The sequence below is a fragment of the Saccopteryx leptura genome, chromosome 3, assembly GCF_036850995.1.
Source record: "Saccopteryx leptura isolate mSacLep1 chromosome 3, mSacLep1_pri_phased_curated, whole genome shotgun sequence".
Classification (NCBI taxonomy): domain Eukaryota; kingdom Metazoa; phylum Chordata; class Mammalia; order Chiroptera; family Emballonuridae; genus Saccopteryx; species Saccopteryx leptura.
In genome coordinates this window covers 119,712,170-119,853,934 of record NC_089505.1, presented here as the reverse complement: position 1 = coordinate 119,853,934, position 141,765 = coordinate 119,712,170, and the positions used below count along the sequence as shown (strand labels likewise).

Sequence of the window (141,765 nt, the reverse complement as noted above, 5' to 3'; positions counted from 1 at the left end):
GAACCTGGGTCCTCAGCATCCCAGTCCGACGCTCTATCCACTGCGCTACCACCTGATCAAGCAATAGCTTGTTTATTTGTACTGTAGTTGATATAGTGACTTTTGAAGCAAATGGTATAACATTTTTACTGGTTCTAAAACCTTAGTTTCAGATACTTGCATAAGTGTAATCCACTTAATTACCTGAATCTCACAGCCAGAATTGAATATGTCAGATTGCATTAGAGGGTAAATGTGTGTATGTGTTAACACTTCTTACTTGGAACTGTTGTGATTTCAGTGAATTCCATGTCTATTAGTGGGATGGTGTTTAGGTATGGTTGCAGCATTGTTTATGATTTTGAAAGGCAAGATATTATTGAAAAGGAGTTTATATGAGAAAGGTTATAAACTTTAGTTTTTAAAATTTTTGTACTTTGTGAAATTACTTTCAGGAAATGCTCTTTGGACCAATGAAGCAGAAGTCACACGGTTCAAAGTTTATTACTAATGGGAAGATTAGAAAGATTCTTGTGTACACATTCTATTCATTGGGCTTCAAAGTGATCCGTTTTTGTTCCTTTTGTCTGTCTACCATTTTAACCCCTTCCAACATGGCCTTTTGTAAAGTTTAGTGGGAGAGGAAACAGGAAAGGTTATGTGCCAGTAGCTTGTATGCATCTACACATACACATCTCTTAAACATACACTTTCTGTTGGATGCCTGGCAACTGAGTCCACTCAAATACATTTGACTGGGGACTTGAATCTGAAGTGAGAGGTGCAAAGAAGCAAAAACAATTTAGAATCCATTCCATTAGCTGGGACAGTGGCAGTGCTAGTGGGGCAGTTGTTTTTTTGTTTTGTTTTGTTTTGTTTTTTCTGAAGCTGGAAACGGGGAGAGACAGTCAGACAGACTCCCGCATGTGCCCGACCGGGATCCACCCGGCACGCCCACCAGGGGCGATGCTCTGCCCCTCTGGGACATCACTCTGCCGGGACCAGAGCCACTCCAGCGCCTGGGGTAGAGGCCAAGGAGCCATCCTCAGCGCCTGGGCCATCTTTGCTCCAATGGAGCTTCGCTGCGGGAGGGGGAAGGAGAGGGGGAGGGGTGGAGAAGCAGATGGGCGCTTCTCCTGTGTGCCCTGGCCGGGAATTGAACTCGGGACTTCTGCACTCCAGGCTGACACTCTACCACTGAGCCAACCGGCCAAGGCGTGGGGCAGTTTTATTTTAAGAGGCTCTTCCGCCTGACCAGGCAGTGGCACAGTGATAGAGCGTTGGACTGGGATGCAAAAGACCCAGGTTCAAGACCCCGAGGTCGCCAGTTGAGCGCGGGCTCATCTGGCTTGAGCAAAAGCTCACCAGCTTGGACCCAAGGTCGCTGGCTCGAGCAAGGGGTTACTCAGTCCACTGAAGGCTCCTCAGAGTCAAGGCACATATGAGAAAGCAATCAATGAACAACTAAGATGTCGCAATGAAAAATTGATGATTGATGCTTCTCATCTCTCTTCGTTTCTGTCCTTAATCTATCCCTCTCTCTGACTCTCTCTGTCCCTGTATAAAAAAAAAATTTTGAAAGAGAGATAGACTCCCACAGGCATCCCAACCAGCAACTCCCATCTGGGGCTGATGTTTGAATCAACTGAACCATTCTCAGCACCTGGGGCTGACCCTCACACCAATCAAACCACTGGCTGTGAGAGGGGAAGAGAGCAAGAAGGGGGAGAGAAGCAGATGTTGCTTCTCATATGTGCCCTGACCGGGGATTGAACCCTGGGCATCTGCACACTGGACCAACGCTCTATCCACTTAGGTAACTGCCCAGGGCTACTCTCAGTTCTTAAAAGTAGTCTTCAACCTTTTAAAATTTATCTGGAGAGAGGTCTTGTTTTGTATTCATGTGTGATTAAGATTGGTAGGTCAGCCTGACCTGTGGTGGAGCAGTGGATAAAGAGTTGAACTGGAAATGCTGAGGTCCCCGGTTTGAAATTCTGGGCTTGCCTGGTCAAGGCACATATGGGAGTTGATGCTTCCAGCTCCTCCTCCCCTTCTCTCTCTCTGTGTCTCCTCTCTCTCTCCCTCTCTCTGTCTCTCCCTCTCTTCTAAAATGAATTAAAAAAAAAAATTGGTAGGTCATAGGTTTCATAGTTTCCAAACTGTCCTCTAAAGTGGTTGTACAGGTTTATACTTCCACCTGCAATATATTAGAATTTCCTTGTTGCTTTACATCTTTATCAATACTTGATAGTTTCAGATTTCCTTTTTGTCAGGTAAGTGGAAGTAAAATAGTATATCATGATTAGACTTTTTTTTTTTTTTTTAATTTAGTGAGAGGAGGAAAGCAGAAACAGACTCCCACATGCGCCCGGACTAGGATCCACCTGGCAAGCCCACTAGGGGGTGATGCTCTGCCCATCTGGGGCCCTTGCTCTGTTGCAACCAGAGCCATTTTTTAATACCTGAGGCCCAGAGGCAGATTGAAGTCAGTTGAGGTCCTGGGTGCAGAGGAAAATATTGGGCCCCTTAAAAAAATAGAGACAGGGAAAATAAAAATACATGTTACCATATTTTTAAATACTGTACATAAAAAAAAATATGTACTATTAATGTTAAAATTGCACATACGAATCCAAACTTGGTTTCCTTAAAAAAGGTGTAAAATTAGGGTTTTGCAGGGCCCTTCTGAAGTCAGGGCCCAGGGTGCACACCTGGTGCGCCTACCATTAAACCCACCTCTGCTGAGGCCCAGTCCTCGGAGCCATCCTAAGCGCCCAGGGCCAACTCGTTCCAATCGAGCCATGGCTGCAGGAGGGGAGGAGGATGAGGACGAGGAGGAGGAGGGGGAAGGGAGAGAGAGAGAGAGAGAGAGAAAAGCAAGAGTAGAATGGGTAGAGAAGCACATGGGCACTTCTTTGTTTCCTGACCTGGAATCAAACCTGCGACATCCACACACTGGGCCAACACTACCACTGAACAAACTGCCAGGGCCTGACTACGGGGATTGATTGACTGATTGATTGATTTTTCTCCCTGAATTGAGAAGCAGGGAGGCAGAGAGACAGACTCCTGCATGTGCCCAGCCGGGATCCACCCAGCATGCCCACTAGGGGGTGATGCTCTACCCATCTGGGGCATCACTCTTGCAACCGGAGCCATTCTATCACTGAGGAGGTGGCCATGGAGCCATCCTCAGTGCCCGGGCCCACTGCTCCAACGGAGCCATGGCTATGGGAGGAGAAGAGAGAGATAGAGAGAAAGGAGAGGGGGAGGAGTTGAGAAGCAGATGGGCACTTCTCCTGTGTGCCCTGACCTGAAATTGAACCCGGGACTTCCACATGCTGGGCGGATGCTCTACCACTGAGCCAACAGGCCAGGGCCCTGACTCCAGTTTTAAAAATAGGAATTTGTGAGTGATTCAAGGTAATGTTTTCTGTAGTGCTTTATATTATATCAGAACACTTACATATCAAGTACGCATCTTTTTTTTTTCTTGACATTTTGCTTGCTTGCTTGTTTTTTTAAATTTTTCCAGTGATTTGAGAGGGGGGGGGAGGAAGTGGGGGGTGTGAGAGAGAGAGAAACATCAGCTCTGTTGTTCCACTGAGTTGTTTATTTAGTTGTGCACTCATTGATTGTTACTATATATGCCCTGACCATAGATCAAACTGACCTCAGTCCACCAGGACGACACTCGATCCACTGAGCAACCTGGCTATGGCTCACATGTATATCTCTTATGATTAGAGTAATATATAAAATTTTTAGTTATATTTATTTTTAGTATATATATATTATTATTATTATTATTATTATTTTTGTATTTTTCCGAAGCTGGAAACGGGGAGAGACAGTCAGACAGACTCCCGCAAGCACCCGACCGGGGATCCACCCAGCACGCCCACCAGGGGCTACGCTCTGCCCACCAGGGGGCGATGCTCTGCCCCTCCGGGGCGTCGCTCTGTCACAACCAGAGCCACTCTAGCACCTGGGGCAGAGGCCAAGGAGCCATCCCCAGTGCCTGGGCCATCTCTGCAACAATGGAGCCTCGCTGCAGGAGGGGAAGAGAGAGACAGAGAGGAAGGAGAGGGGGAGGGGTGGAGAAGCAGATGGGCGCTTCTCCTGTGTGCCCTGGCCGGGAATCGAACCTGGGACCCCTGCACGCCAGGCCGACGCTCTACCACTGAGCCAACGGGCCAGGGCTTAGTATATTTTTTTTGAAAAGTAAATTTGTTGGCATAAAGTTGGTACTAGAGCTTGACAAGGTGGTGTGGCACGGTGGACCCAAGTTTGAAACCCTGTTGTCGCCAGCTTGAACATGGGATCATAGACATGACCCCATGGTCTCTGGCTTGAGCAAGGGGTCACTGGCCCAGCTGGAGCCCTCCAGTCAAGGCACATATGAAAAAGCAATCAGTGAATAAAGAGCCGCAACTACGAGTTGATGCTTCACATCTCTCTCCCTTCCTGTCTCTTTGTCTCTCCCTCTCTCTCTTCCTGTCTCTCTCCCTCTCTAGCCCTCTCCTTCACTTAAGAAAAAAGTTTGGGCCCTGGCCGGTTGGCTCAATGGTAGACCATTGGCCCCATGTGAGGAACTCCTGGGTTCGATTCTTGGCCAGGGCACACAGGAGAATTGCCCGTCTGTTTCTCCACCCTTCCCCCTCTCCTTACTTACTCTCTATCTCTCTTTTCCCCTCCCACAGCCAAGGCTCCATCAGAGCACAGTTGGCCTGGGAGATGAGGACAGCTCCATGGCCTCCGCCTCGGGCGCTATAATGGCTCCAGCTGCAGCGAAGCAACACCCCAGATGGGCAGAGCATCACCCCCTGGTGGGCATGCGGGGTGGATCCTGGTCGGGCTCATGCGGAAGTCTGTCTGACTGCCTCCACACTTCTAACTTCAGAAAAATTTTAAAAAGAGAGAGAGAGAATAGTTTGTACTAGAAGTAGATTTTCTGCTTATTGGACCCTAATCATATAATAACAGCAGGCTTCATTTTTCAATATTAGTAACTATGGTATTAAGTATTTTCTTAACAGAAAAATGTTGTAGTGGGAAAAAAATTTTTCTTTTTCATTTGTATTTATTGGTTTTATTGAAAGAGGAAGGAGGTGAGAGAGAGAAACATTGATTCTTTTTTTGTTGTTTTTTTTTAACAGAGAGTGAGTCGGAGAGAGGAACAGAGAGATGAGAAGCATCAATCATTAGCTTTTCGATGCGCATTGCGACACCTTAGTTGTTCATTGATTGCTTTCTCATATGTGCCCTGACAGTGGGCCTTCAGCAGACCGAGTAACCCCTTGCTTGAGCCAGCGACCTTGGGTCCAAGCTGGTGAGCTTTGCTCAAACCAGATGAGCCCACATTCAAGTTGGCATCCTAGGAGTCTCGAACCTGGGTCCTCGGCATCCCAGTCCGACTCTCTATCCACTGCACCACCGCCTGGTCAGGCTGATTTGTTTTTGTATGTGCCCTGACCAGGGATCTAACCAGCAACTTTGCATTCTGGGATGACTCTAAGCTATCTGGCCAGGGCAGGGGAAAAAATATCTTAAAAGGTGTCTTATGTCCCCTTTTGGTTCATTCCTGCTCACATTTCATCTCCTTTATGAATTCTTTTTTTTTTTTTTTTTTTTGTATTTTTCTGAAGCTGGAAACGGGGAGAGACAGACAGACGCCCGCATGCCCCCGACCGGGAACCACCCGGCACGCCCACCAGGGGGCGACGCTCTGCCCCTGGGGGGAGGGTCGCTCTGCCGCAACTAGAGCGACTCTAGCTCCTGGGGCAGAGGCCAAGGAGCCATCCCCAGCGCCCGGGCCATCTTTGCTCCAATGGAGCCTCGGCTGCAGGAGGGGAAGAGAGAGACAGAGAAGAAGGAGAGGGGGAGGGGTGGAGAAGCAGATGGGCGCTTCTCCTGTGTGCCCTGGCCGGGAATCAAACCCGGGTCCCCTGCACGCCAGGCCGACGCTCTACCGCTGAGCCAACCGGCCAGGGCCATGAATTCTTAAATAGGAATTTTTCTCCACTGAATTTAAAATAAATACTAAGGTAGAAAACGACTTTGGGCTTTTCCTGTGTTGAAGTATCAAATGTGAGAATTAAAAAACTGCCCTGGCCGGTTGGCTCAGCGGTAGAGCGTCGGCCTAGCGTGCCGAGGACCCGGGTTCGATTCCCGGCCAGGGCACACAGGAGAAGCGCCCATTTGCTTCTCCACCCCTCCGCCGCGCTTTCCTCTCTGTCTCTCTCTTCCCCTCCCGCAGCCAAGGCTCCATTGGAGCAAAGATGGCCCGGGCGCTGGGGATGGCTCTGTTGCCTCTGCCTCAGGCGCTAGAGTGGCTCTGGTCGCAACATGGCGACGCCCAGGATGGGCAGAGCATCGCCCCCTGGTGGGCAGAGCATCGCCCCTGGTGGGCGTGCCGGGTGGATCCCGGTCGGGCGCATGCGGGAGTCTGTCTGACTGTCTCTCCCTGTTTCCAGCTTCAGAAAAATGAAAAACAAAAAAACAAAAAACTAAGTTTCTGGCCCTGGCCAAGTCGCTCAATGGATAGAGCATTGTCCCAGTGCATCAAGGTTGCAGGTTCGATCCCTGGTCAGGGCATATGCGAGAAGCAACCAGTGATTGCTCAACTAAAAAGAACAACTAAGCAGAACGAGTTAATGCCCTCGCTCTCTCCCCTTCCCCCTTTCAAGTCAATGGAAAAGTTTAAAAAACAAAACAAAACCTAGGTATTCAACCGGTAATCCTGGTGCTTTCCTTATTGAGGACTTAGAAGGGAAACTAATATACAGTTAGGAAATGAGTGTAGATTCTTGTAGGGTTATTCAGTCCCTTAGGAAGTAAAAGTGGTAGACATTTAAACATAAGTAAGTAGTATTCTTAGTTCTGAAAGGAAATATTAGGGCCAGTGAATATCTGAGGATATGCAGGAGTTACCATCTTGGAGTTTGCAGTTTATGGAATAGGAATGTTCAGGAGAACAGTAAGGTGAAAAATATGATAATAGAATTGTCAACATCTGGGTTTTTTTTATCTTTTCAACATCTCTTATATTATTTAACAGGCATCCTGTGTGTGCTAAGAAATTATCTAATTTGCTATTAATCCCTACCAAGTGTTCCCCATTTGTAGGGGAGATAAGTATGTAAACATGTAAAAATAGGCCCTGGCTGGTTTGCTCAGCGGTAGAGCATCAACCTACCATGTGAAAGTCCCTGGTCGGATTCCCAGTCAGGGCACACAAAAGCTTCCATCTGCTTCTCCACACCTCCCCATCCTCCTTCTCTCTCTAATTCTCTCTTTCCCTCCTGCAGCCATGGTTTGAATGGCCCTGGGCCCTGAGGATGACTCCATGGCCTCGCCTCAGGCACTAAAATAAAATAGCTTGGTTGCAGTGCAATGGACCAAGCTCCAGATGAGCGGGCATAGCATCACCCCATAGAGGGCTTGCTAGGTAGGTCCCGGTTGGGGCGCTAGTGGGAGTCTGTTTCTCTGCCTCCCTGTCGCCCATGTAATTAATAAAAAAAAAAAGTAAAAATATTGCATTGTGATGGATTCATGAGTATAGGTATGTGCATGATATGTTTTATAAAGCATGAATTTAAGTCACCCACTTTGAGAACTGATGGCATGGAAATGAGGTGAAGAGATTCCAGAGAAACAAGAAAAGTGCTTTGTCAAAGCTTTTAAGTAGCTGTTATATTTACAGAGCTAAAGAAAAAGTCAGAAAAGAAGTATTACAGGGTAAGGACAGATCCAGGATGTCTTAATGCATTAGTTACCACTCATGCTGCTTTCTGACAGACTTATCCAGCCCCTCATGAATATGAGTTGTCTTTTTTCTAATGTTATTCTTATCCAGATAAAATTGGCAACCCATTATTATTGCAACATTTTGAAATTTATTTATTTATTTTGACAGAGACAGAGTCAGAGAGAGGGACAGACAGACAGGAAGGGAGAGAGATGAGAAGCATCAATTCTTCGTTGCAGCACCTTAGTTGTTCATTGATTACTTTCTAATATGTGCCTTGACGGGGGGAGGGGGGCTACAGCAGACCGAATGACCCCTTGCTCAAGCCAGTGACTTTAGGCTCAAGCTGGTGAGCCTTGCTCAAACAACATGAGCCAGCACTCAAGCTGGCAACCTCGGGGTTTTGAACCTGGGTCCTCTGTGTCCCAATCCGACGCTCCATCCACTGCACCACTGCCTGGTCAGACAGCATTGCTTACATTTAATATTGACTATTTCGGCCCTGGCCGGTTGGCTCAGCGGTAGAGCGTCGGCCTAGCGTGCGGAGGACCGGGGTTCGATTCCCGGCCAGGGCACACAGGAGAAGCGCCCATTTGCTTCTCCACCCCTCCGCCGCGCTTTCCTCTCTGTCTCTCTCTTCCCCTCCCGCAGCCAAGGCTCCATTGGAGCAAAGATGGCCCGGGCGCTGGGGATGGCTCCTCGGCCTCTGCCCCAGGCGCTAGAGTGGCTCTGGTCGCAATATGGCGACGCCCAGGATGGGCAGAGCATCGCCCCCTGGTGGGCAGAGCGCCGCCCCATGGTGGGCGTGCCAGGTGGATCCCGGTCGGGCGCATGCGGGAGTCTGTCTGACTGTCTCTCCCTGTTTCCAGCTTCAGAAAAATGAAAAAAATGAAAAAAAAAAAAAAAAAAGAGAGAGAAGCAGATGGTCACTTCTCGTGTATGCCCTGACTGGGGATCGAACCTAAGGACGTTCGTACCCCAGGCTGACATTCTATTCACTGGACCAGCCAGCCAGGGCTGCAAGCATTCTCTTATATCAAAAAAGTTTCTAACTCCTAGGAAATAGTCAGGAATTCATTGAAATATTTGTGTCATCTCTAACTGAATATTTTAAGTCAAAACTTACGGGCTTAAGTCTATTGATAACTCTAGGTATCTATAAATATGTAAATATATGAGGAATGATATGACAGACTTTTTTTTTTTTTTTAAATGAGAGGAGGGGAGATAGACAGACTTCTGCATGTGCCCTGACCAGGATCCACCTGTTCAGGATCCACCTGGCAACCCATGTCTGGGGCCCGTGCTCGAATCAAACAGCTATCCTCAGTGCCTGGGGACAACGCTCACTTGAACCAGTCAGTCACTGGCTGCAAGAGGTGGAGGGAGAAGGGGGTGACATTCTGTTTTTAAGGAACTAGCTGTGGTTAGTACTAACTAGTTGATGGCTGTGATACTAAAAGGTGAAGTTATATGGCTTTTGACCACTTATGGCAAGGTATTATTCGTATGAGAGAAAATCTAACAGACTTGTTAATTTGCATTTCCGAATTACCTTTGATAGCTAATTGGATAAATGGTTTTATATAGAAAAGCAAACTGTTCAGATGACTTTTCTAAATTCCTTAAATTTATACCAATTGTATTGTTGCTATAGGTGGTGACACATTAATGTCTAAATTAGACTTAGGAGTTTTGACTCCTAGGACTTTTATGATCATTTGACAGTCTGATTTTAGCAATTATATATAATGGGTTTGCCTCTTGGTAATGTTATCTTTTTTTTTTTTATAGTGTTAGATTCCTGTGGCCTTTTAAATGATTGAATAATGATGGAAGTGGATCCAAAATAATAAGTGACTTTTCTAATGAAGCAGTAGAAGATTCTTCAAGTCACCTTCCAGTAGCTCGGTCTCAGTCTTCAGGAACGGGCAAAACAAGTGAAATACAGAAAACTGAAGAGAAGAAAACCTCGCTTTGGAACTTTTTCCTTGACTATTTCTTAATTCTTGTCTTTCTACTTGTTTTAATTTTGCTCTGAATTTATAAATAGTGAAGACCAAAGAAATAGAAGATACATTTGGAAGCTTTATACCAAGAAATTTGCCTTGAAAGCTGGAGGGAAAAGTATATCAAGTTCCTGTCTGATTTTTTTTTTTAAGACTTATATCCTTAGATTTTGAAGGATTAAATAAGTATAAAAACATCTGCACACTATTTTTAGCAGCTGTGTAAGAATAATGAGATTTGTAAGTTAAGGGCTTTGTTATGTGGATATTTTGCCCCTGGAGTTGAGTACTCAGAGGATCTTTTATTGCTCTTTAATATTAATATTTTGGATCTGTCATTTAGATGACATTATTTGCCCAGGCAGGTCTACCTGTCTTGCTAGTTATGACCTTGTTATGAACAGTGTTTGTACTCACTGTGCAAATGTCCATGTATTATCTATTTAAGCAACATCATAGTGCCGTCACTCAAGGAAGGTGAATGAGGTGAACATAGACATAGGTCTTTCCCCATCCCCCCATTTTTTAAATGTAACAAATACTTTTTATCTTCCCCTTCCCCCTCCCCTTTCCCCCTTCCCTTTTTGGAAACGTGTCAGGAACTAGGTAGTTTTAAGATGAGCAATTGAGGGGACTGAGAGAGTAATCCACACAGAGCCTGGCTTCTTTGTGCTTCATCATAAGGTGTGCTGCTGGCCAGCCTTATTAAGCACCCTTCTAACAAGAGAACCTCGTGGGAAATCCAGCTGGTAGACTCAAGAAGTTCAGGAAACAGGACCACAGAGGTTACACTCTGGGGTAAATATTATCCTATGTCTAACTTCCAAATAAAACTATATATATATATATATATATATATATATATATATATAACTATATATATATATATATGTAACATGATAACTATACTGCTTTCTGATATATTTAATTTTGGAAAATATTAGTGAGGTGATATGAAGACTATAGTGGACCTCTCAGAAAAACTGATAATAGTTGGTGTTTGAAGAAGTAAAACTCTTCTTTTTTTTTTTTATATTTTTTATTTTTATTTTTATTTTTTATTTATTCATTTTAGAGAGGAGAGAGAGACGGGGGGAGGAGCTGGAAGCATCAACTCCCATATGTGCCTTGACCAGGCAAGCCCAGGGTTTTGAACCGGCGACCTCAGCATTTCTAGGTCGACGCTTTATCCACTGCGCCACCACAGGTTAGGCCTGAAGAAGTAAAACTCTTAAAAGATTGTATCTTCCTTCTCCAGGAAGATCTTTTCTACTGCTTTTGCCAAAAGTTATGGAAGTTTGCAGATTAATCTCTTTTCATAAGTATCTGTAATTTTGAGTAGGTGTTTATTCTTAAGGTTCATCTGGCCTGACCTGTGGTGGCGCAGTGGATAAAGCATTGACCTGGAAAGCTGAGGTGCTAAGGTCACCGATTTGAAACTCTGGGCTTGCCTGGTCAAGGCACATAAAAAAAGCAACTATACCCTGACCAGGCGGTGGTGCAGTGGATAGAGTGTCGGACTGGGATGCAGAGGACCCAGGTTTGAGACTTGAGCCCGAGGTCGCTGGCTCGAGCAAGGGGTCATTCAGTCTGCTGTAGCCACCACCCCCCACCCGCCATCAAGGCACATATGAGAATGCAATCAATGAACAACTAAGGTGCCGCAACGAAGGATTGATGCTTCTCATCTCTCTCCCTTCCTGTCTGTCCCTCTCTCTGACTCTCTGTCACTGTGACAAAATAAACAAATAAATAAATAAAATTAAAAATCAATAATAAAAGCAACTACTACCTGTGAGTTGATGCTTCTCGCTCTACGGGGGTAAAATCAATAAATCTATTTATTGATTGATTATTATTGATCAATAAATAAAATCTTTTTTAAAAATGGTTTTCTGATATAGGTCAGTAATTAATCAGCTTTCATATCACCTTCTAGGTACTTCACAATTTTTTTCTTTTTTTTAAGATTTATTGATTTTTGCCTGACCTGTGGTGGCGCAGTGGATAAAGTGTCAACCTGGAAATGCTGAGGTCGCCGGTTCAAAACTCTGGGCTTGCCTGGTCAAGGCACATATGGGAGTTGATGCTTCCGGCTCCTCCCCCTTCTCTCTCTCTCTGACTCTCCTCTCTCTCTCTCTCTCTCTCTCTCTCTCTCTCTCCTCTCTAAAAAAAAAAAAATTATTGATTTTGATGGGGGACAGGGATGGGGAGCGAGAAGTATCAACTCAGTTGCTTCACTTTTTTTGTTGCCAGCTCGTCATATGTGCCTTGACGGGCAAGCCCAGGGTTTTGAACCAGCGACCTCAGCATTCCAGGTTGACACTATCCAATGCACCGCCACAGGCCAGGCTGTCACATTTTTGTTTTTCTGCATTTTTCATTGTCATATATTCACAAACCATTGTTTTGTTTACAATTTCTCTGAAGTATAAGATTTAAGATTTCTCTTAAGTATAACAATTAAGAGTCTGATCAGTAGTCTAGAGCAGGGATCCCCAAACTTTTTACACAGGGGGCCAGTTCACTGTCCCTCAGACTGTTGGAGAGTCGGACTATAAAAAAAAACTATGAACACATCCCTATGCACACTGCACATATATCTTATTTTAAAGTAAAAAAACAAAACGGGAACAAATACAATATTTAAAATAAAGAACAAGTAAATTTAAATCAACAAACTGACCAGTATTTCAATGGGAACTATGCTCCTCTCACCATCAGTGAAAGAGGTTCCCCTTTCAGAAGTGTGGCAGGAGCCGGATAAATGGCCTCAGGGGGCAGCATGCGGCCCGCAGGCCGTAGTTTGGGGACCCCTGGTCTAGAGAGACTCAAGGGCAGATCTTTCTCCTTTTTTTTTTTTTTTTTTTTTTTTTAAGCTTAGTCCTTTTTTTTTTTTTTTTTTTTTTTACAGAGAGAGTGAGTCAGAGGGAGGGAGAGGGATAGACAGGGACAGACAGGAATGGAGAGAGATGAGAAGCATCAATCATTAGTTTTTCATTGCTTGTTGCAACACCTTAGTTGTTCATTGATTGCTTTCTCATACGTGCCTTGACCGCGGGCCTTCAGCAGACTGAGTAACCCCTTGCTGGAGCCAGCGACCTTGGGTTCAAGCTGGTGGGCTTTTGCTCAAACCAGATAAGCCCGCACTCAAGCTGGTGACCTCGGGGTCTCGAACCTGGGTCTTCTGCATCCTAGTCCGACGCTCTATCCACTGCACCACCGCCTGGTCAGGCCAGATCTTTCTCTTAAAAGGAGTTTTGTTTGTTTGTTTGTTTGTTTGTTTGGCAGAGACAGAGAGTCAGAGAGAGGGTCAGACAGACAGGAAGGGAGAGAGATGAGAAATATCAATTCTGCATTGCAGTTCCTTAGTTGTTCATTAATTGCTTTCTCATATGTGCCTTGACCAGGGGGCTATAGCTGACTGAGTGAACCCTTGCTCGAGCCAGCGACCTTGGACTCAAGCTGGTGACCTTGAGGTCTCAAACCTGGGTCCTCCGCATCCCAGTCTGATGCTGTATTTATTCACTGCACCACCGCCTGGTCTGGCTTAAAAGGAGGATCTTACATATCAAACTTCTTTATACATTTTTAGTGTCAAGATCTTACAAACAATAAATGATTTGAGTTCATTCTCATTTTCAGATCCTGGCCATGAGGTTGGATGCCTCACCTTGCTGAAAAGAGACACTGGACCTAAATGGCGCAGCATGATTTTGTTCCTGCTTGGCTAAATTTCTCAACACCACAGGCAGTTAAGGTACCGTTCCATTCCTATAGTGACTATCCAAATATGAATTCTTTTCATCTATAATTTGTCTGTGGACTCTGTTTTACAGTATAGATGTGGTTTTTTTGTATATTCAGCTTTGCCTGAGGATTTCAAATATGTTTTCATAGACTAATTTCCTTTGTTTTGTTTTTTTTTGTTTGTTTGTTTTACAGAGACAGAGAGTGAGTCAGAGAGAGGGATAGACAGGGACAGACAGACAGGAATGGAGAGAGATGAGAAGCATCAATCATTAGTTTTTCATTGCACGTTGCAACACCTTAGTTGTTCATTGATTGCTTTCTCATACGTGCCTTGACCGCGGGCCTTCAGCAGACCGAGTAACCCCTTGCTGGAGCCAGCAACCTTGGGTTCAAGCTGGTGACCTCGGGGTCTTGAACCTGGGTCTTCCGCATCCCAGTCCAATGCTCTATCCACTGCGCCACCGCCTGGTCAGGCTTTCCTTTGTTTTAATAGGATGTAAATAATTAGGCAGTCCAAGTCAGAGTGTACTTGAGCCCCCCGGTCAAGGAACATAGGAGAAGCAATCAATGAACAACTAAAGTGATGCAACTGCAAATTGATCTCATCTTTCACCCTTCCTGCTTCTGGCTGGCTGCTTTCTTGCTCGCACACACTCTCGCGTGCGCGCGCGCGCTCTCTCTCTCTCTCTCTCTAAAAAAAAAAAAAGGTATGCAGCCTGACCAGGTGGTGGCGCAGTGGATAGAGTGTTGGACTAGGATGCAGAGGACCCAGGTTCGAGACCCCGAGGTCGCCAACTTGAGCACGGGTTCATCTGGCTTGAGCAGAAAAAGAAAAAGCTCACCTGCTTGGACCCAAGGTTGCTGGCTCGAGCAAGGGATTACTCAGTCTGTTGAAGGCCTGCTGTCAAGGCACATATGAGAAACTAATCAATGAACAATTAAGGTGTCGCAATGAAAAACTGATGATTGATGCTTCTCATCTCTCTCCATTCCTGTCTGTCTGTCCCTCTCTCTGACTCTCTCTGTCCCTGTAAAAAAAAAAAAAAAAAAAGTATGCATATCTTGCCATGGCTAGTTCAGTATGGTTACAGCATTATCCTAAAGCACAGAAGTTGCCATTTTGATCCCCATTCAGGGCAGATATAGGAACAGATATTTCTATGTGTCTCTTTCCTTCGTTCTCTCTCTAAAATCAATTTTTAAAAAATTTTTTTTACATAATAAGAGTATGCAGATCTTATATCTGCAAAGACTAATTCATATAGCACATTAGGCTAAAAAAAATAGAAAATGTAATTTTTTTTTAAATTCATTTTAGGAGAGAGAAAGGGAGAGAGAGAGAGAGAGACAGAGAGGGAGAGAGAGGAGAGAGAGACAGAGAGAGAAGGTGACGAGGATCTGGAAGCATCAACTCCCATATGTGCCTTGACCAGGCAAGCCCAGGGTTTCAAACCCGTGACCTCAGCATTTCCAGGTCGATGCTTTATCCACTGCGCCACCACAGGTCAGGCTAATTTTAATATTTTCAATAAAGCTTAAATACACAAAGTTGTGTATATTGGTTTAAGAATAGGCATATAGCCTGACCAGGCAGTGGTACAGTCAATAGAGCATCGGACTGGAACGCAGAGGACTCAGGTTTGAAACCCTGAGATTGCTGGCTTGAGCGCAGGCTCGTTCTGCTTGAGTACAGGCTCACCAGCTTGTGTCATGGGATTGCTTGCTTGAGTATAAGATCATAGACATGACCCCAAGGTCACTGGCTTGAACAAGGGGTTACTTGCTCTGCTGTAGCCCCACCCACCCCTCTCCTCTGGTTAAGGAACATATGAGAAAGCAATCAATGAACAACTAAGGAGACAAAAGAGCCATAATAAAGAATTGATGCTTCTCATCTCTCTCCCTGTCTGTTTCTGTCTCTTTGTCCCTCCCTCCCTCCCTCTCTCCCTCCATATCTATCTCTCTCTCTCTCTTTCTCTCGCTGAAAAATAATAATAATAAAAGTTAAAAACTACAAAACTTTTAGAAGAATAGGAGAAAATCTTTGTAACCCACTTCAGTGGCTAACATAGAAAGGACTGGCAATACCAAGTATTGGTGAAAATATTTTAAAAACAGATGTAAAGTGTCTATGTCACCAACCTATAATTTTCTTATAAGCCCTTGTCAAATATATCTGTACTTTAAATGGCTTTTTAGACTTTGGTCTCTATCATTTGAGATTAAAGTATGTCATAAAAATTATTTGAAATAGAAGGGACATTAGAGTTCATTTATAAAATTTTTAATAAACTGCTTTCTTCTTTGTGTAGCCTCAAAGACTCTCCCTGACCTCTTTCCTAATGTGTAAATGAATAAAATGGGGATGATGCCAAATTATAGTGTTGGTATAAGTAATGTTTGAAAAAAGTGTTTTATAAAACTCTAAAACCTTTGTGTAGTTGTTAATGGCCTACGAAGGTGGTAATTAAACCATTCCTTTTTCTTTAATTCAGAAATAATAAGGTATTTAGAATTTTTTTAAGGAAACATCTTAATTTTTCTTTCCTATTGCAAGAGTGACTTGTTTCATTTTAAGTGAGAGGAGATAGTGAAACAGAATCCTGCATGTGTCCCAACTGAGATCGGCTTGGCAACCCTGTCTGAGCCTTTGCTCGAGTCAACCAAGCTATCCTCAGTGCCTGAGGCTGACACTCGGACCAACTGAGTTATCTTCAGCACCTGGGGCCGAAGCTCAGACCAGTTGAGCCATTGGCTGCAAGAAGAGAAGAAAGAAGAGGGAGAGGGAGGAGAAGAGAAGCAGATGGTTGCTTCTCATTTGGGACCTGACTGGGGATTGAACCCAAGATGTGCACACATCTAGCTGTCGTGCTATCCATTGAGCCATCTGTCCAGGGCTATAACTTGATGTTTTGAAGTGTCAAGTTTTGGAGCTTATTGATTTGGAGCAGGGTGTTTTGTAAGTAATTGAAGTAGATGCATTTTTTTTCCTTCTGGGATAATGTAAATGAGTTTGTTATTAAATATGTAACCTAGGGCTCCTCTAACTCAGAGATCTGTGGTACCCGTTATGGCCCATATGCTCATCATAGCAGTTTCTGTAAGTGTTACTACTTGTCTTCTAAAAGTCTGTGCAAAACCTAAGATACTGAAACATCTATTTACCTGTTTGCTTCTCTATACTTTTTCATCTTAGTCACCTGCAGCAACCTTCGAAAAACACGGAGAGCACCTACCCCGAGGAGATGGTAGATTTGGTGTAAGCCGTCGTCGACATAATTCCTCTGATGGCTTTTTTAACAATGGACCTCTACGAACTACAGGAGGTGAGCCATGCCCAGCTTCATGATTATATTTAAGCTACTCATTTAGAGCAAGCCCAGAATGAGGGGTACATGTCCATAATCTTGAAATAATGATGTTTTGTAAGCATAGTTCTCAGATCCTCCAGTAGTCATTATTCAACTATGTTGGCTTTCTAAGTCTAACATTGTTATGTTCTCATGGGTCATTTTTTTTAGTGGAAGAACTCATAAATTACATCAAAAGAGAAAGATATATTTTGTGATTTCTGTGAATTTAATCTTTTATTTAAAAGGTCCCTTGAGGGCTTTTATAGTACCATAAATTAGATCAGGAAGCATCTGGCCCAATTGTTTCTGAATTTCCAGGAAGCAAACAATCTAATGTGTAACTTTTCCTTACTATTCTAGATTCCTGGCACCAGCCCTCCCTGTTTCGCCATGATTCTGTGGACGCTGGTGTCTCTAAGGGAGCATATGCTGGAATCACAGGGAACCTATCTGGTTGGCATGGCTCTTCTCGAGTTCATGATGGCATGAGCCAGCGTAGTGGGGGTGGCACAGGGAACCATCGCCACTGGAATGGCAGCTTTCACTCCCGGAAAGGCTGTGCCTTTCAGGAAAAGCCACCTACAGAGATTAGGGAAGAAAAGAAAGAAGACAAGGTGGAAAAGTTGCAGTTTGAAGAGGAAGATTTTGTAAGTATGATGGCTAAGTTGTGTTAGCTAAACCCTAAGAAAAAATGTGTTACATATAAGACCCTGTTAATAATAAGAACATTTCAGAGATTGCTAAAAATGGAGCCCTTGCATTTAGAATTGTATTGTTTTTAAAGGAGTTGATTAGCAAGAGTATGGTAACAAAAATCTTGTTTTAACTTTTAGCAGATTTTTGTTTTTATCTTTATGGCTTTGGAATGTTAAAAAAAATCAGTTTCCCTTAAAATTTATAAGATTTAGTATTCAAAGCCATAATTATGTAAAAATGTATTCTTGCTTGTTTAAGTGTCTTTCTCCAACTGTCATAAGAGGATTTTCCTTCAAATATTCCCTTCCCTATATTAATTGTGTTAAATTATAAACATGTAAATAGGCCCTTGCTAGTTGGTTCAGCAGTAGAGTGTTGGCCAGGCATGTAGAAGTCCCAGGTTCGAATCCCAGTCAGGTCACACAGGAGAAGCAACCATCTGCTTCTCCACACCTCTCTCTCTCTCTTTCTCCCCTCCCCTCCTGCAGCCATGGCTCGAATGGTTCAAGTAATATGGTACCAGGTTTGAGCAGTTTGGCCCTGGGCACTGAAATAGCTCGGTTGCGAAACAGTGGAGCCGTGGCTCAAGATGGGCAGAGCATCACCCGGTAGGGGGCTTGCCAGGTAGATCCCAGTGGGGGAATTTGCGGAGTCTATGCCTCCGCCTCTCAGTTAAAAGAAGGAGAAAAGCCCACTTTATTTATTTATTTAAGTTAGAGGATGGTGGGAGATAGTGAGACAGACTCCCCACATGTGCCCTCATCGGGATCCACCTAGCAATGCCATCTGGGGCCAGTGCTTGAATGAATTGAACTATTTTTTTAACTCCTGAGGCTGACGCGCTGGGACCAAACTGGGTCATCCTCCGTGTCCGGCTGACACTCAAACCAGTCTAGTCACTGGATGCCCAGGGGGAAAAGGGAGAGAGAATAGAGAGAGGGAGGAAGAAAGAAGAAGATGGTCATTTCTGTTGAGTGCTCTGACTGGAATGAGACCCAGGACCACTGGCCAGGGCCAGTTTTGCAAATCAGCATCTTATATCTGTTTGTTAATTCTGAATAACGCATTAAGTGCTGCTAATATATATATAATTATTTGATAGGTTCCATGGAGGTTGTTACTTTGCAAAAAGTATGAAAACGAGTAGTTTTCTGTATCAACCATTAATATTCCTTTTTTTCTTAGCCTTCTTTGAATCCAGAAGCTGGCAAACAGAATCAGCCATGCAGACCTATTGGGACCCCTTCTGGAGTGTGGGGTAAGTTGATTTTGCCATTTTAAAGGCAGAACATTAAATTTTACTTGGCAAGAAAAGAGCAAAAATTCTTTATCTCTTTTTTTTTTATCTTGTTTCTCATCTCATTCATTTTCAAATGATGACTAACACCTATTAATTCTTGCTCTGTCCCCAAAAATAATTGAAGTGTAATGGTAGTAGAGACAGAATATAAACAGTTGAGAGCTTGTAGAGCACTGAACTTGGAAGCTGATTTTAAACAGAGAGAATAAAGCTCATAAGAAGTAATTTTTAATTAACATTGCTAATTTGCTTTTAACAGTTTTTTATGTGTGTGTGTGACACAGAGAGAGGGACAGATAGGAACAGACAAGAAGGAGGTGAGAAGTATCACTTCATTGCAGCTCCTTAGTCTCCTTAGTTGTTCATTGATTGCTTTCCCCTATGTGCCTTGACTGGGGGGCTACAGCAGAGTGAGTGACCTCTTGCTCAAGCCAGCGAGCTTGGGCTCAAGCCAGCTACCATGGGGTCATGTCTATGATCCCACACTCACGCCAGCCAACCTGCACTCAAGCCAGATGAGCCCATGCTCAAGGTGGCGACCTCGGGGTTTCAGACCCGGGTCTTCTGCATCCCAGTCTGACACTCTGCCCACTGATCCACCACTTGGTCAGGCTTATAACAGTTAAATTGAATTTTATGTGTTACTGTTGTCTGCTAATTTTTTTTTTTTTTTTGTATTTTTCTGAAGCTGGAAATGGGGAGAGACAGTCAGACAGACTCCCGCATGCGCCCGACCGGGATCCACCCGGCACGCCCACCAGGGGCGAAGCTCTGCCCACCAGGGTGCGATGCTCTGCCCCTCCGGGGCATCGCTCTACCGAGACCAGAGCCACTCTAGCGCCTGGGGCAGAGGCCAAGGAGCCATTCCCAGTGCCCGGGCCATCTTTGCTCCAATGGAGCCTTGGCTGCGGGAGGGGAAGAGAGAGACAGAGAGGAAGGAGGGGGGGGTGGAGAAGCAAATGGGCGCTTCTCCTATGTGCCCTGGCCGGGAATCGAACCTGGGTCCCCCGCACACCAGGCCGACGCTCTACCGCTGAGCCAACCAGCCAGAGCTGTCTGCTAAATATTTGATAGGCATGTATAACAATGTATGCTAAGCATTCTTTCATATTACAAAATAGTCTTCTAAAGTGTTATTTGAAAGGTAATATAGTATCACATCCTGTAGCCCATTATTTTCAATTCCAGTTGCCCAGTTGTGGGGGTTTGTTTTGTTTTGGCAGTTATAATTGATGCTTATTGTATAGGGCAAGGAGAAAATACAATAACACATTTTTATGTATATAAGGAATAACTAGCCTTATAAAAAATTAACAATTGGTATATTTCAAACCAAACCTTATTTGTGGTTTGGGGTCTTTGGCATTTATAACTTGGACTTTCCTAGCCCCTACATTAGACATGTTCAGTAGCCAGGCATCTATCTGATCAGGTCAGCTTTATATACATACTGGGTTTAAATCTTGAGTTTTAGGATTAAGGATGGTTGCTATACCATTTCCCTTTTTTGTGCCAGTTTGCCTCATCAGAAGGTCCCATGGCAGTTTCCCCATTTCCATTCCTATGCTGATGGGAGCTGCCACCCTCCAATATATTCTTGTTTGCTCTTTGTCTGAGTGATAGACCATATACTAGGCATGTTATACCCCTGACAGACAACACAGTTGGGGTTTTTGGTTGATTTACAAATTTAGAATAAAGTTATTAATATGCTCTTTTTTCTATGGTTTCCAAGTAGTGTCACATTTGAGAATATCTGTTGTGTACACCCAGGAAATGTTTGTCCCTTAGTCTCAATTGTGAGCTCTTTGTTGAAAGTGAGGCCTTCATGTAAACTGTGCTTCCTGTTAACCAGTAGTTTTGACATTCTTTTGTTTCTCCACTATTGTATTTTACAGAAAACCCACCTGGTGCCAAGCAGACCTCCAAAATGCTAGTCATCAAAAAAGTTTCCAAAGAAGATCCGGCTGCTGCCTTCTCTGCCGCATTCACCTCACCAGGATCTTATCATGCAAACGGGAACAAATCGTCAAACATGGTTCCAAGTGTGTATAAGAACCTGGTTCCTAAGCCTGCACCACCTCCTTCCAAGGTATGATTTGGAATGTGTAAGAATCTTATAGAGCAGAGGTCTGGGAATAAGTCAGGAAAAAATAGTGAATTTATATTTTTCTTTTGAATCATTAACCAGATACTCAGAACTTACTACAGTGGTACCTTGAGATACGGATTTAATTTGTTCTGTAACCAAGTTCGTAAGTCAGTCAACTTGTATATCAAACTGCCGATACTGGACCCCGTACGCCAATGCGGCAACTTCCTGAATCATAACTCGTATCTCAGAATTTTGCTCAGATCTGGAACAAAAAATACAGACCAAGTTGCAGCTCATATCTTAAAAAATTTGTATCTTGGTCTTTTAGTATCTCACGGTGCCACTGTATATGTATTCTGTTGTATTCTATCTCCAAACACTATTCTGTTGCCAAATGGATTTTTCCTAGCCCTCTCATTACATTCATGTCATAAAACTTCTTCTGATTTGCTGTTCCCCTTAATAGCACTAGCATCCATCTAATCATTTAGTTAAAACAATTTTCTTTTAAAGAGACAGGAAAGAGGTGGGGAAAAGAAGGATGAGAACTATAAACTCGAAGTTGCTTTACTTTAGTTGCTCATTGATTGCTTCTCACATGTGCCTTGACCTGGGGACTCCAGCCAAGCTAATGACATCTTGCTCAAGTCAACAAACCCGTCCTCCACCTGTGACCTTGAGGTTTTGAACTGGAGCCCTCAGCATCCTAGGCCAACACTCAATCCACTGCACCACTAGTCAAACTAGTATAAGGTCCCTGTTGGTTACTCCCTGTATAATGAATGTCCTGTGTTCTTGTCATCTCACCTTTACTATTGTTGTATATTTTTCTGTTTCCTTTTCTTTCTATTTACTTTCCACAGAACTGCCAGAATGATCATTTTTGAGTATGTCATGTCGTTTCCTAAATCCCTTCAGTGGTTCCACACGATCTATATAGAAAGGGTTGGTAAACTTTTCTGTAAAGGACCAGATAATAAATATTTTAGGCCTGATTAGACGGTGGTGCAGTGGATAGAGCGTTGGCCTGGAACTCTGAGGACCCATGTTTTAAACGCTGAGGTCGCTTGCTGGCTTGAGCCCAAAGGTCACTGGCTCGGCTGGAGCCCCCCGGTCAAGGCACATATGAGAGAGCAATGAATGAGCAACTAAGGTACCACAACAAAGAATTGATGTTTCTCATCTCTCTCCCTTGCTGTCTGTCACTGTCTCTGTCTGTCTCTCCCTCTATAAAAAACAAAAATTATTTTAGGCTTTGCTGGTTACATATGATATATGGTCTTTGGCCCATGGGTCATAGCTTGCCATCCCGTGATGATATAATACACTGTCCAAACTTCTTAGTGTGAGGCAAATTCTTTATATCCTAAGCCCAGTCCATCTTTTATATTTTACTGCTTCTTCTTTCCCTCACCTGGAAAATTATTCATTCTTCAAATTTATGTCACGCTGAGTGTTAACCAGGTAGTTCACTTGATTAGAGCATCATCAACTTCCCAGTATACGAAGGTTCAATCCCCAGTCAGGGCACATAGAGGAATCAACCAGTGAATACATAAATAAGTGGAACAAATGGATTTTTCTCGCTTCTCTTCTTCTCCCTCTCCCTCTCCCCGCTCCAGCCCTCTGCCCTTTCTCCATCCTCCCCCTTCATCTATAAAAAAAATTCTTTGTAGCCTGACCAGGCGGTGGCGCAGTGGATAGAGTGACGGACTGGGACGTAGAGGACCCAGGTTCGAGACCCCGAGGTCTCTAGCTTGAGTGTGAGCTCATCTGGTTTGAGCAAAAGCTCACCAACTTGGACCCAAGGTCGCTGGCTCCAGCAAGGGGTTACTCAGTCTGCTGAAGGCCCGCAGTCAAGGCACATATGAGAAAGTAATCAATGAACAACTAAGGAACTGCAATGAAGAATTGATGTTTCTCATCTCTCTCCCTTCCTGTCTGTCCCTATCTGTCCCTCTCTCTGACTCTGTCTCTCCCACAAGAAAAAATAAAATCCTTTTTAGAGATGAATCCTTTTCTATCACATATATCTAAAAATCTAATTAGACTAACCTGTGGTGGCGCAATGGATAAAGCGTCGACCTGGAACACTGAGGTTGCCAGTTCCAAACCCTGCACTTGTCTGGTCAAGGCACATGGAGTTGATGCTTCCTGCTCCTCCTCCCTTTCTCTCTCTCTCTCTCTCACTCTGTCTGCTCTCTAAAAAATGAATAAATAAAAAAATTAATCTATGTTTCTGTGGTTGATTACCACTAGATCTCTTATCTCAGTTTATAACACTTTATTGCTTTTTTTAATTTCTTCATTTGGTTATAATCTCCTTAAAGGCAGCTTTCAGATCCTTTTCATATTTCTATCTCTATAACTCTCACAAAAGCAAGTAATGCTCAAATAAATTTCAGCCTCTGTAAAAGAACCAATAATTAGAATTTACTGTGAACAAGGACCGTGTTTTGTGCTAATGAGAAATACAAAGAAGTATAACATTGGACATGACCCTCCATGAGCTGGAAGCTTAATTGTAATAAGATATAACTATATAAGTGGTCATGTGACTATGTATGAAATAAAATAAAGACAAATCCTAAGATTTGGATTAACTAAATAAAACACTTGACATAATTCAGAGGAACAAGATCGGTTCAGCCTATGACCATCAAGAAAATTTTTACCGGCCCTGGCCGGTTGGCTCAGTGGTAGAGTGTCGGCCTGGCGTGCGGGGGACCCGGGTTCGATTCCTGGCCAGGGCACATAAGAGAAGCGCCCATTTGCTTCTCCACCCCCCCCCTCCTTCCTCTCTGTCTCTCTCTTCCCCTCCCGCAGCGAGGCTCCACTGGAGCAAAGATGGCCCGGGCGCTGGGGATGGCTCCTTGGCCTCTGCCCCAGGCGCTAGAGTGGCTCTGGTCTCGGCAGAGCGACGCCCTGGAGGGGCAGAGCATCGCCCCCTGGTGGGCAGAGCTTCGCCCCTGGTGGGCGTGCCGGGTGGATCCCGGTCGGGCGCATGCGGGAGTCTGTCTGACTGTCTCTCCCCATTTCCAGCTTCAGAAAAATACAAAAAAAAAAGAAAGAAAGAAAAAATTTTTACCAAAAAAACTAATATAACTAATCTTTGAAGGATGGTTCAGATTTGGATAGGTGTAAGAATCTGTAGAGAATGCAAATTGTGAGAGGAGAAGTTTTCAAATAATAGTTCTGAAACCAAAAAACACTAGGCATATTAGAGGGGTAATAAATGAACTTACTATGATGATGATGATGAGGGGTAATAAATGAACTTACTATGATGATGATGATGATGGTAAATGAACTTACTATGATGATGATGATGATAATAACTTACTATGATGATGATGATGATGATGCTAATGCTAATGCTGGAGACTGCGATGCAGACAGAATCCCGCATATGCCCCAACCAGGATCCACCTAGCAAGCCCACTAGGGGGCAATGCTCTGCCCATCTAGGGCCATTGCTTCATTGTTCAGGAGCAGAGCCATTTTATTGCCTGAGGCAGAAGCCATGATGCCATCCTTAGCACCAGGGGCCAACTCGCTCAAACAGCTTGAGCCATGGCTGCAGGAGGTGGAGGCAGAGAAGGAGGGCTAGAGAAGGAGATGATCCCTTTTCCTGTGTGCCCTGACTGGGAATCAAACCCAGATTTCCACAGGCCAGGCCAATGCTCTACTGCTGGACCATTTTAATTATTCCTGATAGCGCTGGAGAGATATCAGGACTGAAAGTCATTGTCCTAATGATAATGCTTTCACATACATAAGACTTTAAAGTAGTAAAGAATGGGAAAAATAAGACTTGGGGGAAATAGTTACTGTTTTGCAAATATTAGGAAAATTAACAGCCTTGTCAATAGATCTGAGAATGTGTAATTCTCTATGCCTTTAGAGAAAATGCTATAATATCAGAGAAATCTGGTGGGTATAGTAGCCAGGGCTGTCAGTACTTGTCAATTGCTGATGACAGGTTGAGAAAAATAAGTGGGGGGGGGATATATATATTTTGTATTTTTCCAAAGTTAGAAGCGTGGAGGCAGTCAGACAGACTCTGGCAAGCGCCTGACCAGGATCCACCGGGCATGCCCACCAGGGGGCGATTCTCTGCCCAACTGCGGTGTTGCTCCGTTTCTGTCAGAGCCATTCTAGTGCCTGAGGTGGAGACCATGGAGCCTTGGCTGCGGGAGGAAAAGAGAGACAGAGGAAGGAGAGGGGGAAGGGTGGAGGAGCAGATGGGCGCTTCTCCTGTGTGCCCTGGCTGGGAATCAAACCTGGGACTTCCACACACCTGGCTGACACTCTACCACTGAGCCAACCGGCCAGGCCTGGAAAAAATTTGTTTTGTTTTGTTTTTTTACAGGGACAGCGTGAGAGTCAGAGAGAGGGATAGATAGTGACAGACAAGCAGGAACGGCGGAGAGATATGAGAAGCATCAATCACCAGTTTTTCGTGGCGACACCTTAGTTCATTGATTGTTTTCTCATATGTGCCTTGACCTTTGGCCTTCAGGAGACCGAGTAACTCCTTGCTCAAGCCAGTGACCTTGGTCCAAGCTGGTGAGCTTTTGCTCAAACCAGATTAGCCCGCACTCAAGCTGGCAACCTCAGGATCTCGAACCTGGGTCCTCTGCATCCCAGTCCAACGTTGTATTTACTGTGCCACCGCCTAAGGTTTTTGTTAATCTTTGAGTTGAGGTTTTAGGGAAGTAGTATAGGGCTGAAAGAAGATTTCAGGATATCTCGAATTATGTGAGTTGTAGTGGGTATAGTGGCCCCTTTGAGGCCTGACAGTAAAAGGAAATAGAATATTGGTGGTGGTGAGGTTAAGTGAAAGGATGAAGAAAATCTTTAGAAAGAAACGCCTGGGGACAGCTGAAAGACACTTGAAAGAGGTTATTAAAGGATTATGTCCCAAGAAGAAAGAGTGGGAATAAAACTGTCAAGTGGAATTATTTTTAAAAAAGAGTTTTAGGATACTTGTTCCTTTGATATAGAGGGGAAAGAATGTGAATTCAAGTCAAGAGAGCAGCTACTACAGAGAGACAGTGTAACACAGAAATTAATAGCAGGGTTTTGGAATAGATAGATTCTACATTGCACCTTTGTGATATGACCATGGGCAAGTTTCTTAAGTTCTGTTTCCATTTCATCATCTATAAAGTAGACTACTTCTGCTTTTTTTTTCTACTTTTTAAGGGTTTTTTGAGGAATAATAAAATTTTATGAAGAACTTGAAATTAACATGTATTAAATGCTAATATGTTTTATCAGTATTCAGCACTTTATGTTTGTTTCATTCCTTAAGATTTTTTTTTAAGATTTTATTTCTTGATTTCATAGAGAGAGCAGTGAGGGGGAGCAAGAAGTAGCAACTCATAGTGCTTCACTTTAGTTGTTCATTGACTGCTTGTTATATGTGCCTTGACCTGGAAAGCCCAGGGTTTTAAACTGGCTTTGTCAGCGTTCCAGATTGATGCTTTAAGATCCAGTGCACCACCACAGGGTCAGGCAACAATTTATAGTTTTCTTAAGTGTTACTTATTAGAAATGTCTGCAAGAATTCTATTGAAAATAGAAGAATATAAAAATGAGTAAGACAATTTCATGTCCTCAAGGATCTCAGAAATCTTTAGTGGGTAAAGAACTGGCAAGGATAAAAGTCATGACACAGCTTAAGATCAGTTTGCCCTGCTGTATAGGACTAAGTTGAGGTAGATGGAAAATAAGAGAACTATTGTAAAGGCTGTTGTTGTCTTTGTAAATTAATGCTTGTATAAGGATGACAAAACCAGGCAAAGAAGGGAGGTGGTGATGGTGCATAATGGGAAGCAGATTAGACAGAGGAAGGAAACAGGAGACTGAGTATTCTTTCTTGGGAAATAGAAATAACTGTGGAACCATTTCACTGGAGTTAGAAAAGTGAGAAAGATCAGTTTCAGGAAAAGATGAGTGATTCTGGGTACCTTGAATGTGAGATGTTAGAGCAGGGGTCCCCAAACTTTTTACACAGGGGGCCAGTTCACTGTCCCTCAGACCGTTGGAGGGCCGCCACATACAGTGCTTCTCTCACTGACCACCAATGAAAGAGGTGCCCCTTCCAGAAGTGTGGTGGGGGGCCGGATAAATGGCCTCAAGGGGCCGCATGTGGCCCGCGGGCCATAGTTTGGGGATGCCTGTGAAGGTAGAGGTGAGATGACTAGTAGGTAGTTGTGGATTTATCCATTCATTTACTCATAAGTGTTCAACAAACAGTTGTTAAACATCAAATATTTACCATACTGCTCACAAAAATTAGGGGATATTTTATAGCTTCATATTCATTTTTAAATATCCCCTAATTTTTTTAAGCAGTATAAAATCTGTGGGTTATTAGAGGCACAAAATAATCTCAAAGAGTTTACTGTCTAGTACAGAGACAGATAAACAATACTGTGCTCCTCTGCCTGGAGAGGGTCCTCAAGAGTCTACAGATAAGGTTATATTTGAACTCGGAGTTGAAGTGGCAAAGGAAACAACTGCCACTCGGCTGACATCTTACTACTCTCTAAGACATTCACTAGGCCTTTTACATATATTACTATAATCCTATTATGTAGGAAATTATGTGATGAGGTTATGTAGCTAATTAAGGCTGGACACTTAAATTAGGTTTGTCTCACTTCACATCTGGGATCTTTCCATTGTCCCAGAATGCCTCCCATCTTGAAGGATAAAAAGGAGAGGGTAAGTTAAGAATTCAGGGTTTATTTGTTTTTAAAGCAGGGGTCGGGCCTGACCGGGTGGTAGTGCAGTGGATAGAGCGTCGGACTACGATGCCAAGGCCCCAGGTTCGAGACCCCGAGGTCCCCGGCTTGAGCAAAAAGCTCACCAGCTTGGACCCAAGGTCCCTGGCTCAAGCAAGGGGTTACTCAGTCTGCTGAAGGCCCGCAGTCAAGGCACGTGTGAGAAAGCAATTAGTGAACAACTAAGGTGTCGCAATGCGCAACGAAAAACTAATGATTGATGCTTTTCATCTCTCTTCGTTTCTGTCTGTCTGTCCTTGTCTATTCCTCTCTCTGACTCTCTCTCTGTCTCTGTAATAAAAAATAAATTTAAGCCTGACCTGTGGTGGCGCAGTGGGTAAAAGCGTTGACCTGAAATGCTGAGGTCGCCAGTTCGAAACCCCAGGCTTGCCTGGTCAAGGCACATATGGGAGTTGATGCTTCCTGCTTCTCCCTCTGTTCTTTCTATCTCTTTCCTCTCTCTGTCTTTTTCTCTCTCTGTGTCTCCTCTCTTTAAAAAAATGAATAAATAAAAATGTAAAATTTTAAAAAATTATAAATAAATAAATAAAACCTTAAAGCAGGGGTCGGGAACCTTTTTGGCTGAGACAGCCATGAACGCCACATATTTTAAAAATGTAATTCTGTGAGAGCCATACAACGACTCATGTACATTACGCATTATCCAATAAAAATTTGGTGTTGTCCCAGAGGACAGCTGTGATTGGCTCCAGCTACCCGCAACCAGGAACATGAGCGGTAGGAAATGGATTGTAATACATGAAAATGTTTTATATTTTTAACGTTATTTTTTATTATTATTAAAGATTTGTCTGCGAGCCAGATGCAGCCATCAAAAGAGCCACATCTGGCTCGCGAGCCATAGGTTCCCGACCCGTTTTAAAGACTTCATTCATTTTTAGAGAGGGGAGAGGAGAAAGGGGGAGGAGCAGCAGGAAGCATCAACTCCCATATGTGACTTGACCAGCAAGCCCAGGGTCTTGAACTGGCAACCTCAGCATTTCAGGTCAATGTTTTATCCACTGCACCACCACAGGTTAGGAAAGAACTGGCCTTTGGATAGAATATATAGAACAGGACTTATGGAAAGAGCTATTTAATTAAAACGGGGCTAGAGATGAGTATTGCAGGGAATTAAATAGTGACCAATAATGAAGAAGTGAAAGACAGCAGATACTGTCTTACGCTGAAAAGTTAGGCAATGAAAGGATAATAATAGTGCAAGGGAAAATATATGTTTGGTTCCAAAACTTCTATCCCCAGCTCCAGTTAGGTGACTTGCATAGTGTTTTCCACTGCGGTTCACCAGAAATTTTGTGCCAGTCTGTGAAAGAGGTAACCACCCTGATCTTATATGAAGATTATAGAATGTGGCTCAGTGGATTAAAGCATCAACCTGGAACGCTGAGTTTGCTGGTTCAAATTCCTTGGTTTGCCCAGTCAAGGCACATACAGGAAGCAACTACTATAAGTTGATGCTTCCCACTTCTCTACCCTGTTTCTCTCTCTCTCTCTCTCTCTCTCTCTCTCACTCTCACTCTCTCTCTCACGCTCACACTCTCACTCTCCCCCTCTTCTAAAAATCAATAAATAAAATCTAAAAAATAGGATTATAGAGGGTGATTAACTCTTTTGCACACCAGCATGAAATTTCTGGCGAACTGGCACTGGCCCACAGACCAGGGGTTGAAAAACACTGGCTTAGCCTGACCAGGCAGTGGCACAGTGCATAGAGCGTTGTACTGGGATGCAGAAGGACCCAGGTTCAAGACCCCGAAGAAGTTGCCAGCTTGAGCGTGGGCGTCGCTGGCTTGAGCAAGGGTTTTCTCAGTGTGCTGAAGGTCCGCAGTCAAGGCACATATGAGGAAGCAATTAGTGAACAACCTAAGGTGTCGCAACGAAAAACTGATGATTGATGCTTCTCATCTCTCTTTGTTCCTGTCTGTCTGTCCCTAGCTGTCCCTCTCTCTGACTCTCTCTGTCCCTGTAAAAAAAAAGAAAAAAGAATTTATTAGAGAGAGGGAGAGTAAAAAGACAAGGGAGAAATAATTGATAAATTCTCAAAGAGAACATATAGATGATGAATGGTAGAGAAGAAGAAGGTATGAAGGGAAGTTGAGGTGCAGAGGAGGAAATTTGGGAAAGTTTGGATTCAGTGATTTCTGTTTTTCATTCTAGTAAGGGAAGGCACAAGATCATTTGAGGTGGACAATTGGGGTTGATTTGGAGTTTGGCGGAAAAGAGCACTTTTTTTTTTTAAGATTTTATTTATTGATTTTACAGAGAGACGGTAGGTGGCTCAAAAAGTATCAACTCAGCCTGACCAGTGGTGGTGCAGTGGATAGAGCATCGGACTGGGGTGCGGAAGACCCAGGTTTGAGACCCCAAGGTCGCCAGTTTGAGCATGCACTCATCTGGTTTGAGCAAAAAGCTCACCACCTTGGACCCAAGGTCGCTGGCTCGAGCAGGGGGTTACTAGGTCTGCTGAAGGCCCGCGGTCAGGGCACATGTGGGAAAGCAATCAATGAACAACTAGGGTGTCCCAACAAAAAACTGATTGATGCTTCTCATCTCTCTCCGTTCCTGTCTGTCTGTTCCTATCTATCCCTCTCTCTGTCCCTGTAAAAAAAAAAAAAAAAAAAAAGTATCAACTCAGCCCTACCTGTTTGTCTCAGTGGTAGAGCATTGGCCCAGTGTGTGGATGTGTAGGGATTGATTTCCAATCAGAACACATGGGAGAAGCAAGCATCTGCTTCTCCACTGCTCTCTCTTTTCTCTCTCTCTCTCTCTCTCTCTCTCTCCCTTTCTTCCTCTTCCTCCCCCCCTCGATCTCTTTCCCCTCCCACAAGCATGGCTCAATTGATTTGAGCAAGTTGGGGCACTGTGGATGGCTTCCTGGCCTCTGACTCAGGGCCTTTAAAAAAAAAAAAAAGGAGTTCAGTTGCTGAGCAACAGAGCAATGGCCCCAGATGGGCAGAGCATCTTGCCCTACAGGGGGATTGCTGGGTGGATCCTGGTCCATGCACATGGAAGAGACTCTGCCTCCCCTCCTCTCAAAAAAAAAAGAAAAGAAAAGAAAGAAAATATCAGCTCATAGTTGCTTCACTTTAGTTGTTCATTGATTGCTTGTCATATATGCCTTCACTGGACAAGCCCAAGGTTTCGAATCCACAACCTTAACATCCCAGGTTGACATTTTATTAACTGCGCCACCACAGACCAGGCAAAGACAGCACATTTAAATATGGATGGATGGATGGATGGATGGATAGATACAGATTTTTTTTTTAAGAGAGAGAGACAGATGGCATAGGAGAAAGAAGAGAAGCATCAGTTCTTTCTTGCAGCACTTTAATTGTTCCTTGATTGCTTTCTCATATATTCCTTGACCAGGGGACTACAGCAGAGAGAGTAACCCCTTGCTCAAGCTAGAAACCTTAGACTTCAAGCCAGCAACCATGGGGTCATGTCTGATCCCATGTTCAAGCTAGTGATGGCTTTGCTCAAGTTGGCTACCTTGGGGTTTCAAACCTGGGTCCTTTGTGTTCCAGTTCGACGATCTATCCCAGGGGTAGTCAACCTTTTTATACCTACCACCCACTTTTGTATCTCTGTTAGTAGTAAAATTTTCTAACCACCCACCAGTTCCACAGTAATGGTGATTTATAAAGTAGGGAAGTTACTTTATAAAATTTATAAAGCAGAGTTACAGCAAGTTAAAGCATATAATAATAATTACTTACCGAGTACTTTATGTCAGATTTTTGCTAAGTTTGGCAGAATAAGTCTTTATAAAACAACTTATTATAGTTAAATTTGTCTTTTTATTTATACTTTGGTTGCTCTGCTACCGCCCACCGTGAAAGCTGGAACGACCACTAGTGGGCGGTAGGGACCAGGTTGACTGCCACTGATCTATCCACTGCACCACCGCCTAGTCCGGCAAGACAGTACATTTTAAAAAGAAAACAGTTGTTGCTACGTGATTCACTTGAGTGTATTTTTACATAGTGTGTCCGTAAAGTCATGGTGCACTTTTGACCAGTCACAGGAAAGCAACAAAAGATGATAGAAATGTGAAATCTGCACCAAATAAAAGGAAAACTCTCCCAGTTTCATAGCTATTCAGTGCAGTTCAATGTGGGCTCACGCACAGATTTTTTAGGGCTCCTTAGGTAGCTATCCCGTATAGCCTCTACAGACTCGTCACTGACTGATGGCCTACCAGAACGGGGTTTCTCCACCAAACTGCTGGTTTCCTTCAACTGCTTATTCCACCAAGTAATGTTATTCCTATGTGGTGGCGCTTTGTTATAAACACGCCGATATTCACATTGCACTTTGGTCACGGATTCAAATTCAGCAAGCCACAGAACACACTGAACTTTCCTCTGTACCGTCCACATCTCGACTGGCATGGCCGTGGGCTGCTCCGCTGTATACACAGTGTTACGTCATCATCTGCGCATGCGTACATGCTGCCACATCATCCTATAGAAACTGGGAGGGTTTTCCTTGTATTTGGTGCAGATTTCACATTTCTATCGTCTTTTGTTGCTTTCCTGTGACTGGTCAAAAGTGCACTATGACTTTACGGACACACTGTATAATTCTTCTAATATAAAGATAAGGGTCATAGTGGTTTTCTCAATTTGAAATAAAGTTGGGCAGAGATGTAGGTATCGTATTGCATATAACAATGCCTGTTAAACATTTTTACTATAACAGAAACCCAAGTGTTTCTGTACCCTGCCGATACTTAGCCTGACATAAGCAGCCATCTTTAGATTTGGTTGATACAGCAAGAAAACAATTAGTTTCTCATGTATATTTTTTGGGTTGTTTTTTTTTTTTTTTCTTCCTGAAGTTGGAAACGGAGGCAGTCAGACAGACTCCCGCATGCGCCCGAACGGGATCCACCCAGCATGCCCACCAGGGGGCGATGCTCTGCCCATCTGCAGTGCTGCACTGTTGCGACCAGAGCCATTCTAGTGTCTGAGGTGAGGCCATGGAGCCATCCTCAGCGCCCGGGCCAACTTTTGCTCCAATGGAGCCTCGGCTAAGGGAGGAGAAGAGAGAGACAGGGAGAGAGGAGAAGGAGGGGGTGGAGAAGCAGATGGGTGCTTCTCCTATGTGCCCTGGCCGGGAATCGAACCTGGGACTTCTGCACACCAGCCCGATGCTCTACCACTGAGCCAAACGGCCAGGGCTATCATACATATTTTTTGAAGTCATTGTATAAAAATATATCACATACTAATTGAGTAACCTTGGACAAATTACATAACTTTCTTTGATGTCATTCTCTATAAAAAGTTAACAACAAATTATACCTGATTGCTCCTGGCCAGTTGGCATAGTGGTAGAGTGTGAGCCAGTGTGTAAACATCCGGGTTCAATTCATGGTCAGGGCACGTAGGAAAAGAGACCATCTGCTTCTCCCCCCCTCCCTCTTCTCTTTCTCTCTCTCTCTCTCTCTCTCTCTCTCTTTCTCTCTTTCTCTCTTTCTGCAGCCATGGCTCAGTTGGTTTGAGCTCATCAGCCTGGGCGCATGCTGAGGATGGCTCTATGGAGCCTCCCCTCGGGTGCTAAAAATAGCTTGGTTGCAAGCATTGTCCCAGATGGACAGAGCATCTGCCCCAGACAGGAGCAAGGGATGGATCCTGGTCGAGGGGTATGCGGGATTCTGTCTTTGTCTCCCCTCCTCTTAAAGAGGAAAAAGGGGAAAAAATAAAAATAATTATACCTGATTGGTTAAGGATTATCATATTTTCACATGTATATGACGCTCCTTAATTTTGGGGCCTGAAATTTGAAAGAAAGTATTACATAAAGTTATTGAACTCAAGTTTGATTCATCATAAATTTCATAGAACTCCTCGTCACTGTCAAAACTTTCATTCATTAGCTTGTCCTGATCTGTGATGACGAATCACTGTCTTCAACAAAGAGTACAAAATCAAGTGTGAAAAGGCGGGAAACTCAAGTAAAATATCTACAACCACTGTATTAGACGCACCCAGCTTTTAGACCCCACATTTTTTCAGGAAAAAAAGTGTATCTTATATATAGGGAAATACAGTAATCAAAACAGTCTGACCAGGCGGTTGCACAGTGGATAGAATGTTAGCCTGGGATGCTGAGGACCATGGTTAGAAAACCCAAGGTTGCCAACTTTAACACTGGCTCATCCAACTTGACCTCCAGCTTACCAGCTTGAGTGTGGGGTTGATGGCTTGAGCCCAGCGGTTACTGGCTTGGCTAGCATCCCCCTCCCATCCACCCCATCAAGGTACATATGAGAAAGCAATCAAGGAACAACTAAGGTGCCAGAACGAAGAATTGACGCTTCTCATCTCTCTGCATTCCTGTCTGTCTCATGGGCACACACGTGCAAAAAAATTTTTTTTTTTAATTGTTCTAACCTGATAGCTTGGCTGGTTAGAGCATCGTCCTGATAAGCAAAGTTTATAGGTTCGATCCTGGTTCAGGGCACATATAGGAACAGCTCTTTTTTTATTTATTTAAAGATTTTATTGATTTTTAAAAAAAAAAATTTTTTTTTTTTTTTTATTTATTCATTTTTAGAGAGGACAGAGAGAGGGAGAGAGAGAGACAGAGAGAGGGAGAGAGACAGAGAGAGAGAGAGAAGGGGGGAGGAGCTGGAAGCATCAACTCCCATATGTGCCTTGACCAGGCAAGCCCAGGGTTTCGAACCGGCGACCTCAGCATTTCCAGGTCGACGCTTTATCCACTGCGCCACCACAGGTCAGGCCAAATTTTTTTTTAAGAAAGAGAGAAGTGGGGAGAAGAGTGGGAAGCATCAACTCAGTAGTTGATTCTCAGATTGGGCATGACAAGCCCAGGGTTTTATACTAGAGACCTCAACATACCAGGTTGATACTTTATCCACTGTGCCACCATAAGTCAGGCAATTTAAAATAATAATAGTAATTGAATAAAAGGGTATGACAAGCATCTGGTACATTATAGATAGTTAATTTCCTTCCTGAAGCCCTTAGTGTCCTCTTTATTACTGAGATTTTTTTTTTCTTTTAAGAGAGAGAAAAAAAAAACACATAGATTCGCTGTTCTACTATTCCATGTATTCATTGGATGATTCCTGTATGTGCCCTGACTGGGATCATACCTGCAACCTGACATATTGGGATGACACACTAATCAGCTGAGCTACCTGGCAAGGGCAAAATAATTTTCACTCAGACCCTTCCTTTGTTGTGAAAATCTCTTGGTTTTAATTGTTTCACAATGGAGAAAGATGTTTTTCACCTATTTCAGCCTCACTCCTTTGACATGCTTTGTCTTCCCTGTTCTCAGTGTGGTTTGACTGTATTCCAGCTATGGTGCCATCGTAATTGGGGCCAGACCCCACAACGCTGAGGAAAAGAAGGGCCTCTAGACTAAACAGGATTGTCCAGCCAGTTACTTTTGCCCATTCTAGACTGGAACTATCCTCCTGCTGTTGAAGTTCGTTCCTAGAAAACAGCATTTTTCTGGTGTGCTTTGTTTGTCTGTTTTTTAAGGTATCAGGATTACACTGAGGTTAACAAGCTATAAAAGACAGTATTTGGGGATAACTTAAGTTTGGAAAACATATCTGCTTTTCAAATTCACATGTATAGTTAAGTGCTTTGAGAAATAGAACAGTAAAGAAACCTGTTGAACTTTATGCATCCCAGCACCTCCCAGGCTTACTGAAGTAATGTTCTCTTTTTGAGAAATACCTATTAATATCCCATGGATCTTTTCATTCCATCTGCCTTTTTATTTCAGTTGCCTAAGAGGTTGCTAACCTCCCAAACACATTGAAACAGGTAAACTCTGGGAACTCTGGTTTCCATGTAACGTTTCACTCTTTGCCTATGATCTTACAAGCGGAGCTTCTATCTCCATGCCTTTTCTGACTGATTTGTTCTTTCCTCCCATGTAGCCCAGTGTGTGGAAAGCTAACAGAATGGAACACAAATCAGGATCCCTTCCTTCTACCCGGGAGTCTGCTTTTACCAGTCCAATCTCTGTTACCAAACCAGTAGTACTGGCTGTTGGCACAGTTTTAAGCTCTCCCAAAGAGGTGAGGATAAAGCAGAGGCCTTTTCTAAAGTTGCTGTTTCCCATTTATTTTTACAACATACGCAATATGACAATATGGCATGTACAGCTCTAACTCTGTTTCCTTTGTAGGTGTGTCACTTGTTCAGTGGTTGTTTCCATTAGCATGCAAAGCTGGGCAGAAGGTGGGTGGGGTAGTTGCTCTGGTAGTCAAAGGTCAGCCTGTTAGACTGATATTATGCTGACATCTGCAGAAAAATCAAAGAGGTGCTATATTAGCCATCCATTCTTAACTATAAAAACCAGCAAAGTTGAAGTCTGTTTAAATGAAAAGGATAGTGTGGGGGTTTTTTTAGTAAAAGACAGAATGAACAGGCTACCAGATTCTGGAAATTAGTACCATGTAGAAGTTGACCCAGAGAATCCCAGAATTATTGCTGTTTACTATCAGGAGCAACCTATTTGTGGTATTTGCAGAGTCCCTCCAGCACCACTCCTCCAATTGAGATCAGCTCCTCTCGTCTGACCAAGTTGACCCGCCGAACTACCGACAGAAAAAGCGAGTTTCTGAAGACTCTGAAGGATGACCGGAATGGGGACTTCTCAGAGAACAGAGACAGTGACAAGCTGGAGGATGTAAGAGCATAGGATTTTTCTGGGGCAACATAGGTGTTTTCCTCTGTTATATGTGTGATTTTTTTCTTCTTAAAAGAAAAATGTGGCAAGTTTTTTTGTTTGTTTTTTACAGGGACAGAGAGAGGGGTAGATAGGGACAGACAGACAGGAACAGAGATGAGAAGCATCAATCATCAGTTTTTTGTTGCGACACCTTAGTTGTTCATTGATTGCTTTCTCATATGTGCCTTGACCATGGGCCTTCAGCAGACTGTGTAACCCCTTGCTCAAGCCAGCGACCTTGGGTCCAAGCTGGGGAGCTTTGCTCAAATCAGATGAGCCCACACTCAAGCTGGCAACCTCAGGGTCTCGAACCTAGGTCTTCCACATCCCAGTCCAACGCTCTATCCACTGCGCCACCGCCTGGTCAGGCAAGATGTGGCAAGTTTTTTAAATGTACAGAGAAATATCTGTAAGAGTAACAGCATGTTGTAAATTTAATACAGACTTCATATTGAGCTTGTTTTTGTTTTTGTTTTTACAGGAACAGAGAGAGTGTCCGAGAGAGTGATAGATAGGGAAAGACAGACAGGAATGGAGAGAGAGGAGAAGCATCAATCATCAGTTTTTCGTTGCGGTGCCTTAGTTGTTCATTGATTGCTTTCTCATATGTGCCTTGATCAGCAGACCGAGTAACCCCTTGCTCGAGCCAGTGACCTTGGGTCCAAGCTGGTGAGCTTTTTTTTTTTTTTTTTGCTCAGCCAGATGAGCTCGCACTCAAGCTGGCGACCTCGGGGTCTCGAACCTGGGTCCTTCTGCATCCCAGTCCAAAGCTCGAACCACTGCGCAACCGCCTAGTCAGGCCATATTGAGCTTGTTTTAATGATAGTTGTCTTGGGACTCGGTGTTGTTTACTTTTTTTTTTTTTTTTTGTATTTTTCTGAAGCTGGAAATGGGGAGAGACAGTCAGACTCCCGCATGCGCCCGACCGGGATCCACCTGGCACGCCCACCAGGGGCGACGCTCTGCCACGACCAGAGCCACTCTAGCGCCTGGGGCAGAGGCCAAGGAGCCATCCCCAGCGCCCGGGCCATCTTTTGCTCCAATGGAGCCTTGGCTGCGGAGGGGAAGAGAGAGACAGAGAGGAAGGAGAGGGGGAGGGGTGGAGAAGCAGATGGGCGCTTCTCCTGTGTGCCCTGGCCGGGAATCAAACCCGGGACTCCTGCACGCCAGGCCGACGCTCTACCACTGAGCCAACCAGCAAGGGCTACACTGATGAAGTCTTGAATTGGTCAGTTCTATAAGAACTGGTAAATTATAGAATCTTTTGTTGGTTAGAATTGTATTTTATTCCAGTACTAACGTAGATATCTACTAGTTCCTGCCACAGTTGACATAACCTATAGATGGTGGCCAGTTGGTATCCTTTGGAAATCTTGGCAAAGTAAGCAAGTCCTTATTTTTAAATGGAGGAAACCTAAGGGTTGATGTTGTCTTCTGGAAAGCATTTTCCTGGGTTATGACTCCTTAATCTTCTTTCTTTCTTTTCTTTTCTTTTTTTTTTTTTTTTAATTCAGTGAGAGTAGGGGAGGCAGAGACAGACTCCGACATGTCCCCCAACCAGGATCCACCCAGCAGGCCCACTAGGGGGCGATGCTCTGCCCATCTGGGGTGCTGCTCTGTTGCTCAGCAACCAAGCTCTTCTCAGCACCTGAGGTGGAGGCCATGGAGCCATCCTCAGCGCCTGGGGCCAACTTGTTCCAATGAAGCCATGGCTGCAGGAGAGGGAGAGAGAGAAAGAGGGGAAGGGGGTGGAGAAGCGGGTGGGCACTTCTACGTGCTCTGACTGGGGAATGAGCCTGGGACTTCCACACGCCGGGCCAATGCTCTATATCTCGGCCATGGCCTCCTTAATCTTCTAGATTGCTTATCTTGCCACAAAGGATAATCAAACCAAGTGTGTTCCTTTTTCTTTTATTTTTATTTTTTTTTTTTATTTCATTTTATTTATTCATTTTAGAGAGTGTGTGGGGGGGAGAGAGAGAGACAGGGGAGAGAGAGACAGAGGGAGGAGCAGGAAGCATCAACTCCCATATGTGCCTTGACCAGGCAAGCGCAGGGTTTTGAACTGGCGACCTCAGCATTTCCAGGTCGATGCTTTATCCACTGCACCACCACAGGTCCCTTTTTCCTTATTGTAGTTGGAGGACAACAGCACGCCTGAACCAAAGGAAAATGGAGAGGAATGCTGTCATCAGAATGGCCTACCTCTCTCTGTAGAGGAAGAAGGGGAGGTCCTGTCACACTCACTGGAAGCAGAGCACAGGTGAGTAAGGATCACATTACAGGGCATGCTGTGTGTGGCCTGCAAGAAGCTGGACCATACTTAAGACAACACCTCCGATTGAGTCCAGCAAGCAGAGAGGTCTCATGAGCACTCTACCTGTTCTATGTGCCCCAGATTGGCCTGTTTCTCAGTGGGTGTTCCTTTATAGACTCAACCAGCTTTTTCATACTCCTCTGTAAGGATTTTGTGTAATTTAGTTTCAGGCTCAGTTTTATGACTCCTGTTGATAAGGGTAGAGGGGACCCTCTTTCTTGAGACTGTTGATCCCTTGGTCCCTCCTAGCGTGATAAAGAAGTTACCATAATACCCCTTTTGAGGGCCTTGAACACAGCAGCCAGCTGTCTGGGCAGCTGGATGGCACATGGGCCTGCGAAATATGATAGTACCTTCTTGAAAGGAGGCTCCTATCCAGAGGAACTTGAGGGTTCACAAGTTTATGAAGGAGACCATAATGCCATTGAAATTGAAAGAGAATTGCAGTGCCTGTGGAAATGTTCTAATTTGCTTATGCAACAAAAATGAGATTTATTCCTCTGTTTTGTCTATGGGATAGAGATGGCCCTTGCAGTTTGCCTTTTGTGCCGTCCTTTTTTTTTTTTTTTTTCTTGATTTTGGGCAGGGACAACCATCAGTTTGTTGTTCCACTTATTTATGCATTTCTTGCTCGATTCTTATATGTGCCCTGAGTAGGGATCTAACCTGCAACCTTGGCCTATGAGGACAGGACTAACCAACTGAGCTACCCAGCCAGGGCTATGCTGTCTTATTTACTGCTGCTTTTACTATCTCTTCTCTATAGTTCTTATGCTCTATAAAATACAACTGTGGAACTCCCCCATTTAATTATAAGCACCTAAATAACAATAATTAAAGCTTATCCCACTGGGGAGAAAAGAAGAACTTAAGTTTCTTCTTCCTTTTTTTTTTTTTAGATTTTATTTATTGATTTTTGGATAGAGGAGGGAGAGAGAGAGAGAAAGAGCGGGAGAGTGAGAAAGATGGGGGAGAAGCGGGAAGCATCTACAAGTAATAGTTGCTTCCTGTATGTGCCTTGACCAGGCGAGCCCAGGGATTTGAACCGGCAACCTCAGCATTCCAGGTCGACGCTTTATCCACTGAGGCACCACAGGTCCTAAGTTTCTTTAACATCCCAGTTATTACCATTGCCCCTGGGCATGAAAATTCTCTGTGGAAAGTTGTGGACTTCTCACTTACTCTTAAAGTTGTCATTTTTTTGTTTGTTTTGTCTGACTTGCCTTCTCCAGGTTATTGAAAGCAATGGGATGGCAGGAGTATCCTGAAAATGATGAGAATTGCCTTCCCCTCACGGAGGATGAGCTCAAAGAGTTTCACATGAAGACAGAGCAGGTATGTCTTTCCTGGAGTCCGGTTAACGAGTACGAAGATGAGGAGTCAGGACGTCGTTGCCCTTAGGGAGTCCAGTTTAGTGTGAGAGAAGGACTTTATAAAAGAAACTATAGTCTGACATGTTGTGGCTAAATGGATAAAGTGCCAATGTGGAACCCTGAGGTCCCTGGTTCCATACCCTGGGCTTGTTCGGTTAAGGCACATATGAGAAACAACTGCTAAGCAACTAGGAGTTGATGCTTCCTGCTCCTACCCACCTTTCTCCCCTCCCCCTCCCCCCCCCCCAATCAATAAATAAAATCTTAAAGAAGGGAAGGAGAGAGGAGGGGAGGGAAAGAAACTAGATAGTTGCTATAGTAGAAATATAGAACATTTAAATCTGCCTAGGCAATAGGCCTATGAGGACAGGACTAACCAACTGAGCTACCCAGCCAGGGTAGGCAATAGGGATCTCCAGTGTTGTATACAAAAACCCGGTCAGTAGTTAGCAGATTTCAGAAAGTACTGTGTTCTTTCATTCTGAAAGCTTTAACCCATTATAAGAATCATACAGGTGTGTTCCAAAGTTATAGCCTGAGCCCTTGGACCCTAGGGAAACAGACTCTCGCCCTCCTCTGGTTTTAGCTCTGATTTTCCTCTGGTATGCTAGCCAGAGCCAAGAAGCCAAATTTTAATTTATTCAACAAATACCTGTATTCCTTCTCTGAGTAAAATACTGCCAGACCTTAGGGTTTACAACAATAGATAAGACTGGTGGGGTCTCTACAAACCTCATAGAGCTTATGTCCTGGTAGTGTATATTTAAAGCATAAATAATTGTGTCCTACAAAGCAAAACTATAGACCAGTGGTGGGCAAACCGCAGCTCACAAGCCACATGCTTTGGCCCGTTGAGTGTGGCTCTTCCACAAAATACCACGTGCGGGTGCAAAGGCCAGCTTAGGAGTACCCTAATTAAGTTAATAACATTGTACCTACCTATATATAATTTAAGTTTAAAAAATTTGGCTCTTAAAAAAAATTTCAGTCGTTGTACTGTTGATATTTGGCTCTGTTGACTAATGAGTCTTCCGACCACTGTTATGAACTAAAAGACTTTGTTATTCAAAATTCTGTTTTCCCTATCATTGTCATCACCTAAGAACTTGTAGAAATACGGAATCTTAAACCCTACTCCAGTCGTTTTGTTCATGAATCTGCACTTTTGCCCTTTGAGTAGTGAGTTTTTTTTATGCTTGTACCCCCGGCAATGAGGTGTTTTTTGTTCGTTTTTTTTTTTTTTTTTTTTCAAAAAATGAAATTAGTTCCAGTTACAGTTTTATTAACTGAAAATCTTGTTTGATAACCAATTTATGGAAACAAGAAGAACATATATTTGCCTTTTTTTCATGTTGCCTTACATACGTACAATTGTACTCTGGATGGTCAGGAGGCACGAGGACGTACATAAATGTTCATACTACTCAAAGGGTTAAACAAGTGAACTTGACTTGAAGGAACCACTGAGCTAAAGCCAGCCCTGAATCTGCATTTTAAACAGATCCCTTGATGATTTATGTTAAAGCTTGATGAGCACTGCTACAAGAAATCTTTGATCTCTCAGGGGGGCTTCCCTCTCTATTCCACCTAGAATTGAACTGAGGCCCAGCCTTTCCCAGCTCCCTTAGGCCAGTGTAGATATTGATGTTTTGTTTTGTTTTGTTTTGTTTCTTTGTTTCCCACAGCTGAGAAGAAATGGCTTTGGGAAGAATGGCTTCTTGCAGAGCCGCAGTTCCAGCCTGTTCTCCCCTTGGAGAAGCACTTGTAAAGCAGAGTTTGAGGATTCAGACACAGAAACCAGTAGCAGTGAAACATCAGATGACGATGCCTGGAAGTAGGCGTGTAATGTTCACAGTTAAATCTGACCCACAAACTCAGCTTGAGTGCTGAAGGGGTATACAAAAGAAATCTTTTCCTTTTATGTTTTGTTGAATATTTCATGCACAAGGGAAATAATCATATCCCAAAGAGAGCGATTGGCTTATTTAGCTTTTGTTGTTCTTTCCTGTTATCTGCTTAATAGAGAGAAATTTGTGTGGTGGGAAAGTTTTTTAAAATACACACACACAGTATATATGGGGCGATGCACAAGTGGGAGCTGGCAGTGCAGAGAGGAGGAGAGACGCCTGCAGCTGTGGCTTCCACCAGCCCTTGGGGCACCAACCCCTGTGCTCAAGCAATCATTGTCAATGACAAAGTGACTATTGAAGTTATAATTGTATTAAATTAATGCTAATAATTTGGATATTTTATTTTATTTTTGGCTGCTCGGGTAACGTTAGCCCTTAACCAAGCATATGTGGGTTGTGTTTTGTTTTGTTTTGTTGGGGGGGTACAGCTGTAAAATATTTGGATATAGGAAATGTGTTATTCTTGCAGCCTTGATATTCAGGGTGGATTGTAAAATATAAATTTTTGTGAGATTTCAAAGATTAAGATTATTTTGATAACATTATTTACAGATTTAAAAGATGTGGTTATCACAAGTCTTGAGGGTAAAACTACTGCATAAAATAACTAACTTGGAATAAATATTTTGCATCAGTTTGGATTGTCTTGTGTAAAAGGTATATTTTCTTTAAAAATTAGATGAGTGGTTTTTTTAAGGGGAATTCTAGCAGTCTGAGGAACATTTAATTCGGATACCTATTTTTCTCCTTTTAGCAGCTACTTTTTTGATGCAGAAAAACCCATGCAATAAATTACCAGTAATAAAATCAGAAACCCAGGTTTCTTTACTGAAGCTGTTGTTCACTGCCCGTATATTTACTAATGTACGAATATTAAAGAAGGTCTGCCTCAGGTTTCCTGCTACAGAACAACAGGGGAAAGGGTTTGAGTTGATGCTGGCTGGGTGACCAGTGGAGGGGGCAGGTTTTCTCATTCAGCAAATATTCTGCAGGTTCTCGTGTGTCCCAGGCATTGTGCAGAGCTCTGGGGGAATGCAAGGAATGACCGGCCCAGTAGGGAAGAGAATAAACGGTTATGTTAAAAATGAAACCTTTACCTGACCTGTGCTGGCGCAGTGGGTCAAGTGTCAATCTGGAACACTAAGGTTGCTGGTTCAAAACCCAGGGCTTGCCTGGGCAAGGCATGTGTGGGAGTTGATGCTTCCTGCTTCTCCCCCCTTCTCTCTCTCTCTCTCTCTCTCTCTCTCTCTCCCACTCTCTCTCTCTCTATCTCCTCTTAAATAAATAAATAAATAAAAATAATTTTTTAAGAAAAGGAAACCTTAGCCTGACCAGGTGGTGGCGCAGTGGATAGAGCATCAGACTGGGATGCAGAAGACCCAGGTTCGAGACCCCGAGGTCACCAGCTTGAGCCAAGGTCGCTGGCTCAAGGAAGGGGTTACAGTTAACCGTTACTCAGTCTGCTGTAGGCCCACGGTCAATGCACATATGAGAAAGCAATCAATGAACAACTAAGGTGTCGCAATTTAAAAACTGATGATTGATGCTTCTCATCTCTCTCCGTTCCTGTAGTCTGTCCCCATCTATCCCACTCTCTGTCCCTGTAAAAAAAAAAAAAAAAAGGAAACCTTAGACCAAGATGGGTCCCCAAACTACGGCCCGCGGACCACATGCGGCCCCCTGAAGCCATTTATCCGGCCCCCGCTGCACTTCCAGAAGGGGCACCTCTTTCATTGGTGGTCAATGAAAGGAGCACATTGACCATCTCATTAGCCAAAAGCAGGCCCATAGTTCCCATTGAAATACTGGTCAGTTTCTTGATTTAAATTTACTTGTTTTTTATTTTAAATATTGTATTTGTTCCCGTTTTGTTTTTTTACTTTAAAATAAGATATGTGCAGTTTGCATAGGGATTTGTTCATAGTTTTTTTTAATAATCCGGCCCTCCAACGGTCTGAGGGACAGTGAACTGGCCCCCTGTGTAAAAAGTTTGGGGACCCCTGGACCAAGATCTGGTAGACAAGCAGATGTTTAAGCAACAGATATTTACTGACACTGGCACTCTGGCTGTACCTACAATACATAGTCCCTAATGAATATAGAAGTCCAAGATTATACTCTTAATATGTGACAGCAGAGAAGTAGTAGGCCTGGTTTCATGTTAGATGACTAACTTGAAGTATAGGCTCCAGAAGGGGAATAGGCTAGAGACAGACCAGAATGATATTTGCTAGATTCTAAAACTTAGGAAGGGAAAGACCCTGCCTACCATAATGCACTGTAGTCTCTTCTGTTTGTGGCATAAGCAACCCATGTGCAAGCTGTGGAAATACCGTATTTCTCCATGTATAAGACACTTTCTCCAAAAAATCCAGGGTCTAAAAAGGTGCATCTTATAACAGTGGTTGTAGGTTTCTTTTTACTTGTATTTACCGCTTTTTTGCGCTGGTCTTTGCGCTCATTGTTGTAGATATTTTAACTTGCATTTCTTGCTTTTTCGCGCTTGTCTTTGTGCTCATTATTTCACACTTGTTACGTGTATATTACGGTAGGTTACGTATTGCCACGGTCTGCCCAGACATGGCTCAGAAAAGATATTCATATAGTGCTGAATTCAAGTTAAAAGAGATCCAGTTTGCAAAAGTGAATGGAAATTGTGCTGCTGAACGTAAGTTTGGTCCTCCTCTGAGAAATCAATCTGAGACTGGCTATGGGAAGAAAAACCCTACTGAAAACACCACGGCAGAGGCAAGTCAGCTGTGAGAGGCAAGTCAGCAAAATGGCCTGATTTAGAGAGGGAATTGAAGAGCAAAGGGCAATTGGAATTCCTGGGTCCACAAGATGGTTCAGCATGAGGCAGGAAGACTTGCTGATGAAAAAGAAGTTACTGATTTCAAAGGACACAACTGGTGCTTCACATTCATGAAACGGAATGGACTAAGTATGCATACACACACCAGACTTCCTCAAAAGATGCCTGAAAGCTATGAGCAAAAGGTCCTTGAATTTCATCATTTTGTCATTCAATATCAGAAGACACGTCAGTGTGAGTTCAGACAGATCGCAAATATGGACTGAGTCCCCCTTCAATTTTATGTCTCAAGTAAAAACTGTTGATAAGAAGGGGGTGAAAATTGTAACTGAAGACAAATTGGACATGAAAAGAGCCATTATACAGTTGTTCTGGCTTGTACCAATGGAACCAAACTGCCTCCTATGCTGATTTCAAACACAAAACAATGCCAAAAGAAGACGTTCCTCGAGGAGTGATTGTCCACATTCATGACAAGGGTTAGATGAATCAGGATGGGATGAAGATCTGGTTTGAGGAAGTTTGGAGGAAATCAGGTGGAATCTTACACAAACCTGCCTTATTGGTGCTTGATCAGTTCAGGGCACATGTAACAAAAAACACAAAGAAGAGGCCCTGGCCGGTTGTTTCAGTGGTAGAGCGTCGGCCTGGCGTGCGGAAGTCCCGGGTTCGATTCCTGGCCAGGGCACACAGGAGAAGTGCCCATCTGCTTCTCCACCCCTCCCCCTCTCCTTCCTCTCTGTCTGTCTCTTCCCCTCCTGTAGCCAAGGCTCCATTGGAGCAAAGATGGCCCGGGCACTGGGGATGGCTCCTTGGCCTCTGCTCCAGGCGCTAGAGTGGCTCTGGTCGCGACAGAGCGACGACCCGGATGGGCAGAGCATCGCCCCCTGGTGGGCGTGCCAGGTAGATCCCGGTCGGGCACATGTGGGAGTCTGTCTGACTGCCTCCTCGTTTCCAGCTTCGGAAAAATACAAAAAGTAAAAATAAAAAAACACAAAGAAGATTGCTGCAGAGCAAAAAACAAGACTTGGCGCCATACCTGGAGGCTTGACATCCCAGCTCCAACCACTTGATAATCAGCATTAACAAACCCTTCAAAGCTGTCATGAGAGCCAAATAGAACCAATGGATGAAGTCTTCTGGGGACAATTTGACACCAGCAAGAAGAGTAAAGAAACCAACTATAGGAGAGGTTTGTACCTGGGTGAAAAGATCCTGGGATAATATCAAGATTGAGATTATTGTCAAGTCATTTAATATAATAAGTGTGGCATTTGAAATGCCACAGATGGAACTGAGGAGGAGGCAATATATGAGGAATTGTATGAATTTTATGAAAACTTGAGTTCAATAACTTTATGAAATTCTTTTTTTCCCCAAAGTTCAGGCCCCAAAATTAAGGTGCAGCTTATACACGGGGAAATACAATAGTGGTTGAGATAGAAGAGTAAGAACTGAATTGTATTTCATGGAATATATATATATATTTTTAAACATTTTTGTACTTGATTATGTAATTTTCTCTTTTGCTTGATTTAATCCCTGGTTTGCAAACACTGTACAGGCTTGTAGCCTAGGAGCTATAAGCTATACTCTGCAGCGTAAATGCGTAGTGTGCTATACCATCTTGGTTTGTATGAGTGCACTGATGTTTACACAGTGATGAAATGGCCTAACAGGGTACTTCTGAGACTGGATCCCCATCATTAAGTGGCACATGACTATATTATAAAATGAACTATTGCAAAAGTATTAAACTGGAAACGAGAAGCAGGTTGAGAGGGAAATAATTTCACCTGTTTGACCTTGGGCTTTGCCCTTATTATCTTTCTCAGAACAAATTTCTAATTTTAGAATATGTGCTGCCAAAGTGAGCACAGAACAAATTTCTAAAACTATACCCTTGCCCTGACCATGTAGCTCCATTAGACTTGGTTAGTGTCATCCGGATATGCCCAAGTTGTGGATTCAATCCTGGGTCGGGACATACAAGAATCAATGAATGCATGGAAAGTGGAACAATGAATTGATGTTTTTCTTTTTCTCAAATAACAATTTAAAGGAAAAATAAGCCTTGGCTGGGTAGCTCAGTTAAGGGATCATCCAGAAACACCAAGGGTGTAGATTCAGTCTTTGGTCAGGGCACATACAGGAACAGATTGGTGTTTTTCTTTCTCTTTCTCTCTGAAACCAATAGATACTTTTTTTTTTTTTCTGAAGCTGGAAACGGGGAGAGACAGACAGACTCCCACATACGCCCGACTGGGATCCACCCGTCACGCCCACCAGGAGCAAAGCTCTGCCCACCAGGGGGCGATGCTCTGCCACGACCAGGACCACTCTAGCACCTGGGGCAGAGGCCAAGGAGCCATCCCCAGCGCCCAGGCCATCTTTGCTCCAATGGAGCCTTGGCTGCAGGAGGGGAAGAGAGACAGAGAGGAAGGAGGGGGGGGGGTGGAGAAGCAAATGGGCGCTTCTATGTGCCCTGGCCGGGAATTGAACCCGGGTCCCCCGCACGCCAGGCCAACGCTCTACCGCTGAGCCAACCGGCCAGGGCCTAGATACATTTTTTAAATTTAGAAAAATGTTTTATTCCTTGTGCTGTGCTGATTATCCTCCCTCTCCAGCTGGGGGTGGAGGGCAAACAGGAATCGGAATAGGAGTTAGGGAGAAAATGCTATCCTTAATGGGACTTGGATATGAAAAAACGGTGATTGCTTCCAGAGAAGCCCAGTGCAAGGAAAAGTTCAGTAGGGGAAAGACATGGGAGTGTGCTTGGCAGTCCTGTGGATCTGTCTCTTGCTTCAACAGTGTTTAGACAGAGCAGACCCAGTGATGCCCCTTCCAGCTTTCCACTACCCTCCAACCTCTTTACCAATCACAACCTTAGAATCATCTCAGTGATCCTCAGCCTTTGGGAGTAGCTAACACCTTTTTTTTTTTTTTTACCGTATCTTACTATTATCGAGCAACCATGAGCTGGGTTCATCAGAATAATTTCACCAAAGTGCAGGCCACCATCAACCAACCACCTGGTGAACTAGTACCTGCAGGCCGCCTACACCTTCTCTTTGGGCTTCTGTTTTGTCCCAAGGATGTGACTGTGCAGTATGAGGGCCGCTTCTCGAATTGGGTAAGGAGAAGCACAAGGGCACCAAGCATATATGATATATATATTTTTAATGTATATATTTATTTGGTTGATTTTAGAAACATTTATTGTTCCACACATTTATGCATTCATTGATTAATTCTTGAATGTGTCCTGATTGGGAATTGAACCCACAACCTTTACACATCAGAAAGATGTTCCAACTAACTGAACCACCCAGCTAGGGGCTCCTCTTTTATTTTATTTTTAATTATTATTTTATTTTAATTCAGGCAACTCTATAGATTTTAGAGAGAGTTGGAAGTGGGGGGAACATTGATTTGTTGTTCCACTTATTTATACATTCATTGATTACTTCTGTGTGCCCTAAAGTTTGAAACTGCAACCTTGTATGTTGGGACCGTGCTCTTAACCAACTGAGCAACCCAGCCAGGGCACAAGCATCTTTTTGGGGGGTTTGGTTTTTTTTTTTTTGTATTTTTCTGAAGTTGGAAATGGGGAGGCAGTCAGACAGACTCCCGCATGTGCCCTACCGGGATCCACCTGGCTTGCCCATCTGGGGCGTCGCTCTGTTGCAACCAGAGCCATTCTAGCACCTGAGGCAGAGGCCGTAGAGCCATCCTTTTTTGCTCGGGCCAACTTTGCTCCAATGTAGCCTTGGCTGCGGGAGGGGAAGAGAGAGACAGAGAGGAAGGGGGGGTGGAGAAGCAGATGGGCGCTTCTGTGTGCCTTGGCCGGGAATCGAACCCGGAACTCCTGCACGCCAGGCCGACGCTCTACCACTGAGCCAACCGGCCAGGGCCACAACAAGCGTCTCTTAAAGATTCAAAAACAAGCCTGACCTGTGTTGGCAACAGTGGATAAAGTGTCAGCCTGGATTGCTGAGGTCACCTGTTCAAAACCCTGGCTTGCCTGGTCAAGGCACATATGGGAGTTGATGCTTCCTTCTCTCTCTCTCTCTCTTTCTCTCTCTCCCTCCCTCCCTTCCTCCCCTCTAAATAAATTTTTTTTAAATAGATGGAAAACAAGTGAGGCAAATGCATCCTCTCCTACAACATGCAGAAGCCTTACAAAGATGAGTAGGGTAAAATTTAGGATGCTATGATTGTGCAGAAGAACCTGAACCCCTATTCATGCATTCATTGGTCAGCTCCTATATGTGCCCTTACCAGGGATCAAACCAACAACATTGTTGGCCCCAGCTGGTTGGCTCAGTGGTAGAGCGTCGGCCCAGCATGTGGAAGTCCTGGATTCTATTCCCAGCCAGGGCACACAGGAGAAGAAGCACCCATCTGCTTCTCCACCCTTCCCCTCTCCTTCCTCTCTGTCTGTCTCTCTTCCCCTCCTGCAGCCAAGGCTCCATTGGAGCAAAGTTGTCCCGGGCGCTGAGGATAGCTCCATGGTCTCTGCCTCAGGTGCTAGAATGGTTGCAGTTACATGGACCCAGATGGGCAGAGCATCGCCCCCTGGTGGGCATGCCCGGTGGATCTTGGTTTAACTGCCTCCCTGCTTCTCACTTGAGAAAAAGACCAAAAAAACCCACCTGACCTGTGGTGGTGCAGTGGGATAAAGCGTTGACCTGGAACACTGAGGTTGCCGGTTCGAAACCCTGGGCTTGCCTGGGTCAAGGCACATATGGGAGTTGATGCTTCCTGCTCCTCCCCTTTCTCTCTCTCTCTCTCTCTCCCCCCCCCCTAAAAGTCAATAAAGTATTTTTTAAAAATTTAAAAACCCCCAAAACCGACAACCTTGTCATATTGGTACAACAGTCTAACCAATCAAGCTATTGGCCAGGGCAGCGCCCCATTTCTTAACTTCTTGGAGAACCATGTAGATCAGCGGTTCTCAACCTGTGGGTCGCGACCCCAGCGGGGTCGCCTAAAGCCATCGGAAAATACATGATGCATATCAGGTATTTACATTCCGAATCCTAACTAGCAAAATTACAGTTATGAAGTAGCCACCAAAATTATTTTTTGGTTTGGGGTCATCACAACATGAGGAACTGTATTGCGGGGTCACGGCATTAGAAAGGTTGAGAACCATTGATGTAGATGAAGTGACATTCATCGAGGAGGTAGACAACCACCAGATTAGCCACTGCAGGTAGCTGGCCCCTAGGCTGTGTTGGGCAAGTATGTCTTGAGGCTCACTCTCAAACATGACTTTAGAGCCATGGGACCTTTGTGAGACACCCATCGCCCCTGTGTCAGGCTTTTGCCTGAGCCCTTCCCTGCAGTCATTAGGCAATCTTTTAACCACCCTGGAGCTTTCTCCCATGCATTGGACCAAGTGGAAACAAAGCTCTTTTGCAGAAGAAAAAAAGTAAAAGCCATAGTTTTCTGGCAGAATGCTCATAAAGGCAGACTGCCTACTCGACCATGTCGTCCAGTAATGGAGAAAGTCACTAACTTGGCCAAAACAAGAATGAACAAGAAGGACCCAGGCTGGATAGATTGATTGGATAGAACATTGTTCCAATGCGCCAAGTTGCTTGTTCAGTTGGCACATACAGGAACAAATTGATGTTTCTCTCTCCCTCCCTCTCTCAAATATCAGTAAAAGAAAAAGAATGAACAAGATGACACCTGCCAGAGGCTATTAAAAGACCAATAATGGAGTATTACATGGGTCCCTCTAGTTGAGGGGGCAAATGTTTGTTATCCTTTATTAATATAGCCAGAGAATCCAAGGTGTAGTATTGTATTAGAGACTTGCCCATCTCATATAATGAGGTGGAGCAGACTTTGTGACATTTTTCAAGCCAGGGCCACCGCCCAAGGGTGACCAAGCCTTCGACACCCATTCTGCAGACCTGCCCGGGCCTGTAGTTGCTGCCCAGGAAGCTAAGGCTCCTTCCCAAACAAACAAGACTGTAGACCGCACACCTTTCCTCTCTACCTCTGGCTTTCTGTTCTTCCTCTCCCTTTGCCCTGCTCTCTGTCCTGTCTTAGGCAGGTCTTGGCTTGGTGACAGGGAAAGGATCCTATCTCATGGCCTCCCATTCAGGGGAGCCAGGGCTCCTGCCCTGTGGGTCCTGTGACATGGTTTTCCGCTCCTGGGCCCTGTTGGCCACTCACACTCAGCGCTTCTGTATTGGCCGTTTGACCCGAAAGGTGACACTTGGAATACAGCCTTCAAAAGCCACAGAACCACAAGGCTCCACGGTAAGGGCCTCTTCCATGGCAATGGGTGGGTATTTAGGCCACCCTGACCCTCAGGATTCCTCATACCACACACACTGTATCCAGGTTGTGTCACAAGAACAACAAGGCTTCCCAGACCAGGAGGCGAGCAAATCGGCTCTAAGGAGACTAACCGAGGAGGTATTACGGGCTCGAAACTGAGCATCCTCGCCAAACCTATATAGATCACGCATGGGTCAGAGTACTCCTACACGGAGATCGCGGGTTACTGTTATCTCTAGGTGCAGGGGCTGCGGCTGTACCTGCAGGAAATGCAACCCTGGGTAACAGCTATTCCCAGAGGGTCAGCGGTGCCAAGGGAACGTTCAGAGGTTCCGACCCAGGGCCCCACCTCCGAGACTGCTAGGAGCCCTGGCGAGCGGCTGCGGGCGCTGCGCCGGACTCATGCAAGGCGCCTGGTGGAGACGGAGGCACAGAGCCGGGCCCTGGAACTATGTGGCGAAGGTAAGGGAAACGGGAGGGTATGAAGGGGAGAGAGGGGAACTAGGGACTCGCCATTTGGTCTGAGGTTGCTCGAATCCATTCTCACTTGATCCCTTACTCAGAACTGAACCGGCACCTCCAAGGTTTGGTTCTGGAGCGGGAGCTTCGAGAACTCCGGGCCGAGGCTGGGAGAACGAGGGGAGCTCTAGAGGTGTTAGAAACCCGCATTCAGCAGCTACAGTCAGAGCCGCGGTGAGGCCCCGGAGAGCGGGATCCCGGAGCCCCACAGCGCCCGCTGGCGCGTAGGGCCGGGGTCGTGATAGCCCGGGAGGGGCGGGCCGCGTACAAGGCGTCGGTGCGGAAGCCGCTGAAAGGCGGTGTGTGAGTTCGGGAAGGGACGAATGGGCAGGAGGCCGCAGATGTGACAGTGTCTCCGCGTTGGTCTCCCCGCCGACTCCAGAACCGGGCTGAACTTGCGAGAGGCCGACCTCGGTTATCCGGTACTACAGTCCAACGCAGGGACTCTGGCTGCTGAGATCAGGTGAGGTGCGGGGGTCGGGGTCAGGCACGCGGCCAAGCACCAACCAGTCCTGAGAAGAGGCTGTTTGTTGCCTTCTTGTCCTCCACTGCCTAGGGCCCTGCGTGAAGCCTACATTCGAGGTGGGGGCCGGGACCCCGGCGTCCTGGGTCGGATATGGCAGTTGCAAATGGAGGCGTCGTCTCTGGAGCTTCAGCGGTCGCGGACACGCAGAGGTGAACAGGAGGGGCCAGCCAGGAGGGCCTCTTGGAAGCGGTGGTTGTAGTCTTGGAAGGAGAAAAGGGCTGTGAGGGAGGGCATAATTGGAATGGGAGCCACCTTAGCAAAAGACCCGAAGTCTTTGACTAGAAAGTTAGCTAACAAGTCCACCCTGTCCGAAGTCAGAGCCGACCAAGCTGGACAGCAGATGTCAAAGGTAACAGGTCAGACTTGTTCATCACAGGAAGGCAGGCAGATTCTACATCCCGGGAGCTTCTAGCTGTGGAAACTGAAAACCGGCACCTGGAGGCTGAAATCATGGCTTTGCAGATGCAGAGGGGTGCAGGCTTGGCACCCTGGGGTCAGTGAACACCCCAACCCCACTCCACCTAGCCCTCCCCAGAAGGTTGGACTTAGAGGGAGGGGTTAGAGCAGTGGTTCTCAACCTTTCTAATGCCGTGACCCTGCAATACAGTTCCTCATGTTGCGGTGACCCCAAACCAAAAAATAATTTTGGTGGCTACTTCATAACTGTAATTTTGCTACAGTTATGATTTGGAATGTAAATACCTGATATGCATTATGTATTTTCCGATGGCTTTAGGCGACCCCACTGGGGTTGCGACCCACAGGTTGAGAACCGCTGGGTTAGAGAGACCATGCACAAGGAATGACACTGGTGTTTGTGCCCTGTGTGTGTCCATGCGCATCTCCAGGTGTCCCTGTGTGGCGGTTTGACTCAGGGTAGGGAGGGGTATCTTGGCCCAGTTACTTGCTGTGTCCTGCTCAGAGATGCCCTATGCTTTCTCTGAACCTAGGGTCCAGGGAGCTACAATTTGTGGTCAATCCCAGCCTAAGCCTGAGAAGGAGAGAAGATCTACCACGTCTCCCACCGCCAGTGGCTCCCCCACTGCCACCACTACCACACTCCACAAGCAACCTATTCTTGAGTGGCACAGAAAATACTGTGAGGACCCAGGGGCTGGGGTGAGGGCAGCTCTACTCTGTGTAGTTTACAGAGCATAGCTACCTAGGAAGCTTTCTAAAGGACAAAACTCTTTCCCATGGCTGCAGCTTCCCAGAGCCATGACCAGGAACCTGGGCCTGGATCCACACTTTGTCCTGCCCACAACTGATGTTCTGGGCCCTGCACCCTACGACCCCGGGTGAGGCCTGCTTCCTTTGATATCCTCTCTGACTTGCTCAACACTGCTGATTAAGATCCAACTAGGTGCCTGACCAGGCAGTGGCACAGTGCATAGAGGTCAGCCTGGGATGCTAAGGACCAAGGTTCAAAACCCTGAGGTTGACAGCTTGAGTGTGGGATCATAGACATGAGTCCATGGTCACTGGCCTGAAGTCCAAGGTCGCTGGCTTGAGCCCAAGGTCTCTGACTTGAGCAAGGAGTTACTGGCTCAGCTACAGCCCCCTGGTCAAGGCACATATGAGAAAGCAATCAGTGAACAGTTAAAGTGCCACAACTTGAGTTGATGCTTCTCATCTCTCTCCTGTGTGTCTGTTAGTCTGATCCTTTCTCTTGGGGTAGGGGTAGGAGATCCAACTGTTGGGGAACTGACTGGGGGTTGGGGGAAAGTGGTGAGGAGAGAATTTAGAGGTTCACTGAGAACTGTGTTCCCAGGGCTGGCCTGGTCATTTTCTATGACTTCCTGCGGGGCCTTGAGGCTTCTTGGATTTGGGTGCAACTAATGACTGGCTTGGCCCGAGATGGACAGGATACAGGTGGGACCACAGCTTTGCCGCCAGCCCTTTGTTTGCCTCCTCCTCCAGCTCCTGGGCCCATGGGTAACTGTGCCATCCTTGCCAGCAGACAGCCTGTACCCAGGTCAGTAGGTGGGAATTATGACTTTGGTGCCTCTTGCCATAAGTTTTCTCATCTGTATACGTGGCCACTGGCTCTCAGGGTCAATTTCTATTAAAGGACTAGAGTCAGTTCTGGTTTCTGACATCTTTTTCATTGCTTTAGACTACCACCCTCACCATCAGTATCCTTGGTCTGTGAACTACAAGCCTGGCAGGGGCTGGCAGGGGCTAGGGCACCACAACCAAAGGCCTGGGCTTCACTGGTACTCTTTGACCGGGATCAGAGGGTACTAAGTGGCCGTTGGCGTCTCCCACTTCGGGCCCTTCCTCTGGACCCCAGCCTTAGCCTTGGGCAGCTGAATGGAATTCCCCAGGTAAGTGTGGAAAATGGGGACCAGGTCAAGTGGAAGGTACAGATACAGTATCATTTCATCTCCCCAGGTAGGTCAGGCTGAGCTCTTCCTGCGGCTGGTGAATGCAAGAGATGCAATTGTCCAGACACTGGCAGAGGTCAATCCAGCAAGTGCCCATGAGTACCAGTACCCGTCTCCGGTGAGGGCTCAACTAGGGCTAGGGATACCAAAGGAGTACCTGATGTGGTAAAAGACAGCCTTTTTTGACCACGATATACCAAGCCACTACCAAACGCTTTCTGTGGATTGTGACCCTCACACATCCTTTAGTACTATGTAAACAGATAATAAAACCAGAGCACAGTGGGGCTAACGTGGTTCACAGTAAGATTCTAAGGTAGTCCAGTCTAACTCCAGAACCCGTGCTGTTAACCTCTGCATAAATATTCTGCTCAAGATGTACCTTCTCCCTGTTCCACAGGTGTCTAGTTCATCTTTGGTGGAAGCCAGCTCCCTTGCCCCAACAGCTGACTTTGTTCATCCCCCTCCTCCTGCAGAAGAGCCCCTTGGCAGCAGTCAAGGGTAGAGATGAGGGTTTCGACCTGCACCAGCTTTGACTTACCTTTACTGGTTTTGACTCCAGAAGAATGTGGTATGAATACCTTAACATATACAGGACAAGAGCCTAGACCAGGGGTCCCCAAACTACGGCCCGCGGGCCACATGCGGCCCCCTGAGGCCATTTATCCGGCCCTCGCAGCATTTCCGGAAGGGACACCTCTTTCATTGGTGGTCAGTGAGAGGAGCATAGTTCCCATTGAAATACTGGTCAGCTAGCGTGCGGAGGACCCGGGTTCGATTCCCGGCCAGGGCACACAGGAGAAGCGCCCATTTGCTTCTCCACCCCTCCGCCGCGCTTTCCTCTCTGTCTCTCTCTTCCCCTCCCGCAGCCAAGGCTCCATTGGAGCAAAGATGGCCCGGGCGCTGGGGTTGGCTCTGTGGCCTCTGCCTCAGGCGCTAGAGTGGCTCTGGTCGCAACATGGCGACGCCCAGGATGGGCAGAGCATCGCCACCTGGTGGGCAGAGCGTCGCCCCTGGTGGGCGTGCCGGGTGGATCCCGGTCGGGCGCATGCGGGAGTCTGTCTGTCTCTCCCTGTTTCCAGCTTCAGAAAAATGAAAAAAAAAAAAAAAAATACTGGTCAGTTTGTTGATTTAAATTTACTTGTTCTTTATTTTAAATATTGTATTTGTTCCCGTTGTTTTTTACTTTAAAATAAGATATGTGCAGTGTGCATAGGGATTTGTTCATTTTTTTTTTTATAGTCCGGCCCTCCGACGGTCTGAGGGACAGTGAACTGGCCCCCTGTGTAAAAAGTTTTGGGACCCCTGGCCTAGACTGAGGCCTGTTCCCAGATCTGCAGCTTTGTTACTGTTCTGATGGAGGGTCTAGAAGCAAAAAGTAGTCGAGCACCAAATATGAGCTCCAAGCACAGGTTTACCTCCTTCTGCAAGTATTTGACCTTTCACACCTGTTTCCTTTTTTTTTTTTTCCCGTTTCCCTTTTGTAAAGTAAGTGGATTAAGCAGGTTAGGTATTTGCATTGTCACCCTGCATACAAGAAGTTCTCTGAAACATTACCAAGGGGCACGGCTAAAAGAACTTGATAAAATCATGGCCACTTTTCTTTTTAAGTCAGTTTTATCACATTTCATTCAAATCCAAGTTTTCCCAGGACATCCCCTTCCAGGTTCTCAAGGTCTCCATAAATAGAAGTTCTTGTAGCCTTATATACTTACATATTCAAGGGCAGGGCCCCAATAATCCAAATATTTCTCCAAAGTAGGAGTATAGGTCACATTTGAAATCTAGCACTGGCCTCAGACCCATGTCAACTGAGGCTCCAAGTCCTGGGAGTAAAGTGTTGATTATGTTGGCCTGCCTCCCCATACTACCCCAATCCTTAGGACTTGCAATAAAATGCAATCTCAGCTTAGCAGTCAGGCCCCAACATTTACTTTTATTAGAGAATAAAATATAAACTGAAAAAATGGGGTTTACCTGGAGATCAGAACTCTGCCTTTAACAGTGGGTGTTCCAACAGCATGCTGTAACCTGTCTGCCCCATGCTGTCAGATAGCACTGTGGGTGTCAAATTACTATATTAAATCTCCTCAGGTGATATAGGTTAGGTCCTGTTTACAATCTGGAGCCAACCCATGCCCTGAGCATAGCAGGTTCTTTTTTTTTTTTTTTTTTTTTTGAGAGGAGAGAAAGAAGGGGGGAGGAGCTGGAAGCATCAACTCCCATATGTGCCTTGACCAGGCAAGCCCAGGGTTTCGAACCGGCAACCTCAGCATTTCCAGGTCTACGCTTTATCCACTGCGCCACCACAGGTCAGGCCCATAGCAGGTTCTTAAACTCAGGGTCAGGTCAGAGGCAGCTCAGCCAGTCTCACAGTAGCCCTGTGCCTTGAATATCAGTGAGCACCCAAATGTAATAATAGCATTAGTACAGATCCCTGAGCACTAGGACCCTTAGACTGGGCAGCCAGAGTTCCTGGGCCAGTTCCTGCTTTCTTTTTGAGAGAGAGAAACATCAACTCCTTCATTGCTCCACTTCTTGTTGAGCACTGATGGATTCTTCTTCATGCCCTGACTGATCAGACTGTCAACCTCAATGTTGCAGGTCACCACCAGTCAGGCCAGTTTCTGCCTTTCAACCACACATCCCACACTGAAATGCTCCAAGAGCCCCAGCATCCCACTTTTAAGATCTTTAAACACAAATCCAGTCCAGGAGCTTTTATTTTTTTTTAACCATCTTTATTTGAGAAGTCAAAATTGAAGATGGGTAACAATTCCAAATACTGATATATTTCAAACTTTCTGTACAGAAAATAACTCAACCAGCCAGCCTCCCCAGATTTTTCCTACCACACCCAAAGTATCAATTACAGTCCCCTTATCCACTTTCACACCAGAAAGCTCAGTTCTCTATAATCAGCACACCAGCTTTGCTCAAGGATCAAACTCCCCCAAGTTTTCTTCAGTTTATTCCCCCAGGATTATGGCCCTATAGTTGGCGAGTAGAGAAATAAATACAGGTACCACCTAAGGCCTGGCTTAAAGGCTGTTATCACTTCCCAGAATCCATCACACGGTATCAGCACCAAAGAGCAAAATCTTCACCAAGTCTTGTTTTTGTAGCCCCCATCAGGGACAGCGCCACTGAAAGTTTGCAAGACAGCTTGTTCAGTCAAGTATTTAAAATGGAAAAAAATATAGCACCATTGGGCCAGCAGCCACAGTTGACTTGATCACTTCCACATTAAATAGACAGGTATCTGGATTAGAACTTTCAACAGAGATCAATACAGAAAAGGGGGGGGGTACCTTTGGCCACTATATAAAACTGGAGTGCTCCAAAGCATAGATTCAGCCATTATTTAAGAAAAAAACATCAAAGCCTCAACCTTTGCATACAATCTTTATTGAAGTTATACAAAAAGAATCCCCCAAAAGTGAAAAAATACATTATATACAAAAACGCTTTCCCTTGGGAGGAAAACTCTGTTCCCTCTTAACATGCAGTGCTTTCAACTGTAGCTCCAGCCTCCACTGTCCCCTCCACAGCTGCCCGGCTTTCAGCCTCATTCTCAGCCTGGAAGATAAACAGGGAGCCTGGGCATAAGTGACCCTTGTTTGAGCCATTTTCTTATACAATGAGTAGGCCTCAGTCAGAAGTAAACAGGTCCCCTAAACCTCACTTTGTTCCCTACACTAACAGGGCAATGACCAAAGTATAAAGCCAATTTCTTAAATACTCTCTAATAGGACTAGCAGAGCCAATGTTCATATATTACATGGAAAGGAACAAGCAGAAGTGACCCAATAGTCTTGCCAATTAAGTGTCTTCTCATACATCCATTAGAGTGGGGCCTGCAGTATATACACTGCTCACAAAAATGAGAGGATCAGGGGCCTGACCTGTGGTGGTGCAGTGGGATAAAGCGTCAACCTGGAACACCGAGGTTGCTGGTTCGAGACCTTGGGCTTGCCTGGTCAAGGCACATATGGGAGTTGATGCTTCCTGCTCCTCCCCCTTCTCTCTCTCTCTCTCTAAAAATCAAATAAAATATTAAAAAAAAAGAGAGGATCAGGGAACGTGCAGATACTCTAGTACTTTCAGCCTTTTTTTTTTTTTTAATTTTTATTTTTTTGTATTTTTCTGAAGCAGGAAACGGGGAGACAGTCAGACAGACTCCCGTATGCGCCCGACCAGGATCCACCCGGCAGGCCCACCAGGGGCAACGCTCTGCCCACCAGGGTATGACGCTCTGCCCCTCCGGGGCATCGCTCTGCCGCGACCAGAGCCACTCCAGTGCCTGGGGCAGAGGCCAAGGAGCCATCCCCAGCGCCTGGGCCATCTCCGCTCCAATGGAGCCTCAGCTGCGGGAGGGGAAGAGAGAGACAGAGAGGAAGGAGGGGGGAGTGGAGAAGCAGATGGGCGCTTCTCCTATGTGCCCTGGCCGGGAATCAAACCCGGGTCCCCTGCACACCAGGCCGAGGCTCTACCGCTGAGCCAACCAGCCAGGGCCACTTTCAGCCTTTTATATAGTACATTTTCACCAATGAAATAAAATAACTGTTAGTTTTGCATCTCATTTGCATAACCAAACAACTTTCTTTGACCTGTCAGTTTGCTTTTCTGATGTTCTTAATTAAAAAAAAAAAAAAAAAAAAATCTGTCATCCCATTAAAAAAAAAAAGTTTATCATTTCATATTCATTTTGAAATATCACCTAATTTTTGTGAGCAGTATATATAGCTTCCATTGGTCAGTGAGACATCCTATATTCCATACCAAACTGTTTCCTGAATAACCTCGTTTTTATGAGGGTTACACTCAAGCAATCCAAACAGGCTCAAGATGGAAAACATGCACTTGGGAGAACTGGTTTCCCCAGGCCCTGAGAACAAGGGGAAATGAGGAAAGAGTCCAAGCCCTCCTTTAACTGCCCACCTCCTCCTCCATGTTTTCTGAAACTTCATTTCCACTGGAGACTGCATCCCCACTGCCTCCATTCACCTCTGGCTCTTGTTTGGCTTTCTTTGCATCATCTTTCCGGGGGCTCTCTTCCTCTGGTTTCCTCTAAAGATATAATTGTGAAGTCTTCACAAATGCACTTCATGTTTACAAAAAGACAACTGTAAAACACTTTCTTAACATCCCTCTCTCTCCAGAGCGTTAAGATCCAGAATAGGGTTCATAGCTCCTAGAGTCTTTTCCCTAGCCACAGGAGCGATGCCAATGAGCACTCTGCAGAATAAACTAGTCTGTCCCAGCATACCAATTCTAATAGAAGTGTGGCTGGGGGTGATGAGTAATATGAACAGTAAACAAAACACAAGTTTGAAATCTTACTGTACGTTTGAATCAGGAAATAAAGCAGAGTTCAGATTCTCCCACAAGAGAAAACTATTGCAACCAAAGACAAAGGGCAGACTCACAGGAGTTTATTAGAACACCTGCTAGCATCCCAAGGCGGGCCAGCTGACCCCCCCCCCCCTTCCTCAGTAGCTTTCCTGATATCCCTTGGGCTAGGAGAGTTTTGCTTCAAAAGGTATGCAATTAAAAACTAGTTCTACTTGCAAATCCTCACCATCTTTGCACCAAATACCATTCCTTGTGTATTTGAAGAAAAGAAAAAAAAGGAAGAAAGAATGACCACATGTAGGTTTACCTTCTTTCTGACAAGGTGGGAAATGTCAGTCACACAATTTGATGAGGAAGCACCATCTGTTGACTTTCTACTGGCAATCTGGCAAAGAGGAAGCCTATGTTAGCAATGTACAGCTAAATATGAGACAAAAAAAGTAAGGACTAATGTTAAGTGACTAAACACAAATTAAAAAAATATCTGAATACTCACCATGGAGACTGAAGAGCCTCCTCCACTAGGAGTGAAACCTGACGTAGAGCTCTCTACCTGTGAAATATGACAAACCCCAGTGGGCCCCAGGATAGAATCCACCAGGTCCACCCATTGTCCTACAACAGGATCCCACCATCCAAGAAATGGATTAAGACCTCAAATATTAGTGGCCTTCATACAGCGGCAACATCATCTACCCCCTCTACCCATACGTGCCCAATACCTGCCAGCCCACCCAGGGCATATGAAGAGAATAGGTATTAAACTGTACCTTCCATATCCTATCACCACCTGCACAGCCTATCATCATACCCTGATAGCCTAGTAACCAAAGGCAGACCCAGGTGATCTGGGGTTAAAAGCCTTCAATACACCCCACTAATCTATACAGAAGAGTTCTCAGACATGGAAATAGTTTACAATTGTTAAACAAATACTATTTGTCTTACACCATTAGACATATCTTAACATACAGGTATTATTTGATCCTCATTTTACAGATGAAACAACTCTAAGGCAATGAAAAGTTAAATATGCCTGTGGTCACATATAGAAATAGCAAAAGTAAAAGTCAAACCCTCAGTTGAATAACAAATGAGTTCTCATGTTCCCCTGACCTCCAAATCTCTGGAAACCAGTGATAACTAAGATTCCTAGCAAACAGAACACTAATACCATGCAGCCTTCAATGATATTGAACATGCTATTATCAAAACTTTTTAAAGCAAACCAACCAGAGTTGCTTTCAGAGCCAATTCAGCTACATTCCCACTACGCTGGGACTCCTTTGCATCTTCTATCTTCTCTCTAATTTCAGGTAATAGTTCCTTCAGCTCCTCAATTTCTTTCTCATATTCAATAGGTGATCCTTCAGCTTCCTTCATCTGCTCATTTAGTACAGCTACAAAGAACAAGCTGAAGTGATCAGTAAATTATCACAAAAGAATCCACTTTAATTTGTCAATTGTAGGATCCATCAAGATCATTGTAAAACAGCTGATGCTCACTCACCCATTCTCTTCTCAATGACTTCAATAGATTTGCTGAACTGTGCCACTGCCTCATCATACTGAGAGTTGTACCCAAAGGCCAAGCCCAGCTGGTAGTGGGTCTCTGCAAGCAGACGGTCATGGGCTTCCAGGTACTGCTCTTGCAGGTTTAGGCAAGCTTGGAACTCCTCCACAGCTTGGACATAATTCTCTAAGAGAAAGAACAGCAAGCAAATGAACAGCATTTAATATTGTAGCACTTCTAAAGTTTAGACCATTCTGGGAGAATGCTCCCCAATTTCCATTTCATCTTTATAGTATAGCTCCATTAGCCATGATTATTAAAAATATCAAGCCTGAGCAGGCGGTGGTGCAGTAGAAAGAGCGTCAGCCTGGGATGTTGACAACCCAGGTTTGAAACCCCAAGGTCTCTGGCTTAACAATGGGATCATAAACATGACCCCATGGTTCCTGGCGTGAGACCCCCCCAGTCAAGGCACATATGAGAAAGCAATCTATGAACAACTAAGGTGCCGCAACTACAAGTTGACGCTTCTCATTTCTCTCCCTTCCTGTCTGTTCCTCTCTCTGGTACGTGCAAAACATAATTAAAAAAATAAAAATTAAAAATATCAAAATTACTTTAAAGACTGTCAAGAGTATTTTAGAAGAAACTATTCACTGTTCTAGGGACTAGAGAACCAAACCTACTGTCTCTTTAAAGCCAACTGCCCATAATATATGAGCAAGCTTGAGTTTAAGGAATCCAAAAAAGACCAGGTGGATGGGGGGACATTACAGACAGAATAAAATGGAAAATGTATTACCAGATTCAACACTAACTTCTCCAAGTTTAAGATGTGCTTGTGCAGCATAAAGCTGAGCTTCTTTAGTTTCTTGCCTAAAAGAAGGAAAAATGATAAGAAACTTAAATAGCATTGGTCTAATCCTAACTGGTTTCTAGTTTCAACCACCAAGCTCCCAACCGGAGCCTAGAAGTACCAAGTTTTACCTTTTAAAAATGATCTTTGCTAAATCCAGCATATCCCAGGCAAGCTCTAGATTTCCAATCTCCTCCTCTTCATTTTCTTGAAGAGACTAAAGTATAACCAAATCATTGGTATTAGGCAGAAGTACAAAACAGGTATCTTTTTTTTTTTTTTTTTAACAGAGACAGAGAGAGGGATAGATAGGGACAGACAGGAACGGAAAGAGATGAGAAGCATCATCATTAGTTTTTCATTCCAACACCTAGTTGTTCATTGATTGCTTTCTCTTATGTGCCTTGACCGTGGGCCTTTAGCAGACCGAGTAACCCCTCGCTCAAGCCAGCGACCTTGGGTTCAAGCTGGTGAGCTTTTGCTCAAACCAGATGAGCCCGCGCTCAAGCTGGCAACCTCGAGGTCTCGAACCTGGGTCTTCCGCATCCCAGTCCAATGCTCTATCCACTGAGCCACAGCCTGGACTGGCAAGACAGGCATCTTTAAACTGCAAACCTAAATATATAATTTAGTATGGCTTAAAAAAGAAAAAAGAGGGAAGATTCAAAATCCAGACTTTCTCCTTAAAACCTACAGAACAGTCCCTACAAAGTTTCTGCTTTCAGCCTGACCAGTGTGGTGTCACAGTGGACTGAGTGTCAATCTGGGATGCTGAGGGCTGGGTAGAAGCCCTGAGTTCACTGGCCTGAGCACAGGATTATCAACATGATCCCAAGGTCACTGGCTCAGCTGGAGGCATGTATGAGAAAGCCAAGAATGGAACAACTAAAGTGTCACAACTATAAGCTGATGCTTCTCATCTCTCTCCTCCGCTAAAAACAAACGAATAAACAAACAAACAAAACCCCCACACTACAGCCTGACCAGGCAGTAGCACAGTGGATAGATAGCCTGGGATGCTGAAGACCCAGATTCAAAATCCTGAGGTTGCCAGCTTGAGTGTGGGATCATATATATGACCCCATGTTGCTGGCTTGGCTAAAGACTCTGTCAAGGCACATATGAGAAAGCAATCAGCCCTGGCCATAATGGCTCCACTGTGAGCGTCAGCCTGGTGTGGAAATGTTTCGGTTCGATTCCTGGTCAGGGCACACAGGAGAAGCGCCCACCTGCTTCTCCACCCCTTCCCCTCTCCCTTCTCTCTTGACTTCCCATAGGCATAGCTCAGTTGGAGCAAGTTGGCCTTGGGCACTGAGGATGGCTTCATGGCCTTGCCTCAGATGCTAAAGCTAGGTCGGTTGCCAAGCAACAGAGCAGTGGCTCCAGATGGGCAGGGCATCACCCTGTAGGGGGTTTGCCAAGTGAATCCTGATGGGGGCACATGTGGGAATCTCTCTGGTTCCTGCTTCTCACTTAAAAGAAAAAAAGGAAGGAAAAAAGAAAGGAATAAGGCGCCACAATGAAGAATTGATGCTTCTCATTTCTCTCCTCCATGATCCAATCTTGCTAAAAAAAAGTTTCTTTTTCAGTGATAGTTAACAGTGAGATGTTGGTCTCTGTTGTCATAGAGAGGACCCCCTAGGATCAAATGGACCTGTCTATTCTAAGAATGAATAAAGGTTTCCCAATCCCTAACCAACAAACAGCTATCTGTAATAATCACACCAGTATAAAATATTAAACCACAGTCCTACAATAAGAAAGTAACGACACTGGACAAATAATAATTTACCTTGTTTTCAAGAACCGAATCATTTGGTGTTTCTTCATTCTTGTCATTTTCTTTATCATCTTCTTCTGAGCCCTCAGTTTCTGCAAGCAAAAATTCCTGAGTATTGAGAATACTAAGGTATCTTCTGACTAGTCAGATTCCAATAAACATCTGTGAAATAACCTATATTCTCTGAGGTAGGACAGACCAGGTGCTAAGCCAAATCAGCCAACAATTAAACTACATATAAATAAGGCCTGTGATACAGCCTAATTCAAGTCTAATCTATAATTAGATTGCATAATCTTGTAGTATCTATGGTTCAGACCTCCAACAATCAAAGGCTGAGTATTTCTCTTCTAAAAGTCAATGTGGATCATTCAGATGAAGACAGATTAGCTACTGACTCTTATTCACAGGCTAAAATCTCCGATCTACTCAGCCAGAAGCAGTTGGAAGCATTCTCAGCCAGTGTTCCTGGCATCTTTAAGCTACTTGTTAGATAATACTAATAGGCTGAGAAAATACCAAAAGTTAATCGCTCCAGTCCATTCAGAACAAGTGCTGGACAGACTAGCTCTCCCACAATAGAACTACAGAGAGAAAAGCATAGCCCTAACCAACTCTCACCAATGAGCATGTCACAGACTCCAGCCAGCTCTAGCATGTACAGAATTTGAGAAGAATTACAAACCAGTTATTTTACTCCAGCAACATGTTAAAATCTGAAGTCATAATGACATCATATTTTATCATTTTGACCTACACAAGTTCACTTCCTATACACAACAGACTGCTCTACACATCACGTAAAGTTCAGAATGTCACATCATTAAAATGAGCTTTGGGGGACACAAACAATTTATAAATTGTGTATAATGTGTGTACCTCTTAACATCCTTCACTTTTAACACCAGCAAAAGGGCTCCAATATTGTCTCTTTAAAAACCTACTATAGGCCCTGGCCGGTTGGCTCAGTGTAGAGCGTCGGCCTGGCGTACAGGAGTCCCGGATTCAATTCCCAGCCAGGACATACAGGAGAGGCGCCCATCTGCTTCTCCACCCCACCTCTCTCCTTCCTCTCTGTCTCTCTCTTCCCCTCCCGCAGCCAAGGCTCCATTGGAGCAAAGTTGGCCTGGGCGCTGGGGATGGCTCTGTGGCCTCTGCCTCAGGCGCTAGAATAGCTCTGGATGCAACAGAGCGATGCCCCAGATGGGCAGAGCATCGCCCCCTGGTGGGCGTACTGGGTGGATCCTGGTCGGGCGCATGCAGGAGTCTGTCTGACTGCCTCCCTGTTTCCAACTTCAGAAAAATACAAAAAGAAAAAAAAAAAGAAAAAAAAGGCATTAGAACCATGATCTCAGGTTACAGGACTTTTATCTGTCTAGCATTACTGTTGCAGTAAGAGATGGGCACATAACTACTATTTGTTACATTATCAATTAGTAGGACAAAGCAAAAGCCCTCCTAAGAGCCAGTTACAAGTTACAAACTAATTAACGTTGATAGCCAACAAAACCTGTTTTATCAAGTGGCTTGCTTTTCTCCTCTTGACAATATAATTTAGTACCATATTTCCTCACGTTTTTCTGAAATTTGGAATCTAAAAACTGGGTGCGTCTTATACAGTGGCTGTAAATTTCTTACTTGCATTTCCCTCTTTTTTGACAGTTATGAGCCATATAAATTTTACGGTGAATAAAACTTCAGTTCAGGCCCTGGCTGGTTGGCTCAGCGGTCGAGCATCGGCCTGGTGTGCGGGGGACCCGGGTTCGATTCCCGGCCAGGGCACATAGGAGAAGCGCCCATTTGCTTCTCCACCCCCATCCCCTCCTTCCTCTCTGTCTCTCTCTTCCCCTCCTGCAGTCAAGGCTCCATTGGAGCAAAGATGGCCCGGGCGCTGGGGATGGCTCCTTGGCCTCTGCCCCAGGCGCTAGAGTGGCTCTGGTCATGGCAGAGCCACGCCCCGGAGGGATCCCGGTCGGGCGTATGCAGGAGTCTGTCTGACTGTCTCTTCCCGTTTCCAGCTTCAGAAAAATACAAAAAACTTCAGTTCATAACTTCATGTAATTTCGGGCCCCAAAATTTCGCTGCGTCTTATACGGGGAAGTACAGTACTTCTGTAATACAAATACCCACCATCCAACACCATTATCTCTCCAGACCCAAATTTCCAGGTAGTTCTCTCATATTAATCTAGATGCACTCATCTTTTATCAACTTGAAAATAAAGCCTGTCTTCCAGTGGATTAGGTAACAACAGGTGAAACAGATCTATGTATTCTCATAACAGACTTAAGAAACTACTTTATATTCTCAATCTGCAGGAAAAACTTAACAAAATGTTTATTCTATACTGTTCTTAAATGATCTGTTATCTGTTCCTATTCATACCAGGTTAGAAGGTGACATCTAATTTTGCGTAACATATCTAATTATTTGGAGTTTTACATCAAAATTTTAAATTAAAACTATTCCAACAATGTGAGAAAAATACTGACATTTTTCCCCCTTGAACAATTTATACTACCTTCATGGAATGATGGAGAAAGAAGCTCGGTTACTAAGAAAGATTACTTTAAGACAACACTTTCCAACCTGGTAAAACCTGTACTCAGGTATTAATGAAAATGCCCTATGTCCATCAGAGCTGTTAAAATATTTTCCAAGCTTCTTTGAAAATAGAATCTTGTGGTATGCCCATTATCATTCCTTCAGAGAAAAGGAACACACTATTTTGCACTACTTCTTTGATCTTGTAACCAAAGGCAATCCGCTGATTCTCCAGGATACAGATTACCATTACAAATTGACAAGTATACTCCATCTGAGCATGACCACGCTTTATGCTTCCAATATTAAACTTCTCCTTACTTACCAGTCATACCTAGCATTACAATAGAAAACCACCATGCCAGTCCTCCTTATTAGGGACATGAACAGCCCAAGAGGTGGTAGGAAATGAGGTTTTAAGAGAAAACCACAAGATTTCTACAGACTAGTATTGCCAGAGTTTCCTGAGAAGAGGTTGGTTAGCCTGACCTGTGGTGGCACGGTGGATAAAAGTGTCAATCTGGAACAATGTGGTAGCCCATTCAAAACCCTGGGCTTAAAAAAAAACAAAAAAAACCCTAGGCTTGCTCAGTCGAGGCACATAAGGGAGTTGATAATTCCTGCTGCTCCTCCCTCCCTCCCTCCTCTCTCTCCTATCCAAAATGAATAAATAAAATCTTAAAGAGGTGAGTTAAGCGAGAGGATAAAAGTTGCCTTCTTCAGTGTGAGGTTGCTTGGGAAGAATATATTCAAATGAGATCTAGGGTTAAATTTGATCGAGTACAATGACTTCCTGTTTGACTCTAAACAATAATGTAACCATAAGCATCAATTTCCTCATCATTATTACTGGAGTAATAATACTCACCGTATTTCCCCTTGTACAAGATGCACTCTTTTGAAAAATTTGGGGTCTAAAAACTGGGTGTGTCTTATACAGTGGTTGTGGCATTTCAAATGCCATATATGAAACTGAAGGCAAGACAATAATATATGGACAGTGATTTGTCATCAGACACAGATGAGGACAAGCTAATGGAGTTTCAACCGTGATGAGTTGTATGAATTTTATGATGAACAAAACTTGAGTTCAGTAACTTTCAGTAATACATTTCCCCCCAAAATTTCAGTCCCCAAAATTAAGGTGTATCTCATACATGGGGAAATATGATATTACATAGCATTATTTTAGAATAAAAAAGTATGTAACTGTGCCTGACCTGTGGTGGCGCAGTGGATAAAGCGTCGACCTGGAAATGCTGAGGTCGCCGGTTTGAAACCCTGGGCTTGCCTGGTCAAGGCACATATGGGAGTTGATGCTTCCAGCTCCTCCCCCCTTCTCTCTCTCTGTCTCTCCTCTGTCTCTCTCTCTCTCCCTCTCCTCTCTAAAATGAATAAATAAAAAAAAAAAATAAATAAAAAAAAAAGTATGTAACTGTGAGAGTTCTAACAATGAAGGTTACTTGTGATCAAAGTGAATAGTTTTTGAACTAGAAAAATAGGTCATTTCTACCTAACCATATTATTCCAAGTCCAAGTTAAGAGAATCAGACGAGCTTTTTACTGTCCTTTCTCACAATCATTAAATATTAAGACATGGGAGCTTTGCCTGACCAGGTGGTGGTGCAGTGGATAGAGCGTCAGACTGGGATGCGGAGGACCCAGGTTCGAGACCCTGAAGTTGCCAGCTTAAGCGTGGCTTCATCTGGTTTAAGCAAAGCTCACCAGCTTGGACCCAAGGTCGCTGGCTCGAGCAAGGGGTTTACTCGGTCTGCTGAAGGCCCACGGTCAAGGCACATATGAGAAAGCAATCAATGAACAACTAAGGTATAGCAACGAAAAACTGATGCTTCTCATTTCTCTCTGTTTCTGTCTGTCTGTCCCTATCTATCCCTCTCTCTGACTCTCTCTGTGTCTCTGTAAAAAGAAAAAAATAAAAATAAAAGACACGGGAGCTTTGCCTGGCCAGGTGATGACACAGTAGATAAAGCGTCAACCTGGGATGCTGAAGATCCAGGTTTGAAACCCTAAGATCACCGTCTTGAGCGTGGCATCATAGACATGACCCCATGGTCACTGGCTTGGCTGTAATCCCACCCTTGTCAGGGCATGTACAAGAAAGCCATCAATGAACAACTAAAGGGTCCCAACTATGAGTTGATGTTTCTCATCTCTCTCCCTTCCTGTCTGCTGTCTGTCCCTCTTTTATTCTACCTCCATCTCTAAAAAAGACATGGGAATTTTTTAAAACTAAGGAATTCAGTTCTGTGCTTTGCCCACAAAGATCTTCTAAAGCCCATAAACAGCCCAATTGTGCTACCATATAGCCAAATTCAATTCTGATCACCATGCCTATGCTGGCTGGAGTGCAGGGACCTGCACAAAGGTAGAAGTTTATAAACACTTCTAATAGGTCTTTCAAAATCTAAAACTTAAGCAAACTCTTGTAGTAGTCTGCCAATTATATGAATTATTTGGTATATACCTGTGGTTATAAATGCCAACGTTAGATGACCTTTACAGATAGTAGAATCCGTAAACGAAAGTACAACTCAATTCAGACGTGCGAATTATTTAATTACTAATTAGAGTCTTATACAGCTTGATTAAATTGAATCAAAAGTAGACTATATAATACTATACAGAAAAAGCATCCACACTTTGTTTTCAGTAACAAAAATTTCAGTTTGGCAGCCACAAAGCAAGCATGAAATGAGGGGAGAAAGCAGCAAAGGGCTAATTAAGATTTCTGTTATCCTTTGGAGGAGGCTAATTTAACTAATGTGAATAAGCCTCAAAGAAACTTCCTGAAGACTAAAATTAAAGAGTCACCAGAATTCCTTCACTCTGGTTATAAAGCCTTCAAGAGTTAGTTAGCTACGTTTATTTCAATGTCATGCCTGCTTGAGTGTACCAGTTCAGTGGATTCTACTGCTCCCATCCTGCTTCCTACAGCACAGAAAAGGAACCATGTGAACAATAAGTAAAACAATCCAGAGGCATGCAAGTGAACATCCATTCAGCATTCTCTGCCAGCCTAGCCCACTAGTTCCCTACCCACCTTACCCTCATCCACTTTTATTGGCTAGTATGGTACAAGTTACTAATAGCTAGCCAAGAATCAGAAATCAGAGGCCTATTTTGCAGTTAGTAAAAGCGTTAGTTTATAAGCCAGCTAAAGACTTGCTTTTGATTTAACTTGCTCAACTTATCACATCCTCCTTAAACTATCCCCCATTTTCATTTAGCCCTTTCCTAATCCAAAGGCAGACGGAAAATCCTGAATGGAAGGCTGACTTTTACCCATGATTAGTGAGTCAAATCCAGAATGTAGTCCACCCACTGCAGCTCTTGCATATCCCGGTTACCTTCACCCTCTTTCATCTGTTCTTCTCTCTCTTGTGTTTCTTCATTAGCAGCTATCTTAACTTTGTCTTCAGGGGATTTCTCAGTAGGCCCCTGGGCTACCTTGGTCTCAAACCCATCTCCAGCTGCCCCAGACTCTTCTACAGACAGCTTACTTTCCTGTTGGTCAGGAACCACCTTGGCCCTGACTTCTACTCCCGAGCTATCTTTTCTTTCTGTCAATCCTTCTGCATTTGTCTCTGGTTCAAGAGGAGTCTTGTCCCCTGCAGCTGTCAGCCCATTCACTGCACCATCCTTACGGAGAACTGTGTCATGCCCAGGCTTCTCAGAAAGTTGCGATCCATCTTCTGCAGCCTCTGTTGTCACCTCTGGTGACTCTTCAGCAAGAGGCACTTGTTGCCCCACCTGCTGCTCAAGAACAGCTTTTCCTGGGTCATTCTCAGAGGCAGCTACCTCCTCCTTTGGCTCATCCCCACCCACATCCACTGGCTTGCCTGTTGAATCTCTGAGCTCTGCTTCTACCTCCACTGCAGTACCCTGCCTTTCTAGAGTCACAGTGGGCTTTTCTTCTGAAGCTTCTTTTGGCTTTTCCTCTATGGGCACAATTACTTTTCCCTGCTTCTCTAGACCTTCTTTTTCTATGTACTCTTCTTGGATGTCAGTTGCAGAAACTGATTTTCCTTCCCCAGCATCTGATACCTCAATTTCTGGATTCCCAGAAGTGACTTCCCCTTCAATCAGTCCTTCTGGTGCTGCTGTTCCTTCTGCCTCTTCAGTGGTTTCAGTTAAGTGATCTGGAGTTGGTTCAATTTTTTCCTGTGGTTCCTCTGCAGGCTCACTTATATCCATATCTTCTCTTCTACCCTTTTCCATTTCTGTCTCCTGTTCTTTATCAATTTCAGGCTTTATCACAGACTTGTCTTCTGGTTTTTTTGCTTCTTCTTTTTCTCCCATGGCGTCATAAACCTGTTCTCTCAACTCTTCCCTTGCTTCCTCTACATGGTTAAAGAACATGAAGCATAAACATGTCTTCGAGTTTAATGATAAAGGCATAAATGGAAACTAACAATACATTCCTTAAAACCCTCAAACAGCCTAGCCTAAGATTTAGCAGGTGGCCTACAAATTATCTGCCCCCTTGAGAAAAGCAAAGGGAAAGTCCCATCTAGCAGAGCAACATATTGCGAAAGAAACTCAAGCTCCTTAAATTAGATATTGTTTTACTTAAGCACTCTGATTATCAGTTCAGTGGAGATGCCAAGATTTATATACTCTAAATATTACCAGACCTCCATCTGATAATGTAAATCTCTATAAGCCAATCTCAGCTTAGAAATTAACATTAATTTCTCATACACTAAAAATGTAAATATGGCTCTGAAAGCACAGCTATTAAAATAACTGAGGTGCACAGATTTGAAAAAATTAACTTATCCTTTTACAATAGCCTGCAGTAAATAATCAGCTACCTCCACTGCAGTCCACCAGATGCAGGCTACCACCCAGGCATCTTATATACCATCCAGGATAGGGTGAGCCTTGTTTTTTGTCATTGTACACAAGAAAAAATACGTCGCATCTCTAGAACGCCACATGCAACTCCACATACCATCTATGTTATCATTATTTTCTACCAGAGATTCCTCTTCTGTTTTTTCTCCTTCCTCCTCTTCCACATGCACACCTTCCAGAGCATTTCCCAACACACCATTCTCCATTCTAGGAGAACAAAAGAAAAAAGTACCTAAGGTATGATGGCTAGAATCTAACAATTTTTAAAAGACAAAAATTGTAGTTGTATATTATATTCTGCTCACAAAAATTAGGGAATGTTTCAAAATAAATAAAGCATTTGATTTTTTTATTAATCAAAAACATCAGAAAAGCAAACAAGTCAAAGCAAGTTGTTCAATTATGCCAACTTTTATTTCTTTCTTCTTTTTTTAAGAGACAGAGCAGAGAGAGATGAGAAGCATCAATCAATAGTTTTTCGTTGTGACACCTTAGTTGTTCATTGATTGCTTTCTCACATGTGCCTTGACTGCAGGCCTTCAGCAGATTGAATAACCCCTTGCTCAAGCCAGAGACCTTGGGTCCACGCTGGTGAGCTTTGCTCAAACCAGATGAGCCCGCACTCAAGCTAGTGACCTTGGGGTCTCGAACCTGGGTCTTCAGCATCCCAGTCTGACGTTCTATCCACTGCAACACCGCCTGGTCAGGCCCAACTTTTATTTCACTGGTAAAAATGCACTATACAAAAGACTGAAAGTACTAGAGTATCTTGCACATTTCCTAATCCCCTAATTTTTATGAGCAGTATTAATGCAACAGAAGAGTAAGTATATGCACAGCAAATAAACTAGGTACTCCTACAAAACTTCCTATATAAATTAAAGCTATGAGCCTGACCAGGCGGTGGCACAGTGGATAGAGCACTGGACTGGGACGTGGATGACGCAGGTTTGAAACCCCAAGCTTGCCGGCTTGAGCAAGGAGTCACTCACTCTGCTGTAGCCTCCCAGGGCCAATGCACACATGAGAAAGCATTCAATGAACAACTAAGATGCTGCAAGAAGAATCGATGCTTCTCATCTTTCTCCTTTCCTGTCCCTCTCTCTGTCTCAAATAAAAAAATAAAGAACAAATGAAAGAAAGCTATGAGAACGCTGAAGAAAATAAACATACCCTTCCTTCATCCACCTGAAAAGTACTGATGACTCTAATAAAAACAAGATTAATACATATTTCCTTTATAACAGGGCCATAGTATTTCTCAAACTTTACATTCACTCATATTTTCCTAAATGGTCAAAACATTCTGGCAAGATTTTCACAACAAATCACCCAAATACTCCACAAAAGTAGAAAACTTACCAAAACTGAGATTAAAAATACCATAATTTGCTACTTTTCTATACCCTCAATGTATTTTATTCATGAGGAAAACACAACTTTACAATAGTTAAGACTACTTCTCCCCTGCCCAGGTAACCCAGTTGGTTATAGCATCATCCTGATACGCCAAGGTTGCAGGTTCAATCCCAGTCAGGGTACATATAGGAACAACCAATGAATGCTTAACAAATTGATGGCTCTCTCTCTCTCCGTTCCACTGTCTTTAAATCAATAAAAGGAAAAGAATACAAGTGAGTTTTATTTATTAGAAATATTATGCACTTGCTAGTGTTTTCAAATTGTCCTTTATTCAATCCTTGTTAGGGACAATTATTTTTGGTTAGCTGAGAGTTAAGATTCTCTACATAGGTCTTTGATAAATTGACTTTTTTTGTGTGTGACAGAGAGAGATAGAGAGAGGGACAGATAGGAAGGGAGAGAGATGAAAAGCATCAATTCTTCGTTGAGGCTCCTTAGTTGTTCATTGATTGCTTTCTCATATAGGCCTTGACCGGGGGGCTACAGCAGACCAGTGACCCCTTGCTCAAGCCAGATGAGCCCGCGTTTAAGCTGGCGACCTCAGGGCTTTGGAATCTGGGTCATCCGTGTCCTAGTCCGATGCTCTATCCACTGCGCAACCGCCTGGGTCAGGCGATAAATCGACTCTTCACTAGGGGAGATGTCTCTGCTTCTAATGACTCCAAATTCAAAACCTAAGTTCTACTCTGTACATCAAGTGCCTTTCAAAACTCTCATAAATATTTCACATTCTTTCTACTTCCATTCTTAATAAAATCAGTCACATTTAGCTCATATGGAATCTCAAGCTTGAAAACAATCTTAAAGGAACTAAAGTTTTTAAACCATTATGGTGATACAAAACATTTTACTTACATACTGTGGCTTAAAAGACATACCTTGCCAACTCTAGAAGCGATTTCCCATAGAAAAAGAAAGCTTCTCCACACTCATTAGCCGTCTCACCATACTTCTTACCTCTGTAAAGAGAATAAATATATAAGATCTAAATTAACATCTAGTCTAAAACATTTATTTCTAGTTCTTTTTTTTTTTTGGTATTTTTCTTAAGTTGGAAACGGGGAGGCAGTCAGACAGACTCCTGCATCTCCCGACCGGGATCTGCCCGGCATGCCCACCAGGGGGCGATGCTCTGCCACAATCAGAGCCATCCTCAGCGCCAAGGCAAACTTTGCTCCAATGGAGCCTCGGCTGCAGGAGGGGAAGAGAGAGACAGAGAGGAAGGAGAGGGGGAGGGGTGGAAAGCAGATGGGCGATTCTCCTGTGTGCCCAGGCCAGGAATCGAACCCGGGACTCCCCCACGCCAGGCCGACGCTCTACCACTGAGCCAACCAGCCAGGGTCTATTTCTAGTTCTTTAGTTATGACATTCCTCTAGTAACAAATCCTTCAAAAAAACTACTACTACCCTCTCTTGCTTTCCAGTTAACTTCAAAGGAACCTTGACCTAAGAAAATACATCAAGTTAATGTTGTCTCTTCCTCATCTATATATACTGTATATTCTAAATGACAATCTGCTCCATTTATCATTAAATTATACTAATAAGAATTTCTGCTCTAAGATGGGTGTCAATATGACCTAAAATAATTAGAGGACCTCTGGCTGGGATCTAAAAAAAGAGTAAGGCTGGTGGAAGAATATTGTGATATAGTTAAGAGTACTTTTTTTCCTCAGGAGCAAGAATGCCTGGGAAGTTAATCTCAAAGTGTCTTAGCTTTCTCATCATCTGTAAAATGGAAATGTTAAGAAATGTTCAGACCCTGGCCGGTTGGCTCAGTGGTAGAGCGTTTGCCTGGTGTGCAGGAGTCCCGGATTCGATTCCGGTCCAGGGCACACAGGAGAAGCGCCCATCTGCTTCTCTCCCTCCCCCTCTCCTTGCTCTCTGTCTCTCTCTTCCCCTCCCACAGCCAAGGCTGCATTGGAGCAAAGTTGTCCTGGGCGCTGAAGATGGCTCTGTGGCCTCTGCCTCAGGTGCTAGAATGGCTCTGGATGTAATAGAGCGACGCCCCAGATGGGCAGAGCATCACCCCCTGGTGGACGTGCCAGGTAGATCCCAGTCAGGTGCATGCGGGAGTCTATCTGACTGCCTCCCGTTTCCAACTTCAGAAAAATACAAAAAAAAAAAAAAAGTTCAGACTCTGGCTAGTTGGTTCAGCATTAGAACATTGACCTGATGTGTGGAGTCCCAAGTTTGATTCTGGATCAGGGCACACAGGAGAGGTGACCACCTGCTTCTCCCTCCCATAGCCATAGCTCCACTGATTTGAGCACGTTGGCCCAAGGTGCTGAGGATAACTCCCTCTAGCCTCCCACTCGGGAGCTAAAAATAACTTGGTTGCAAGCATCCCCTCAGATGGGCAAAGCATCAGCCCAAGATGGGGGATTGCTGGGTGGATCCCAGTCCAAGGGCATGTGGGAGTCTTTCTCTGTATATCCCATACACTCACTTAAAAACAAAACATACAAAAAAGCTCAAACAGCTACTGCTGGAACAAATTGAGTCAATGTGTAAAAAACCATTTAAAACAAAGCTTAGAAATACAGATTTAATTTTAGCAACTACCTAGACAGGGAAGGAAATAAAAAAATCACACAAGTACGGTATATGGGAAGAAGCAGGTACTTCATGAAGAGTAAGGATACTGGCGCTCTCCCTCAGATTTCTGTCGGAGCTGCCGCCACTTGGCCTAGCTAGACAATAAAGCTTTGATGTGTTAACAAAAAAAGAAAAAAAAAAAGAGTAAGGATACTGGTCCTGGCCGGTTGGCTCAGTGGTAGAGCGTCGGCCTGGCGTGCGGAAGTCCTGGGTTTGATTCCCAGCCAGGGCACACAGGAGAGGCACCCATCTGCTTCTCCACCCCTCCCCCTCTCCTTCCTCTCTGACTCTCTCTTCCCCTCCCACAGCCAAGGCTCCATTGGAGCAAAGATGGCCCGGGCCCTGGGGATGGCTCCTTGGCCTCTGACCCAGGTGCTAGAGTGGCTCTGGTCGCGACACAGCGATGCCCCAGATGGGCAGAGCATCGCCCCCTGGTGGGTGTGCTGGGTGGATCCCGGTCGGGCGCATGCGGGAGTCTGTCTGCCTCCTCGTTTCCAGCTTCAGAAAAATACAAAGAGTAAGTATACTGTTTTCATAGAATGAAGAATCAGCAGAAGCCGTCAAAAGTAGGACCAACTACCGGCCTGAGAATGTAGTGAGAGTAACTAAACAAACTAAGCAAAAGAAGAGTGAAGGGGAGGGGAAGGAATGAAAAAGGGCCTTGGCCGGTAGCACAGAGAGCGTTGGCCCGATGTAGGGATATCCCAGGTTGAATCCCAGTCAGGACACACAAGAAAACCAACCATCTGCTTCTTTCCTCCTCCCTCTCCCGCCTTTCTCCCTCTTCCTTTCCCACAGCCAGTGCCTCAATTGGTCCAAGGGTGGCACTGGGTGCTGAGGATAGCTTGGTTGCTCTGAGCATTAGCCCAAGATTGGGTTGCCAAGGGGATTGGTCAGGGCACATTTGGTAGTCTGCCATCTCCCCTCGTCTCACTTAAAAAAAAAAAGAGAAAGTTGGGGGAGGGAGTGAAGAGGGACAAATAACCAGGGATGGAAAATGATTTGACTTTGGCTGATGGGTACACAATATAATCAACAGATCAAATGCTATAGAAATGCTTACCTGAACCTATGTACTATTTAAAAAACTTATTTATTTTACAGAGAAGAGGGTCAGGGGGAGAGAAGGGGAAGGAACAGGAAGCATCAACTCCCATACGTGCCTTGACCAGGCAATCCCAGGGTTTCAAACCAGCAACCCAAGCATTAAAGGTTGAAGCTTTATCCACTGTGCCACCACAGTAAGGCAAAACCAATGTACTTTTTTTTTTTGTGGTGGTGGTGGGGGACACATAGGGACAGACAGACAGGAAGGGAAAGAGATGAGAAATATCAATTCTTTGTTGTGGTTCCTTAGTTGTTCGTTGATTGCTTTCTCATATGTGCCTTGACTGGGGGCTACAGCAGACCAACTGACCCCTTGCTTGAGCCAGAGACCTTGGGCTCAAGCTGGTGAGCCTTGCTCAAACGAGATGAGCTCGCACTCAAGCTGGTGACCTCGGGGTCTCGAACCTGGGTCCTCCACATCCCAGTCCTAAACTCTATCCACTGTGCCACAGCCTGGTCAGCAAAACCTATGTACTCTTATTGATCAATGTCACCCCTTTAAATGTAATTTTCTATATAAAATTTAAAAAGAAAGAAGGAAAGGAGAGAGAAACAATTAAACAGGAAGGACTATAATGAAGGTCATGTTTAAGGGTAGTCTATTAAATTGGGATAGTGCATCTCAAATTTTCCTCCTAAATACCCTAATGGCTAGATAGTGAGAATATTTACAGCTCCAGGAATCTACGAGAAAGCTAAGAAGTGTTTTTTCTGCTTAAATTTAAAAACTTAGCCAAGCTTGACCAGGCGGTGGCGCACTGGACAGAGGGATGGACTGGGATGCAGAAGACCCAGGTTCAAGACCCCGAGGTCGCCAGCTTGAGCGTGGGCTCATCTGGTTTGAGCAAAAGCTCACCAGTTTGAACCCAAGGTCACTGGCTCGAGCAAGGGGTTACTCAGTCTGCTTAAGGCCCGCAGTCAAGGCACATATGAGAAAGCAATCAATGAACAACTAGGGTGTCGCAACGAAAAACTGATGATTGATGCTTCTCATCTCTCCATTCCTGTCTGTCTGTCCCTATCAATCCCTGTCTCTGACTCTCTTTCTTTATCTCAAAAAAAAGAAAAAAGAAAAAAAAACCAAACTTAGCCAAAACAAGTGGTGATGCAGTGAATACAGCGTCATCCTGGGACACCGAAGACCTAGGTTGAAATCCCAAAGATGCTGGCTTGAGTGCGGGCACACCAGCTTGTACATGGGGTCACTAGCTCAGCTGGAACACTCGGCCCTGATCAAAGCATGTACGAGGAGTGATCAATGAACAACTGAAACAGAGACACTGTAAGTTGATGCTTCTCATCTCTCTGCCTTCCTGTCTTGTTAATAAACTTAGATTTTTAATATTTTGCATTTTATGATAACCATAAATTTTTATACAAAAATACTTAAATACTTAGCATCAGATAAAATTTGGACCCTACCCTTAGCACACCACCAAATAAAACAATCCCAGTTCTTCAGACCTGGGTGGTAAGAGATGAAGGGGCCAGAGCCAGTTAGGGTCAAGAATATTGCAGACATCCAGGAATACATTCTAGAAGATTGTTTTAGATGTTGGGAGGGGAAGTAAGGGATTGGGAAAAGAATGGACTGATATAATTGACTGAATGAATAGAAGAAATGAAAAAGGCTATGATTAATGATTAAAATCAGAGTAAACTCCAAATCTGAAACCTACCTTCATTATAAGCACCTCTTTTAGATTTTTTTGTGTGTGACAGAGATAGAGAAAGAGAGAGGGACAGATAGACAGGAAGGGAAAGAGATGAGAAGCATCAACTTTTTGTTGTAGCTTCTTTATTGTTCAGTGATTGTTTCTCATATGAGCCTTGACCAGGGGGATACAGCAGACCGAGCGACCCTTTGCTTATACCAGCGACCCTGGTCTCAAGCTGGTGATCCTTGTTCAAACCAGATGAAGCCAAAATCAAGCTGGTGACCTCAGGGTTTTTGAACCTGGGTCCTCTGTGTCCCAGTCCAACGCTCTATCCAGTGTGACACTGCATTGTCAGGTGGAAAAATAATCTTTTTAACTCTTGCCCTTTCTTTTTCTCATAAAACATTTTATGATATAAATTTATTAGCAACATAGTATCACATATCCAAATACAATACTTACAAAAGACTAGCTGCTTCCTGGAATGCATTGACAGCTGCTGGAATATCCCCCATCACCAGATTTTTCTGTCCTAAACCCAATAGCTTCTTAGCTTCACTATCCACATCCAGACTGTAAGAAAAAAAAAGTTTAAGTGTCAAATATTATCTAAATCAAGTTTTTGAAAACCTGCTACATTTAAAACAGTAATTTTTGGCCTGACCAGGTGGTGGCGCAGTGGATAGAGCGTCGGACTGGGATGCGGAAGGACCCAGGTTCGAGACCCCGAGGTCGCCAGCTTGAGCGCGGGCTCATCTGGCTTGAGCGAAGAGCTCACCAGCTTAGACCCAAGGTCGCTGGCTCCAGCAGGGGGTTACAGGGTCTGCTGAAGGCCCTCGGTCAAGGCACATGTGAGAAAGCAAATAATGAAAACGAAAGTGTTGTAACAAGAAACTGATGATTGATGCTTCTCATCTCTCTCCGTTCCTGTCTGTCCCTATCTCTGCCTCTGTTAAAAAAAAAACAAAACAAAAAAAACACAGTAATTTTTGTTTGTTTTTTTATAGGGACAGAGTCAGAGGGATAGATAGGGACAGACAGACAGACAGGAACGGAGAGAGATGAGAAGCACCAATCATTAGTTTTTCGTTGCGACACCTTAGTTGTTCAATGACTGCTTTCTCACATTTGCCTTGACCGCGGGCCTTCAGCAGACGGAGACAGCAAGACCCCTTGCTCGAGACAGCAACCTTGGGTCCAAGATAGCGAGCTTTTTTGCTCAAGCTAGATGAGCCTGCGCTCAAACTGGCAACCTCGGGATCTCGAACCTGGGTCCTCTGCATCCCAATGTGATGCTGTATCCACTGCGCCACCACCTGGTCAGGCTTTTGTTTTCTTTTGTGTGTGTGTGTGTGTGAGAGAGAGATACACACACAAAGAAAGGGATAGATAAGGACAGACAGACAGGAAGGGAGAGATGAGAAGGATCAATTCTTTGTTGTGACACCTCAGCTGTTCATTAATTGCTTTCTCATATGTGCCCTGACGGGGCGCAGGGGCCTATAGCAAAACAAGTGACCCTTTGCTCAAACCAGCAACTTTGGGCTTCAAGCCAATGACCTTAGGGTCATGTCTATGATCCCACGCTCAAGCTGGTGACCTCAGGGTTTTGAACATGGATCCTCTGCATCCCAATCCGACGCTATACCCTCTGCGCCACCACCTGATCAGGCTAAAACAATAATTTCTTTAAGGTTATGAACTATTCTGGAAGGCTTAGCTAATTCATATTTTATAAAAGCAAAATAAATCTGAAAGAAACCATTTTGAGAAATAGACGAGGCCCTGGCCGGTTGGCTCAGTGGTAGAGCGTCGGCCTGGCGTGCAAAGTCCCGGGTTCGATTCCCAGCCAGAGCATACAGGAGAAGCGCCCATCTGCTTCTCCACCCCTCCCCCTCTCCTTCCTCTGTCTCTCTCTTCCCCTCCCGCAGCGAGGCTCCATTGGAGCAAAGATGGCCCGGGCGCTAGGGATGGCTCCTTGGCCTCTGCCCCAGGTGCTAGAGTGGCTCTGGTCGCGACAGAGCGAAGCCCCAGAGGGGCAGAGCATCGCCCCCTGGTGGGCGTGCTGGGTGGATCCCGGTCGGGTGCATGCGGGAGTCTGTCTGACTGTCTATCCCTGTTTCCAGCTTCAGGGGGGAAAAAAAAAGAGAGAGAGAAATAGACTAAAATAACTAATTTTGCAGAACACTGGGCTTGGGATGATGGACAGACATACTGTAAGTGGAATATGATAAGCACCAATTTTTCATTGCATCACTTTAGTTTTTCACTGATTGCTTTTTCATGTTCCTTGACCTGAGGTGGGTAAGAGGGGTTGCAGCAGAGTCAGTGATCCCTTGCTCAAGCCAGTGACCTTGGGCTCAAGCCAGCAACCATGGGGTCATGTCTATGACCCTACTCTCAAGCTGTTGAGCCTATGCTCAAGCCGGCAACCTCGATGTTTCAAACCCTAGTACTGAATGTTCCAACTTGAGGCTCTATCCACTGCACCAGTGCCTGGTCAGGCAATTATTTTATCTCTTGAAAGTCTGCATTTGTCAGGCATGTTGTATACTGAGTAAGAAACAGGCTTAGCCTGACTAGGCGGGGGCGTAGTGGATAGAGCGTCAGACTGGGATGCGGAAAGACCCAGGTTTGAGACCCCGAGGTCACCAGCTTGAGCGCAGGCTCATCTGGTTTGAGCAAAAGCTCACCAACTTGGACCCAAGGTCGCTGGCTCTACCAAGGGGTTACTCAGTCTGCTGAAGGCCCGCGGTCAAGGCACATATGAGAAAGCAAGCAATGAAGAACTAAAATGTTGCAACGCACAACGAAAAACTGATGATTGATGCTTCTCATCTCTCTTCATTCCTGTCTGTCCCTGTCTATCCCTCTCTGACTCTCTTGGTCTCTGTTAAAAAAAAAAAAAAAAAAAAAAAAAAAAGAAACAGGCTTAAATAACTTGAATTCTAGTATTTTAATCCAATGAAAAAAACATGAACATATTGTTTGGACTCCATACTTTAAATTACAGATAAGAAGTACCTTAATATTGTTTTTATATTAAAAACAATGAAACTGATTTGTCCACATGGCCACTGCACTGGAGTCCAGCAGCCCAAAAGGAGGAAACCCTTTAAGCTCCTAAATATTTTCTCATTTATTTATTTATTTTGGCAGAGACAGAGAGAGAGAGGGATAGATAGGGACAGACAGATAGGAAGGGAGAAAGATGAGAAGCATCAATTCTTCTGTTGTGGCACTTTAGTTGTTCATCAGTTGCTTTCTCATATGTGCCTTGACTGCGGAGCTACAACAGAAAAGTAACCCCTTGCTCTAGCCAGCAACCTTGGGCCCAAGCTGGTGAGCTTTGCTCAAACCAGATGAACAGCGCTTAAGATGGCGACCTCAGGGTCTCAAACCTGGGTTCTCCACATCCCAGTCTGACGCTCTGTCCACTGTGTCACTGCCTGTTCAGGCTGCTCCTAGAAATTTTAGAAGTCAAGAATATTCCCTGTGACTGACCAGACAGTGGCACAGTGGACAGAACGTCAACTTGGGATGCTGAGGACCCAGGTTAAAAACCTGAGGTTGCTAGCTTGACAAGGGGTCACCAGTTTGGCTGGATCCCCCACCCCCTTGTCAAGGCAAATATGAGAAAACTATCAATGAACAACTAAGGTGCTGCAACAAAGAATTGATGCTTTTCATCTTTCTCTCCCTGTCTGTCCCCTTCTGTCACTTAAAAAAAAAAATCTCTATGTATAATATGGTTCATTAGGACCTGTTGTGGCCCTGGACATTTTTTGTTAACTAACTGAGTAAGAAAATTATGAAATATTGGAGTGAGGGTATTTGTCTTGGCAACTTCTGGATACTGGTTCCATTGTAGGTATAACTTACACAAAACTAAGAATCTAGGAAAGAATGTCCAGAGAAAGAATAAGATTTTTCATGAAAGTACTGAACTTGATCCTGAAAGAAAATAAACAAACAGCAATTGAAGCAACTGAGCAGTCTTGAAGACAGAAACCCAGATACAACTCAGACATCAGTGTGAACAAAATTGAGGTCAACTACGTGAAACATTGTATGTACCATAAGATGGCTTTGAATCAAGTCAAGTATGTGTAAGTTGTAAATAATAATAATAAAAAGCTGTGCCAAATAGCTCAGTTGGTTACAGCATCATGCTGAAGCTCAGAGGTTGCCAGTTCAATCCCTGGTCAGGGCACATACAGGAACAGCTTGATGTTCCTATCTCTGTCTCTCTCTCCCTAAAATCAATAAATGAAAATTAAAATAATAATAAAAAAACTGACCTCAAGTTATATAGCTCTTATAATTTATGTTCAGATATAAATCTGTGCCATGTAAATAATCTTACCTTTCCGCTTTCTCTGCAGAGGTAGAAGGAGCAGGAGCTTCATCTTCAATTCTGTAATGAAAAATTAAGGGGGGAAAAAAAAGTAAAAATGGAGATTATAAACCTGAAAATTAAATACATTATGAAATAGATAGACATAAGAGGTTCATTTATTAAAAGCCCAACATTGTACTAAAATCTTAATATTTATTTGTTATCACAGTCTGGGAGCTACAGGGAGTTGCTCCATCCATCAAGAAGGCTGCAGAAGGAGGAGGTTCTTACACTGAGCAAGCTAAAAGATGAATGGACAGCCTGACTAGGCGGTGGCGCAGTGGATAGAGCATCAGACTGGGATGCAGAAGACCCAGGTTCGAGACCCCGAGGTCGCTAGCTTGAGCGCGGGCTCATCTGGTTTGAGCAAAAGCTCACCAGCTTGAGCCCAAGGTCGCTGGCTTGAGCAAGGGGTTATTCGGTCTGCTGAAGGCCCGTGGGCAAGGCACATATGAGAAAGCAATCAATGAACAACTAAGGTGTTGCAACATGCAATGAAAAACTAATGATTGATGCTTCTCATCTCTCCATTCCTGTCTGTCTGTCCCTGTCTATCCCTCTCTCTGTCTCTGAAAAAAACACTGGGGAAAAAAAAAAATGAATGGACAGAGCCCAAAGTCACCAAAAGCTAGCAAGATAACTGGATAGGAGAAAGCTCTCCACTCCCTATCCCTATAAGAACCTTGGGCTTGAGCAGGAAGGAGACGGTCTTTGAGACAATAGCCCACCACTCTTCCAGGTCCTGGCAACTGAATATAACGCTTTCCTTTTGCGCCAGCACCTGTATCAGGATTTTGACTTTTGTTGCAGTAGGCAGCCAAACCTGTGTTTACTGGTTACTTACATATCAAGTTTACCTGTACTCATCAAATATCTGTTAAAAACTTATTTGCTAAGCATTAAGTATACTATAAACGACAGTCACATACTAGGTCTAAATTTGTGATCAGATGAAAGAGAATATAGTATTTTTGTTATACTAGAATACCTGCATTCCTAATAAACCCCATGTTCTACAAAACTGCTCACCAAAAGTAAGGTTTTTAAAAAAAAAAAAAAAAGTTTAAGGCCCTGGCCGGTTGGCTCAGTGGTAGAGCGTCGGCCTGGCGTGCAGAGGTCCAGGGTTCGATTCCCGGCTGGGGCACACAGGAGAAGTGCCCATCTGCTTCTCCACCCCTCCCCCTCTCCTTCCTCTCTGTCTCTCTCTTCCCCTCCCGCAGCCGAGGTTCCACTGGAGCAAAGATGGCCCGGACGCTGGGGATGGCTCCTTGGCCTCTGCCCCACGTGCTAGAGTGGCTCTGGTAGCAACAGAGCGATGCCCCGGATGGGCAGAGAGTCGCCCCCTGGTGGGTGTGCCGGGTGGATCCTGGTGGGGCGCATGCGGGAGTCTGTCTGACTGTCTCTCCCCGTTTCCAGCTTCAGAAAAATACAGAAAAAAAAAAGAAAAAAAAAAAGTTTAGCAGAACATTCTTTTTTTAAAAAAAATCCTAATAAATATCTTTAAAACATTTCATAATTGCCTGACCAGGCAGTGGCACAGTGGATAGGGCATTGGCCCTGGAACAATGAGGACCCATGTTTGAAACCCCGAGGTCACCAGCTTGAGCACAAGCTCACCAGCTTGAGCATGGGATCATGGACATGATCCCATGGCCGTCAGCTTGAGCCTCCAGATCATGGCACATATGAGAAAACAATCAATGAATACGTAAGGTGCTGCAATGCACGGATGCTTCTCATCTCTCACCCTTCCTATCTGTCTCTCTCACTAAAAAAAAAAATTCACAATTGTGTTTACTGAAAAGATCTAAAAATAATGACCAACTCAATAGCAGTGAGATCCTTGAACATCCTGACTCTTCCTGAAAATCTATTTCCCATTATAGAGAACCAAGACTCCACTGATAATCAATTCTAAGTTGGAGCAGAGAAAGTTCAAAGGTGAGTCTGAGACAATTCATGCCAGAAAGCAACAAAGCTTTACCTAATCCTATTTAGGGTCATATCATTCCAAAAGGAAATTATAAATCAAACAAATATAGGAATCCCGAACAAAGCATAGGAAGAGTCCTGTGTCCCGTTTTGGCAATAATTTTCAAAAAATTACTGAAGTACACTCAGGAACCAACCCAAGTAAAATCCCATAAGACAACTCTGGTTGGATAGTTTGCTTGGGTAGAGTGCTGCCCCCAAACAGAGGTTGCCCGTTAGATTCCAGGTCAGGGCACAAAGGAATAGACGGATGTTCCTGACTCTCCCTCTCTAAAGTCAATAAATATTAAAAATAAATAAATAAACAAAATCCCATGGGCCAAAAAACAGGACAATTTGAGCTTAAACAAAGATAATTAACTGCAAAGGATTGAAAAAAATGCAAATATGTTTAAATCCATGAGTTCTCAGCAATACAAAAGGCAAGATACTTGTTAGCCATCTTTGGAGAAAAATTCGAGAACTCTGCATTATTTTGAAAATTGGTAAATAGCCAAGGCCAGATGCTCAGTTGGTTGTTAGAGCTTTGTCCAGAAGCTTAGAGGTTGCTGGTCGGATCCCCATTCAAGACATATACAGGAACAGATTTATGTTCCTTCTTTTCTCTCTCTAAAATCAATAAAAATATAAGTTGGTAAATAAAGAATTTACCCTTTCTTTACCATACAACTATGTCTCAGGTAGGTTTATCGTTGTTTCTTTTAAAAAAACAAAACAAAAACATTTTTGAGAGAGAGACAGAGAGCAGGGGGAGGAGTAGGAAGCATCAGCTCCCATATGTGCCTTGACCAGGCAAGCCCAGGGTTTTGAACCAACGATCTCAGCTTTTCAGGCTGACACTTGATTCACTGGGCCCCTACAGGTCAGGCTCAGGTAGATTTCCAAACAGGGATTACTTAAATTACTGCTTAGGAACCCAATAGATATTGACACCATTCACTTCGTATGAATTTAAATCCTTGCCATTTTTACCTGTGCCATCATTGGTGTTCACCTATATCTCAAAGGCAATATTCAGAGGCAACATTGCTACCAAGTACCTGCACCTCAGAAGCACATTAGATTGAAGTACATACAGAAAAACCTGAAATAAATACAAACTATAAAAGATAAAATGGTTTTCCCTTCTAGAAAATTACTGAAAATTCCTCAAAAGATAAAAAAGCACACAACAAATATAACTGAGTTATTAGTTTCTCATACCTGGACTTTCTTGTTTAGCTATACTTATAAAAATAGATACGTAGGCCCTGGCTGGTTGGCTCAGCAGTACAGTGTCGGACCGGCATGTAGAAGTCCCTGATTCAATTTCCAGCCAGGGCACATAGAAGGGCCCATCTGCTTCTCCACCTTTTCCCCTCTCCTTCCTTTCTATTTCTCTTTCTCTCCCACAGCCAAGGTTCCACTGGAGCAAAGTTGGCCCGGGCACTGAGGATGGCTCCATGGCCTCTGCCTCAGGGGCTAGAATGGCTCTGGTCAAAATGGAGCATTACCCCCTGGTGGGCATGAATAGATCTGTAATATATACCTAGATGAAACAAATCAATAATTTAAAAAATTACTCGCCTGACCTGTGGTGGCCCAGTGGATAGTGTTGACCTGGAAATGCTGAGGTCACTGGTTCGAAACCCTGGGCTTGCCTGGTCAAGGCACATAAGGGAGTTGATGCTTCCAGCTCCTCCCCCCTTCTCTCTCTCTCTCTCCCTCTCTCTCCCCCCTCTAAAAATGAATAAATAAAATGAAAAAAAAAAATCTTTAAAAAAAATTACTCAATTCAGTAAATAAATTTAATGATATTTTAGTACCTACTATTTGCTAAGCATTGGAAACAATCCCAAAAACACATAAGCAGAAGGGACAGCTGGTTTAGAAGAACAGAAAAAGGCTGAAGAGATTAGACGAAAGGCGGGGACTAACTAGAACACACTGTGTTTCCCCATGTATAAGACAAACCCTTTCCTGAAAAATTTTGGGTCTAAAAACTGGGTACATCTTATACAGTGGTTGTACATTTTAACTTGCACTTTCTACTTGCGTGCTTGTTTTTGCACTCATTTGTTGAAGACAGTGATTCATCATCAGACACAGATGAGGACAAGCTAATGGATGGGAGTTTTGACAGTGATCAGGAGGAGTTGTATGAATTTTATGATGAATAAAACTTGAGTTTGGCCCTGGCCGGTTGGCTCAGTGGTGGAGCGTCGGCCTGGCGTGTAGAAGTCCCGGGTTTGATTCCCGGCCAGGGCACACAGGAGAAGCGCCCATCTACTTCTCCACCCTTCCCCATCTCCTTCCTCTCTGTCTCTCTCTTCCCCTCCCACAGCCCGAGGCTCCGTTGGAGCAAGGATGGCCCGGGCGCTGGGGATGGCTCCTTGGCCTCTGCCCCAGGCGCTAGAGTGGCTCTGGTTGCGGCAGAGCGTAGCCCTCTGGTGGGCGTGCCGGGTGGATCCTGGTCGGGCGCATGCGGGAGTCTGTCTGACTGTCTCTCCTGGTTTCTAGCTTCAGGGGAAAAAAAAAACCCAAAAAACTTGAGTTCAATAACTGTATGAAATAGTTTCTTTTAAATTCTGGGCCCCAAAATTACGGTGCGTCTTATACATGAGGAAATACAGTACTTTAGAGATAAAAAGTTGTCAGTTACTTTCAGTAGTATCCAAAATCCTTACTTCCTAACTCCTAATCCTTTTGTATTATACTGGTCTACAAATCTGACAAAAAGCCCTGAGGAATGGGATGAAAATAGTATAGAAAATAAGCACAGCACAGCCTGACCAGGCGGTGGCGCAGTGGACAGTGTCGGACTGGGATGTGGAGGACCCAGGTTCGAGACCCTGAGGTCAGCACCTTGAGCACAGGCTTATATGGTTTGAGCAAGGCTCACCAGCTTGAGCCGAAGGTCACTGGCTCAAGTAAGGGATCACTTAGTCTGCTGACCGCCCCCCCCCCCGCCCCGCGTCAAGGCACATATGAGAAATTAATCAATGAACTGAGGAACTGCAATGGAGAACTGATGTTTCTCATCTCTCTCCCTTCTTGTCTGTCTGTCCCTATCTGACTCTTTGTCTCTGCCACAGGGGGAAAAAAAAAAAAGCACAGCCTGGCCTGTGGTGGCGCAGTGGATAGTGATGACCTGAAACACTGAGGTCACCAGTTTGAAACACTGGGTTTGCTGGGTTAAGGCACATACAACAGCCTGACCAAGCACTGGTGCAATGGATAGAGTGTAGGACTGGTATGCTGAGGACCCAGGTTTGAAACCCCGATGTCAGCAGAACAAGCACGGTTTCATCCAGCTTTAACAGGGGCTCACCAGCTTGAGCGTGCAAGCATAGACATGATCCCAAAGGTTACTGCCTTGAGTTCAAGGTCACTGGTTTGAACAAGGGGTCACTCACTCTGCTGGAGCTCCCGTCAAGGCACATATGGGAAAGCAACCAATGAATAACTAAGATGCCACAAGGAAGAACTGATACTTCTCATCTCTCACCATTCCAGCCAGTTTGTCAGTCTGTCCCTCCCTCCTTCTCTTACTTTAAAAAGAAAAAAAAAGGCACATATGACAAGCAGCTATGAGTTGATATTTCTCATTGCTCGCCCCTCTCTTCCTCTTTGTAAAATCAATAAATAAAATCTAAAAAGAAAGCAAATAAGCAGACTTCACGGCTAGAGCCACGGATGAGGTACAATTTGAAAGGCAGTACTTTTAGGACATCTGCCCAGAATCCTGATATGGCCCATTAGCTTTATCCACAACCACTTTCTGCTGCAGCCATTTATGTTAAAATAGAGGTTATTCTGGCTCTATCTGAGGAGCACTGAGTTCCTCAAATTACCTGTGGTTGAAGGATCAGATTTTTTATTTCCAATGTTTAAAAGATGGGGTTTCTATAAAATATAACAGAAATGTGAGAATAATGTCCAATTTATTTCTAGTTCTGACTAGGTGGGTCAATGGATTAAGAGTTTAGTGCTTCCACGCCAAGGTCACAGGTTCAGTTCACAATCAGGGCACATACAAAAATCAATCAATGAATGCATAAATAAGTGGAACAACAAATTTGTTTCTCTCACAAAATACAAAAAAAAAATTATTGAATTAGAATAAAAATTACAAACTGATATTCATGTCCTATCTGGGTCACAGACACGTTATCCAGTTATTTTTTTATGTTAATCATAATAGTTCTACATTTAAAACTATGAAAGTATCACAAAGAAGTGGGCATTTCTGGCCTGACCTGTGGAGACACAGTGGATAAAGCGTGACCTGAAACACTGAGGCCAGAGGTTAGAAACCCAGGGTTTGCCTGTTCAAAGCACATATGGGAGTTGGTACTTTCTACTCCTTTCCCCCCTTCTCTCTCTTCTCTAAAATGAATAAAAATTTTTAAAAATGTGGATTTCTGCCTCTTATAAAAAATTATTATGTAAAACATAAAATAAAAGAGTACTAGTGCCTGGCCTATGGCAGCACAGTGGATAAAGCGTCAACCTGGAATGCTGAGGTCACCAGTTTGAAACCCTGGGTTTGCCTGGTCAAGGCACATATGGGAGTTGATGCTTCTTGCTCCTCCTCCCTTCTATCTCTCTCCTTTCTAAATTGAATAAATAAAATCTTTTTAAAAAAAATACTAGAAGCCCTGGCCAATTGGCTCCATGGTAGAGCATGGGCCCAGGGTGTGGAAGTCCTGGGTTCAATTCCTGGCCAGGACACACAGAAGATACCATCTGCTTCTCCACCTCTCCCTCACCCTCAGATATCTTCTCCAGGCTCTAATGAATCATTGGCCTTGGGTTCTGAGGATGGCTCCATGGCCTCGCCTCAGGCACTAATATGTGGCCAGGCAATAGAGCAACTGCCCGATGGGCAGAGCATCAACCCATAGGAGGTCTGCTAGGTAGATACTGGTAGGGGACATGTGGGAGTCTGTCTCCGCCTCCCCGCTTCTTACTTAAGAAAAATAAATAGCCTGACCTGTGGTGGCGCAGTGGATAAAGCGTCGACCTGGAACGCTGAGGTCACTGGTTCAAAACCCTGGGCTTGCCTGGTCTAGGCACATATGGGAGTTGATGCTTCCTGCTCCTCCCTCCCCCTTCTCTCTCTCTCTCCTCTATAAAAATTAATAAACAAAAAAATAAATAAATAAATAAACAAACAAACTATGTCCTGAGAAGGAATGATCTCTAAGATATACTAAGTCAGGGGTCCCCAAACTTTTTACACAGGGGGCCAGTTCACTGTCCCTCAGACAGTTGGAGGGCCGGACTATAAAAAAAAAACTATGAACAAATCCCTATGCACACTGCACATATCTTATTTTAAAGTAAAAAACAAAATGGGAACAAATACAATATTTAAAATAAAGAACAAGTAAATTTAAGTCAACAAACTGATTAGTATTTCAATGGGAACTATGGGCCTGCTTTTGGCTAATGAGATGGTCAATGTCCAGTTCCATATTTGTCATTGCTAGCCGTAACAAGTGATATGACGTGCTTCCAGAGCTGTGACGTGCGCGTCCCACGTTACCGGAAGTACTGTACCTGATGGCGCTGCCACATACAGTACTCCAGGAGCACAGGGTGCGGATGCTGACCACCTCTGAAAGAGGTGCCCCTTCTGGAAGTGCAGCCGGGGCTGGATAAATGGCCTCAGGGGGCCACATGCGGCCCGTGGGCCGTAGTTTGGGGACCCCTGTACTAAGTGCTCAGAAATGTGTCATGAAAGCTACTATAAAGTATCATTGGGGAATATGTAATAAATCCCTAACACTGGATAACTGTTTGACTACAGAATAAGGGTTGGAGAGAACTTTCACTGAATTTTTAGTCAGAAAGAGTATTTTCTATTTAAAATAAAAAAGCCTGATGGTGGTGGCACTGTGGGTAGAGCGTCCACCTGGAACACTGAGTTCCCAGGTTTGAAACCCCAAATTCTCTGGCTTGAGCATGAGGTCACTCTGTCATCTGGCCCCTCTGCCCACAATGTATGAGAAGCAATCAGTGAACAACTGAAGTGAGGCAACTACAAGTTGATGCTTCTCATTGCTCTCCCTTCCTATATGTCTGTCTCTCTCTCAAAAATAAATGAATAATAAGTAATTAAGTAAATAAATGAATAAATAAAATTTTAAAACTCAGCCCTGGCCACGATTCAAAACCTTGGGCTTGCCTGGTCAAGGCACATATGGGAGTTGATGCTTCCTGCTCCTCCCCCTTCTATCTCTCTCTGTCTCTCTAAAAAATCAATAAATAAAATATTTAAAAAAAAACAAAAATTCAGCCCTGGCCAGTGGCATAGTGGCCAGAGCATAGGCTTGTGTCAAGGTCATGGGCTGGATTGCGAGTTTGCCTGTTGGAGCCCAATTCAGGCCAAGGCACATATGAGAAACAATCAATGATCACACAAGTAAGTAGAACAAGATAATTGTCTCCCTTCTTGTCTTTTTTTTTTAATTTATTTATTCATTTTTTTAGAGAAGAGGGAGAGACAGAGAGAGAGAAGGGGGAGGAGCTGGAAGCATCAACTCCCATGTGTCTTGACCAGGCAAGCCCAGGGTTTTGAACCGGCGACCTCAGCATTTCCAGGTTGATGCTTTATCCACTGCGCCACCACAGGTCAGGCTCCCTTCTTGTCTTTCAAAAAAAAAAAAAAATCAATGGGGAAAAAAAAACCTTTTCTTTGAAATTAGCTGCCAATATGGCCTACATTCTCATGCATTCAACTTGAGATGAACAGCAAATGCTTACTTAGGGGGAGAATTGACTACTATCCCCACCATTTCATTTTCCCCTATCTCAGGGGTTGGGAACCTTTTTGGCTACGAGAGCCATGAACGTCACATATTTTAAAATGTAATTCCGTGAGAACCATACAACTACCTATGTATGTTATGCATTATCCAATAAAAATTTGGTATTGTCCTGGAGGACAGCTGTGATTGGCTCCAGCCACCTGCAACCAGGAACATGAGTGGTAGGAAATGAATGGATTGTAATACATGAGAATGTTTTATATTTTTAACGTTATTAATTTTTTTATTAAAGATCTGTCTGCAAGACAGATGCAGCCATCAAAAGACGCACATCTGGCTCGTGAGCCATAGGTTCCCGACCCCTGCTATCTGGTCTACTAGTCTTTACATAACAAACTGCAAAATACTGGTGACTGTTTACCTTAGTTGTTCATTGATTGCTCTCTCATATGTGCCTTGACTGGGGGCTCCAGATGAGCCATTGACCCTGTGCTCAAGCCAGTGAGTTTGGGGTTTCGAACCGAGGTCCTCAGCATCCCAGGCCAATTCTCTATCCACTGTACCACCGCCTGGATCAGGTGAGTACAGAATTTTTTTTTCTCTAGGATTGGGAACAGTGTTATCCAGCGCTGGTAGGGTACTACAGCTGGTCAGAGCATCATCCAGAAGCATTAAAGTTGAAGGTTCAATCCCTGAGTCAGGGCACATAGAAGCAACCAATGAATGCATAAGAAAGTGGAACAAATCAACGTTTCTCTCTCTAAAAAATTAATAAAGTTTTTGTCTGATCAGGTAGTGGTACAGTGGATAGATTGTAAGGCTGAAGACCAATCATAAAAACCTTACAGCAATCTTTCTCTGTATAACGGAGAAAGCTAAATTATAAATTGCACAAAAATAAGATCCCTAAAAAATAAGGGACAATTGGGAAGTTAAACCTACTAGATAGAAAAGACTTTGTTTTTTCTAATGAACGGAGTGTTCCCTTCATTATTCAAAGAATACGTCGTCTTGAGTGGCACTGTGCCGCTTTCAAAGCAATCGTATCTTCTATCATTCCCTCCAGTCATTCTACTACACTTCGCGCATACTACTCTTCATACAACCTGGCAAACACACACCGCTGCCAGTGAGGAATGCTCCATGCAGCGCAAGGCGAAGATGCTTTGCATTCGGATGAAGTCCCAAAAGCAGTCTCTCTCACTAATATTCCCAGAGTCCAAAGAACCACGATGCTCTCCACCACAGGCCGAAGAACCTGGTTAGTTCCACGCAAAAGGACACGAGGTGAGCGAAGCGATTGGGTGGAACAGGGTTCTCCAAGCCCCACTGCGGAAGTCCTAGGATCTCGCTGCATAAACCCAAACAATGGAAGTTTTCCCGCCTCCTCAGGGCCCCGCCCCCTGCTCCAGAACCGGCGGATACTAGCGAGCACAGCCACAAGGCCCCGCCCCCGAGAGGCCCCGCCCACTTCAACCCCACCGGTCCAGCCTCTCCTGCAGGTTTTCCTCTTCTTTTGGCGCCAAATCTCTATTGGTTATTTTCCCGGGTTGTTTAGGAATCCTGCTGGAGGCGTGTGCCATGAGTGCGGGGACTGTAGGGCTTTAGAGGCACACAGGCGCGTTAGGGCCCCGCCTCCCCACGGATAGCCCAGGGCTGGGGGAGGAAGAAGAGGGGCTGGCGATTCCGCCAGCCGCCGCTGCCCCCGGCAAGATGGCGGCCGCGAAAAGCGGGGCAGGGGGCGCCAGCCAACCGGCCTAAGTGCTAATACGCGAGGCCCTCTTCAAGAGGTGGGCTTCTCCATTGTTCAAGTCCCCCCTCCAACAACAACGGTTGTTCAATGGGAGGCAAACCCTCCACTCCACCGGTCTCCCCTCCCGGGGAGCCTCAGTCTGCCACCCCCTCCTCGCGGACTGGCCAGTGACTCAAGATCTCTGTGGTCCCGCTTACTTGTCGGCAGAAACCAGCTCCGCAGCGATGGCGGCAGTGGCTGTGGACTCTGCGTCCATCGTTCCCCTGAGATGGTGGGCCACCGAACGGAATACAACCTGTGAGAAAGGGAGGAATTAGAAAAGCCAGAGACTTACAAGAGGACAGAAAATGGCAGATTGGAGACCCCGCGCGGCTGAGCCCTTTTATATATCAGGGCCCTTAGCCCCGCCCATCCACTTCCGGATCCTCCCCCTCTAGTTTAAAGGGCCAGAATTCAGCCCAGTCTAAACCAAGGGTACCACCCACTCACGCTCGCTTCTGGGTGCGCTTAATACCTCTTCTCCCTGGCCTGCTTTCCCCCAAAAAAGCAGCTTCCAGCTTCTCTAGCAAACAACGTAAAGACTGGAATTTTGTTACTAAAACTCCCCACTGGGCGTCAGCCAGCGGCTTTCACAGAAAGGGAAGCTGGTGCTGCTCTGCATACTTGGATTGAAGAGCCGAGGAGCTGTTTCCGGCCCAGATAAACTGGGAGGTGTTTGAGACTTGTCTTCGTCCTCGCAGTCGTAACGGATGGACACGCAAGAGTCGAGTACGGGTACAGTACCAACGGCTAGAACTGATCTCGGTGAGAGACGCATGGTTGTGAGCCTCAGCAACCGTTGACGAAAAAAATTGCTACTCTAGGATTGGCTATCGCTGAAACTACCGCGCTTCATTCAAAGCTCAGTCCTGCGGCGGGACGCGTCTGGCTCCTCCCTATGGGCCTGCCCACTTCGACTGGCCCAATCCGCTGGTGCTATCCTCTTAAACTCTACCCAGGCTCCAAATCTAACTCATTTAGTGTTCCAGCTCTTTCCCGTTCCCTCATTGCTAGGATTTTGCCTACTACGTGCGAGGAGAGTACTGTGTTTAAACACTTAAAAGTTATTAGCAATCTTATTTAATCTTAACGCTACTAGTCATATCGGTGTTACCAATCCCATTTGGTAGAAAGAGAAACCATGGTTCAGTGAAGGTTTAACTTGCTCAGAAAGTTGCAAGCCGAGTCGGTAATGGAAAGCAGTGCGCCTCATTTCCTACAGCTGAGTGGAAGATAACTGGCAGGCTGAAATGGCTGCACTTCCCCACACCTAGAGCATCATCCATTGCGTTCCACCATGGCCTTGCCCACAGTGATCAGAATAGAATTTTATTACCTCGAGGTTCAGGCACAAAGGTAAGCATTCCCGGGGAGGCTTCTATTAGTCTCTAAAGGCTCAGGCACGTTGAACTTGATCTGTAGAGGAGTAGTGGATAAATCGTCCACCTGGATTGCTGAGGTTGCCGGTTTGAAAACCTGGGCTTGCGGAGTCAAGGCACAAATGGGAATTGATGCTTCCTTCTCCTCTCCCCCCTTCTCTCTCTCTCCTCTCTATCTAAAAATAAGTAAATAAATAGATAGATAGGTAAATAAAAAAATTAAATAAAATATTAACAACAACAACAAAAGGCTCAGGCAGGTTGAAATTTTGGGGGTTATAGAACTGGACCTGAAAAATGTCAATTACTGTGGCAAACAAACAGGCAACTTCATGCCTGACCTGTGGTGGCGCAGTGGATAAAACGTGGACCTGGAATATTGAAGTCACTGGTTGGAAACCCTGGCCTTACCCCAGTCAAGGCACATACCAGAAGCAACTACTGAATTGATACTTCCTGCTTCTCCTCTCTCTCTCTCTCTCCCCCCCCCTTTCTAAAATCAATAGTCTTTTAAAATAATTCTTATTTAATCATATTAAACCCTGGCCGATAGCTCAGTTGGTTAGAGCATCGTTCCAAAGAGCAGAAGTTGCCCGTTTGATTCCCGATCAGGGTACATACAAGAGTAGATGGATATTCCTGTCTCTCTCTCCCTGTCCCCCTTCCTCTCTAAAAGCAATAAAATAAACATTAAAAAATAAATAAAAAATCATCTAATGAATGCAGAAATAAGTAGAAAATCTGTTTCTCTCTCCCCTCACCTTCCTCCCTCTCTAAAGTCAATCAACAAATTTGATTTTAGCTTAGGAGAGGGGAGATAGACAGACTCTCTCATGTGCCCCAACCGGGATCCACCTGGCAACCCCCATCTGGGGCCAATACTTGAATCAACAGAGCCATCCTCAGTGCCCAGGGTGACCCTTGAGCCAATTAAGCCACTGACTGGAGGAGGGGGAAAGAGAGAAAAGGGGGAGAGGGAGGGTAAGAGAAGCAGATGGTCACTTTTTTGTGTGTGTGGCAGAGACAGGGAGAATCAGAGAGAGGGACAGACAGGAAGGGAGAGAGATGAAAAACATCAATTCTTCATTGCAGTTCCTTAACTGTTCATTGATTGATTTTTCATATGTGCCCCGACCAGGGGGCTACAGCAGATCGAGTGATCCCTTGCTCAAGCCAGCGACCTTGGGCTCAAGCTGGTGAGCCTTGCTCAAACAAGATGAACCCGCACTCAAGCTGGCGACCTCGGGGTCTCAAACCTGGGTCCTCCACATCCCAGTCCAACGCTCCATCCCCTGCGCCACTGCCTGGTCAGGCAGATGGTCACTTCTCATGTGTGCCCTGGCCTGAATCAAAGCTAGGAATTCTGCATGCTGGGCTGACGCTTTATCCACTGAACCAACTGGCCAGGGCCTAAAAAAATTTTAAATGCATGCTGAACTCTTTAAAAAATAATAATAATAATAGCATGAATAGCCTGCCCACGCAGTGGCGCAGTAAATAGAGCATTGGCCTGGGATGCTGAAGACCCAGGTTTGAAACCCAAGGTCACCTGTTTGAGCACAGGCTCATTGGCTTGAGCATGGGCTCACCAACTTGAGTGTGAGGTCAACAGGCTTGAGTGTGGGATCGTACACAGGACCCTATGGTCACTGGCTTGAACCCAAGGTTACTAGCTTGAGCAAGGAATCACTGGCTTGGCTGGAGCCCCCCAGTCAAGGCACATATGAGAAAGCAATTAATGAACAGCTAAGGTGCCACAACTGTGCATTGATGCTTCTCATCTCTCTCCCTTCCTGTCTGTCCCTATGTCTCGCTAAAAAAAAAGGAAGAGGGAGCAAATACAAATTATATTCAGGCCCTGGCCGATTGGCTCAGCGGTAGAGTGTCGGCCTGGCGTGCTGGGAACCCGGGTTCGAATCCTGGCCAGGGCACATAGGAGAAGCGCCCATTTGCTTCTCCACCCCCCCCCCCTTCCTCTCTGTCTCTCTCTTCCCCTCCCGCAGCCACAGCCAAGATGGAGCAAAGATGGCCCGGGTGCTGGGGATGGCTCCTTGGCCTCTGCCCCAGGCGCTAGAGTGGCTCTGGTCGCGGCAGAGCGACGCCCCGAGGGGCAGAGCATCGCCCCCTGGTGGGCAGAGCATCGCCCCTGGTGGGCGTGCCGGGTGGATCCCGGGCGGGCGCATGCGGGAGTCTGTCTGACTGTCTCTCCCCGTTTCCAGCTTCAGAAAAATACAAAAAAAAAAAAATTATATTCAAACATCATAGATCATTTACAAAAATGGACCATATATTAAGCCTCAAAGAATTCTTAAAAATAGCCTGACCAGACAGTGGCACAATGGATAGAGCATCAGACTGGGATGTGGAAGATCCAGGTTCGAGACCCGAGGTCGCCAGCTTGAGCTCGGGCTCATCTGGTTTGAGCAAAAGCTCACCAGCTTGCCTGACCTGTGGTGGCGCAGTGGATAAAGCATTTGGCCTGGAATCTTGAGGTCACTGGTTCAAAACCCTGGGCTTGCCTGGTCAAGGTACATATGGAAGCAACTACTGAGTTGAGGCTTCCCCTTCGCCCTCACCCCTTTTTCTCTGTCTCTCTCCTCTCTCTAAAAACCAATAAATAAAATCTTAAAAAAAAAAAAAAAAAAAAAAGCTCACCAGCTTGAACCCCAGGTCGCTGAGTTGAGCAAGGGGTTACTCTGTCTGCTGTAGCCCCACGGTCAAGGCACATATGAGAAAGCAATCAATGAACAACTAAGGTGTCGCAACAAAACACTAATGATTGATGCTTCTCATCTCTCTCCGTTCCTGTCTGTCTGTCCCTATTTATCCCTCTCTCTGACTCTCTCTCTATCTCTGTAACAAAAAAAAAACAACCCAAAAATATATCATTATCATATAGACTGTCTTCTCCAACCACAAATTTTATTGCATTGCAAATTAACTTTTGTTTATAGTATGAATAGCATATTATAAATTGCCCTTGGGTTTAAAAAAATCATGAAGTTAACAAATGCTTAGAACTGAACTCAGTGATAATGAATACGTTACAGGTCAAAAGTCATAGGACACACGCCTGACCTCTGGTGATGCAATGGATAAGGCATCAACCTGGAATGATGCTGAGGTTCCCGGTAGGAAACCCAGGCTTGCCCAGTTAAGACACATATGAGAAGCATCTGTGAGTTGGTGCTTCCTGTTCCTCTCTCCCCCCTGCCTTTCTTTCTTTCTTCTCTCTAAAATGAAAAAAATTAAATCTTCAAAAAAATTCATATGAAATAAAGCTACATGTAGATGAAGAAATCCAGCACTTGCCTGATGGTGATGCCTGATGGTGATGGTGCAATGGATAGAGCATCGATCTAGCATGCTGAGGACCCAGATTTTTTTTTTTAAATTTTTTTTTTTTTCAGAGATAGAGCGAGAGTCAGAGAGAGGGATAGGGATAGACAGGGACAGACAGACAGGAACGGAAAGAGATGAGAAGCATCAATCATCAGTTTTTCGTTGCAATACCTTAATTGTTCATTGATTGCTTTCTCATATGTGCCTTGACCGCAGGCCTTCAGCAGACCCAGTAACCCCTTGCTCAAGTCAGTGACCTTGGGCCAAGCTGGTGAGCTTTTTGCTCACACCAGATGAGCCCGCGCTCAAGCTGGCGACCTCGGGGTCTCGAACCTGGGTCCTTCCTCATCCCAGTCCGACGCTCTATCCACAGCGCCACCGCCTGGTCAGGCCTGAGCCCCCCCCCCCCCCCCAGATTTAAAACCACAAGGTCGCTTGCTTGAGCAAGGGATCACTGGCTCCACTGGAGCACCCCCCCGCCCTGACAGGGCATGTATGAGAAGCTATCAGTGAACAACTGATGTGACTCAACTATGAGTTGATGCTCCTCATTTCTTTCCCTTCCTGTTTCTCTCACCAAAAAACCCTTCTATGGCTCCCACATTCCAGATTTTTATTTTATTTTTTAAAATTATTTTTATCTATTTATTCATTTTAGAGAAGAGAGACAGAGAGAGAGATAGAGAGAGAAGAGGGGGAGGAGCAGGAAGCATCAACTTCCATATGTGCCTTGACCAGGCAAGCCCAGGGTTTTGAACCGGCGACCTCAGTGTTCCAGGTCGAAGCTTTATCCACTGCGCCACCATAGGTCAGGCACATTCCAGATTTTTTATTTTATTTTATTTTTTTACAGGGACAGAGAGAGAGTCAGATAGAGGGATAGATATAGACAGACAGGAACGGAGAGAGATGAGAAGCATCAATCAATCATCAGTTTTTTTTCGTTGCAACATCGTAGTTGTTCATTGATTGCTTTCTCATATGTGCCATGACCGCGGGCCTTCAGCAGACTGAGTAACCCACCACTCGAGCCAGTGACCTTTGGGTCCATGCCAGTGAGTTTTTTTTTTTTTTCCTTTTTCTGAAGCTGGAAACGGGGAGAGACAGTCAGACAGACTCCCGCATGCGCCCGACCGGGATCCACCCGGCACGCCCACCATGGGGCGACGCTCTGCCCACCAGGGGGCGATGCTCTGCCCATCCTGGGCGTCGCCATGTTGCGACCAGAGCCACTCTAGCGCCTGGGGCAGAGGCCACAGAGCCGTCCCCAGCGCCCGGGCCATCTTTTGCTCCAATGGAGCCCTGGCTGCGGGAGGGGAAGAGAGAGACAGAGAGGAAAGTGTGGCGGAGGGGTGGAGAAGCAAATGGGCGCTTCTCCTGTGTGCCCTGGCCGGGAATCGAACCCGGGTCCTCCGCACGCTAGGCCGACGCTCTACCGCTGAGCCAACCGGCCAGGGCGCCAGTGAGCTTTTTGCTCAAGCCAGATGAGCCCACGCTCAAGCTGGCAACCCTGGAGTCTCGAACCTGGGTACCTCCGCATCACAGTCAGACGCTCTATCCACTGCGCCACCGCCTGGTCAGGCACATTTCAGATTTTTAAAAAAACTCTACTTGCCTGACCTGTGGTGGTGCAGTGGATAAAACGTCAATCTGGAATGCTGAGATTGCTGGTTCAAATCCCCAAGCTTGCCCAGTCAAAGCACATACAAGAGGCAATTATATGCTAATGCTTCCCACTCCTCCCCTGTCTTTCTCTCTCTCTCTCTCCTCTCTCTAAACTCAATAAATAAAATTCTTTTTTTTTTTTTTTTTAGAGAGAAATAGAGACAGACATACAGGAAGGGAGAGATGAGAAGCATCTACTTGTAGTTGTGTCACTTTAGTTGTTCATTGATTGCTTTCTCATATGTGCCTTGACTGGGGGGCACCAGCTGAGCCAGTGACCCTTGCTCAAGCCAGTGACCTTGGGCTCACGCCAGCAACCTTGGGCTTCAACCCAGCAACCTTTGGGCTCAAGCCATCAACCATATGGTCATGTGTATGATCCCACTCAAGCCTGGCAACCCTGCACTCAAGCTGGTGAGCCCGTGCTCATGCTGGATCAACCTGTACTTAAGCAGGCGACCTCGTAGTTTCGAACCTGGGTCCTCAGTGTCCCAGGCCGGTGCTCTATCACTGTGTCACCACCTGGTCAAACAATAAATAAAATCTTTTTTTTTATTATTTTTTTTATTTTATTTATTCATTTTTAGAGAGAGACAGAGAGAGAGAAGGGGGGAGGAGCTGGAAGCATCAACTCCCATATGTGCCTTGACCAGGCAAGCCCAGGGTTTCGAACCGGCGACCTTAGCGTTTCCAGGTCGACGCTTTATCCACTGCGCCACCACAAGTCAGGCAATAAATAAAATCTTAAGAAAACAAAAAAAAACTCTTCTTAACTCGCTCTCCTAGGCCGTCAATCACCAGTCTAATTCCAGCATTACTTTGTCATTACACCTTCATTCACTTTCAGTTTGTCACAAGAGTTAATTTTCCACAGCTTCTTCCAATTCCACGGCTTTTCCCTAAAGCTACTTAATTCCTATGGAACACTATTCCTACTCTCACTGCATTTTACTAATTAATCTTTACTCATCCTTCAGATCTCAGTTGATTAAAACAGGCTTCTCGCTCTGCACTTTTTCATAGTACTTCTTCCAACTGTAATTAAACTAATTATGCAATTACTTTAAAGTCTGTCTCCTCAAGTAGATTATAGGGACCTATGCATCTTGGTAATAGCTATATCTCCAAGGTCTAGCATTGTGTCTAGCCATAACAAGTACCCAATACATATTTGTTCAGTGAAGCAGTGGTTTGTTCTTTCTGTTTCTCATCATGGCGCAAAATCAAGGTGAAAGGAACCGCATGTGGGAGCTTTTGCATTGCAAGCTCTGCCTCAACATCTGTGTGGGGGAAGAGTGGAGACAGACTGACCCAAGGAGCCAAGGTCCTAGAACAGCTCACAGGCTGGACCCCTGTGTTCTCCAAAGCCAGATATACTGTCAGATCCTTTGGCATCAGACAAAATGAAAAGATTACCATGCACTGCACAGTCTGTGGCCAAGGCAGAAGATCTTGTAGAAAGGTTTAGGTGCAAGAGTTAGGAAAAAATAACTTCTCAGATACTGGAAACTTTGGTTTTGGGATTCAGGAATACATCGATCTGGGGATCAAATATGACCCAACTTTGGTATCTATGGCCTACGACTTCTATGTGGTGCTGGGTATGCCAGATTTCAGCATCACTGACAAGAAACACAGGACAGGCTACATTGGGGCTAAACACAAAATCAGCAAAGAGGAGGCCATGCGCTGGTTCCAGCAGAAGTATGAGGGGATCATTTTCCTGCCAAATAAACTGTTCCTATCCAAAAGGCCAAAAAAATATTTCCAGTGGGAAAAAAAAAACAACCAAAAAAAGCAGTAGCAGTGGTTTAACTGGAAATCTAAAATGAGTTTTGTAAGACGAGAGTCTAAGATTTTTAAAAAACCTTCCTAGCCTAACCAGGTGGTGTCACAGTGGATAGAGCCTGGGATTGGGATGCGGAGGCCCCAGGTTTGAGACCCCAAGGTCAACAGCTTGAGCACGGGCTCATCTGGTTTGAGCAAAGCTCACCAGCTTGAGCCCAAGGTCATTCGGTCTGTTCTCCCCCCCTCCCTGTCAAGGCACATGAGAAATCAATCAATGAACTAAGGAACCGCAACGAAGAATTGATGTTTCTCATCTCTCTTCCTTCCTGTCTGTCTGTCCCTATCTATCCCTCTCTCTGACTCTGTCTCTGCCACACACAAAAAAACATTCCTAAAATTTCCTTGGCCTCTAGTGGGACTATTAAGTAAGTTAGGACCTTAGATGCAGTGACAAACATTGGGGCCGAGTTTGCCTCCTTCAGGTAGCCTATGCACACAGACTGTAGTGTCTGAGAGCAAAAACCCCTGCTCCTTTTCTGATTTTGCAAGCTATTGTTTCTTTTGCTCTTCATGTTCCTAAGCCTGGGCATTGACCAGGGTAGGGGATGGGGTGAGAACTCAAGACTCAGGCCCAGCAATGAACAGGAGTCTCATTGTCTTGCTATCAGTACTGAGGTGGCCTGGCCTGTGGCAGTGCAGTGGATAAAGCGTCAACCTGGAATGCTGAGGTCACCAGTTTGAAACCCTGGGCTTGCCTGGTCACGGCACTTATAAGAAGTGTTGATGCTTCCTGCTCTCCTCCAACTCTAAAATCAATAAATAAAATCTTTAAAAAATACTGAGGTGACCAATTTCTGGCATTGTAAGAAAACTGAGGGCAGTGAGGTAGCATCATGCAATGTTAAAAATCTTCCAATAGATGGCGCAAATCCACAAATGGACCTAATTCAGAAAAGCAGAAATGTAATTCAGTTCCATCCTGGTTCCTCCAGAACCAAGAATGATAAGGGACTTTGGGCTCTGGGCAGGTAGTACCCAGCATCCCTAAGGCAAACAGTTTCCATCCCAGGTCCAACCAGACAAATACGACAATAAGCAGTGTAGATGTTCCATTGGCTTTATTAACTCCCTCTTTCAGAGGGTGGCAGAATTTCACAGATGGAGAGCTGGAAAGGAACCCAAGAAGCTGTGGTTTCAGTATGGGTCATTAAAGGGGTACAGAGGGTGCCCTGCATCTCTTGGGACCCTCTTCCCATCCACCTGGAAAGAGAAACAGACATAGGACCCCATTAAAAGTTAAATATTTCAAAGACATGGCATTTACCCCCAAACTTTCTGAACCTCACTTGTATACAGCACAAAGCCAGATAGCAATGACAGTGCCATAGCCTCAGAGAATGCCACAGTATCAATAGCATTTCCATCAAACTCAAAAGTTTGCAGTCTCAGCTGGGAAGGAACTATTTATTTCCTTATGTGCAACAGGCTTCAACCAAACCTCAACCCCTTTAACAAGGGTAAGGATGCCTTTTAGGTTCCCCTCACTCATATCATCCACTGAGATTTTTCTACATGTCAGGAATTGGGTTAATTTTACAAAAAGGAAGCTAAGGCTTGGAGAAGTTAAATAATGTTATAGCTTATAAGATATAGAAAAGCAGGGAGGACTGAGACTCACAAGCTATATGCCTTATCCCTGAGCCATACTACTTCCCCAAGCGGAATAAAAAGACCCAGCCCACTGTGTCCAGGACAGCAATCCTACCAACCACACCATTCTGCCTTTCTCTGATCAGCAAGGTTCAGACCAGAGTTGGGCCGGAGTCCTGCTCCAAATCTAACATTCGCTGACTCTGGGGGATGAAACATACTCACCACAACCATGGGCACAATGTAACGCCAATTTTTATTCAGAGAATTTAGCTGCTTCATCTCTTCTGGGCTAAAGGTGAAGTCAAAAACCTGGGGAAGGAGAGTGGGAATCAGGGAAGCCAGCTTTGTGAGTGGAAGTTGGGGTTCCGGAACACTGCCTTTAAGCCTGGCAGAGTCAGGGTCAGGGCCAGACTGTGTCCCGATAAGCTAACAAAGACAGGACCCGTCACCAAGTACCTGGATGTTCTGAAGGATACGGGATGGTGTGACACTCTTGGGAATGGAGATTACGTTCCGCTGAACCTGCCACCTAAGGTGGTGGATTGAAATAGAAGAGGAAGAGGAGTCAGTATTCAAACACTGTTTTGTCTTCCGTGCCGCCTTCTTTAAGCTCCTGGAACCCGAGCCCCACTGGAATGGGAAACATGCTTCATTCATTGTGGCCTCCCCAAATCACATGGCAAGAGTCTCTCCCTCATCTGGAACTTGGATAAGGAGCCCCTAAACCTTTACCTCCCAAACAAGGAGCCCCTTCCCCAAGATTGCCCACACCTGAGCAAGATCTGGGCTGGAGACCGGCCATATTTCTCAGCCAGCGCCAGGATCACTTGCTCCTTAAGCAGGACGGGCTCATCTGGATCACACCAAGCACGATCAGAGGAGCCCAGAGGGCTGTAAGCAGTCACCTGCAGGCCACGTGCTTGGCAGTGGGCAATCAGTTCATTCTGAGCCAGATATGGGTGGCATTCCACCTGAGCCAAGAAAGAAACCATCACCATGAGCGGCCACAACCACCTTGCCTGGCTGCACCCAGACATGCCATCCTGACCAACGCTGCACTGCTGACCCCTACTTCCCTTCAGTCTGCTTTTCTCACTTCCGTTTTCAACTGTCCATTTCATTATTGTCTCACACTTCAATTCCCCTCTTTATGCAGAGTCCTGCACTCACATTTCTGACAACTTGCTAGCCATCTCCGTGAGGCAGACCCACCATCTGCTCACTCATGCTGCTCTGCATGCTATGCTCACCTGCAGGACAGCTGGGCGCACAGAAGCCACACTGAGCAGATCATCAATCTGCCGACTGCTGAAGTTAGACAGGCCCAGCGCCCGCACCAGCCCCTTAGACACCAGTGCCTCCAGAGCTTTCCAGGTCTCCTTGTAGTCAGTGGAGTCATAGCGGATAGTCCCATCAGCATTCTTCGGGAAAGGATCATCTCCCCGCCTGAGTGATAAACAGCCCCCAAAGAGTGGGCACAAATGCCAGGCTTCTGCCTTACCTGCCCCTCCAGCCACTTGATGTCCCATACTCCAAACCCAGAAAGGGCAAAGGGCCAAGAATGAGAAACAAGCGTGGTTCCTTCCAGATCATGACCCAAGAGGCCATTCCCAGACACAGGTTATATCTCCTCTCCTCTAGTAAGTCTTCCTTAATGCCTTCCTCCTGCTCTTACAGCCTTCTTCTGGCACAGGGCACAGAGCTGATGGTAGGCTTCTCTCATATCCTCTGCTAGAACTTAGAATTTACTTCAACCCCAGGGCCTGGTTCAGCAAAAGCTAGTACCTCTCCTGAATGAATAAAGGGAGCAGGAGGGACCATTCATGCATATCCTAGGGTACACCCCATGTGAAGCTGCACTCTTTTTTTTTTTTTTTTTTTTTACAGGGACAGAGAGAGAGTCAGAGAGAGGGATAGACAGGGATAGACAGACAGGAATGAAGAGAGATGAGAAGCATCAATCATCAGGTTTTCGTTGCAACACCTTAGTTGTTCATTGATTGCTTTCTCATATGTATGTGCCTTGACCGCAGGCCTTCAGCAGACTGAGTAACCCCTTGTTCGAGCCAGTGACCTTGGGTCCAAGCTGGTGAGCTTTTGCTCAAACCAGATGAGCCCGCGCTCAAGCTGGCGACCTCAGGGTCTCGAACCTGGGTCCTCTGCATCCCAGTCCGATGCTCTAACCACTGCGCCACTGCCTAGTCAGGCAAGCTGCACTCCGTTTTTTTTTTTTTTTTTTTCATTTTTCTGAAGCTGGAAACAGGGAGAGACAGTCAGACAGACTCCCGCATGCGCCCGACCGGGATCCACCCAGCACGCCCACCAGGGGCGATGCTCTGCCCACCAGGGGGCGATGCTCTGCCCATCCTGGGCGTCGCCATGTTGCGACCAGAGCCACTCTAGCGCCTGAGGCAGAAGCCACAGAGCCATGCCCAGCGCCCAGGCCATCTTTGCTCCAATGGAGCCTTGGCTGCGGGAGGGGAAGAGAGAGACAGGGAGGAAAGCGCGGCGGAGGGGTGGAGAAGCAAATGGGCGCTTCTCCTGTGTGCCCTGGCCAGATATTGAACCCGGGTCCTCCGCACGCTAGGCCGACGCTCTACCGCTGAGCCAACTGGCTAGGGCTGCACTCCTTTTTACACTTGATTTTAGTCAAAAGGCAGAGAAGTGAGGCACTCCTTTTTCCATAGCTAACCTCCTGGGTGCTGTAGCAGAAAAGGCTGAGTTACCATGCTAAGCTCCTCAGTTTGCCACACAGATGAGTGTTGCTATCCTGCTCTGCTACTGTGACTTACGATGTTACTAACATGACTGGTCCAACTCCCAACTCCCTGGATAAAGACCCTGGCAAAGCTCACTCAAAGGCATAAGGCCAGTGTATCAGGTACAGGTCCAAATACTCCAGTTGGAGGTCAGCCAGCGTCTTCCGGAGGGCAGGCTCCACATCCTCAGGGTGGTGCTTAGTGTTCCATAGCTTGGAAGTCACAAACAGCTCCTCCCGAGACACCGCCTGGTACAGGGCCCACAATGAGAAGAGCCATAGGCACCCAGTCTCACCCACCCTCACTTCTGAGAAAGGAATTAGAAGGGAGCTGATGCCAGACCCCTCCACCCAGGCCTGAGACCCAGTCCTCACCTTGCCGGGTCCCACGTTCTCCTTTAGGGCCTCCCCAATCTCAGTCTCATTGCCGTAGGCAGCAGCACAGTCAATGTGGCGGTAGCCTACACTCAGAGCGTATGTAATGGCTGCTTTTACCTGCCAGATGAGAGAAGCAGAGGTTTAAGCTTTATTGGTCTGGGCCAAAAGCTGCCCTTTGAGGATTAGTGATGGGGGAAAGGAACAGGAATCCACGCAGTGGGGGTGAGATGATGGAACATGGTTTTAGGGGACCAGAAGCCTCAAACCCTCTGTCACCATCCCACTAACCTCCAAGGTTTCTTCCTACCCAAAATCTCAGCCAGGCCCAGCAAAAAACTAATGGCCTCCCAGGTATATGCTTAGAAGATGGATACAATGGACAGAGGACAGAAATATAGGTCATAGAGACAGGTTCCCTGCCCTGAGGAGCTGGGTAGGGAAACATGATAAATAGGTAAATAATTCCTAGTCAAGGCCATTCATGGAGAGACCCTCAGGGAGCCATATAGACCAAGCAAGCTCTGGGGAATTAGGCAAGCAGGAGAGATGGGAGAGAAAACTAAGGAAGATAGAAAAGTAAGATGGAAGCTGGGCCCAGAGCCTTCTGTCAGGAGAGAAAAAAGCAGGTACCAAGTAGGAGGACAGGTCAGTTAACTTGCTAAAAACCTGGCTAGAAACATGGCATCAGAAGCAGAACCACGTGTCAGGCCCTTGCCATTCAAGATCCCCATCTAGATGCATCTAGGTATAGCTCTTGCTATCCAGATATATTCCCCCAGCTGTGACCTTACCCCTGCTGTCCCATTCCTCCCCCACCCTTCTTGACCTTGGCTCTGACCTCCACCCCTTGCCTTCATTTAGCTCCTGGACTTGTCCTGGGCCACGGTCAGTGCCTGCCTGGAGCACCAACACCCCAGCTCCAGAGTCCTAGGCAACTATAGGAAGGAAATCAAAGGGAAAAAGGCAGAAATCATCGAACCACACACCACAAGCACAAGCCAAAATCCCTGAGAAGTGGCTGTTCTTGCTGCCTGCGTCCCTCCCAAACTTAATCCCCAAACTTTTCTAAACTCTGACTTAGATATCCAAGGAAAAATGACAAAGCGCTGGGGAGATGCCCAGCACTAGGTGGATGCTAAATCTCTAGCTGTCAACCCTAGGAAAGCAGGACTCCATTCTCAGGCTCCCCAAGATTCAAAGGGTCTATCTACATCAGGGGCCATTAAATTCCAAATTGCAGCTGCATTTTTTTCCAGCCCTTGAGCTAAGAACAATGTGTGTGTGTGTGTGTGTGTGTGTGAGAGAGAGAGAGAGAGAGAGAGAGAGAGACAAGAGACACAGAGACAGATAGGGACAGACAGACCCGAAGGGAGAGAGATGAGCATAGCTGCAGCACCTTAGTTGTTCATTGATTGATTTCTCATATGTGCCTTATCCGGGGGCTACAGCAGACCAAGTGACCCCTTGCTCAAGAAAAGAGACCTAGGCCTCAAGTTGGTGAACCTTGCTCAAACCAGATGAGCCCGTGCTCAAGTTGGCGACCTCAGGGTTTTGAACCTGGCTCCTCCATGTCCCAGTCTGACGCTCTATCCATTGCACCACCACCTGGTCAGGCTAAGAACAATTTTTATATTTTTAAATGGTTACATAAGTACATAATCACCTCTATTTTGGCAAAACCTAAATTATTAACCATCTGATTCATTAAGAAAAAGTTTGCTTGGTGGCGCAGTGGATAAAGCGTTGACCTGGAACACTGAGGTCACTAGTTCAAAGTGCTGGGCTTGCCTGGTCAAGGCACATATGGGAGTTGATGCCTCCTGCTCCTCCCCCCCCCCTTCTCTCTCTCTTTACTCTTTAAAAAGAATAAATTAAATCTAAAAAAAAAAAAGGTTTGCTAATCTTTGGTCTATATACTTGACCCAGTTATTCCTCAAACCCTGACACCCACTGTGTGCCTACCTCCGGAATGAGCAGAGGTCTAGTCCTCAAGGAGCCCAGTGTGGAGCAGGAGATAAGATCAGAGCACAGGGTAATAAGCGACATATTAGGAGTCAGCAAAGGGCCAGGCACATAGGTGTCCCATATCTGCCATAGCACTCAGTGTAGATCCAGTTAGGGAAAGGGTTCCTTCCTATGCCCTTGGCCCTGCTGATCACCTTCTTAGCCACTCCTCTGAATCAGCTAAGGAAGCCAGTGGCACACTGCTAGGCCCTTCTTCCCTTGTTTCCTCCCACTGCCCTCCATGTTCATCCCACCTTTAGTGGGATACAGATGTGGTGGGGCTTCTAGGGAAAATGCAGGGATTTCCCCAAATACAGCCTTTTCCCTACAGAGCTGCAAGAAGCCCTCCTCCTTTTCCCTGACCCCTCACCTGGCCAGGACTGCTCTTCCAGGTACCCAGTCCAATCAGGGGCATTTTCTGCCCAGTGTGCAGGATGACACAAGAAGCTGCCATTGCCCTCCTGAAACATAAATGGGAAGAGAATGGCGTGGTGATCAGTGCTGCTGCTTGGGTTTCAGCTACACACTAGTCAAGACTCCTGTAAAACATGGGTGGCACAGGGGACAGAGATGATTAGAGAGCAAACATGCAGTTAGTTTTGTGTATATGCCTGTAAGCAGAGGAAGCTGAAAAAGTGCCCAGAAGCAACCAAAGCCTGTAGCTCCCGGACAAACACTAACCAGACCACCAGACTGGCTGCCCTTCCTTCCACCGGGCTAAAGGTCTGTGTTAAAGAGCTTCAATACCTAAACACAAAGGCAGAGTGGCTCCCCAGAAGTACCCAGCCTTGACTGCATAAGGTCTCAAGCCAATGTAAGACAGGCAAAGGCTTCCTGCTCCTCCCCCCTTCTCTCTCTATCTCTCTCTTCTCAAATATGAATAATTTAAAAAAAACAACAACTCTATGCCTTTGATGAAATACATTTTAATTCCCTCGCATTTATTACTTCATATAAAATAAAGAGAAAAAGTGCCAAACAACCAGAGGGTAACAACTTGTATTGTTTTTTTGTCAGGTACTACTTAATATTTTAAAACTTTCTTATAACATAATCTAGTTTTGTGTACCTCTTTTATTGTTCTTATTTAAGTAGCAAATGCATGAAATAATAAACTACCTTTCAGTATATCATTTTTTTATACTTAAAGTGATCATTAGGGCAGAGAACCAGTTGTTAAATTATTTGAATCCCACCACTGCCCCAAATCAACAGCTAAGAAGTAGCAGAGCCAGTAATCCACGGATAAGCTTATGGAAAAAAGAAAGGAAAAGGCCAGTAAACACAGATCAATAAAATACTTGTGCTGCCTGACCTGTGGTGGCGCAGTGGAAAAAGTGTAAAGTGTAGACCTAAAACACTGAGGTCACCAGTTCAAAACCCTGAGCTTGCCTGGTCATAGCACATATGGGAGTTGTTGCTTCCTGCTCCTCCACCCTTCTCTTTCTCACTCTCTCCCTCTCCCTCTCCCTCTCTCTCTCCCCCTCTTCTCTAAAATAAATAAATAAATAAAATCTAAAAAAAATACTTGTGCTGACACATGCACAATGTGTCACAGAAAGCAAGTGACTTCCATAGGACAAGAATCAGGAAATAATAACATTGGCTTTTAAGAACAAGTTGGGCCTGACCAGGCAGTGGTGCAATGGATACAGCATCGGATTGGGACGCAGAGGACCCAGGTTCGAGACCCCGAGGTCGCCAGCTTGAGTGCGGGCTCATCTGGTTTGAGCAAAAGCTCACCAGCTTGGACCCAAGGTCCCTGGCTTGAGCAAGGGGTTACTCGGTCTGCTGAGGGCCCACAGTCAAAGCACATGTGAGAAAGCAATCAATGAACAACTAAGGTGTTGCATCGCGCAACGAAAAACTAATAATTGATGCTTCTCATCTCTCCGTTCCTGTCTGTCTGGCCCTGTCTATCCCTCTCTCTCTCTCTCTCTGTCTATGTAAAGTAAAAAAAAAAAAAAAAAAAAAAGAATGAGTTGGATTTTCCCTAGAGTCAAAAGGAAAAGTCTTTCCTTTTGGGAACTAGAAACAGGATTTCAGTGCAGCAGAAAGCAGTAAATTTCAGATGCAAGAATATTTCCAACTGAACAAAAGCAGGGGAGTGACTAGAGCAACTCTCTTTGGAGAGCTATGAAACTCAGAATTTTCCAAACGGCCTAGGAATACTTATTCCATTAGCAAATGATGAATATTCCAGCCTTGTGCTAGACCCACTTTTTTTTATAGAGGAAACATTTTTTTTTAAGATTTTATTTATTTATTTACTTATTTATTTTACAGAAACAGAGAGAGAGAGTCAGACAGAGGAACAGATAGGGACAGGCAGGAACAAAGAGAGATGAGAAACAAAGAGAGATGAGAAGCATCAATCATCAGTTTTTGCTGCAACACCTTAGTTGTTCATTGATTGCTTTCTCATATGTGCCTTGACCGTGGGCCTTCAGCAGATCGAGTAACCCCTTGCTTGAGCCAGCAACCTTGGGTCCAAGATGGTGAGCTTTGCTCAAACTGGCAACCTTGGTATCTCGAACCTGGGTCCTCCGCATCCCAGTTCAACACTCTATCCACTGCGCCACTGTCCAGTCAAGCTTCTTTATTTATTTTTGGAGAAGATTGAGAGAGAAAGAGAGAGAGAAGGGAGAGAGGAGCAGGAAGAATCAACTCCCATATGTGCCTTGGCCAGGCAAGCCCAGGGTTTCAAAACAGCGACCTCAGTGTTCTGAGTCAGTGCTTTATCCACTGTGCCACCAAAGGCCAGGCCTAGACCCACATTTTTTTTTTTTTTTTCTGAAGCTGGAAACGGGGAGAGACAGTCAGACAGACTCCCGCATGCGCCCGACCGGGACCCACCCGGCACGCCCACCAGGGGGCGATGCTCTGCCCCTCCGGGGCGTCGCTCTGCCGTGACCAGAGCCACTTTAGCGCCTGGGGCAGAGGCCAAGGAGCCATCCCCAGCGCCTGGGCCATCTTTGCTCCAATGGAGCCTTGGCTGCAGGAGGGGAAGAGAGAGAGAGGAAGGAGGGGGTGGGGGGTGGAGAAGCAAATGGGCGCTTCTCCTATGTGCCCTGGCCGGGAATCAAACCCGGGTCCCCCGCACGCCAGGCCGACGCTCTACCGCTGAGCCAACCAGCCAGGGCTAGACCCACATTTTTAAATAGAGTCCTTGCCCTCTTGGAGCTTATGCTCTGGTGAGGGTAGGAGTGGGGGGAGTGGAGAACACACAGGATATGGCACAATGTATAAGACGTAACCAAATTCTGCATACTTGCTACAAGAAAGAGTAAGCTGGCTAGGATGTCCTCTTGGAAGTGATATGAGTCTTTTTTTCCACACTGACTTGAAAAAGAGAGGAGGTAAGAGTGGGATGGGAGAGAGAGAAGCATCAACTAGTTGCTCCACTTAGTTGTTCTATTTAGTTATACACTCATTGATTACTTCTCTTATGTGCCAGGATTTAGGATGAACCCACAACCTAAGCACGCAGGGACAATGTTCTATCTACTGAACCATCTGGCCAAGGCCTGAGCTATCTTAATGAATGGGAGTTATCCAAATGAAAGGGAAACAAGAAAGAATGTTTACATCAAAAATCTATAAAGTAGAAACCTTTCCCCTTGGCCTAATCAGTATACTATAAATGTCACTCTCTCGAGCCTGATTTCATTGTCAGTAGATTAATACCTTTATAAATACAACCTATATTTCCAAGTTCTGAAAGGACATCAAGAATATTATGGTAGAGCAGATAAGGCAAGTTGTATGTGCAACCTACATACCAAAATTGTCTGTCCTAATAATTCTGACTCAGGAAGAAATATATAGTCTAGCATAACAAGTTATGGAGACCATTCCTTTTTTTGTTTGTTTGGTGACAGAGACAGAAAGAAGGACAGACCGACAGGATGTGAGAGATGACTTCTTTCTCAAAAGTGCCTTGACTGGAGGGGGTGGGGCTACAGCAGGGCAAGTGATCCTTTGCTCTTCAAGCCAGCGACCTTTGGGCTCAAACCAGCAATCATGGGGTTATTCATATCTATGACCCCGCACTCAAGCCAGCAACCACGCACTCAGACTGGTGAGCCTATGCTCAAGCCAGCAACTTCACGGTTTGGAACCTGTGTCCTCCACATCCCAGTCCAATGCTCTATCCATTGTGCCACCGCCTGGTCAGGCAGACCACTCCTTTCTGCTAAAACAAAAATGTTCAATCTGGGAAGCAAACCAGAATGACTGGTCAGAGCAACTCTCTTTGTTACCAGGTTTCCCGGGGATTAGGCAAGCATGTCTGAACTTCACAGAAGGAACTAGCCTGTCAGCAACCACCAGAGTGTGTGTTGATTTCCTGGGCCTGATATCGAACAACTGACTTGTTGGCCTCTCCCAGATTTCCCAGACACAGGAGAGGGCTCTGAAATTACACCTCAGCTGAGAGCTTAAACAAAAACCATGCTTAATGTGAAAAGAAAACAGAAACATGATGCTTACTTCTCCCTCTGTTGTTAGTGAAACTGAAAACCAAAGGGGCTGAGGTTTGGTGGAGGGGAGGGATCATGAAGATAGAAAGACCTAACAAAGATAGATCTGCAAAGAATGAGAGCTCCAACAGAGAAAATGGAGGGGACCTAGCAGAGGACAGATGTTATTCTCTAGGATAGGAAGTCATCTTCAGCCAGCTCGTTTTTTTGTTTTGTTTTTTTTTACAGAGGCAGAGATAGACAGGGACAGACAGACAGGAACGGAGAGAGATGAAAAGCATCAATCATCAGTTTCTCGTTGCGCGTTGCGACTTCTTAGTTGTTCATTGATTGCTCTCTCACATGTGCCTTGACCGTGGGCCTTCAGCAGACCAAGTAATCCCCTGCTGGAGCCAGCGACCTTGGGTCCAAGCTGGTGAGCTCTTTGCTCAAGCCAGATGAGCCCGCGCTCAAGCTGGCGACCTCGGGGTCTCGAACCTGGGTCCTTCCGCATCCCAGTCCGACGCTCTATCCACTGCGCCACCACCTGGTCAGGCTCGTTTTTTTGTTTGTTTCTTGTTTTATTTTTAACAGAGACAGAGAGTCAGAGAGAGGGATAGATAGGGACAGACAGACAGGGACGGAGAGAGATGAGAAGCATCAATCATCAGTTTTTTGTGGCGACACCGCTGTTGTTCATTGATTGCTTTCTCCTATGTGCCTTGACCACAGGCCTTCAGCAGACCGAGTAACCCCTTGCTGGAGCCAGCGACCTTGGGTCCAAGTTGGTGAGCTTTTTTTTGTTCAAACCAGATGAGCCCGTGCTCAAGCTGGCGACCTCGGGTTCTCGAACCCAGGTCCTTCCGCATCCCAGTCCAACACTCTATCCACTGTGCCACCGCCTGGTCAGGCTTCAGCCAGCTCTTGACTTCATCTTCTGCCTGAGGCAACCGCTTTCCAGCCTAGCCCTGCATAACAGGCTCTGAGCTTGTCAGGAATTGCCTCGCTGGACCTCTGACAGCACTCAGAAACCTTCATGTTATGTTAGGAGATGTTCTAGATGTAAAAGAGAGAGAAGCTGGGTGTGTATGGGTAGAGGGGGAAGAAAAGTGGCATCAGAAGTCGGGTTTTATTATTGCCAAGTTGGCACCTAGGTTCTTTCTCACAGGGATTCAGTCTTCCCTTCTTAGAGGAGGGCTCTATAGCTGCTGGCTGGATGCAGGGAACTAGAAAACACTGGAAAAAGAGGAAGCAGTATTTTTATGAGTGTTCCCTAGTTACATGGGCCTTTCCTCCTCCACCTCCTATAAATATTTATGTTCCTCAGGGTTCTGTTCCCAATCTTTTCACTCCCTAGTCAAGCTCGGGTCTTCAGTTATTACTTTAAGCGCTGATTCTTCCACCCCAGTTCTGTGTGTTCAGTTGCCTCTGAACATCTCCATAAGAGTGTCCTATACGCATCTGAGACTCAACATGTCTAAACTGTACTTCTCAAATCCAGCAGCAGAGCACAGAAGAAACAGCTCAAGGTCTGGGTTGCAGAGACCTGGGTTTGAATCACAGCCTCATCATTGTGAAGAGATAGTGTATCTAAAGCACTTCACACAGTGACTGACCCATGATCTTCTTTATGTATATTTTTTCTCACCAGGGACTCAAGGCACTAGATAACACTCAAACAAGATATTCACAGTAAAAGCAATTGGGTCTTTTTTTTTTTTTTTTTTTTTTTTACAGAGACAGAGAGAGAGAGAGAGAGGGATAGACAGGGACAGACAGACAGGAATGGAAAGAGATGAGAAGCATCAATCATTAGTTTTCCGTTGAGCGTTGCAACACCTTAGTTGTTCATTGATTACTTTCTCATATGTGTCTTGACCGTGGGCCTTCAGCAGACTGAGTAACCCCTTGCTCGAGCTAGCGACCTTGGGTCCAAGCTGGTGAGCTTTGTTCAAACCAGAAGAGCCCGTGCTCAAGCTGGCAACCTCGGGGTCTCGAACTTGGGTCCTCTGCGTCCCAGTCCGACACTCTATCCACTGCGCCACCGCCTGGTCAGGCTTCTTCTTCTTCTTTTTTTTTTTTTTTTTTAGTGAGAGAGACAGACAGGAAGGAAGAGAGATGAGAAGCATCAACTTGAAAGTTGTTCACTGATTGCTTTCTCATATGTGCTTGGACCAGGGGTGCTTCAGCTGAGCCAGTGACTCCTTGTTCAAGCTTGCGACCTTGGGCTCAAGCCGGCGACCTTGGGGTCATGTTTATGATCCCATGATCAAGCTGGCAACCTCGGGGGTTTTTTTTTGTATTTTTTTGAAGCTGGAAACGAGGAAGCAGTCAGACAGACTCCCGCATGCGCCCGACCGGGATCCACCTGGCACGCCCACCAGGGGGCGATGCTCTGCCCATCCGGGGCGTCGCTCTATCAAGACCAGAGCCACTCTAGCGCCTGGGGCAGAGGCCAAGAAGCCATCCCCAGCGCCCAGGCCATCTTTTGCTCCAATGGAGCCTCGGCTGCGGGAGGGGAAGAGAGAGTCAGAGAGGAAGGAGAGGGGGAGGGGTGGAGAAGCAGATGGGCGCCTCTCCTGTGTGCCCTGGCCGGGAATCAAACCTGGGACTTCCACACACCAGGCCGAGGCTCTACCACCGAGCCAACCGGCCAGGGCCAACCTCGGGGTTTTGAACCTGGGTCCTCAGCATCCCAGGCCAAGGCTCTATCCACTGCACCACCACCTGGTCAGGCAATCCACTGGGTCTTTTAAAAGCCAGCATGGCCTGACGTGTGGTGCCGCAGTGGATAAAGTGTCGACCTGGAAATGCTGAGGTCGCCGGTTCAAAACTCTGGGCTTGCCTGGTCAAGGCACATATGGGAGTTGATGCTTCCTGCTCCTCCCCCCTTCTCTCTCTATCTCTCTCCTCTCTCCTTTCTAAAATGAATAAATAAAATTAAAATAAAATTTAAAAAATAAAAAAATAAAAAAATAAAAGCCAGCATGGCTGACCAGGCGGTGGTGCAGTGGATAGAGCATTGGACTGGGACACGGAGGACTTGGGTTCGAGACCCCAAGGTCGCCAGCTTGAACCCAAGGGTTTGAGCAGGGCTCACCAGCTTGAACCCAAGGTCACTGGCTTGAGCAAGGGGTCATTCAGTCTGCTGTAGTCCCCCGGTCAAGGGACATATGAGAAATCAATCAATAGACAACTAAGGAACCGCAATGAAGAATTGATGTTTCTCATCTCTCTCCCTTCCTGTCTGTCTGTCCTTCTCTCTGACTCTGTCTCTGCCACAAAAAAAAAAAAAGTTAAAAAAAAACAAAACCCCAGCATAGAAAGCCACCTTATATTGTATATGTATGTAATGATAACCAAGATTAGATCTATATATGGCTGGGTTAAAAATCCTGTTAACCTTGTCTGGGTAGCTCAGTTGGTCAATCTGACATGTGCTGAGGTTGCAGATTCAATCCCAGATCAGGCCATATACAAGAATCAACTAATGATGGCATGAACAAGTGGAACAATAATTTCATGTTTCCCTCTCTTTGTCTCTGTCTCAATCAATAAAAAAAATTTGCCTGACTGAGCAGTGGCACAGTAGACAGACGTCAGCCTGGGACACTGAGGACTCAAGTTTCAAAACCCTGAGGTCACCAGCTTGAGCACAGGGTCACCAGTTTGAGCGTGGGATCACAGACATCAATCACCCCATGGTCACTGACTTGAGCAAGGAGTCAGTGGCTCAGCTGGAGCCCCCTACCCCCATCAAGGCACATATGAGAAAGCAATCAATGAACTAAAGTGCCAGAAGGAAGAACTGATGCTTCACATCTCTCTCCCTTTTTGTCTGTCGCTCTTTTTCTAAAAAAAAAAAAACCGAAAACAAAAACCCTACATATATATATATATTTTTAATTTTAGTGAGAGGAGGAGAGGAAGAAAGATCCCCACATGTGCCCTGACTGGGATCCACCTGGGAAGCCCACTAGGGAGCGATGCTCTGCCCCACCTGGGGCCCTTACTCTGTTGCAAGAGGAGCCTTTTTTTTAGCACTTGAGGAGGCCATAGTGCCATTCTCAGCACCTCGGGCCAACTAGCTCCAATGGAACCATGGCTGCAGGAGGGGAGGAGGAGAGAGAGGAGAGGAAAGGAGAGGAGAGAGAGATACAGAGAAGGGAGAAAGGTGGAGAAATAGATGGTCACTTTTCCTTGATGCCGACAGGGAATCAAACCTGGGATATCCACACGCTGGGCCAACACTCTACCACTGAGCCATCTGGCCTGGATAACATATACTACTTCTTGATGTGAAAAAAATTTTTTTCATATATTTCCTAAATCTTTCTCCAGTTTATCTATATGTACCTCCTCTGTCACTGCTCTAGCTCTGACCACCCTGATCTGAATCAGGGATCTTTCTGTTTCCAATGTGGTCCCTCTCCCCACAATCCATTCACTTAATCTGACCATGTGACTCCCAGGTCCAAATTGTTTCAGCAGTTTTCTCCTACCCAGCACAAAGTCCAGACTCCTTAGTATACTCTTCATAACCTGGCTTCCACATTACTCATTCTTCCTCATTCAGACTCCATGTTTCAGACTTTGCAGAGTCAGCCACCACTTACTTGATTCCAAGCCCTAAACACTTTCTTTCCCCAAGTGTCACTCTTAACCCAGCGAATTGCTACTCATCCTTCAGCAAGCACTTTAAGCTTCTGGCTCCTCCCATATACTGACAGCTTGTGCACACAGCTGCAATTGTATGTTTATTTAAGTTTCCCCACAAATCTGGGTACTCCTTGAGGTCAGAGCTTGTCATCTGCCTGAACCCCTCACTCACAGAGTGCCTATCTACACACACACACACACACACACGCACGCACGCACGCACGCACACACAAAGGGGGGTATCTTGACAGCTGGAGGGGCATTTGAGAAAGTCAATGACTTCTTCCTTTACTTCCTGGGTAACCTGGAAAGAATCATTCTGGAAATTATCAAAGAACTTTACCATCTTCCCCCTGCCCCCCCCCCCAAAAAAAATCCCAGTGGCTCCAAACAAGGTGATACTGAGATAACTATAGAATAAAAAAAATAAAAAAAGACAAAACTGAGACCTTAGGAGAAAGAACAGGCCTGATTAGAACCCTTCTAAGGGAGGTCTTGCAGCCCTTAGTATGGTCAAGCTGAAGGGAAGAGTTAGTAACAGCCCCATTCCGTTAATGTTCAGATTCAAGTCTCACTATAATGGAGCTCTGAGGCAACAGAAAAGCATGCCCTGAGTTTCCTAAACCCAAGGCAGGCGCCCAAGTAAGCAAGCTCTAAGCACCCGTGCTGCTTTTGAGCAGCATCTCTACAATTCCAAAGAAAGGCTTTGTGTCTGGGGGGGAGAAAACCGTGTTGGTGAGCAAACAAAATGGAAGATGGCAACTAAAACTTACTGAGCACCTAATATGTGCGGGACTCTTTAAAAGCTTTATCTCACTTAATTCTCCCTACAGTTCTGATGTAGGAACTCATTTTACCGTTAAAGAACTGAGAGGTTCAGAAAAATTGAGAACTTCTTCAAGATCGCACAGCGAATAAGAGGAAGTATTCAAATCTGAAACCAAGTCTGCCCCCCCCCCCATATGCGTTATCCACTCTATCCCGGAGGCGAACACCTCTGCAGTGAAGGATCAAGGCTGACTCCTCTGCGAGAAACTCACCTCCGCACGACCACGGAGCGTAAAAAGGGTGGTGTAATTCCTGCTCAGCTCTGAGCCCTGCTAGCAATCCAATGAGTCTGCCTCCGTACTAGTGGGCAGCAAGGGAAATCGACCTGATGGGGAGGGCAGGGGTCTGGCTTAAGTCTGGCAGGGATGTGAAAGCTCCTCCCAGAGGAGGGGCGGGGGCCGGACATTCGGCCTCCTTGCTGTGGTAGACCCGACCGCTGTCCCGAGAAGGAACTTGAGTTGGAGGCCAGAACCTGGACTCTTCACCATCTCCTCCTCGGGGTGCTGCAGATGGTCGGATTGGTCGGAGTTTACACACAATTGACGGCGCGGGTTTGGCGAAGGAGCGGGAGAAGTGAAACCCGAGCCCGATTACGAGGAGTTCCGCGAGCGGCACTAGGCCGCGCGTTGCTGGCCCACAGTGCACTGCGCGCCGCAACGACGTAGCTCCGGGCCTTTTGAACTCCTCCTTCTTGCTGAGGCTCCCGGGAATGCCATGTCCTGGTAGTGTAGGCTTTCCCTTCTGACTCGATAATCCAACCCTCTCCCTTGATTATCCCTTACAGTGGGGTTGGCCGGGTTCCAGGCATATATGTAAATTAGCCCCGTTGTTTATTTGTTCAGGCAAATTGAGGCTGAGAAAGCAGCAGCAACACGAAAGTTGACCATAAAAAGGAAGACTTTAGCCTGACCTGTGGTGGCGCAGTGGATAAAGCGTTGACCTGCAATGCTGAGGTTGCTGGTTCAAAACCCTGGGCTTGCCTGGTCAAGGCACATATGGGAGTTGATGCTTCCTGCTCCTCCCCCTGTTCTCTCTTTTCTCTCTCTCTCTCTCCCCCCCTCCAATAAAAATGGATAAATAAAATCTTTAATTAAAAAAAGAAAAGAAAGACTTTGGCCCTGGCCGGTTGGCTCAATGGTAGAGTGTCGGCCTGGCATGCAGGAGTCCCTGGTTCGAGTCCCGGCCAGGGCACACAAGAGAAGCGCCCATCTGCTTCTCCACCCCTCCCCCTCTCCTTCCTCTCTGTCTCTTTCTTCCCCTCCCGCAGCCAAGGCTCCACTGGAGCAAGGTTTGCCCAGGCGCTGAGGATAGCTCTGTGGCCTCTGCCTCAGGAGCGACCGCCCGGATGGGCAGAGCATCACCTGGGTGGATCCCCGTCGGGCACATGCAGGAGTCTAACTGCCTCCCCGTTTCCAGCTTCAGAAAAATACAAAAAAAAAAAAAAAAAAAAAAAAAGGAAGACTTCAGGTCTGTAGACTCTAAAAAGAGATCCCCAAACTACGTCAAACTACGTCGGTGGGCCGCATGCGGCCCCCCTGAGGCCATTTATCCACCCCACCGCACTTCCGGAAGGGGCATCTCTTTTATTGGTGGTCAGTGAGAGGAGCACAAGACGCATCTGCATCCTGTGCTCCTGGAGTACTGTACGTGGTGTTGCTCACGTACAGTACTACTGGTGATGTGGGATGCATGTGTAACGGCTCCAGAAGCGATCATATCACTTGTTACGGCTAGCTGTGACAAATATGGACCTGGACATTGACCATCTCATTAGCCAAAAGCAGGCCCATAGATCCCATTGAAATACTGGTCAGTTTGTTGATTTAAATTTATTGAATATTTGTTCTTTGCCTGACCAGGTGGTGGCGCAGTGGATAGAGCATCGGACTGGGATGTGGAGGACCTAGATTCGAGACCCCCAAGGTTGCCAGCTTGAGCGTGTGCTCATCTGGTTTGAGTAAAAAGCTCACCAGCCTGGACCCAGGGTCGCTGGCTCCAGCAAGGGGTTACTCGGTCTGCTGAAGGCCCGCGGTCAAGGCACATATGCGAAAGCAATCAATGAACAACTAAGAAGTCACAACGCGCAACGGAAAACTGATTGATGCTTCTCATCTCTCCGTTCCTGTCTGTCTATCCCTCTCTCTGACTCTCTCTGTCTCTGTAAATAAATAAATAAATAAATAAATTTACTTGTTCTTTATTTTAAATATTGTATTTGTTCCCATTTTGTTTTTTTACTTTAAAATAGGATATGTGCAGTGTGCATAGGGATTTGTTCATAGTTTTTTTTTTTATAATCTGGCCCTCCAACGGTCTGAGGGACAGTGAACTGGCCCCCTGTATAAAAAGTTTGGGGACCTCTGCTCTAAGAGATAGTCCATGACTTCTTTCTGAACTGTGAACATGCCAGGTACTGTGCTAGACTGATAAAACGTAATTGTATTGAATCTTCGCACCAACTCGGAAAGGGAAATGTTCTGTTCTTTTTTATTTTATTATTTTTTTAAGATTTTATTTATTGGCCTGGCCTGTGCAATAAAGTGTTGTCCTGGAACACTGAGTTCGCCAGTTCAAAACCCTGGGCTTGCCTAGTCAAGGCTCATATGGGAGTTGATACTTCCTGCCTCCTTCTCTCTCTCTCTCTCTCCTCTCTAAAATGAATAAATAAAAATAATTTAAAAGAAAGATTTTATTTATTGATTTTACAGAGGGGGAGTAAATGAGTAGTAGTTGCTTCATTCTAACTGTTCATTGGTTGCTTGTCCTATGTGCCTTGACCAGGCAGGCCCAGGGTTTTGAACTGGTGACCTCAGTGTTCCAGATCGGCACTTTAGCCACTAACTACATTAGCACAGGCCAGATGGAAATGTTCTTTTCTATTTTATTTATTGTATTTTTTTTAAACCTCAATCATTAGGACATGGCTAGGTTAAGCTAATGCTTTCTCAGCCAAATTCTTTTTTTTAAAGACTTTATTCATTTGAGAGAGAGAGAGAGAGAAGGTGAGGAGGAGCAGGAAGCATCAACTCCTGTATGTGCTTTGACCAGGCAAGCCCAGGGTTTTGAATCAGCAACCTCAGTGTTCCAAGTTGACTATCCACTGCGCCACCACAGTCAGGCATAAGTATTTTTACTGAAATACAGAGTACGGCATACATACAGAAAAATGTACAAAGTGTCAGCCTGTCATGTGGAAGTCCCGGGTTTGATTCCCAGTCAGGGCACAAAGGAGAAGCGCCCATCTCCTTCCTGACCTCTCCCTTCTCTCTCTCTCTCTTCTCTCTCTTCTCTCTTTCTCTCTTCTCCTGCAGTCATGGCTTTATTGGACTGATTTGGCCCAGGGTGCTGAGGATGGCTCCATGGCCTCCACCTCTGGTGGTGAAAAGAGCTCAGTTGCTAAGCAATGGAGCAACAACCCCGATGGGCAGAGTATCCCCCCTTAGTAGGCTTGCAGGGTGGATTTCTGACAGGCATATGTGGAAGTCTGTCTCTCTGCCTCCCTGACTCTCACTGAATAAAAGAAAAAGAGATCTTTAATGTACTGCTCAATGATTTTTTTTCCAATGTAACTACCATCCAGCTGAGGATAACATGTTACCAGCACACTGGAAGCCTGTGAGAAGTATTTGCAGTCAATTTTGTAGATTGGACAGATTCAGCAAGGTAAAATAGCTTGCCCAAAGTCACACAGCTCATAAATTACACTTTTGAAATTTGAAATAGGGCCCTGGCCAGTTGGTTTAGTGGATAGAGCCTCAGCCCAGAATGTGGACAGCCCGGGTTTGATCCCTGGTCAGGACACACATGAGAAGCAACCATCTGCTTCTCTTTCCTCTCTCTCCCCCTCCTCTCTCTCTTCCCCTCTTGCAGCCAGTGGCTTGGTTGTGCCAAGTATTGGGCTCAGGCACTGAGGATAGTTTGGTTGATTTGAACATCAGCCCCAGACAGTAGATCCCAGTTGCAGCAAACGCTGGAGTCTGTCCCACTGTCTCCCCTCCTCTCACTTAAAAAAAAAAAAGAAAGAAAATTGAAATAGCTCTTTCCTTTTGGGCTGAAAGGTGTATTTATATGTTTTCTTTGGCAGGAGTGGGCAAGAAGCAGTTTTGTCCCAGTGTAGCTCTACCTTTTGTTAGGTCACCAAAGGAGGGATGCACAACGTCTGATAACTTTTTTTTTTTTTTTTTCTGAAGCTGGAAACGGGGAGAGACAGTCAGACAGACTCCTGCATGCCCCCGACCGGGATCCACCCGGCACGCCCACCAGGGGGCTACGCTCTGCCCACCAGGGGGCGATGCTCTGCCCCTCCGGGGCGTTGCTCTGTTGCAACCAGAGCCACTCTAGCACCTGGGGCAGAGGCCAAGGAGCCATCCCCAGCACCCAGGCCATCTTTGCTCCAATGGAGCCTCGGCTGCGGGAGGGGAAGAGAGAGACAGAGAGGAAGGAGAGGGGGCTGATAACTTTTCTAAGAAAAATTTTTTTCTTTTCCAAGTGAGTAGAGGGGAGATAGAGAGATAGACTCCTGCATGCACCTGACTGGGATCCACCTGGCAACTCTCATCTGGGGCCAGTGCCCTGCCCATCTGGGCCATGCTTGCAACTGAGCTATTTTTAGCACCTGAGGCAGAGCCTCCACACAACCATCCTCAGTGCCTGGGGTAATGCACTTGAACCAATTGAGCCATGGCTGCAGCAAGGAAAGGGAGAGAGAGAGGTGAGGGGAAAGTGTGGAGAAGCAGATGGTCACCTCTCCTGTATGCCCTGACCAGGAATCAAACCCGAGACATCCACATGCCAGCCAATGCTCTATCACTGAGCCAACTAGCCAGGAGCTAAGGAATTTATTTGTGCATCTGCAAACAAATGGGCTGAGACACCGGTGGTGTCAGCACCAAGGATCTGGGGATATAAGTTTTTATAGGGATAATAAGCAAGGCTTAGTCAGGTTAGTTTCAGATAAAATTTTGGGGTGGGGTAAGGGGATATGCTAAACTGGGAGGTTGGGTGAGAGGATGCAGGGTATCAGTCAGGTTTTTAAAATTATTTCTATTTATTTATTCATTTTAGAGAAGAGAGAGAAAGAAGGAGGGGAGGAGCAGGAAGCATCAATTCCCATATGTGCCTTGACCAGGCAAGCCCAGGGTTTTGAACCGGCAACCTCAGCGTTCCAGGTCAACACTTGATCCACTGCACCACCACAAGTCAGGCAGTGTCAGTCAGGTTTGCTCGTGTAGGGGAGTTATAGGAACTGCCCTGGTGCCAGATTACTTCAAGTTTTACCTGAGGTTTTTTGGTAAGGGGTCCTGGACCCGAACCTAACATCTTTCTCTTCCCACACTTCCATCTTCCCTGCTCCTCTCTACTCCCCTGATGACACTCTTCCCTCCGCTTTTTCCCCCCACTGGATTACTTCCTATTATCTCAATTCAAGTGAGTCCTGATGGATGAAATATCCATTGTTTCACACCATCTGTCCCAATAAAGACACTCAGATTCCAGCTTATGTAATCAAATTTAGCATGTTTCAAATTCATCTTAGCCTAGTTACCATCAAGAGACACATGCTGTGTATCCCATCCCTCCCACCATCTTCTGCAAAGTCTGATACACTCCCTCTTCTGCTGAGTCTGAATTCTTAAAAGTCTGAAGTGCAACAATCAAGTGGTAACTTGGCTAACTAATTAACTGCTGAGTCATTGTTGTAACACACCCCACTCCCCCAGCTTTGGGCTTTTGCTGTTACTTGTGGCCCCAGGGGATTATTACACATAAAGCACAACCAAACCCAACCCTTCTAGAGATTTCAGAGCAATTGGTCTAATACAATTTTTAATTAATAAAATAATACAATTTTCTGAAACAGCTCTGTTGAGGGCACATGACCCCTTCATAATTACCATCCTCCTATTTTCAAAACACTTAACTTCTCAGCCAGTTTCAGGCATGTATTGTCTCAATGTAAAAAACCTGAGGCCAAGAGAAAAAGGATTCTTGAAAGTAATGATGACTCTAATGACGGATATTAAACCCTGGTGCAAGTCATTTACAATTCTTTCTTTTGAAAGCTACTGGAGACCATAAAAGTAGTTTTGAATAATAGATTCTGTGGTTAGGGGGCTTATAACTTGGAAAGAGTTAAAACAAGTGATATTGCTGTTGGGCAAACCAATGTGTTTCAAGTGTGTTTAGGTTTGCTCGCATGTATTGGGCAGTGCCATGTGTATCATCTATGGAAGGCTGCTGGTACTTGCTCTCAGGGCAGCAGATTACAAATTGCAGAATGCCTACCACCATGGTGAGGGGCAATTGTTTGCTATTGTTTGCCGGAAAGGGGGTATTTTCCTGCCTGGCAGTTTGGCTAGGGAGTGCTGAGGCTGGTAGGGCCTGTGAGTCTGGAAAGGAAAGCAGTCTTCCCTGCCTGTTTGCTTCTCCGCCATTACAAGACTTTAATAAACAGAATGTCCCACCATTTTCTGGCTCCACAGTTCCTTTACCATCTGCCTGAATCCAATCAGAATCTGCATGGCCATGGTAATGGCTCCTGGCTTTACAATTACTTTTTTTTTTTTTCTTTTCTGTATTTTTCTGAAGCCAGAAATGGGGAGACAGTCAGACAGACTCCCGCATGCGCCCGACCGGGATCCACCCGGCACGCCCACCAGGGGGCGACACTCTGCCCATCAGGGGTCGTTGCTCTGCCCCTCCGGGGCGTTGCTCTGTTGCGACCAGAGCCACTCCAGGGCCTGGGGCAGAGGCCGAGGAGCCATCCCCAGCGCCCGGGCCATCTTTGCTCCAATGGAGCCTCGGCTGCGGGAGGGGAAGAGAGAGACAGAGAGGAAGAAGAGGGGGAGGGGTGGAGAAGCAGATGGGTGCTTCTCCTGTGTGCCCTGGCCGGGAATCAAATCCGGGACTTCTGCACGCCAGGCCGATGCTCTACCACTGAGCAAACCGGCCAGGGCCTTTACAATTACTTTTAAAAGACTTCTATTTTCATCTCCTTGACCAAGTTATCTATAAAAATGTAAAATAAGAATGAAAATGATTTTATACTCTGTCCACTTTAAAAATAAGTAATATTTATCTAAAGTGTTGACATAGGCCTGGCCTGTGGTGACGCAGTGGATGAAGCGTTAACCTGGAATGCTGAGGTCGCGGGTTCGAAACCCTGGGCATGCCCGGTCAAGGCACATGTGAGAGTTGATGGTTCCTGTTCCTCCCCCTTCTCTCTCTCTCTCTCTCTCTCTCTCTCTCTCTCTCTCCTGCCATTTCTCTAAAATGAATAAATAAAAAAATAAAAAATAAAGTGTTGACATAAGAACTGGCCAGATAGCTCGGTTGGTTAGAATATCATCCCAAAGTGCAGAGGTTGCCAATTCGATCCCTGGTCAGGGCACATACAGGAGCAGATCGATGTTCCTGTCTCTCTTCTTTCCTCTCTTCCTTCCTCTCTCTTTAAAATCAGTAAATAAACAATTAAAAATAAATAAAGTTTTGACATACGAAATATTCAGACCTGTAGAGAATCCCTATAAGATTATTTGAACCAAACTGAGGACGATTGCTAAGATGCAAAATTTCAATAGATTGAAAAAATGCTCCTGAGTGTTGGAAGCCATGGAAGTCCGAAAAGACCAGAGTAACAGGCTTTACTGAAAGAAAGAAAGGAACCCTGCTGGGCACTTCTCTGGGGAGAAGGGCACCGGTTACGGATTATGAGGCGAATTTTATAGGGTTTGGGAGAACCTGAGGGAGTACTGAGTCAAAAGTTTCAGTATGTTCCCTTTTACAGTTTTATGGTTTCAGCTTTCTGGAAAGCTCCTCCTTGGGCAGTTGATAAGCTTTCTGGAACTTTTCTGCCTCAGGGGCGATTATCCAGTAAGTAAGGGTGAGGTCAGGCAGCCAGGTGGGACAACAAAAGGGCAGTTGGAAGTTCTGGTAAATTCATAATCTATCATTTCTCAATTCTGTGGTATGATAAAAAGGAAAAGAGGTGGGAGAAAGGAAAGGGTATGGGGTTCAGGAAGGAGGTTTGTCTTGGACAGGCCATCTTCTGGAGCTACTTCCTGCTGTTATCCTTATTGGGGGTCTCCTTTGTGAACCCCCCCCCCGGGGTAGTTGGAGTAGGGGTGTAAAAGAATTTGATTGTAGGTATTCTTGGAGATTTCTCTCTTTTTTTTTTTTTTTTTTAAATTTTTTTTTTTTTAATTTTATTCATTTTAGAGAGGAGAGACAGAGAGAGAGAAGGGGGAGAGGAGCTGGAAGCATCAACTCCCACATGTGCCTTGACCAGGCAAGCCCAGGGTTTCGAACCGGCGACCTCAGCATTTCCAGGTCGACGGTTTATCCACTGCGCCACCACAGGTCAGGCGGAGATTTCTCTCATTCGAGCCTGCAGGAACTTGATAAAGAAAGAGGCAAGCATTAAAATTAGGCACAAAATTAGGATTGGTCCTATAAATGGTGTTAGCATCGAGAACAAGGGGCTTTTCCAATTTTCTGATTGGCGAAGGTCTGCATGCAGTTCTGTGAGAAACTAGTGAACAAACGTAAAAGGCAGGGTCCAAAAGTTAGAAAAATAAATAGGAGAGTAAGTGGACCAATGAAAGGCAATAGTCAAGACACCCAGTTTGTGTGAAACCAATGATTCCGTGTTTACGAATTCGCTGGGCTTCAGAGAGAGAGAGAGAGAGAGAGAGAGAGAAAGAGAGAGTGAGAGAGTAGGAATAAGACAGGGCAGTGTCCAGCCCTTCTGCCTTTAGACCTACTTTTGTAGAGATTCCTAAAGCAACAAGAAGAGGGATTACCTGTACAGCTCGTTTGGTCCTTAGATTGACAGATAGTGTACTAGGAACTGGAAGAGGCTCATGGGGTGGGATTAGGTTGATACTTGGGGTGAGATAGACTAGGGTACAGGTTTCTGTCCAATTAGTAGGGAGACATATAGGTGTTACCCGTTTTTCTACATTAGCAGCAGTGGGAGTTCTCAGGATCATGGTGTGTGGACCTGTCCATGTAAAACTCAGTCCTTGGATGATGTAATGCTGGAAGTGCCTCTTGGACAGTCTTGGAACAGTTTGCTGAGTAACCTGTAAATCCTGCAAGTACTTAGGGAAAGGGTGGTTACATTTCTACACTTTGCAGTTAGAGTTTAAGTCAAGGGTCACCAAACTACAGCCCGCGGGCTACATGCGGCCCCCTGAGGCCATTTATCTGGCCCCTGCCGCACTTCCAGAAGGGGCACCTCTTTCATTGGTGGTCAGTGAGAGGAGCACAGGATGCATCCTGGAGTACTATATGTGGCGGCGCCACAAAGCGTGGCATCGCTCAGGTACAGTACTACTTCCGGTGACGCAGGACGCACGCGTCACGGCTCCGGAAGCGGGGCATATCACTTGTTACGGCTAGCGGTGACAAATATGGAACCGGACATTGACTATCTCATTAGTCAAAAGCAGGCCCATGGTTCCCATTGAAATACTGGTCAGTGTGGTGGCGCAGTGGATAAAGCGTCAACCTGGAAATGCTGAGGTTGCCGGTTCAAAACCCTGGGCTTGCCTGGTCAAGGCACATATGGGAGTTGATGCTTCCTGCTGCTCCCCCCTTCTCTCTCTCTCTCTCTCTCTCTCTCTCTCTCTCTCTTTCTCTGTTCCCTCTCTATAATGAATAAATAAAATCTTAAAAAAAAAAAAAAAAAAAAAAAAAAAAAAAAAGAAATACTGGTCAGTTTGTTGATTTAAATTTACTTGTTCTTTATTTTAAATATTGTATTTGTTCCCGTTTTGTTTTTTTACTTTAAAATAAGATATGTGCAGTGTGCATAGGGATTTGTTCATAGTAGTTGTTTTGTTTTGTTTTTTTGCACCCCTCTGAATCTGGAAACGGGGAGAGACCGTCAGACAGACTCCCGCATGCGCCCGACCGGGATCCACCCGGCACGCCCACCAGGGGCGACGCTCTGCCCACCAGGGGGCGATGCTCTGCCCCTCGGGGCATTGCTCTGTTGTGACCAGAGCCACTCTAGCGCCTGGGGCATTGGCCAAGGAGCCATCCCCAGTGCCCGGGCCATCCTTGCTCCCATGGAGCCCCGGCTGCGGGAGGGGAAGAGAGAGACAGAGAGGAAGGAGGGGGGGGTGGAGAAGCAAATGGGTGCTTCTCCTATGTGCCCTGGCCGGGAATCGAACCCGGGTCCCCCACACGCCAGGCCGACGCTCTACCGCTGAGCCAACCGGCCAGGGCCAGTTTTTTTTTTTTTTTTTTTACGGAGACAGAGAGTCAGAGAGAGGGATAGACAGGGACAGACAGACAGGAACGGAGAGAGATGAAAGCATCAATCATTAGTTTTTCGTTGAGCATTGCGACACCTTAGTTGTTCATTGATTGCTTTCTCATATGTGCCTTGGCCACGGGCCTTCAGGAAACCGAGTAACCCCTTGCTTGAGCCAGCGACCTTGGGTCCAAGCTGGTGAGCTTTTGCTCAAACCAGATGAGCCCGCACTCAAGCTGGTGACCTCGGGGTCTCAAACCTGGGTCCTCAGCATCCCAGTCCGACACTATCCACTGTGCCACTGCCTGGTCAGGCCAATTTATACTTTTTTTTTTTTTTTTCCTGAAGCTGGAAACGGGGAGGCAGTCAGACAGACTCCCGCATGCGCCCGACCGGGATCTACCCGGCATGCCCACCAGAGGGCGATGCTCTGCCCATCCCGGGTGTGGCTCTGTTGCAACCAGAGCCACTCTAGCACCTGAGGCAGAGGCCATGGAGCCATCCCCAGCGCCCGGGCCATCTTTACTCCAATGGAGCCTTGACTACAGGAGGGGAAGAGAGAGACAGAGAGGAAGGAGAGGGGCAGGGGTGGAGAAGCAGATGGGCGCTTCACCTCTGTGCCCTAGCTGGGAATAGAACCTGGGACTTCCGCATGCCAGGCCGACGCTCTACCACTGAGCCAACCGGCCAGAGCCCTATACTTTTTAAATAAACTTTTCCATAGCCTGACCTGTGGTGGTTCAGTGGATAAAGTGTTGACCAGGAACTCTGGGGTCACCAGTTTGAAACCCTGGGCTTGCCTGGTCAAGGCATATATGGGATTTGATGCTTCTTGCTCCTCTCCCCCTTTTCTCTCTTCTCTCTAAAATGAATAAATAAAACCTTAAAAAAATCTTAGAGCCCTGGCCGGTTGGCTAAGTGGTAGAGCGTCGGTCTGGCCTGCAGGAGTCCCGGGTTTGATTCCCGGCCAGGGCACACAGGAGAAGTGCCCATCTGCTTCTCCATCCCTCCCCCTCTCCTTCCTCTCTGTCTCTCTCTTCTCCTACTGCAGCCGAGGCTCCATTGGAGCAGAGTTGGCCCGGGCACTGAGGATGGCTCCATGGCCTCTGCCTCAGGCGCTAGAATGGCTCTGGTCACAACAGAGCAACGCCCCAGATGGGCAGAGCATCGCCCCCTGGTGGGCATGCCAAGTGGATCCCAATCGGGCACATGTGGGAGTCTGTCTGACTGCCTCCCCGTTTTCAACTTCAGAAAAATACAAAAACAAACAAACAAACAAAACTTAGAGTTTATCCTGAGGAAAACAGGGAGATGGTCTAAGCAGGATTATGCCATGATCATATATGGATTTTATAAAGATCATTCTGGCAGAAGTGAAGGGAGTGATTGGTAAAGGGCTACACTGGAAGCAGGGACACTTGTTAGGAGGCAGTTGTCCAGGTGAGAGAATGAGGGTCTGACCTATGACCGCAGCTCATACCCTCATCATAAATTAAATAGGATACATTTTAGAAATATTTAGAAGCAAAATTAGCACCACTTGGTGATTCATTAGATGTGGGAGGTTAAAAAATAAAAAAGGAAGAGTCAGAATGACTCGTAAATTTCCAGTTTGAGTACATGATTGGATGGTGGTTATAACTATATATTTTGTTGCCCTGAGAATTATTTATTGAACCTCTCATTAGAGCCTTAGCATGTAAACTTTGCCCTGAGCTCTTTAAAATATAAAACTATATTACCTTTATAATAAGTGTAGAGAGAAAGCATAATGATTAAAAAGATGAGCCTACCCCGCCCACACACAGAAAAACATAACCAGAAGTGAGTATGAAATTGGGAAAACTAAGACAAATAAAAACAACTACCACTTTACTGATGATCTACTATTTGCCATAGTCTTTTTTAAAAATATAACTTATTGGGGAAACATTGGTTAATGAAATTATACAGGTTTCAGGTGCACAATTCTACAACATATCATCTCTATATTCCATTGTGTTGCCATACTCTTTATATTCATGCTCCCTGATCTCCACAGGAGAAACTTTTGGATTTGGTTGATAAGAGGGTCATTGGTGACCTGTGGAGAGCTTGCTTAGTGGAATAAGGTTATTCCTGAGGAAGATGGACTTGATTTAGTAGAAGAGAGGAGGTAGAGCTTTGGAGAATCAGTGGGCAGAACTCTCAAGAATAAGAAGGAAAGTGAAAAGTACTGTAAATGGAGGAGCCTAACCTGGCAGTAGCACAATGGATAGAATAGAGTGTCAGACTGGGACCCAGAGGACCCAAGTTCAAAACCCCTAGGTCATCGGCTTGAGCGCGGGCTCATTTGGCTTGAGCGCAGGCTCATCCAGCTTGATCGTGGGGTCGCTGGCTTGAGCGTAGTATCATAGACATGACCCCATGGTCACTGGCTTGAGCCCAGAGGTCACTGGCTTGAAGCCCAAGGTCGCTGGCTTGAGCCCAAGGTCGTTGGCTTGAGCAAGGGGTCAATCACCCTGCTATAACCCCTTGGTCAAGACACAGATGAGGCCCTGGCCGGTTGGCTCAGTGGTAGAGTGTCAGCCTGGTGTGCAGGAGTCCCGGGTTTGATTCCCGGCCAGGGCACACAGGAGAAGCGCCCATCTGCTTCTCCACCCTCCCCTTCTCCTTCCTCTCTGTCTCTCTCTTCCCCTCCCACAGCCAAGGCTCCATTGAAGCGAAGTTGGCCCGGGCGCTGAGGATGGCTCTGTGGCCTCTGCCTCAGGCACTGGTTGCAACAGAGCAACGCCCCAGATGGGCAGAGCATCGCCTCCTGGTGGGCATGCCAGGTGGATCCCAGTAGGGCGCATGCGGGAGTCTGTCTGACTGCCTCCCCATTTCCAGCTTCAGAAAAATACAAAAAAACCGAACAAACAAAAAAGACACATATGAGAAAAGTAATCAATGAACAACTAAGGTGCCACAAGGAAGAATTTATGCTTCTCATCTCTCTGCCTTCCTGTCTGTTTGACCCTGTTTCTCTCCCTGTCTCACTCTCTGTCTCTGTCATAAAAAAAGAAGTAGCTGGCCTGACCAGGTGGTGGCGCAGTGGATAGAACGTCAGACTGGGATGCGGAAGGACCCAGGTTCGAGACCCCGGGGTTGCCAGCTTGAGCACAGGCTCATCTGGCTTGAGCAAAAAAAAAAAAAAAGCTCACTAGCATAAACCCAAAGTCACTGGCTCAAGTAGGGGGTTACTCAGTCTGCTGAGGGCTCGCGGTCATGGCACATATGAGAAAGCAATCAATGAACAACTACGGTGTCGCGCCAAAAATAAAACCAACTGATGAGTGATGCTTCTCATCTCTCTCCGTTCCTGTCTGTCCCTATTTATCCCTCTATCTGACTCTCTCTCTGTCCCTGTAAAAAAAAAAAAAAAAAAAGAAGTAGCTGGAGGAAAATTTTCTCACTATGTGGGAAATTTGAACATGAACATGTGCTAAGGGGAAGAGTCCAGGGGAAAAGACTAGAGATATGAAAGGAAAGAGAATAAAGAAGGGAATCGTGCTTTAAATTTTTTTTCTTTATTTATTTTAGAGAGAAAAGAGAGAGGGAGGGAAAGAGAGAGTTAAGGGTGGGGGGAGGAGCAGGAAGCATCAACTCCCATAGGTACCTTGACCAGGCAAGCCCAGAGTTTTGAACCAGCGACCTCAGCATTCCAGATCTTCACTTTATCTGCTGCACCACCACAGGTCAGGTGGGAATCATGCTTTTGATCACCATTGACTGCGTAGAGCTTGCAGTTAGCCCTAGTACTTGTGCATTTGGGCTGCTATAACCAAATACCACAAACTGGGTGATTTGTAAGCAGCAGAAATTTATTGCTTGCACTTCTGGAAGCTGGGAGTCCAAAACCAGGGTGCCAGCATGATCAGGTAAGGGCTGTTTCAGATTACTGGCTTATTATATCCTCACATGGCAGAAGGGGCAAGGGACCTCTCTGGACCCTCTATTATAAGGCACTAATCTCATGCATGATAGTAACCCCCTTATGACTTACACACCTTCCAAAGGCCCTACATACCAATACCATCACATCTGGCATTAGGATTTCAACATATGAATTTTGGGTATACACAAACATTTAGATCATAGCACCTAGTTCTTTTGCTAGGACACAAAATGGACAAGGCTTGTCTTCTAGCTTCAAGGTTGACAGTCCAGAAGGGCCAATGTAAAACAGGCAGAATGCAGACCCAGAAGTGTGAGCTCTGTGCAGCCTTTTGGAATGCAAAGGGAAGAAGCTGAAACAGAGTAAGAGCTGGAAAGTAAGAGGGGTCTCTTTAGGAAGTAGGAGGGCATGCCCCCCACTGGACCACTAAAGACAAGTTCTCAGCCCTGTGTCATTGAGTATTTGGCAGAAGTTTCTAGAATCAGAGAAGAATGTGATCAAATCAGAAAGATGAGGAAATGCCTTCTCAAGTCTCTGAGTCTGTCCCTGGGTTATCGCAGTGTTTTACTTGCTGGTACTTTCTGTTTACTCTGGGTTGTACTGTCTGGGCTAAGAAACCAAGAACAAAGTTCAGGACCTGAGGACCCATATGCAAACCAGGGCAAAAAAGGGGAGTTTGCTGCCCCAGGCCTTTCTCTGTTCCTCAGTAGGCTGCTTGGCTATGTGTAACTGCAATTTGGAAGGGTAAGGGAATTAAGGTCTCCAGGGGAAACCTCAAAAAGTGAAGGAACAGAGATCTGAGTAAATGCTCCAGCCTCCCCAGCTTCTACTGGGACCCTTCTGAGGTTTGATTTTCAGTTTTTCAGAGGATTGATTAACCTGGTTGCTCATAGTATTAATCAGTTATATATTGTCATTTTCCCCTTTTCAATCTCATTTCCCCACTTCCTTCCTTCTGATTCCTGGACTCATCTTTAAAATAAGTAACCTACCTAAGTATTTGCCTCAGGGTCTGAATTTCGAGAGACACCAACTAAGATACTTGCCATCTAGGTATTTTTGCCCCCCAAAAATATATTTCTATGTTTTCTTTTCTTTTTTTTTCTTTTTTTTCTTCTTTTTCTGTATTTTTCTGAAGGCGGAAACGGGTAGAGACAGTCAGACAGACTCCCGCATGCGCCCGACCGGGATCCACCCGGCACGCCCACCAGGGGGCGATGCTCTGCCCCTCTGGGGCGTCACTCTGCCAGGACCAGAGCCACTCTAGCGCCTGGGGCAGAGGCCGAGGAGCCATCCCCAGTGCCCGGGCCATCTTTGCTCCAATGGAGCCTTGGCTGCGGGAGGGGAAGAGAGAGACAGAGAGGAAGGAGAGGGGGAGGGATGGAGAAGCAGATGGGCGCTTCTCCTGTGTGCCCTGGCCGGGAATCGAACCCGGGACTTCTGCACGCCAGGCCGACGCTCTACCACTGAGCCAACCGGCCAGGGCCTGTTTTCTTTATAAAACTAATAAATGGTCAACATTGTAACTTTTGAAAATATAAAAAGAAGGAAATATTCTCATTACTAGGAGACAACCACTACTATTTTTTAGCATATGATAAATGTTTCTTTGCTTTTTGGTTTATGGTTTTACTAGAAAGCCCGGCGGTCATACGAAATGACCGCTGTTCTAGATATTATAAATTGTAATTAAAATGATTTGTGCAAAGGTGTCTGCTAATTCAAACTGAATTACCCAGGGCAGGCGGCAAGGACGCCCCTTTGCTTACTGCCCCACGGGGTTTCCCCCTTCTACTTGCTTAATTGCTTAAAGTAGAGTGCAATGAAGGAAACCACTGGCGGTACATTTCTTAAACACATTTTATTTATTTATTTTTTAATTTTATTTATTCATTTTTAGAGAGGAGAGAGAGAGAGAGAAACAGAGAGAGAGAAGGGGGAGGAACAGGAAGCATCAACTTCATATGTGCCTTGAACAGTCAAGCCCAGGGTTTCCAACCAGGGACCTCAGGGTACATTTCTTAAGAGCCACCGCTAGCTCAATAAATAAAGGTGATTTAAATAATAAAATGTTAATTCACATGTCAAAGATCTCTTTGTACACAACATTTCTTGTGTAGATCTTTCCATCATTTTTAAGCTCGCCTTGCAGAGGACCATCAATTATTTTTAATTTTATGTCTGTTCTTTCAGGAACTCTTGAACAGGCAACATAAAGTTGACCGTGTCCAAATGCAGGCTCAGGTAAAAAAATGCCAACGTGCTTAAGCGTTTGGCCCTGAGACTTATTGATGGTCATAGCAAAGGCAAGTTTTACAGGAAATTGTCTACGTCTCAGTTGAAACGGCAACCCTGTTTGAGATGGAGCCAAATCAATTCTTGGAATGACATGTATTTCACCTTTAGAAGAGCCAGTCAAAGACTTAGCTATTATGACATTATTTTTCAATTGGAGAACCTCTAGTCTTGTACCATTGCAAAGACCCCTTCTGGTGTTAAGATTTCTTAACAGCATAATAATTGCTCCAATCTTTAATCTCAATTTGTGAGATGGCATGCCAGAAGGCAGGACTATTTGAATGCCGTGGCAACTTCACCCCATTGGCTAGTACAGTTATGCAAGCAACCAATAAGCTATCGGCGACAAACAGACACTTAAGCCGCATATAATAAAGAATTGTATTATTGTAATTTAAATCACTAAAATATTTATTCTATTTTATTAGTTTGTGATTTAATCATAGAAATTCAGTTTATTCTCAATCATGCCTGTGAACATAGGAAAAATAAATTTTCAAAGTATTTCTGGCCTGACCAGGTGGTAGCACAGTGGATAGAGCATTGGCGTGGGTCACTGAAGATGCAGAATTGAAACCCTGAGGTCACCGACTTGAGCATGGGGTCGCTGGCTTGAGTGTGGGATCATAGACATGACCCCATGGTTGCTGGATTGAGCCCAAAGATCACTGGCTTGAAGCCCAAAGTCACTTGCTTGAACAAGTGGGCACTGGCTTGTCCTGAGCCCCCACTTCACCCCCTCATCAAGGCACATATGAGAAAGCAATCCATGAACAATTAAGGTGCCGCAAATATGAGATGATGCTCCTCATCTCTCTCCCTTCCTGTCTGTCTGTCCCTGTCTATCTGTCTGTCTCGCTGAAAAACAAACAAAAGAAAACATTTCTGTAATAGTGGGACCAAGGGTGTTTGGAAAGTGATTCATAGGACATAAACTAGAAAAGGTTGAAAGCTATTACTTTAGAGATGGCATTTTCCCATGAAGTTTGTATCATTTTAACAGGCAGAAATGAAGGGTGGGAATATTGCCAGAACATTAATTAGCAAAGGCATGTTAGCAATAAGAATCAACATATGCTTAACCAGTGTGTCACTTCATCTAGACCAGGGTTAGTCAACCTTTTTATACCTACTGCCCACTTTTGTATCTCTGTTAGTAGTAAAATTTTCTAACCACCCACTGGTTCCACAATAATGGTGATTTATAAAGTAGGGAAGTAACTTTACTTTATAAAATTTATAAAGCAGAGTTACAGCAAGTTAAAGCATATAATCATAATTACTTACCAAGTACTTTATGTCGAATTTTCGCTAAGTGTGGCAGAATAAATCTTTATAAAACAACTAACTATAGTTTCTTTTTTTTAATTTATTCATTTTAGAGAAGGAGGAGGCGGGGGAGGAGCAGGAAGCATCAACTCCCATATGTGCCTTGACTGGGCAAGCCCAGGGTTTTGAACCAGTGACCTCAGTGTTCCAGGTCAACACTTTATCCACTGCGCCACCACAGGTCAGGCCAACTTCCTATAGTTTAATCTATCTTTTTATTTATACTTTGGTTGCTCTGCTACTGCCTACCATGAGAGCTGGAATGCCCACTAGTGGGAAGTAGGGACCAGGTTGACTACCACTGATATAGACAGTAGGTTAATGTAGAATGTTGATTGCTTAGCCAAGAAGTTTGAATTTGGCAGAGACAGTAAAGGTTTCTACGTGGGGGATGGGAAGGGAGTGGAGAATAGAGGAGTATATTGAGAAGATTAATTGGGTAAAATACACAGGAGTAATGAAGTCAGGAGGCTGCAGCAGGCCAAAGCCTATGTATTAAGAATCTCAATCATTGAGGTACTTCATTATTGGAATAAGGTATAGTACTTTCTAGATGGTGAAAAGTTGGTCATCAGGACAGATTATCCCTATCTATCCCTGAAGTCAAATGGTGAAAGCACTCTTCCTCTGAGACCCATCAGAATAGCAAATGCCTGATAAAACTCTACAGCTAAAATTCTAACAAATTGTTTTTTTTAACTACCATAGTGTATACTTTTATTTATTTATTTTTTGGCGGAGACAGAGAGAGTCAGAGAGAAGGACAAACAGACAGGAAGGGAGAGAAATGGGAAACATCAATTCTTCGTTGCGGCTCCTTAGTTGTTCATTGATTGATTTCTCATATATGCCCTGACTGTGGGGCTACAGCAGACCAAGTAACCCCTTGCTCAAGCCAGTGACCTTGGGCTCAAACTGGTGAGCCTTGCTCAAACCAGATGAGCCCGCGCTCAAGCTGGCGACCTCAGGGTCTCGAACCTGAGTCCTCCACATCCCGGTCTGGCGCTCTATCCACTGTGCCACTGCCTGGTCAAGCACAAATTGTTAAGTAACAAAAGTTAGCCACAGAAATTTTAAAGATCTAATTGGCTTTATTGAATTTACAAATCAGGCAGCATCCTATCTAATAAGTAGAAAGAAACTCCACTGAGCTTCAGAAAATAAAAGGTTTCTTAAAGGCAGAGAGGGAGGGCCTGACCAGGCAGTGGTGCAGGGGATAGAGCGTCGGACTGGGATGCGGAGGACCAGGTTTGAGACCCCGAGGTCGCCAGCTTGAGCGTGGGCTCATCTGGTTTGAGCAAAAGCTCACCAGCTTGGACCCAGGGTTGCTGACTTGAGCAACGGGTTACTCGGTCTGCTGAAGGCCCATGGTCAAGGCACATATGAGAAAGCAATCAATGAACAACTAAGGTGTCACAACAAAAAACTGATGATTGATGCTTCTCATCTCTCTTCGTTCTTGTCTGTCTGTCCCTATCTATCCCTCTCTCTGACTCTCTCTGTCTCTGTAAAAAAAAAAAAAAAAAAAAGGGAGAAGGAGAAAGGAAATTATTAACAAAAACGCATTATTTCAGGCAAGTTTGTCTTCCTAAGGGAAACAGAAGGGGTCTATCAGCAGATTGCCACCTAGAGTTGACCAGAAATTCCAGGCTGGTTAAAAGTTATATTTCTGCTTCACTGGTGGTAACGCAGTGGTTAGAGCATTGACTTGGGACGCTGAGGACCCAAGTTCAAAACTCTGAGATTGCTGGCTTGAGCACAGGCTCATCTGGCTTGAGCACAGGCTCACCTGAGTGTGGCATCACAGACATGATTCCATGGTCACTGTTTGAAGCTCAAAGAGCTGGCTTGAGCCCAAGGTTACAGGCTTGAGCAAGGGGTTCACTGGCTTGGCTTGAGCTCCCCAGTCAAGGCACATTTGAGAAGCAATCAATGAACAACTAAAGTGATGCAACTAATAGTTGATGCTTCTCATCTTGCTCCCTTCCTGTCTGTCTCTCCCGCAAAAACAAACAAACAGAACAGGCTTGTTGAATCATTCAATGAGTATATACTGTACACAGAAATGTTTTACGCAGGAAGTTAGATAGTAGTTTAGAATGCCTAGATTGTCAGGATGGGGAACTGGGAATCTCATAGCCCTGAACCTCCAACCTAGAGGTAGCACAACTAGATTGGTTGTGAATCAACCAGGATAGTTGTTTAGATATAATTGTGTTTAAATGCTTGCTGTGCCCCTTAATAGTTGTGTGACCTTGGGAAATTTTCCTAATCTGTGAAATAGAGATTTTTTTAAAACTTTATTTTATTAATTTTAGAAAGGAAGGTAGAGAGGAAGAGACAGAAATATAGATCTGTTCCTGTGTGTGCCCTCCCTGGGGATCAAACTGGCATCCTCTGAGCATCTGGACAATACTCTAACAACCAAGCTCTTTGGCCAGGGCTGTAAAATAGAGATTTTAATACCTGCCTTGCTGAAGTGTTTCAGAATTTGTTAAAAAAAACAAAACACTTGCCTGACCTGGTGGTGGCGCAGTGGATGGAGCGTCGGACTGGGATGTGGAAGGACCCAGGTTCGAGACCCCAAGGTCGCCAGCTTCAGTGCGGGCTCATCTGGTTTGAGCGAGGCCCACCAGCTTGAGCCCAAGGTCGCTGGCTCCAGCAAGGGGTTGCTCCGTCTGCTGAAGGCCCGCAGTCAGGGCACATGTGAGAAAGCAATCAGTGAACAACTAAGGTGTTGCAACGCGCAATGAAAAACTAATGATTGATGCTTCTCATCTCTCTCTGTTCCTGTCTGTCTGTCCCTGTCTATCCCTCTCTCTGACTCACTCTCTGTCTCTGTAAAAAATATATAAATAAATAAAATTTAAAAAAAAAACTCATTTAAAATGAAGCCAGGAAGCCCTGAAGGGGGAGCTCTCACACATTGCCACCCATACCCCAAACAGGACATACCTCAGCAGGAGGGAAGAATTTCTCCTTCCCCAGCAAAACACCTCCACTTTTGTCAGCCATGACCTAACTCTTTTTAGCTGACTTTTTTTAAGCTGGTTTGGACTCTTGGTTCTAGCCCAGCCAATGAGAAATTGCCACCTTTGCCCAAAGAGAGGCTTGTTACAACCCTGGACTCTTCCAAAACAGTCCCTCCCAACTTCCTCCTTCTTTCTATAAAAGCAAACAGCCTTACCCTGGCCAGATGGCTTGGTTGGCTAAAGCAGCCTCCTAATAGGCAAAGGTCGCTGGTTCAGCCCCTGGTCAGGGTACATACAGAAACATATCGATGGTTCTGTCTCTCCCTTCCTCCTCCCCTTCTCTCTCTAAAAATCAATAAATAAAAATAAAATTTTAAAAAACAAACCCCTCTTGGGACTTGTTTATGTATGGTTCACCATAGTTTGTCTGTCCTGAATTGAAATTCCTCCCCTATTTCAGAATGAACACATTTTGCTGATAAAATAACTGGCTCTTTGTCTTTTTTAAGGTCAACAGATTAAGTGACACAATGGATATAAAGTGCTTGGCACTACATAGTAGGGTAGTGATTATTATTTGTATTCAGAATAAACTGCAGCAAGCTAGGTTGCGGGGGAGAAGAACTATTCCCTGCCCACTCAGTGATGTTGCTGAGACTGTTCTGCAGTCCAAGAAAGATAGATGGACCTCTGAGTGGAGGGAGATTCTGCAGAAGGATCGCTCTCTCTCCCTTTTTCACCCTCACACATATGGGTGCACATACACATTTATGAAACACTCCAGGTGTTGGTACAGAAGTTTTAATTATCTCAGGGCAGAAATCACAGTCCACAGATCAATACTGCGCTAAAGTGGTGGAAAGGAGGCTGCAGCCAAAGGAAACCGTTGTTCTGGGGCTGTAAAAGGAAGGGGAAGAGGGTAGAGTGGTATGGGCAAGGCAGGCAAGGCAATGCAGAACCACAGGAAGTAGACAGATTAGGTCATATAGTAGTGTGGATTTCTCCTGTGAACTTCACTTCCCAATATTACATCCTTCCATTGCACATCGCCCACAGAGGCCACTATGTGCTAAAAGTGGGTAGAAGTGATTGATTTGTTCACTCAGTTGGTAAACATTTATTGCTACCTACCATGTGCCAGGAATTTTCTGGAAGGGTAGTCTGGGCAGAGTAACTAACATGTCCTGAGCTGTGGCAAAATGAAGCAGGCAGGATGTTAACGTTCCAGGAACTGTATGTGGTTTGATAAGAAGGGAGTATAGCGTTCCTGGGAGAAAAGTGGGAAATGAAACTAAAGAGGTAGGACGAAGCCAGTTCATAAAGACCCTGAGATGCCACATTAAATGTCTAGATAATTACTGACGATTTGGGGGAAAAGACTCATACTAAACACAAAAGTAAATTTCAGGAAGTTTAAAGGTTTGAATATTAGCCTGACCAGGTGGTGGCACAGTGGATAGAATGTCAGCCAGGGACACCAAGGACAGGTTCAAAACCCTAAGGTTGCCAGCTTGCGTGCGGAATCATAGACGTGACCCTATGGTCTCAGGCTTGAGCCCAAAGGTCGCTGGCTTGAATCCCAAGGTTGCTGGCATGAGCAAGGGGTCACTGGCTTGGCTAGAGCCCCGTGGGGAAGACACATATGAGAAAGCAATCAATGAACAACTAAGGTGTCGGTGCCGCAACAAAGAATTAATGCTTCCCGTCTTTGTCCCTTCCTGTCCATCTGACCCTGTCTGTCTCTCTCTTGCTAAAAAAAAAAAAAAAATTAAGAAAAGGTTTGAATATTGAATAAACAAATAAACAAAATACTAAAAGAAGAAATAAGGGCCCTGGCTGGTTGGCTCCAGCGGCAGACTGTTGACCTGGCATGTGGAAGTCCTGGGTTTGATTCCAGGCAGGGCACACAGGAGAAACACCTATCTGCTTCTCCACTCCTCCCCCTCTCACTTCTCCCCCCCTCCGCCCCCCGCCATCTCTCCTCCCTCACAGCCATGGATCAATTGACTTAAGTGAGTTGGCCATGGGTGCTAAAGATGGCTCCATGGCCTTGCTTCAGACACTAAAAAACGACTCCAGTTGCAATAGAGCAACAGCCCCAGATGGGCAAGCCTTTTTCAGGGCTTGCCAGGTGGATCTGGTTGGGGCGCATGTGGGAGTCTGTCTCTCTCTTCTCCTCTCACTAAAATAAAAAAATAAAAAAAGAAGAAACTATTTGTATAATCTTGGGGTAGAAAAGGCTTTTTATTTACAATCAAAATTAGAAATTATAAAGGAAAATATTGACAGTTTGCACTACCTAAAAATGAAAGCTATTTAGCAAAAGTCTGTAAAAGCAAGATTAAAAGACAAATGATAAAATAGGAAAACTGTAACATTTAGTGGTTGAAGGTTTCAAATCTTACTTTGTGGCCTTGGCCAGTTTCCAGAGCACAAAGGTTGCCAATTTGATTCCCCCATCAGGGTATATACAAGGGCAGCTTGATTTTCCTGACTCTCTCTCCTTGACTCTCTCTCTCTTTCAAAAAAAAAAAAAAAAAAAAAAGAACTGCTGTAAAATCAATAGGAGCCTGAACCTGTGGTGGTGCAGCAGATAAAGCACTGACCTGGGACACTGAGGTCACTAGTTTGAAAGCCTAAGCTTGCCTGGTCAAGGCACATATGGGGTTGATGCTTCCTGCTCCTCCCCTCTTCTCTCTCTCTCTCTCCTCTCTCTCTAAAAATGAATAAATAACATCTAAAAAAAAGTTAAAATCAATAAGAAAAAGGCCCTGGCTGAGTAGCTCAGTTGGTAGAACATTGTCC

The 141,765-nt window shown here is 45.3% G+C and overlaps 4 protein-coding genes, 1 non-coding gene and 1 pseudogene across 12 annotated transcripts in view; 4 read left to right on the top strand and 2 right to left on the bottom strand.

Moving 5' to 3' along the window:
* The window catches only part of GPBP1L1 (GC-rich promoter binding protein 1 like 1), a 49,881-nt gene extending 7,163 nt beyond the window's left edge, over nt 1-42,718 (top strand). For 2 of the 3 annotated variants that reach the window (XM_066376157.1, XM_066376156.1), the window contains 11 exons: nt 9,524-10,536; nt 13,384-13,498; nt 16,688-16,817; nt 17,205-17,491; nt 18,726-18,798; nt 20,739-20,932; nt 35,681-35,821; nt 36,277-36,435; nt 38,616-38,740; nt 40,027-40,129; nt 41,853-42,718. In XM_066376157.1, the coding sequence (XP_066232254.1) occupies nt 13,439-13,498; nt 16,688-16,817; nt 17,205-17,491; nt 18,726-18,798; nt 20,739-20,932; nt 35,681-35,821; nt 36,277-36,435; nt 38,616-38,740; nt 40,027-40,129; nt 41,853-42,005 (1,425 nt within the window). In that variant the 5' untranslated portion in view covers nt 9,524-10,536; nt 13,384-13,438 and the 3' untranslated portion in view covers nt 42,006-42,718. The remainder of the gene's footprint in view (nt 1-9,523; nt 10,537-13,383; nt 13,499-16,687; nt 16,818-17,204; nt 17,492-18,725; nt 18,799-20,738; nt 20,933-35,680; nt 35,822-36,276; nt 36,436-38,615; nt 38,741-40,026; nt 40,130-41,852) is intronic. The other variant, XM_066376155.1, reaches the window with a different exon arrangement.
* Nucleotides 6,087-6,162, top strand: TRNAA-AGC (transfer RNA alanine (anticodon AGC)). The gene has a single exon. It is a non-coding gene; the product is annotated as a tRNA-Ala (tRNA).
* Nucleotides 42,719-50,910: 8,192 nt separating the features above from the next.
* CCDC17 (coiled-coil domain containing 17) lies at nt 50,911-55,676 on the top strand. 4 transcript variants are annotated; one of them, XM_066372153.1, is made up of 13 exons: nt 50,911-51,168; nt 51,253-51,327; nt 51,429-51,651; nt 51,753-51,882; nt 52,091-52,171; nt 52,265-52,383; nt 52,611-52,727; nt 53,185-53,333; nt 53,441-53,532; nt 54,006-54,209; nt 54,351-54,561; nt 54,629-54,739; nt 55,022-55,676. In XM_066372153.1, exons 1-13 carry the CDS (start codon nt 50,995-50,997, stop codon nt 55,124-55,126), a joined length of 1,791 nt encoding a protein of 596 aa, XP_066228250.1. In that variant the 5' UTR covers nt 50,911-50,994; the 3' UTR covers nt 55,127-55,676. The 4 variants fall into 4 exon arrangements, with proteins under 4 accessions (XP_066228250.1, XP_066228251.1, XP_066228252.1 ...); XM_066372154.1 differs by lacking the exon at nt 51,253-51,327; XM_066372155.1 differs by lacking the exon at nt 52,611-52,727.
* Nucleotides 55,677-56,864: 1,188 nt separating this feature from the next.
* On the bottom strand, nt 56,865-93,586 carry NASP (nuclear autoantigenic sperm protein). 2 transcript variants are annotated; one of them, XM_066376165.1, is made up of 15 exons: nt 93,429-93,586; nt 82,699-82,749; nt 78,795-78,905; nt 73,848-73,928; nt 71,645-71,754; nt 70,038-71,030; nt 64,138-64,217; nt 62,477-62,562; nt 62,292-62,365; nt 61,487-61,675; nt 61,210-61,376; nt 60,473-60,529; nt 60,284-60,361; nt 59,563-59,691; nt 56,865-58,200 (listed from the first exon to the last, which is right to left on the bottom strand). In XM_066376165.1, exons 1-15 carry the CDS (start codon nt 93,485-93,487, stop codon nt 58,120-58,122), a joined length of 2,346 nt encoding a protein of 781 aa, XP_066232262.1. In that variant the 5' UTR covers nt 93,488-93,586; the 3' UTR covers nt 56,865-58,119. The 2 variants fall into 2 exon arrangements, with proteins under 2 accessions (XP_066232262.1, XP_066232261.1); XM_066376164.1 differs by lacking the exon at nt 70,038-71,030 and having other exon boundaries at nt 56,882-58,200.
* Nucleotides 93,587-100,868: 7,282 nt separating this feature from the next.
* Nucleotides 100,869-101,460, top strand: LOC136398303 (large ribosomal subunit protein uL5 pseudogene; annotated as a pseudogene).
* Nucleotides 101,461-102,545: 1,085 nt separating this feature from the next.
* AKR1A1 (aldo-keto reductase family 1 member A1) lies at nt 102,546-139,000 on the bottom strand. Of its 2 annotated transcripts, none has more exons than XM_066376179.1 (9): nt 138,944-139,000; nt 108,608-108,698; nt 106,231-106,350; nt 105,953-106,104; nt 104,348-104,543; nt 103,869-104,068; nt 103,554-103,626; nt 103,320-103,406; nt 102,546-102,704 (listed from the first exon to the last, which is right to left on the bottom strand). In XM_066376179.1, the coding sequence occupies exons 2-9, from the start codon at nt 108,689-108,691 to the stop codon at nt 102,639-102,641; spliced, it is 978 nt and encodes a 325-aa protein (XP_066232276.1). In that variant the 5' UTR covers nt 108,692-108,698; nt 138,944-139,000; the 3' UTR covers nt 102,546-102,638. The 2 variants fall into 2 exon arrangements, with proteins under 2 accessions (XP_066232276.1, XP_066232275.1); XM_066376178.1 differs by lacking the exon at nt 138,944-139,000 and adding an exon at nt 118,397-118,546.
* Nucleotides 139,001-141,765: the final 2,765 nt, after the last annotated feature.

Bases quoted from the DNA above. Each gene is read 5' to 3' on its own strand.
- CCDC17 (XM_066372152.1), top strand. From the start codon at position 50,995: ATGGCCTCCCATTCAGGGGAGCCAGGGCTCCTGCCCTGTGGGTCCTGT. The intron at 51,328-51,428 runs GTATTACGGGCT...TGTTATCTCTAG, and splicing joins TAAGGAGACTAACCGAGGAG to GTGCAGGGGCTGCGGCTGTA. The intron at 51,883-52,090 runs GTGAGGCCCCGG...CGCCGACTCCAG, and splicing joins CAGCTACAGTCAGAGCCGCG to AACCGGGCTGAACTTGCGAG.
- NASP (XM_066376165.1), bottom strand. From the start codon at position 93,487: ATGGACGCAGAGTCCACAGCCACTGCCGCCATCGCTGCGGAGCTGGTT. The intron at 62,366-62,476 runs GTAAAACTTGGT...TCCTTCTTTTAG, and splicing joins GCAAAGATCATTTTTAAAAG to GCAAGAAACTAAAGAAGCTC. The intron at 61,676-62,291 runs GTAATACATTTT...TCTTTCTCTTAG, and splicing joins AGAAGTTAGTGTTGAATCTG to AGAATTATGTCCAAGCTGTG.
- AKR1A1 (XM_066376179.1), bottom strand. From the start codon at position 108,691: ATGGCAGCTTCTTGTGTCATCCTGCACACTGGGCAGAAAATGCCCCTG. The intron at 106,105-106,230 runs GTGAGGACTGGG...GCCCTGTACCAG, and splicing joins AGAACGTGGGACCCGGCAAG to GCGGTGTCTCGGGAGGAGCT. The intron at 103,627-103,868 runs GTGTGGGCAATC...CCACCACCTTAG, and splicing joins CCAGCCCAGATCTTGCTCAG to GTGGCAGGTTCAGCGGAACG.